The sequence below is a fragment of the Homo sapiens genome, chromosome X (genome assembly GCF_000001405.40).
Source record: "Homo sapiens chromosome X, GRCh38.p14 Primary Assembly".
In the NCBI taxonomy this organism is placed as follows: domain Eukaryota; kingdom Metazoa; phylum Chordata; class Mammalia; order Primates; family Hominidae; genus Homo; species Homo sapiens.
The window spans coordinates 140,318,836-140,463,014 of NC_000023.11; the positions used below are offsets into that span (position 1 = coordinate 140,318,836).

General features: G+C 39.5%; 1 non-coding gene and 1 pseudogene across 1 annotated transcript, besides 3 other annotated features; both read left to right on the forward strand.

The window, feature by feature from the left end:
- Positions 30,717-31,218: an enhancer, noted in NCBI's record as "NANOG hESC enhancer chrX:139431717-139432218 (GRCh37/hg19 assembly coordinates)". NCBI's record gives its function as "activates a minimal SCP1, AML or CMV promoter by ChIP-STARR-seq in primed H9 embryonic stem cells {active_cell/tissue: H9 hESC(primed)}" and the evidence as "EXISTENCE:reporter gene assay evidence [ECO:0000049][PMID:30033119]".
- Positions 35,606-36,472: an enhancer, noted in NCBI's record as "NANOG hESC enhancer chrX:139436606-139437472 (GRCh37/hg19 assembly coordinates)". NCBI's record gives its function as "activates a minimal SCP1, AML or CMV promoter by ChIP-STARR-seq in naive and primed H9 embryonic stem cells {active_cell/tissue: H9 hESC(naive and primed)}" and the evidence as "EXISTENCE:reporter gene assay evidence [ECO:0000049][PMID:30033119]".
- Positions 78,222-79,754, forward strand: EEDP1 (EED pseudogene 1; annotated as a pseudogene).
- Positions 118,673-119,247: an enhancer, noted in NCBI's record as "NANOG hESC enhancer chrX:139519673-139520247 (GRCh37/hg19 assembly coordinates)". NCBI's record gives its function as "activates a minimal SCP1, AML or CMV promoter by ChIP-STARR-seq in primed H9 embryonic stem cells {active_cell/tissue: H9 hESC(primed)}" and the evidence as "EXISTENCE:reporter gene assay evidence [ECO:0000049][PMID:30033119]".
- On the forward strand, positions 132,313-132,373 carry LOC124905265 (U7 small nuclear RNA). Its single transcript, XR_007068420.1, has one exon. It is a non-coding gene; the product is annotated as a U7 small nuclear RNA (small nuclear RNA).
- Positions 132,374-144,179: the final 11,806 nt, after the last annotated feature.

A 144,179-nucleotide genomic window follows, 5' to 3' on the forward strand; every position in this document is an offset into this window, starting at 1 on the left:
TGAGACAGATTCTCACTCTGTCGCCCAGGCTGGAGTGCAGTGGCGTGATTTCAGCTCACTGTAACCTCTGCCTCCTGGGTTCAAGCGATTCTCCTGCCTCAGCCTCCTGAGTAGCTGGGACTATAGGCACAGGCCACCACACCTGGCTAATTTTTGTATTTTTAGTAGAGATGGGGTTTCACCATGTTGGCCAGGCTGGTCTCGAACTCCTGACTTCAGGTGATTCCCCCACCTCAGCCTCCCAAACTGCTGGGATTACAGGCGTGAGCCACCACACCTGGCAATAAAAATTTTGACATTAGAAAAATTTTTATAGTCAAGGGCCCTACAGATTGAAAACAAAACAAAAGGGGTCTTGGGTGATGAAAAAGTTGGGAGCCTCAATTGTCATCCAGCCGATCCTTTCATTTATAGATGAAGGAGCAGAGGTTAGAGATGGATGGAACTTGCCTTACAGGAAGATGGAAAAATGGACTGGACAGTGCAAATGGAAGGTAGGTGAGACTAAAGACCAGCAAACCAACTCAGTAGCAAATTGAGATGCCTAGATTAGGGTGGTAGAAGTTAATTTGCAAAGAAAAAGGGCAGATGGGAGAGAGTGAAAAGGCAGTGCCAGATAGGTTCACTGGTTGGATATGAACAGAGAGGAAAAGAAAGAAGTTGAGAATGACTCCAGAATTTCCAGCGTAGTAGACTGAGCCAATGATGGCATTATTAGTGGAAATATAAAAAGCTGGAGGAATAATTGGTTTGGGGGTAGAGGGGAATCATGAATTTGGTTTCATACATATTGACCTTAAGTTGTAGTTTTGTGTATTCAAAAAGAAAATAGCAATAGAAATTAGAAATGCTTGGCTTTGTTTTTTAACCTACTTTATTGAGGTATGATTAATGTACAATAAACTGTACATATTTAATGTATACAACTCAAGGAGTTTGGAGACAGGTATACACCCATGAAAGTATCACCAAAATCTATATTGTGAACCTAGCCATTACCTTCAACTGTTTCCTTCCACCTTCCTTCTCTGTTATTATACTTAATCTATTTTTTTAGAACTGCTTGGCTTTAAATTCTGACTTACGTTGTGCAGGTTTTGGTAAAGAATTTTTCCTTTGACTTTCAGTTTCCACATCTGTAGATTTGGGATATTTGCCTTATGGAATTCATGAGAGGATTAAGTGGGAAGACTTATAAAAAGCACTTAGCACAATATCTAGCAAAGGGCAAGTACTCATTACTCTTCTCTGGAGAAAGAATGGAGATGGAAATGTTTAAGAGGCAGTTAGAAACAAGGGAAAGCTCAGGAGAGCTGTTAAATCCAAAGCTATATTTTTAGGATCTAACTGCAAAACATTGGTGGTACTTACCCAGAGTTTCAGAAAGTTTGAAGTTAGAGGTCTGATAATTTGAGAAGGAATCTAGCAAAGGAGTCTGAAGGAATGGATAGGATGAAATAGGGAGCACACTGTCCAAGAAGCCAAGGGAGGCAGGATAATTTGAAAGTGGAAGAGTATTTCGTGGGGTCAAATGAAATGAAGATATCTAGAAAACAAAGAGGGATATGAGGCCATTGGGAGTTTACTTTAAGAGACAGCAGAGAACTAGGAATGAGTTAGACAAGAGGCTAAGTAGTGAGGGTGGTGCAGCAAAGACAGTAAAGGAAAAGCAACTCTTTCAACATGAATGATGGAATAAGAGGGATACAGGTGACAGTAATTCAAAAAAAGTAGCAGCCATAAGGGAAGGTTATTTTCGGATACTCAAAATCAGAGCATGTTGTATGCTAGGGGAATAATACCAGTGGAGAAGAAGACACTGATAAGGCAGAATAAAGAGGATATATTTGTAAAGCAGGCTCTCTCTCTTTTATTTTATTTTATTATTATTATACTTTAAGTTTTAGGGTACATGTGCACAATGTGCAGGTTAGTTACGTATGTATACATGTGCCATGCTGGTGTGCTGCACCCACTAACTCATCATTTAGCATTAGGTATATCTCCTAAATCTATCCCTCCCCCCTCCCCCCACCCCACAACAGTCCCCAGAGTGTGACGTTCCCCTTCCTGTGTCCATGTGTTCTCATTATTCAATTCCCACCTATGAGTGAGAATATGCGGTGCTTGGTTTTTTGTTCTTGCGATAGTTTACTGAGAATGATGATTTCCAATTTCATCTATGTCCCTACAAAGGACATGAACTCATCATTTTTTATGGCTGCATAGTATTCCATGGTGTATATATGCCACATTTTCTTAATCCAGTCTATCATTATTGGACATTTCGGTTGGTTCCAAGTCTTTGCTATTGTGAATAGTGCCGCAATAAACATACGTGTGCATGTGTCTTTATAGCAGCATGATTTGTAGTCCTTTGGGTATATACCTATAAGCAGGCTCTCTTAAACTATGCAGAGGTAGTCCTAGGTTGTAGCCACATTAAAGGTGTCCCTAGTGGAGGATCTGACATCTAATCCAGGAGAAGTGATGTGAGGTCAAATCAGAAGCAAGCAATCCCACTGAAGCTGTTCTATGACAAAGTGGAATTTATACAAGGGAGGCAAGATTAATTCAATATTCAAAAATCAATCTATGTTATCCACCATATCAAGTTAAGAAAAAAAATCACATGATAATATAAATCAATGATTGTTCTCATTTTTTAAAACATCATATTAGAAGATTTAGCCAGCAGAATAAAGCAAGAAAATAAAATAAAAGGCATACAGACTGGAAAAAAGAAAATTAAACTTCTACTTTCAAATGATGTGGTTGTATGTATAGAAAATCTCAAGAAATCTAGAAAAGAATTCCCAGAACTAATAAATAACTTCAACAAGGTAACAGTATACGAGTGTACGAGATCAACATGCAAAAATCAATTACATTTCTAAATGCTAACAACTAACATGTGGAAATCAAAATCTAAAAACATAATTTACAATCATGCCAAAGAAAATCTGTATAAATGCTTAAGAAAACACATGCAGGATCTATATACTGAACATTACAAAGTGCTGATAAGAGATATCAAAAAAATCTAAAAATGTAAGAACATACTATATTTATGGATTGAAAGTGTCAGCATTATAAAGATGTTAATTTCCCCCAGATTCATCTAAAGGTTTAGTGAAATTTCTATCAAAATTCCAGCATAATTTCATTTTAGACATAGACCTACTTATTCTAAAATGTAAATGGAAAGTCACAGTCCATATAACAGCTATAACAATCTTGTGAAAAAAGATTAAAGTAAAAGAAACCATTCTATCTGATATTAAGGCTCACTATATAGATAGAGGAATCATGACAGTGTCATGATTGGCAGAACGGCAGGCATATGAATTAATGGAAGGAAATAGATAACCCAGAAATGGACCCACACAAATATATCCAGTTCAATAGAGGAAAGATAGCCTTTTCAATAAATGGTCCTGAAACAATGTGATATCCACAGACAAAAAGAAAAAAGAAACTTTGACTTGAACCTCACACATTGCACAAACATTAATTCAAAATGGATCATAGATTTACTTTTCATTTTTTCTTAGAGACAGGGTCTTGCAGCCTCAAACTTCTGGGCTCAAGAAATCCTCCTGCCTTAGCCTCCTTAATAGTTGGGACTACAGGCATGTGCCACCATGCCTGGCTACTTTTTTTTCTTTTTAACTTTTTGTGTAAATAGAGTCTCATTGTGTTGACCAGGCTGGTCTTAAACTTCTGGCCTCAAGCGATCCTCCCATCTTGGCCTCCCAAGATGTTGGTATTACAGACATGAGCCACCATGTCTAGCTTTAAGTACCTATTTTTATTTAATGTTTATAACAATGCTGGATCATAGATTTAAATGTAGAAGGTAAAACAAAGACAATTTTAGAAGAAAACATGGGAGAAAAATCTTTGGGAACAAGACTTAGTGAGGAATTTTTAGTTTTGAAACTAAAAGCACAATCTGTAAGAGGAAAAAGTGATAAATTGGTCTTCATCAAAATGTAAAGATTTTTGCTGTATGAAATATCCTGTTACGAAAATTAAAAAGACAAACTACGATCTTGGAGAAAATATCTGCAATCCGCATACTTGACAAAGGACTAGTATCTAGAATATATGAAGAACTCTCAATTCGGCTGGGTGTGGTGGCTCACAAGGTCAGACATTCAAGACCAGCCTGGCCAAGATGGTGAAATCCCGTCTCTACTAAAAATACAAAAATTAGCCGGGCGTGGTAGCAGGCACCTGTAATCCCAGCTACTTGGGAGTCTGAGGCAGATAATTGCTTGAACCCAGGAGGCAGAGGTTGCAGTGAGCAGAAATCATGCCACTGTACTCCAGCCTGGGTGACAGAGTGAGACTCTGTCTCAAAACCACCACCACTACCACCACCACCACAACAACTCTCAAATCTCAATCCTAAAAATACAAACAATTCAATCACATGATGACCAAGGACATTTCACCAAGAAGGATATGCAGATGGTGGTAAAATAGCAATGAAAACATCTCTAGCCATTAGGGAAATGCAAATTAAAACCACATGTAATGCAGTATTACTGCACATCTGTCAGAATTAGAAAAACAAAAAGTAGTGACACCACTAAACACTGAGGAGGATATGGAGAACCTAGCTCCCTTATTTATTGCTGGTGGGAATATTAAATGGTACAACATCTCTTTGAAACAGTTTGGCAGTTTCTTAGAGAAGAAACACCATGTGATCCACAGTCACACTCTTGAGGATTTATTCTAAAGAAATGAAAAATGTATGTCCACACAAAAACCTGTACACCAAAGTTTATAGAAGCTTTATTCATTATAGCCCTAAATTGGAAAAATAAAAACACAAATGTCCTTCACTGGGTAAATGCTTAAACAAACTGTGGTACATCCATACCATGGAATACTACTCAGCAATAAGAAGAAATGCACTATTGATGCATACCACATCTTGGACGAATCTCCAGAGACTTACACTAAGTGAATAAGGCCAATCCCAAGAGGAAAAGTGCATTTGTATGATGTTCTTGGAATGGCAAAATTTTAGAAATGAACAGATTAGTCATTCCAGTGCCTAGGAATGGGGAGATGGGCAGAGAAGGAGACAGATGTAGTTGTAAAAGGGTAACACAAGGGATATTTTTGGTAATAGAACTGTCCGTTATTTTGATCACGGTGGTGGATACATCAACCTGTACATGTGATAAAATTGTATACAACTAAATACCCTCATACCCACACAAATGAATACAAGTCAAACTGGAGAAATCTAAATAAAATCGGTAGATTGTATCAATGTCAATATCATAGTTGGGGCATCATACTACAGTTTTATAAGATGCTATCATTGGAAAAAACTGGGCAATAGATAAACTAGATGTTACTGTAACAAATGCATATTAATCTATAATTATTTTAAGAAAATTTTCAGTTTAGAAACAAGTGATTAACTGCCATAAGTGGTAGAAATAAAAATGGCATGAGTGAAAATAGGGATACTAGGCAAAAGTCTATCACAGTCCTCCAGATGATAGATGATGGCGGCCTTAATTAAGGTGCTGGCAGTAGACATGGAGAAAAGCAGATGAATTCAAGTTATTTAGAAACCAGTATGTATAGCACTTGTCAGCGAATGAGGTAAGGACTGGGTGACAAGCACTGAAGTCATCTCTAAGGCTTTGATGCTGGATACCTTAGAGAATAGCAATACAACTGGGATTAAAATTCATTTTATACAAGATCTACATGAGGAAAGCTATAAAACTTTGATGAAATAAAAAGATTCTAAATGAATGGAGAAATAGTCCATGTACATGGATAGAAAGATTCAATATTGTCAAGATGTCAGTCTTTTCCATCTTAATCTGTAAATTAAATGCAATCTCAATCAAGATTTCATCAAGTTATTTTATGGACATTTTGTTGGAGGACTAAAACTTCCTGATGTCAAGACTTACCATAAAGCTATAGTAATCAATACAACGAGTTATTGGTCAAAGAATAGACAAATAGATCAGTGGAACAGAATAGAGAGCCCAGAAATAGACCCACATGAATATAGTCAACTGATTTTTGATCAGGGAGCAAAAGCAATTCAATGGAGAAAAGATAGTCCTTTCAACAAGTGGCGCTAGAACAACTGGACACCCTCATGCAAAAGGGTGGGCCTGGTGGCTCACGCCTGTAATCCTAGCATTATGGGAGGCCGAGGCGAGTGGATTACTTGCGGCCAGGAGTTCGAGACAAGCCGGGTCAACATGACGAAACCCTACGTCTACTAAAAATACAAAAATTAGCTGGACGTGGTGGCATAAGCCTGTAATCCCAGCTACTCGGGAGGCTGAAGCATGAGAATGGCTTGAACCCAGGAGGCAGAGTTACAGTGAGCCAAGATTGTGCCACTGCACTCCAGCCTGGGTGCCTGGGTGACAGAGTGAGACTCTGTCTCAAAAACAAAAATCAAAAAAAATTATAATCTAGACATAGACATTACACATTACATTCTTCATAAAAATTAACTCAAAGTGCATCATAGACCTAAAGGTAAAATGTAAAACTATTAAGCTCCTAGAAGATAATATAGGATAAAGTATAGGTGACCTTGGGTTTGGTGATGACTTTTTAGATACAACGCCATAAGCATGATACATGAAAGAAAAAATTGGTAAGTTGGACACTGCTAAGACAACTTCTACTTTGTGAAAAATATTGTTAAGAAAATAAAAAAGCCACAGACTGGCAGAAAATATTTTTAAAACATATCTGATAAAGAACTGGTATCCAAAATACACAAAGAACCCTTAAATCTCAACAATTAGATGACTCAATTTAAAAATTATAAAGCAAGTGAAAAGATGATGAACATCATTTGTCATTAGGGAATTGCAAATTAGAACAATGGGATACCACTATACACATACTAGAATGGCTAAACTCCAAAACACTGACAACACCTACTACTGACAAGGATGTGTTACAACAACAACTCCCATTCAATGCTAGTAGAAATGCAAAAACTCATTTAAACTTTTATGGACACTTAAAAGTTTCCCTCCAATAAGGTGGTACCAATTTATAGTTTCTGAAAATACTTGTGCATACTTGTTGAGAGTTATACATAGTACTTAAATACCTGGAATCTACAGCTAGGTTGCCTACTTTCAAATCGTTGCTCTGCAACTTAGTAGCTGTGTAGTTTTATGCAAGTTATCTAACTTCTCTGTGCCTCAGTTGAATCATCTGTAAAACAGAGATCATAACATTTAGTGTACCTCATGGGATCATTGTGAGGATTAAATGAGTTAATATTTGTAATGTTTTAAGAATTATACCTGGAACAGTGTAAGTGCTATGTATTAGATGTTATTACTGTTCCTCATATGCTGCCTAAGAGTCTTTAATTTATATTATGTATTATATATATATATATTATATATGTATAAATATATATACTTTTTGTATATGTATAAATATAAATTTTAATCTGAGGGTTAAAAATATTGTCTCTTAGAAGTGTCCATTTGCATTTCCCTTTTATGTATTAAGGTTTAGATATATAGGGTTTCATATATTTGAAAGCTATTTATAATTTCTGTTCTGTCTTTTGTGATTTTTCTATTGAGTTGTTGGTATTTTATTGATTTGTAGGAGTTGTTTATATATTAAGAAAATCTCCCTGTATCTGTGGGGTTTATTATTTCATTAGATATTTATTCAGTGCTTATTAAGTATCAAGTACTATACTTGGTTCTAGAGAGCAGCACTGAACAAAACAAAGCCCCGGCTCTCATGAATCTTACATGTAATGGAGAGAGACAGACAATAAGAAAAGAACTAATACGCTGGGTGATGATAAGTGGGATAAAATAATAAAGCATATACAAGGAATAGGGAGTGCTTGGTATGAAGGAGTTGCTATTTTATATATAGTGGTCAGGAAAGGCCTTCCTAATAAGGTGACATTCGAATAGATACCTGAAGGCAATGAAGTAAGCCATGTGGACACTTATTCATTTCAAAAGTATTTATTAAGCCTGTGCCAGGCACAATTCTAGACTCTTGTGTTGCAGTAGTAAATAAGACAAACCACAAAAAGTTTTACCCCGTGGATCACACACTCTGGGGTGGGGGGAAACAGAAATAAATAATAAATGTAATGAATTAATTATATACTATTTTAGTAGTTGATCAATGCTATGGGTAAAAGAAACAGTAAAGTAAGTTCAGGCGGATCAAGAGTGCCAGATCCAGAGTTTGTTACATTAAATAGATGACACCAAGGTGGTAATGGGGTGCCAGATCATGAAGGGCCTCGTGGGCCATTGTACGGATTTGGGCTTTGACTCTGAATTAGATAGGAGTCACTGGAGGATTTTAAACAGAAGAGTGATGTGACATAACCTTCATTTTTAGAGGATCAGTCAGACTGCTATATTGATAACAAACTTGAAGGAGGAAGGACAGAAGCTGGAAGAGCCATAAAAAGCTCTTGCATTCATCCAGGCAAGAGATATGATGGTGGCTTGCACCAGGGTGTTAGCAATGGTGGGGGTGAAAGTGATTGAACTCTGGAGATATTTTGGAGGTAGATGTATAAAGGTTTCCTGAAATATTAAATGTAGGGTGTGAGAAGGGAGGAGATAAGAATGACTCCAAGATTTTTGTACCTAACATTGGAACGATGGAGTTGTCATCAACTGAGATGGGAAAGTTTGTGATTAGAACAGTTTGGGGACTGACCACAGATAGATGCAACTTGAAGCCATGAGACTAGACAAAATCACCAAGAAAGTAGTGAATGTAGATACTGGATTGGGAGATGAGGAAGAGGAAGCAAGGGAGATGAAGAAGGAGCACTCAATGAGATAAAGATAGAACTTGCCTATATACATCTGCGAAAAGAGTATTCCAGTGAAAGGAAACAGAAAGTGTGAAGACCCGGAGGCAGGTCTCTGCTTGGTATTAGTATTTGTCTTGTACTGTTTTATTTCTATGTAGGAAATTTTATTTTTATGTAGCCATATTTATATTTTTTCTTTTAATGGCTTTTGGGTTTATGTCAGGCCTTAAAAAGGCTTTGTAAAGTTATCTCACTACCATTTAAAATACAGTGTATAATCCCAGCACTTTGGGAGCCCAACACGAGCAGATTGCTTCAGCTCACGAGTCTGAGACCAGCCTGGGCAACATGGTGAAACCCTGTCTCTACAGAAAATACAAAAATTAGCCAGGTGTGGTGGTAGGCACCTGTGGTCCCAGCTACTTGAGAGGCTGAGGAGGGAAGGATCACTACTTGAGCCAGGGAAGTGGAAGTCGAAGTGAGCTGAGATCCTGCCACTGCACTCCAGCCTGGGTGACAGAGCAAGACCCTGTCTCAAAAAAATAAATAAATACATACATAAAAATAAATAAATGAAATAAAGTGTTTTCCTTACTAACTTAATACCAAATTTATTTTATGCTAAATTCTCATATATATTTGGATTGTTTGTTCTTCATTGATTTGTCTATCTAATCACGTGCCTATTCCAAACTGCTCTAGTTACTGAAGCTTTGTTCCTGAAGCTTTATAATATGCTTTAATATAAGGTAAATCTATCTCCTCTCTTTACTTTTTTTTTTTTTTTTTTTTTTGTAGAGATGGGGTTTTGCTGTGTTGTCCAGGCTGGTCTTGAACTGGCCTGAAGCAATCTGCCCGCCTCAGCCTCCCAAAGTGTTGGGATTACAGGTGTGACACATGGTGCCCGGCCGCCCTCTCATTACTCTTGTCCTTCAGAATTCGTCTATTACTGCATGTGTATTTTTTCATGAGAACCTTAGAATCACTTGTCCCTGCCTCCAAATCCTGTTTGTGTTTTTATTGGGGCCATATTAAATATAGTGATTAATTTAGGGACAGTTGATATCTTTATAATATTGAGTTTTCTGAGCCAGGAATAAAGTACAACTATCCATTTTAAGAATTCCTTTATGTACTTTAGTAGCATTTATAATTTTTTTATTTACATATTGTATTTTGCTGGATAGTATTATTCATAGGTCATATAGCATTTTTTCTTTTATAAATGAGGTCTATCTTCCCTTTATCCTTTCTAAGTGGTTGTTAACATATAGAAATGTTCTTTATATTTTATTTTGGTATCCATTTACTCTACTGTATCATCTTATTGTTTATAATTTTTTCCATTAATATTCTTGAACTTTCTAGGTGTACAACAAAAGTTTCTGAAAGTAATAATTTTGCATCTTCTTTTTCAGTTTTTTAGACAGTTTTATTCACATATGTTTTATATACCATAAAGTTCAACTGTTTAAAGTAGACAATGTTTTTTGGCATATTTACCCAGTTGTACAAGGATCAACATAATCTGATTATAAAATATTATCATGATGCCCCCAAAGAAACCTTGTACTCATTAGCAGTAAATCCTCATCCTCTCACTCTCTCCCAGCTTTGGGAAACCACTAACCTGCTTTCTGTCTCTATAGATGTGCTTATTCTGGATATAGCATATAAATGAGATGATATAATATGTAGTTTTGTGACTGACATCTTTCACTTAGCATGTTTTCAAGGCTAATTCATGCTATAGTATCTATCAATACTTTATTCTTTTTTACTGTGGTAAAATATGCATAATATAAAATATACCATTTTCACCATTTTTGAGTGTACAGTTCAGTGGCATGAAACACATTACACTGTTGTGCAAACATCACCACCATCTAGTTCCAGAATTTTTACATCTAAATGAAAGCTCTGTACCCATTAAACAATAACTCCCCATTCCCTTCTCCCGGAGTCCCTGGTAAAAACTATTCTACTGTCTGTCTCTATGAATTTGACTAGTCTAATTACCTCATGTAAGTGAAATCATACATTGTTTATCTTTTTGTGTTTGGCTTATTTGGCTGAATAATATTCTAGCGTATGGATATATCACATTTTGTTCATCCATTTATCATCTGCCTATTCATTCATCAGTTTATCCATTCATCACTTTCCACCTTTTGACTGTTATAAACAATGTTGCTGTGAACATTAGTATACACGTTTTTGCAGGGACATATGCTTTTATTTCTCTTGGGCATATACCTAGGAGTAGAATTGCTGAGTTACATATTAACTACATGTTTAAATATTTGAGGAGATGCGAAACTCTTTCCAAAGAAGCTGTAACATTTTTCATTCCCACCTGCAATAAAGGAGAGTTCCAATTTCTCTCATCCATGCCTATTAACTGTTTTACTTTCTTTTTTTTTTAACAGTCACTCTATTGGATGTGAAGTAGTATTCTCCTTGTGGTTTTTATTTGCATTTCCCTATTACTAATGATGTTTAGCACCTTTTCGTGTGTTTATTGCCATTTGCATATCTCTGGATAAATGTACATTCAAATGATTTTCCCTTAAAAATAATTGGGTTGTCTTTTCATTATTGGGTTGTAAGAGTTCTTTATAGATTCTGGATACAGGTCCCTTGTTAGATACACGATTTGCAAATGCTTTCCCTAATATTGTGGGTTGACTTTTCACTTTCTTGATGGTGTCATTTGAATCACAATAGTTTTAATTTTGATGACATCTAATTTACCTATTTTTTTCCTATGGTTGTTTGAACATTTGGTGACATGTCTAAAGAAACCATTACATAACTTAAGATCATAGAGATTTATGCCTCTGTTTTTTTCTAAACGTTTTATAGTTTTAGCATTACATTTAAAAAGTATTTTTTGAGACAGGGCCTTACTCTCTTGCCCAGGCTGGGATGCAGTGGCACAATCATAGCTCACTGTACCCTCAAACTCCTGGGTTCAAGCAAGTCACCCACCTCACCCTTTTGAGCAGTTAGGACTACAGATGCATGCCACCATGCCCAGCTTGCACTTACCTTTAATTCTATGATCCATTTTGAGTTAATTGTTATATATGGTATAAGGAAGGGGTCCAATTTCATTACTTTGACTGTGGATATCTAGTTGTCTAGGCATCATTTGTTGAAAACATTTTTCCCATTGAATTACCTTGATACCCTTGTTGAAAATCAATTGAGCATAAATGTGAGGGTTTATTTCTGGACTCACAATTCTATTGTATTGATCTACATGTCTATCCTTATGCCAGTACCATGCTTTCTTGATTAATATAGCTTTGTAGCAAGTTTTGAAATCTGGAAGTGTGAGTCTACCAACTTTGTTATTTTTCAATATTATTTTGGCTCTTCTGGGTCCCTTATTCTGCCAAATGAGTTTTAGGATTAGCTTTTTCTATTTCTGCAAAAAATCCACCTGATTTTTAAGGGGATTATGTTTGATTTGTAGATCAATTTCAGCAGTTTTGTCATATTAGCAATATTTGTTTTCCCAATCCATGAAAATGAGATGTCTTTCCATTTACTTAAGTCTTCTTCAATTTATCTTAACAGCGTTTTGTAGATTTTAGTGTACAAATTATACACCTCCTTGGTTAAATGTATTCATAAGTAGTTTATTTTTGATGCTATTATAAATTGAATGGGGTTTTTAATTATTTTTAAGAAAAATTATAGTTCGCTGGGTGTGGTGGCTCATGCCTGTAATCCCAGCACTTTGGGAGGCCAAGGCACGTGGATCACTTGAGGTCAGGGGTTTGAAACCAGCCAGGCCAACATGGTGAAACCCCACCTCTACTAAGAATACAAAAATTAGCCAGGCATGGTGGTAGATGCCTGTAATCCCAGCCACTCAGGAGGCTGAGGCAGGGGAATTGCTTGAATCCAGGAGGCGGAGGTTGCAGTGAGCTGAGATCGCACCACTGCACTCCAGCCTGGGCAACAGAGCAAGACACCGTCTCAAAAAAAAAAAAATATATAGTTGCCAAATAAAACTTTTATATATTTACAGTGTAAAAACATGATGTTTTGGTATATGAATGCATGGTGAAATGGTTATATCAAGCTAATTGACATATCTCTCACCTCACATGCTTATTTTTTGTTGTGAGAACATTTAAGATCACTTTTTTGTAATTTTCAAATATACAATACATTATTATTAACTATAGTCACTATGCTGTACAGTAGATCTCCAGAACTTATTTATCCTGTTTAACTGAAATTTTGTACTCTTTGACCAACATCTTCCCATTCCCAAGCCCCGAACTGCAGTCCTTGGAAACCACCATTCTACTCTCTGCTTCTATGAGTTCAACTTATTTAGACTCCATGTATAAGTGAAATCATGGAGTATTTGTCTTTCTGTGCCTGGCTTACTTCATTTAGCATAATTTTCTCCAGGTTCATCCATGCTGTCACAAATAACAGGATTTCCTTGTTCTTAACACTGAATAGTATTCCATTGTGTGTGTGTGTGTGTGTGTGTGTGTGTGTGTGTGTGTGTGTGTGTGTATAAAACATTTTCCTTCTCCGTTTATCTATTAATGATTTAGGTTGATTTTATATCTTGGCTATTGTGAATAATGTCACAATAAACACAGTAGCACAGACATTTCTTTGACATACTGATTTTAATGCCTTTGGATATATACCCAGAAGTGGAATTCCTGGATCATAGGGTAATTCTATTTTTTACTTTTTGAGGGACTTCCATACTGTTTTCCATAAGGGCTGTACTAATTTACATTCCTTTCCACAGAGTGCAAGCATTCCCTTTTTTCTACATCCCCAACAGCACTTGTTATTTTTGCCTTTTTGATAATAGCCACTGTGATGTTGTGATTTTACCAGTTGAATTTTTTTAAAATTTCCTTTTTGGGTTACTCATTATAGCGTATAGAAGTAGTTTTTTGTGTGTTGATCTTGTATCCTGAAACTTTGCTGAATTTTCTTATTAACCCTAATAGGGATTTTTTTTCTGGTAGATTCTTTAGGATGTTCTATATATAACATCATGTCATTGGGAAAAGAGAGTTTTACTTTTTCTTTTCCTATTTGGATGCCTTTAATTTATTCATCAGTTTTTTGTTTTGTTTTGTTTTGTTTGGCTAGAGCTTCTAGAAAAATGTTGAATAAAAGTGGTGAGAGTGAAATAAAGGGATGGAGGAAATTTTACCAAGCAAATGGGAAGAAAAAAAAAAAAAGCAGGGATTGCAATCGTAGTCTCTGACAAAACAGACTTTAAACCAACAAAGATCAAAAAAGACAAAGAAGGGCATTACATAATGGTAAAGGGAACAATTCAACAAGAAGAGCTAACTATTCTAAATATATATTCACCCAATACACGAGCACCCAGATTCGTAAAACAAGTTCTTAGAGACCTACAAACAGACTTAGACTCCCATACAATAATAGTGAGAGACTTTCACACCCCACTGTCAGTATTAGACAGATCAATGAGACAGAAAATTAACAAGGATATTCAGGACTTGAACTCAGCTCTGGATCAAGTGGACCTAGTAGACATCTACAGAACTCTCTACTCCAAATCAACAGAATCTACATTCTTCTCAGTGCCGCATGGCACTTATTCTAAAATTGACCACATAATTGGAAGTAAAACACTCCTCAGCAAATGCAAAAGAACGGAAATCATAACAGTCTCTCAGACCACAGTGGAATCAAATTAGAACTCAGGATTAAGAAACTCACTCAAAACCACACAATTCCATGGAAATTGAACAACCTCCTCCTGCATGACTCCTAGGTAAATAATGAAATTTAGGCAGAAATCTAGAAGTTCTTTGAAACCAACGAGAACAAAGAGACAATGTACCATAATCTCTGGGACATAGCTAAAGCAGTGTTAAGAGGGAAATTTATGACACTAAATGCCCACATCAGAGGCTTGAAAGATCTCAAATTGACACCCTAAGATCACAATTAAAAGAGCTAGAGAGGCAAGAACAAACTAATCCAAAAACTAGCAGAAGACAAGAAATAACGAAGATCAGAGAAGAACTGAAGGAGATAGAGACATGAAAAACCCTCCAAAAAAAATCAGTGAATTCAGGAGCTGATTTTTTGAAAAAATTAACAAAATAGATAGGCCACTAGCTAGACAAATAAAGAAGAAAAGATAGAAGAATCAAATAGACACAATAAAAAATGATAAAAGGGATATCACCACTGACGCCACAGAAATACAAATTTCCATCAGAGAATACTATAAACACCTCTATGCAAATAAACTAGAAAATCTAGAAGAAATGGATAAACTGCTGGACACATACACCCTCCCAAGACTAAATGAGGAAGAAATTGCATTCCTGAATAGACCAATATCAAATTTTGAAACTGAGGCAGTAATTAGTAGCCTATCAAGCAAAAAAAGCCCAGGATCAGATGGACTCACCGCTGAATTCTACCAGAAATACAAAGAGGAGCTGGTACCATTCCTTTTGAAACAATTCCAAATAATTGAAACGCAAGGATTCCTCCCTAACTCATTTTATGAAGCCAGCATCATCCTGATACTAAAACTGAGAAGAGGCACAACAAAAAAAGAAAAGTTCAGGCTAATATCCCTGATGAACATGGATGTGAAAATCCTCAATAAAATACTGGCAAACTGAATCAATCAGCACATCAAAAACTTATCCACCATGATCAAGTCAGCTTCATCCCTAGGATGCAAGGCTGGTTCAACATATGCAAATCAGTAAATGGAATCAGAACCAAAGACAAAACATAAACAGAACCAAAGACAAAAACCACATGATTATCTCAATAGGTGCAGAAAAGACAAGACCTTTGATAAAATTAAACATCCCTTCATGTTAAAAATTCTCAATAAACTAGATATTGATGGAACATATCTCAAAATCATAAGGGCTATTTATGACAAACCCACAGTCGATATCATATCGAATGGGCAAAAGCTGGAAGCATTCCCTTTGAAATCCGGTACAAGAAAAGGATGTCCTCTCTCACCACTCCTATTCAACATAGTATTGGAAGTTCTAGCCAGGGCAATCAGGTAAGAGAAAGAAATAAAGGGTATTCAAATAGGAAGAGAGGAAGTCAAATTGTCTCTGTTAGGGATGACATGATTGTATATTTAGAAAACCCCATCATCTCTGCCCCAAAACTCCTTAAACTGATAAGCAACTTCAGCAAAGTCTCAGGATACAAAATCAATGTGCAAAAATCACAAGCATTCCTTTACACCAACAATAGACAAGCAGAGAGCCAAATCATGAATGAACTCCCATTCACAATTGTTACAAAGAGAATAAAGTACCTAGGAATACAGCTAACAAGGGATGTGAAGGACTTCTTCAAGGACAGCTACAAACCACTGCTAAAGGAAATAAAAGAAGACACAAACAAATGGAAGAATATTCCCTGCTCATGGATAAGAAGAATCAATATCATGAAAATGGCCATACTGCCCAAAGTAATTTATGGATTCAGTGCTACTCCCATCAAACTACCATTGACATTCTTCACAGAATTAGAAAAAAACTATTTTAAATTTTATATAGAATCAAAGAAGATTCCATATAGCCAAGACAATACTAAGCAAACAGAACAACCCTGGAGGCATCATGCTACCTGACTTCAAACTATACTACAATGCTACAGTAACCAAAACAGCATAGTACTGGTACCAAAACAGAGATATAGATCAATGGAACAGAACAGAGCCCTCAGAAATAATGCCACATATCTACAACTATCTGATCTTTGACAAACCTGAGAAAAACAAGCAGTGGGGAAAGGATCTCCTATTCAGTAAATGGTGCTGAGAAAACTGGCTAGCCATATGCAGAAAACTGAAACTGGACCCCTTCCTTACACCTTATACAAAAATTAACTCAAGATAGATGAAAGACTTAAGTGTAAAACCCAAAACCATAAAAACTCTAGAAGAAAACCTAGGCAATACCATTCAGGACATAGGCAAGGACAAAGACTTCATGACAAAAACCCCAAAAGCAATTGCAAAAAAAGCCAAAATTGACAAATGGGATCCAATTAAACTAAAAAGCTTCTGCACAGCAAAAGAAACTATTCATCAGAGTGAACAGGCAACCTACAGAATGGGAGAAAATTTTTGCAATCTACCCATCTGACAAAGGGCTAATATCCAGAATCTATAAAAAACTCAAACAAATTTACAAGAAAAAAAAACCCATCAAAAAATGGGCAAAGGATATGAACAGACACTTCTCAAAAGAAGACATCTCTGCAGCCAACAGACACATGAAAAAATGCTCATCATCTCTGGTCATGGGAGAAATGCAAATCAAAACCACAGTGAGTTACCATCACACAAAGTTAGAATGGCAATCATTAAAAAGTCAGGAAACAATAGATGCTGGAGAGGATGTGGACAAATAGGAACACTTTTACACTGTTGGTGGGAGTGTAAGTTGGTTCAACCATTGCAGAAGTGTGGCAATTCCTCAAGTTTCTAGAACTAGAATTACCATTTGACCCAGCAATCCCATTACTGGGTATATACCCAAAGGATTATAAATCATGCTACTATAAAGACACATGCACACGTATGTTTATTGTGGCACTATTCACAATACCAAAGATTTGGAACCAACCCAAATGTCCATCAATGATAGACTGCATTAAGAAAATGTGGCATATATACACCATGGAATACTATGCAGCCATAAAAAAGGATGAGTTCATGTCCTTTGCAGGGACATGGATGAAGCTGGAAACCATCATTCTGAGCAAACTATCACAAGGACAGAAAACCAAACACCACATGTTCTCACTTATAGGCGGGAATTCAACCATGAGATCACTTGGACACAGGGCAGGGAACATCACACACCGGGGTCTGTCATGGGGTGGGGGGCTGGGGGAGGGATAGCATTAGGAGAAATATCTAATGTAAATGATGAGTTGATCGATCGGTGCAGCAAACCAGCATGGCACATGTATACCTAAACCTGCATGTTGTGCACATGTACCCTAGAACTTAAAGTATATATATATACACATATATGTGTGTGTGTATATATATATGTGTATATATATACATACATATATGTGTATATATATACATGTATATATGTATGTATATATACATATATATGTATGTATATATATACATGTATACATGTATGTGTGTATATATACATGTATATATGTACTATTAAACCTACTGAAATTGTATGTGAAATTTGGTGCATTGTTTTCTAACCGGGATTCAAATATTAGCTGTATGTTTTGCTGGCTATGTAACCTGAGGCAAGTCATTTAACCTCTCTGAACTTCCATTTCCCTAACTCTAAATCAAAGATCAAAATATCTGTCTTATCAGGGGCTTATTGTGGGAATTAGGGTGAGATATGTCCAGAACCTGGCAAAGTGCTTTGCACAGTAGTTGCCCATTAGATGGGAGCAGTTAGAACCCAAGCCTCTTTCCTCCTGGACTGTATGGTTCCCCTTGACCACGCTGCCTTCCTGAAGATCAGAACTTCTGTGCTAGGTAGAATTCTAAGACAACCTTCAATGAGTCACACTTTTGTATAATTCCCTCCCTTTGATTGTAGGTAGGAACTGTTACTTACTTTTAGCCAATAGACTATGACAAAGATTATGAAATATCACTCCCATAATTAGGTTACCTTATTTGCTGAAGGTGAAGGGATTTTGCCGATGTAATTAAGGCCTTTATCAGTTGACTTTAAATTAATCAAAAAGGAGACTGCATTGGGTGGGACTGACCTAATCAGGTGAACCCTTTATAAAAGGATGTACAGGACAGAGACAAAATAACTCTCTTAAAGAAGCAAGCTGCTGGGAAATAGACTCTGCCAACAACCATATGTGCTTGAAAGAGGTCTCCAAGCCTCAGATTAGATCATAGCCCTGACCAGCACCTTGATCTCAGCCTGTGAGGCCATGGCCAGGTGACTCAACTAAACTGGAGACTGTGAGCCCCACAGAAACTGTGAGATAATTAATATGTGTTGTTTTACACCACTAAGTTTGTGGTAATTTCTTATGCAGCACGAGAAAGTTAATAGAGCTTCTTGGCCTGTTTGTATGCGGGAGACCCTTTTGGCAGTCTGATAAAGACTATGGAGCCCTTTTCAAAATAAATAAATGCCTGAAATAAATACATAAGATTCCCAAGAAGATTACCATGGAAAAAGTTATCCAACTATTTGAAAATATGTGATATATAATATCATATTCTGAACATATTAAACAAAATCTAGTAGTGAGTTTAATAACTTTTGTAATTTTGAAATAGTGGTGAGCATGATCTTTGGAGATATACCTACAGCAACTGTAATGTTATATAAAAATATCTGTGATTTCTGTTGGTGACCATGTCATAGGTACTGCTGATGTCACTTTGTTCTACTGCTTACACCATAAGGAAAGGAACTGTGACGTTTCAGTTACAGGTTAGTAGAAATAGAGATGTCATTTTTTTCTACCTAAATTAATAGACCTCTGAATTCTACCTGTGGATTCTAGGTTACAAACCCTTACTGTAGATAAAGTTAATGATCCAAATAAATAAGAATACTGTAAAATTTGTATCTGCATTATTTAAAAACCGATTCATTCATGAAATTCAAATGTTACTGAGTAATCAACAAAAAGATACTTAATGTCAAAAGAATGAGAGATGACTTAGACTGAACTATTATCTATCTTGTTATGGGAAGATTAATTCAGTCTAGAAAACTATTTTGGTAGTCCCTTCCTATTCAAGTGTGATAAACATATAATATTACTATCCTTTTAATAAGGGACTAATGGGATTCAAATTTTATCTAAATATTCTAATCACTCTAATTCCAACTGAAGGTTGTAAACATACATAATTTACTTTCTGGTTAGATTTATTCAAACAGTTCTCAGAAGAGACAAGCTTGTTGAGGCCACCATCTGCTCTGGGTATTCTCAGGCAGATAGTCGTGTTCAGTTGTAAAGGAAAAAAAACCCAAATGCTAGAAATAGATTACAGAAGAGAAAGTCTAAGGGCAAAGTGCAAGGAGAGGGTTATATTTTCTAGCTTATTGGAAACAAAACCTTCCTCCTAATAATCTGTAGATATTTGATATTATTATAGCTTTGAATAGATACCATGTTTACATGGTTCAAAAGTCAAAGCAGTATAATGAGGAACCCACATAAAAGTCTTATTCTAACCCATAGTACGATTCACCCCACCTCTATCCCCTATAGACTGTGATTCTTTATGTAAACGCAATAAAATATGTATGTGTATATACAGTGTATCACACTCACACACTGTGTGATACATACATCACGCAAACAATGACATACTGTGTATACTGATTTGCACCATGTGCTTTTCACTTAGTGGTAATATTGGATATCTTTCTATATCAATGTAGTGGGAGTGTCCACATGCTCTTTTACACCTGATGAGCATCCTCCAGTGGGAATGTACATGCCATAATGTATTTCACACCTTCTTTTTTTTTTTTTTTTTTTTGCCCAGGCTGGAGTACAATGGCGCGATCTTGACTCAGCGCAGGCTCCGCCTCCAGGGTTCAAGCGATTCTCCTGCCTCAGCCTCCTGAGTAGCTGGGATTTCAGGCATGTGCCACCAAGCCTGGCTAATTTTATATTTTTTAGTAGAGACAGAGTTTCTCCATGTTGGTCAGGCTGGTCCCGAACTCTCCACCTCAGGTGATCCGCCCACCTCGGCCTCCCAAATTGCTAGGATTACAGGCGTGAGCCACTGTGCCTGGCCGATAGGCTATTTTTAAACTTTTACTTATTTTATTTAGAAGTAGTATTGGTTCAGACTTCTTTGGTTTTAAATGACAGAACTCAGCTTAAACTAGATTAAATTAAAAAATGGGATTTGTTAGAAAAAGACTTGAATAATTTGCATCATCAGGAAGAAATGCAGGAGCTAGGGAAGTTCTGTGGGCCTCAGGGCCTGGAACTGGGGTCTAGACATGCTAGAATACTCTCTTTCACTCTCTCTGTCTCTCACACTTTTCCCCGTCAGGGTGTTTGGAGACTATGGAGCCACATCCTTACAGAGGCAAGCCCGAGAGGAAAACAGATCTTCCCCTACTGCTCTACCAGAAAAAAACCTCAGGGAAGATCTTGGGTTGACTTGCATCATGTAGACATCTGATGTGGTTTGGATATTTGTGCCCTCCACAGCTCATGATGAAATTTGGTCTCCAGTGTTGGAGGTGGGGCCTCGTGGGGAGTGTTTGGGTCATGGAGGTGGATCCCTCATGAGTGGCTTGGTGCCCTCTCATAGTAATGAGTGACTTCTCACTCTATTGTATGTTCACCTGAGAGTTGGTTGTTTAAAAGAGTGGTTGTTTAAAAAAGCTGGTTGCATAAAAGAGAGCTGGTTGTTTAAAAAAGCACTCCTCCCCCTTGCTCTCTTTCCTTCTCTCTTGCCATGTGGCTGGCTCCCCTTTCCCTTATGCCATGAGTGGAAGCTCCTTAAAGCCCTCACCAGAAGCAGATGCCGGCACCATGCTTCTTGTGCAGCCTGCAGAACTGTGAACCAAACAAACCTTTTTTCTTTATAAATTACCCAGCCTCAGGTATTCCTTTATAGCCACACAAAACAGACTAGGACAACATCTCTTGATCAATCACCATGGCCAGGGGGATAGATTACTTAATATAATTCAGTATGTGTCACATGTAGCACCCTTGGAATCAGGGGTAGGATGTATTACCTAGAGGAAAAAGAGAAGCGTAAGACAAATAAGACTACAGCCACCACAGCCATGATTGTCAAGCTTGAGTAACCCTTGGTCCTATTTAAAGGGCAAAACATCTCAGGGACTGCCATCCCTCTGATTTAAATTAGGTTTATTATAACATTACTTAAATATGGAAAAATCTAACACGTTGTAAGAGCTCCTAGCTCTTAATACAACAATAAAATGAAAGTCAATTCACAAATTAAATAGAAATAAATCCATAAAACCAATAACATTGAAATAATCACCATTGATATGATATGATGATTGATGTTATTTTGCAGAAATTAATATAGGGCTTGCAACTGAATATGACACAGATTTCTTTTTAATTATTTGGTATGCTTATACTACTAAGCGGTAACTCAGTCTCTTTATTTTTTTCCCATTCCAACTACTATGAAATCTTTGCTGTTACAACAAACATCTGGCCTTTACTTCTTTTCTTTACCCATTAGCTCAGTACAATTCAAGTATCACTGCTTGGAACCTACTTGATCTTAAATAAATAGGAGACTCAAGCCCAGGAATCCTATGTCAATTCTCTTATAAGGTGGCCATCTGGATGATTTATAACATGCCTACCTAAAGGTCTTTTTAGATAAACATCAAAATGAGAACACAAAATTTAAATATTCACATAGAGAATTCATATCCTCCTAGGATTATTTCTGGAAGTCCCAGTGGGGCAAACAGTGGACTTTAGTATAATGTTTCCAGGACTATTTTAGGTGCAAAACTAAAAGTCTGATTACACAGAGAAAGAGAGCTTGATCTAAGACAAAAATAGGCATTCCTGTAAAATTAGAAGACTTGCCCAGCAAGTGGGAAAAATCTGTACTTCAGGTACTTTAGGGAGCTGGGAAGTTCTGCCACCCTCAGCAATCAGCTTAGTGGGTGGAACAGTTGAGCGGGCCTGCATCAAAAAGGTCATCTTACTCAGAGTGTGGAGAACTTTAAAAACAAACAAAAGAAGACATTTGAAAAGACTGGAAAATAGGCGTATATTTTAAAAAAAGTGAAATGAATTGGTGTTAATCAGTTTGAGGATGAAAAGAAAGAAGTAGAGTCAAATATATGAATCAGGATAATCAGTTCATCTCCGTAGGAGGAAGAGAAAATAAGCAACCTTCACTTGCAGGTAAATTACGAATGAGGAAATAATGCATGACAATTAGAACATGTGTCAATGGAAGAAAATTGAATCCCTTTGCGTACAGGTAAAAAGCAGTCATCTGTTTATATGTGGAAGCAAGGCAATAAATCAAAGAATCTTGAAGCACCACTTCTAAGCATAATGGTAGTGTCTATGGCGCTCACTAAGGGTTGAGGTAAACTGGAAATGAACTATGGGTACTTTTGGGGAATTGAATCAGTAGACAGAACTTAAGAAAAGATGAACATCTTTTCCCCAAATCTATTTTAACTGGTGGAAGATTTATATTACAGATGTGTTCATTGAAGAAATGGTTGGACCTCTTAGAAGAAAGAGAATGATGAATTCTGCTATTTTGTCTACTCTTAGAGGAAACTGACAAGTTTCGTGTGTTCACTTAGTTAAATGAATTGTCTGGGATTAATCTTATTGCATTGTAGCTGCAAGACGCACAATCTGACATTTTATCTGTTTGGAGATTTTTCTCCAAAATCAACCCCTGTGCATATACCTAGGATGACCTTGTTTTCTGAACCAGAAATGTAACACGTGGTTTGAGAAGAACACAGTTGGGGATAGTGGTGTGGATATTTATATTTATTCATTCAACAAATATTCACTCATTGTGCACCTACTATGTGCCAGGAACATTTTAGCTACTTGGAAAATGGGATTGAATCAAACCTGCGAAGATCCCTTCCTTCATGGAACTTACATTTATTGTGAGAGGATGGAGAGATAATGGATATTTTTAAAGTAAGTAAATTGTATAATATGTTAGAAGGCAATGAATGCTACAGAAAAAAGAAAAAGAAAGCCAGACAAGGTGGATGAGGCATGCTGTGGTGGGGGAAGAAAGCAGGTTGCAAGATTAAGCAGAGTGGTTAGCATAGGCCTCTCTCAGAGAGTGAGTTTTGAATAAAGACTTAAAAGAAATGAGGAAAGCAGCCAGGTGCCTATGGGTGGGGGAGGGGGGGTGAGTGTCACAAGCAGTGGGGACAGCCAATGGAAAGACTGTGAGAAAGAACAGCAAGAGGACAGTGTGATCAGAGGGGAAGGAGTGAGATGCAGAGTAGAAGAAGGGGAGAGGCAGATCATGACGGCCTTGTAGATCACAGGAAGGCTTTGGCTGTTACTCTGAGGAAAATTGGAGTCACTGTTGTTTTGAGCAGAGGAGTGTCAGCTGATTTCTGTTTAAGAAAGATTACTGTGGGCCTGGGCATGGTGGTTCATGACTGTAATCCCACTGTTTCAGGAGGCCAAGACAGGAGGATTGCTTGAAGCCAGGAGTTTGAGACCAGCCTGGGCAAATAGCAAGACCTTGTCTCTACAAAAAAATAAAAATAAAAATAAAATAGGCAGATGCAGCAACATGTGCCTGTAGTCCCAGCTACTCAGAAGGCTGAGGTGGGAGGGTCTCTTGAGCCCAGGAGTTCGGGGGTACAATAACCTATGGTCATGCCCCTGCACTCCAGCCTGGGTGACAGAGTTAGATTCTGTCTCTAAAAAACAAACAAAAAATGATTACTGTGGCTGCTGTATTCAGAATCACCTGAAAGCAAGTGGCATACATGGTTCCCATATCCATTAATTCAATTACCAGAGCTTAAATAACACTAGTCTCCCAAGAACACTTCAAATCTTAGTTACCATCAAATAGTAACTAATCGCATAAAGTACAGATTGGGTTGATTACTCTTTTCAGTCCACAAATCACTGCATAAATAACAGATGCACATCATGATCAGTGACTAATCATTTCTTTCAAAGTTTTTTCACGTCCGTTGGTGACTGTTTATTATTCACATTACTCAGTTCATGCACAGACAGCAAAGTGTGTACTTGTGTCATCTTGTCTCACAGTGATAAACCCACATGACATTTTATAAAAATGAATAATCAAAAAAGGGGGAATTGGCCAACAAAGATGCAAATACAGCAAAGAAATGAAAAATTATGATGCTGAAAATGACATTCAATCAAAAGTATAGGGAGTTATAAAAGAAATAGCTGACCGTGGGACCATAGGAATGTTGACATTGGCACCATTCCAGAAACCCTGGAAATGCAGCCAGAGGAACTCAGTGAAGGTGAACAAAATTGACATAAATGAGAAAGTTGTAGCAAAAAGGATAAAGATGTCCCAGAGGAAGTAACATCAGCAAACAACTTCACATTGAAGGAACTCTTGGAGATATTTCACACTATTGAAAGTACGAAACATAAAATGTTGGAAGCTGATCCAAACTTCAAAAGGAATATGTCAGTTCACAGGCATAAAAATGATGCTCGCTGAGTATTGTAAGTTATAAAATGAGAAGAAGAAGGCAAGTACTGTTTAAACTACCACTGATGAGTTTTTTATAAAGGAATAAAACATTTTAATGCTCAATGTTTCCAATGCTTTAAATTATACTGTACGAAAAAAAGTTAGTTGTTAGTTTTACTAATTTATTTTGATTCCCCATAATTGATCCAGTTTTCCTAAGTTATTTGATCCCCCATTTAGTACAGTGTAACATATATATTACATAAATATATAAATTACATAATATATATTATATAAATTATGGATCAAAATAAATTAGTAAAATATATAATACATAAAACTCATAAATTTGTAAATTTGATAAATTAATAAATTATATATATATATATATATATTTGTGTTTTTTGAGACAGCCTTTTCCTCTGTCACCTAGGCTGGAGTACAGTGGTGCTATTATAGCTCACTGCAACCTCCACCTCCCCGGCTCAAGGGATCCTCCCACCTCAGCCTCCTGAGTAGCTGGGACTGCAGGCTCATGCCACCACACTCCGCTAATTTTTGCATTGTTTTAGTAGAGACAAGGTCTCACTATGTTGCCCAGCCTGGTCTCGAGCTCCTGGGCTGAAGCGATCTTCCTGCCTTGGCCTCCCAATGTGCTGGGATTACAAGCATGAGCTACTGCGCTTGGTCGTTCCCCTATATATTAATAATGGAATGAACAGTAAAGGAGTTTTTTAATGTTTTGGCAAAAATTTTTAAAGGTCACCGAACAATGGCAATTTTTCTCACTGATTAAGATTGCTTTGCACTGTTTCAGTTTTCATTTTCAGCATCCACACTATCATGCAGTAAGAACTGCCTGTATTTGGTGATAATGACTAGATCTGGGTTTTGACCGTGGAAGTTAGTGGCTGTGGTGAAGTGGAGGTAGTCTTGTAGTTGAAGACTTTTTGGCCCTCCTTTTAGGTAGAAAAATCTTGAATCCATAACAACTGTTGGCAAAAAGAAAAAGACTGGAAGAAAAGGTGGCAAAATGTCATCATGATTACTTCTGGGGGCAGGAAGTGCAGGAGATTGAAATGAAAAGAAGTTCATGTGAATCGTTAAAACAAAACAAAACAATAATCCACAGGCTCTGGGGCCAGATTGATGACTAACTGCATTAACTTTGAGTAAGTTCCCCAGCTTCTCTGTGCCCTAAGACCTCATCTATAAAATATAGATAATAGTATTATCTATATGACCTCATAGGTTTATCAAGATAAAATAAATTAATACTTATAAAACATTTATAAGTTTGATATGTAGTAAGGGCTCAATAAATGTTAACTATTATAATTATTGACATGTATACAGTTAAAAATAGAAGGTGTATTTTTTATTCATTCTCTACATTTCCACTCTTCAGGAATAATCACTGTTAACAATTTAATGGGTATCCATCCAGTTCTTTATTATGCAAACACACACATATATACATATATGTGTGCATAAATATATACACATATATATATGGGTATATGCTTATATATGTGTATATACACACACATACGTATTTGAAATAGAAATGGGATCATACAATGAATACTGTTTAACAGCCTGCTCTGTATACTTAGCAATATGTAAATATATCATTGACATCCTTGTAAGTCATAATGCAGATCTGCATTTTTTTTTTTTTTTTTTTTTTGAGACGGAGTTTCGCTCTTGTCACCCAGGCTCGAGTGCAATGGCGCAATCTCGGCTCACTGCAACCTCCGCCTCCCGGGTTAAAGTGATTCTCCTGCCTCAGCCTCCCGAGTAGCTGGGATTACAGACATGCGCCACCATGCCTGGCTAATTTTGTATTTTTAGTAGAGATGGGGTTTCTCCGTGTTGGTCAGGCTGATCTCAAACGCCTGCCTCGGCCTCCCAAAGTGCTGGCATTACAGGCGTGAGCCACCGTGCCCGGCCCAGATCTGCTTTTTTTTTAATGGTGGCATTTGTGTTCCAGAGTATGTACTATATTTTATTTAACCATTTCCTTACTGATGAATACTTAGCTTATTCTCAAATTTTTCACCTTTACAAATAATGCTACAATGATTTTGACGTTCTGCATATTTTTACACATTTATATGATTGCTTTTGTAGGACAGATTTCTACAAGTGAAATTGTTGAGTCAAAAGGTGTATGCATTTATAATATCTGCATATACTTCCAATTTCTCCTCCAAAGAAGTTGTACCAGTTTATCAATATATAAGCATGCCGTTTTCCCTAGGGCTTCATGCACTCTGGATATTATCAATCTTTAAATATTTTCCTACCTATTAGGCAATGTGGTATCTATCTCCTTAGGTTATAATTTGCATTTCTCTGATCACTATTGAGGTTGAGCATCTTTTCATATGTATATCGGTCATTTGCATTTCCTCTTCTGTGAATTGCTTGCTCAAGTCCTTTTCTGTGAGTCATTTTCTTTTTTATTTATACTTTTCTGTTTTTAAAAAGAAAGAGAAATATTTTGTATTTTTTAAGTAAACTTGTGATCTATTGTTGATCAACCATATTAGCAGTGGAAAGCATTTACTCAGTTCAAAAGAAAGGAAAAATTAAATATATATTTCTTGCTATGAGTTTCTTTTTGGGGGAAGGGGAACAGGAAACAATTTTAATTGCTTAATTCTGCTTTTCTCAATATAAAAATGACACTCCTCTCATTCCCTGGGCCTTCATACTGGAAGACACTATTTGGTCATTTCAAATTCATCGTGGACTTCTGACATATTCTTCTAAGTTGCTCAAGTTTAAACTTTTAAAATTTAATTCAATAGTTAATAGTTTAAGAGTTTTTTTTAAAAGCCATTTTTGAGGTTGATACAGAAGGAAGTACAGGGCTGCACAGTTATTTGATATATTCAGGCCCACTCTAACAACCCATTCTAACTGTTCAGACAGAGGCAGATGTATTTTTTTCTCTCAGAATTCTTTCAGAATGACCTCATAATTGGGCTGCCCCTGTAGGCTCAGCATTGAAGAATAATGAGTTTTTGAACCGTGAGGAGGACATGTTTTGAAACAGAAGCAAATAGTGCAGATTATTTACAATGCTGTCATCAAGGGAATCTGTGCTAGAATGGCTTGAAATGCTCCTGGGACTGAAGCTGGGTATGGCCATTGCAAAGAGTCCAGAGTGGCAATGGCTGGCTTTTCCTAACTCTTCCTGATTCCATTTTTCCTTCACATCAGTAACACGCTAATTGTTGAACAGCAGAGAGGCCAGCCCAAGCTGATTAACAGTCTGGCTTAGTGACAATTTAGTTGAGTTCCATTTCTTCTAAATGATCCTTCAGTTGTTCAGGGAAAAAACAAAGACACAGGGTAAGGTATGTTTGTGTTACCTTATTGTAACGTACACATAGGGGCATTTCTGTAGCCAAACACAGGAAGTATTAAAACTTTAGTAACCTGGTACCTCCTAGACTCTTTTCACTCATATATTCCATGAAAAGACATGCAGATGCTTTCTGACATTTTTACTCAGTGTCTTGACTATTAAATTCACCTTGAGCATTGTGTGTAATCTTGGATCCACCAGAAAGCAAGTATTTACCTTGACCATAATTAGTATCAAAGAAGTGTTATTAATATTTCAGGACACAAATTTAGATTACCAGAATCTGAAGAATTAGAATCTGAAGGTTTAAAGGTCATCTGATCTAATCTCCCTCCCAGCCTTGAGTGTGCCTTCCAGGTCTTCCCTCCCACCAAGCTCCCACCAAGTGGGGAGATATATCCTCAGTTCAGCTAGAATCTCTCCGGTGATATGGAGATACGGAGATCACTGTTACATGAGACAGCCCATCCATCTTAAAATAGCTCAGAGAGGTAGAAAGCTTTTTTTTATTGAACTGAATTTTTTCTTTCTTTAGATTCAACCCACTGAGCCAATGGGAGTCTAGTGGTGTCTCCCAGAACATGTCTAATCTCTGTTACACATCATAGACCTATAAATATTTGAAGATGGTTTCCTTCCCCCTCTTTCCTTAGCTCTACTTTACTACTGTTTCCACTCCAACAGTCAGATTAACTATTCCAAGCTTTTGTGACTTTTGTCATATCAAGCCCCTGGCTACTTCTGTAACCTAATCTTCTACCTGCCTGTGCTTCAGCCACATGACCTCCTTCTGTTCCTCAAATATGAAGTGCATATTCTCTTATATTTTCTTTTTCCACTGATGGAAATATTCTTCCTTCACCTAGCAGCAAGGTTTATTTCCTTACTTCATTTTTCTCAAATATCAGCTCCTCAGAGAAACCTCTCTTGACCATTGTATCTAAATGACCTCCCCCATCTCCATCACTATCCCTTTATCCTGATATATTTTCTTCATAGTATACATCACTCCCTGAAAGATGATTATGTATCCATTTTTGAGTTTGTATATCTCTCCAGCTAAATATAAGTATCATGAGGACAGGGACATCTGTCTTGTTTAGCATATACTAGGTGCTCAGTAAACATTTGTTGAACAAATCATTAGGGTATGATTTTTAATTCCTTTACCATTCTGATGACTCTCTTGACTTTGTCCATATCTCTGTCAAAGTGCAGTGGCCAGAACTGAGAACAGAAACCTAGCTATGATCTAACCAAAGCAGAATAAACCAGCATAACCACATTATTTAATCAATGAGTATATCCCATGTAGCAGGCACCATGCTATGTCATGGATATATGACAGTGAAGAAACTCAACATGGTCCCTGCCTCCAGAGAACTCGTCTAATATCTTATAGAAATTACTCCAGTATGATGAAATCTTAAGATCACATTTGCTCTTTTGGAGGCTATATCATACATCACACTGGAGAATTTACAGTCAATTAAGACTTTAAGCTTCTTATGAGAATTTGGGGGCTCGATTCAAAATCATGTATTTATTCTAACTATTAAACTTCATTGAGTTAAATTTCATCCATCATTCTATTCAAATTATTTGGGGATCTCAGTTCAATCAGTCTTAACCCTAGTCTCCCCAGCTTGTGTCATATCTAAATTTAATAGGTGGACCGTCTACATATGCAAGTCATCTATAAAAGCATTCACTAGGACAAAGATAAAGACAGACCTCTGAGGCACACCACCAGAATATTTCTTTCACCTTAACACCCAAGTCACAATACTTACAAATGCCTTAATGCTGTTCAGATTTTCTGCCTACCATGTTTTCATATGTGCCAATCTGAAAACCCTGTTAAAGAAGGAGCTGAGGTTAGTCAGACATACCTTGTTCCTAGTGAACCCATGTTGGGTACCAAAGACTGTTTCTGGACCTGAGAAACCACTATAAATTCTGTTAGGTAAACAGAACTTTAGTTCTGTTTTAGTACTTTAGTACAAAATTTTAGTTCTGTTTTAGTACTTTAGTATTTCATTTGATATATTTATTTGATCTTAACATCAAGATGTTTGATTTGTTGTGTCCAGAATCTAACTTCTTGCCATTTTTGAAAATCAAAGTAAATATCCATTTCCTTGATTCTAGATCTTCTCCTATTTGCTCTGATTCCTCAAATTGTGCCATAATAGCATTCTTTCTCTCTCTTTTTTTTTTTTTTTATCTCTCCTTGTGTTCTTTTTTCTAAGGTTTCTTAGATGGGGACACAGTCACCTGGGTAATGAGCTTAAAACACATTTAGATAGCACCTATGTGTTCTCTTACACTCTCATCTCAATTTGAGGCTTCTGCTGCTTCTCACTAAGGTTTTCTCTAAACTTTTCCGTCTTAAGCTCATTGTCTTTTACAGAGAATACAACTAATTTGGAGTTCTAGGGTTCTGCTTTTCCTGTCTTTCATCAGCAATACCCCTCCAGCCCGAAGCAGCACATCTCTCCCCTGACTTCTTTGTTCTTGCTCAGAACAAAGCTAACAAAGCCTAATGCTTTTATCCGAGACATTGTCTCCTAATCTCAGCTCACTGGAGACTTTCACCTTTCTGAAATTATTTACATCAGCTGGTGATCCTCTTTGGGTTTGTCCTTAGTGTCATTTCCTACCACTCTCCTCACACTCTGGTTCAGCCACAAGCACCTCCTTGCTGTTCCTTAAAGATGCTAAGCCTATCCCCAAATCAGGGCATTTGCATTTGCTGAAATTTCGCCGTGTAATACTCTTTACCCAGATATTTGCAAGGTTTGCCCCTCACCTCATTCAGATCTCTGCCCATCATTGGAGAGGCTATCCTTGACACTGCAGCTGAAATGGCAAAAACATATACCCACCTCTGCTGGTCACTCTCTGCCCCTTACCCTGCTTCATTTTTCTTCTCTACTATTATCACTATCTGATATATTTATTTGGCTACTGTTTGTCCCCTCTCACAAGTTGCACAAAAACAAGGATCTTCATCTATTTTGTTTATTGCTACAACATATTAGTTGCTCAATAAATATACGTTAAAAATTAGTGATGCCTAGGTATTTCTCTTAGAATACTGTTCCATGAGACCTCCATATCATTTTTTCACCTTCAAGCTGACTTTGAAGACCCTAACAACAAATAATACTGCTGTGAGAATATTGATTGAAAAGTGGCTGTAAATACCACTTACCACCTAGAATTTCTATGAGCTAATCCAAGTGATGTGCAAAGCCAACTTGAAGGTCTAGTACAGAGTGGTACAAGTGGGATTGCAGTATTCACTGGAATTTAGTGAGACAAATCTAAAGACTGGAGGCAGAAGAGGCTGTCTTATCTAAAAGGAGCATATCTGCTAGGTGAAGTCATATGCCATATTAAATTGACATTCACTTAGATCTATAGGTGTTGACATAGAAAGAAGTCCATGATACTGTTACATTTAAAGGGCTGAAAATGGAACATGTGCAGTGTGTTTCCATTTATATGCAATTGAGTATATACACACAGGTATCTATAGGGATATATTAAAACATTAATATGGTTATCTCTAGATAGTGCATTTTATTTTAGATTTTAAAAAATTATTTTTGTTTCTGAGTTGTTTGATTTTCTATTAAAACAATGGTGTGGATTATTTACTCCCCTCTCCAAAAAATATGGAGTTTTTTTTAAAGGGTTCACAGGAACTGGAAAAAGTGGTTGCCTCTGGAGAGTAACTGGAGAACTAATAAAGAAGAAGGGGCACTCACTTTTCACATAACTTGCCATTACACTGGTTGATTTTATACCATGTGCTTGTATTTTTTTAAATATACATGTGATTAGAAAGCTTTGAATTTGAGAATGCATGTTATGTATATTATACGTGGGATGTTAAAGGTCACCTGACTGGAAAGCAGCTGAAAAGGTATTAAAATTGTGATGACAATTTCTGGAACCTAGAGAAAACAACTAGAGAGACTGTGAGTCTAGAATTAATTCTGACTAACTGGGGGAGTGGTTCAGAAAGTGGAAGTGATGAAAATGTAACAAGAGAATGAATGAAGAACCACAAAGTCTTTGACCACCAGAAAGGGTGATATGGTTTGGCTGTGTCCCCACCCAGATCTCATCTTGAATTGTAGTTCCCATAATCACCATGTGTTGTGGGAGGGACCGGGTAATTGAATCATGGAGGCAGTTACCCCCATGCTGCTGTTCTCATGATAGTGAGTGAGTTCTCATGAGATATGATGGTTTTATAAGGGGCTTTTCCCCCTTTTGCTCGGCACTTCTCCTTCCTGCTGCCACTTGAAGAAGGACCTGTTTGATTCCCCTTCCATCATGATTGTAAGTTTCCTGAGACCTCCCCAGCCATGTGGAACTGTGAGTCAATGAAACCTCTATCCTTTATAAATTACTCAGTCTCAGATAGTGCTTATAGCAGCCTGAGAACAGACTAAGACAAGGGGTATTTGTGAGGTCCAATGTCCAAGTTCATAGCATGACTCTACAAGAAAAGATAATTCAAGAGGGTTGGGAAGCTCTCTAAAATGCCACTCTGGCTACAACTACAAATTATCTAATAGAAGAAAATGTAGAGAGGCTCTTAAGGAAGCCAGATAATTTGTATAGGGAAGTCTCAGAAAACTCAGATTTTTAAACATTACTTTTTTAAATAAAAAGGGGCTTATTTTTTACTGGGCAGGAAAGACAGTAACCAAAGAATATGTTGTAGTATTATAATTGATAAAGAAGAAAACCAAGGCAGAGTAAGGGGGCAGAGACTGACCAACAGGAGTGCATGTTAGTGTGTGCTCTTTCTGCTATAGTGGTGAGCATGGCCTTTCTGATGAGGAGAAATTGGGAGGAGATCTGAATTAAATGAGAGAGCAAGGCCTGCACATATCTGGTAAAGAGCATTTCAGGTGAAGAGTTCAGAAAATTTAAAGGCACTGATGTGGGAATATGCTTGGTGTGTTTAAGGAACCACAAGGAAGTGAATGGAGCTAGATCAAAGTGCTGGGACAGTAGTAGGGATGATCTCAGAGGAGTAGAAGGGAGCCAGATCACACAGGGCCTTGTAGGCCATGACAAGAACTTTTAATTACATTCTGAGATGGGTTAGCATTGAAAGGTTCTGAGCAGAGGAGTGGTATGATCCGACAAGAATGGAAGGAAGGGGGAGCATTTTAGAGGCTACTCTATTAATATAGGCAAGAGATGTTAGTGGCTTGGACCGAAGTCCCAATGATAGGGCTGGGGGGACAGAGTTACTTTTCAGATATAAGTTGAAGACAGAGTCAATGTGATTTTTAATGGGGGTAGATATAAGATGCTAAAAAAAAAAAAAAAAGATAAAAGTCCAGGATAAGTCCAAGATATTTGGTCTGAGCAACTAGATAAACAGTGATTGTATTTATTGAGATCAGAACATTTGAAGGATGATCAAGTTTTGGGAGATGGGGATCTAGAATGGGTTTTAGACATACTTAAAGATATCTATTCAAGTGGAGATGTTGAGTTGAAGATACATTCATGAGTGTGAAATGTAGGGAGTGGTCTTTGCTAGAGATGTAAATTTAGGAGTTCTCAGCATATACATTTTTGTGTGTGTGTTTTTGAGACAGAGTCTTGCCCAGGTTGGAGCACAATGGCACGATCTCAGTTCACTGCAACCTCCACCTCCCAGTTTCAAGTGATTCTCCTGCCTCAGCCTTCTGAGTAGCTGGGATTATAGGCACCCACCACCAGGCCAGGCTAATTTTTGATCATGCACGTAATATTTAAAGCCAAGGGACTGGAGAAGCAAATGGACAGGGCTGCTAATTAGGCTTTTCTTAACATCGCCATCCCCCTTCCTTTTCCCTACTTGTACTATACCTGGCCACAGGGATAACTTATCGCTTGGACATATTTCATGTACCTTTTCAATGTGTTCTGCTCTACTCTTTTGACCTTCATATGACAAAAAACAAAGGGAATGTGGTCAGCATAGAGAGTAGGAATTGAACACAGGAAAAACAAGCAGCCACTTTCATGAGACGAATTCTGGGGTCCTGAGAAAAATCTATTACTCCCAATATGTGGTAGCTTCCTTAGCTGCTGGCAGAATCCTCTGATCATTCCTGCCCCACCCCGCTTTTTTTTTGAGATGGAGTTTTGCTCTTGTAGCCCAGGCTGAAGTGCAATGGCGTAGTCTTGGCTCACTGTAACCTCTGCCTCCTGGGTTCAAGTGATTCTCCTGCTTCAGCCTCCCGAGTAGCTAGGATTACAGGCATGCACTACCACACCTGGCTAATTTTGTGTTTTTAGTAGAGACGGGGTTTCACCATGTTGGTCAGCCTGGTCTTGAACTCTTGACCTCAGGTGATCCACCTGCCTTGGCCTCCCGAAGTGCTGGGATTAGAGGTATGAGTCCCTGCGCCTGGCTTTTTTTTTTTTTTTTTTTTTTTGAGACTGAGTCTCACTCTGCTGCACAGGCTGGAGTGCAGTGGTGTGATCTCTGCTCACTGCAACCTCTGCCTCCCGGATTCAAGCAATTCTCCTGCCTCAGCCTCCCGAGTAGCTGGAATTACAGGCACATGCCACCACTCCTGGCTAATTTGAGTAATTTTTTTTTTTTTGGTAGAGATGCGTTTTCACCATGTTGGCCAGGCTGATCTCAAACTCCTGACCTCAGGTGATCCGCTCGCCTCGGCCTCTCAAAGTGCTGGGCTTACAGGTGTGAGCCACCGCACTCGGCCTTCTGATCATTTCTTTATTAAGCTGGAAGTGGAGAACTTTTGTTGTTGTTGAACATTCATAACCTCTAGAGGGGAGATTTTGCAGGCCACTACACACACACACACACACACACACACACACACACACACACAAACACACACATACACACAACACTTTAAAGAAAATAAACTATTCAACTAATCTACTTTTAAATTGAGGAAACATTGACGGTTAACCACAGAAAGTATTAAAATTATGCTTCACTCCCATATAATGGCTGGTTTTAGAGGGGAGAGAGGGGAAAGAAGGAACAGGGACATCCCTGTTCCCCCGCCCCCGCCCCACCCCCCACTCCCCACAGACACAGCAGAAGAAAAGGTGAGGAAGTCATATTGTATTCCTATTTTATACAGTGTAGTGTGCTAGGCCTTGTACATTAATTAGGTCAATAATCCTCACAACAATTCTATCATTGGACCCAGTTTACAGATGAGGAAGTTAAGGCTCAAAGAGTTTAAGTTACTTGCCCAAATTATCATGCAAGTCGCAGAGCCAGTAATCCAGCCCGGGGTTCCTCTAGGCTTTAAAGCCCATATGCTGCCAAACAAGGTAGAGAGGTACAGGAGGTGAGAGTGTTCATCAGAGGCCACATCCTGGGGCTCTGGGATTCACAGTATTTATTACTTGTTACCCCCCTCTTTGAAATGCTAATTAGCTGTTGTTCCCTGCTTGTTAAGTGCTTTCATCCTTAAAGCTTGACAGGTTTTTTCCTTTTTTCTTTTTTTACTAAATGAGGCAACCATCATTTCCCACAAAGCTGCAAACTATTTTCTACCCTTAGGCCAAATAAGCAGAGTCATCCCAGGTTTAGGTAAAGCCCAGCCCAAGGACCTTATCTGACCCCCCATTCTCCCAATGGTAAAGGTTTGAATTCCCATTAAAATGCAGATGCCTCTAAAAGGAGTTAACACTAGCACTGTCAGGTCTCTGCAGTCCGAGGGTATATGAGTATATGACCTTTTCCAAGGGCAGGTTTGAATGGGGATGAAGTCATATTTGCAAAAGAACCCTGGACAGTGAGCTGGCCCCAGCCAGGAGAGCATATGTACACACCTCCCCCGTCTCCCCACACACCAGGTGGATTTAAGGCCGTTTAAGAGGAGGTGGCTTCAATTTAGCAATAAAAAGCCAGTATCATCGCTTACAAACTGTGTGACTATTTGGCTAGTGGTTAGGAATCAGGGAGTCAGGACAGGATCTGTGTCCTGAAGGGTAAAGCAGAACTGTTCATTCTAGGATTTGTTGGGCCTGAAGGAGCTTCTTTCTACCAATTAACCGCATTAAAGTGGAACTTGGGCTTCCAAGACAATGCAGGGGCCCCATCTATGTACAGCCAGAATAGTCTAAAGTCTTAATGGCATTTATTTTCCTCTCAAGTTGTTAGAATAAAACAGTGTGCCATATTTATCCCTTCTTCTGCCAAGAAAGCTCTCCTGATGTTCTCGGTTGAAATTAATTTTCCCCTCCCCATATTCCCATAGCCTTTTGCTTGCACTTCTATTCCAGCGTTTCCCAGTGTCATCCTTATTAGTGTTATTTATGTGCGCATCTGTCTCCTCTTCCAGATTATGAGCTCCTGGAGGGCAGAAACTGCAGTTTATTCATCTCTATCCCCCATGGGCTGCACACAGGGCCCCGCACATCGTAAGCACTCAATAACTGCTTGTTGAATTGAATTATTACTCTCTACCGCTGTTGTTGTGATTGGCATTCATTCATTTAGTCCATTTGCCCCTTAAAAATCTCCTGCCAAGACTCAAAAGTAAAGATGCACAAGTACAAAGAGACATGTTTTTAACAGTTGATGTTTTTTACTTGTTTCATTTAAAATGGACCCAAATGAAAAGAAATGTTTTCTTAGGTCTTGCCGGCTAGACAGAAAAGGTTATCAGCAGATTAAGAGGAGTGTTCTCAAACAGCATCAAGTGTCTTTCAGTGTGACCAATGGGTGAAGACCTTTGTGTGGCCGTAAAAGCTGGCTTAAAGGCTACTTGGATTCATTCTGACATATGTCATATTTTCAAGAGAGGTGTTGAAAGCAGAGTCAAACAAACAGCCAGTCAAAGTGCCGCTCAGCGCACTGGAATTGGCATTACATGAAAGCGTTAGTGAGCACCTCGGTGAACAAGGTTGCCCCCAGGTCTTCCCCGGGAGCTACTTGAAAAGTTGAGAAGTGTACTGGGGGTTCTCATCACATAGTCACATTCCCTCCATTCCACGCCATGTAGCTGGCCTCACGGACACTTTGTAGTGACTACATTCTAGCTGTCAGGTTGTGTTTGTCTTCAGTGCATTGATGCTATCAGTTGAAAACAGCACATCTTTATAGACGGACACATTTTAGGAAACTCCATGGCATATAAAGTACAGATTCCCCTTGCTGTTGCTGACATAATTGAACATGGAAAGAGAAGACCTACCATCTGCAGCACCAAAGGCAAGGAAGGGTTCAGGCAGGCAGGCAAGGTGTGAATGTTTACTGTGCACCTACTATGTTCCTGGTCCTGGGCTGGTGGTAACCACAACAGAGAGTATTAGTCCTTGTGGAACTTAGAGCTCTTGGGCTGGGGCAGGGAATTGGGGGGAGGTGGAGGTAGAGAAGGGACAGGGCAGAGACAGGCATTTAAAAAATAATTCTATAAATCATGAGCTACTTCCACATACAACAAGAACTCTTGACAGAGATACTAAGAGAGCAAGCAAAAGAAAAGTCAGACCTAATTTACAGGGTCAGGGAAGCTTCCTCTGAGGGAATGTGCTTTCAATAGAGACCTGAAGCATGAGTAGGAATTAACCAGGTGAAATACATACATGCATGTTGGAGGGGGTAGTGTTTAGGGAAATGGAACAGCATTTTCAACAGCACTGCAGTAGACAAGATCATTGCACACTGGAGGATTCGGAAGAAGGCCATATGCTTGCAGCATGGGAGGTGAAGTGAAGTGCTACAGGTGTAAGAGGTGAATTTGGAGAAGTCAGCTGGATTGTGTAGGGCTTCACATCTGGGTTTTTTTTTTTTAATCTTGAGGAGTTAGGGAGGAACAAAGAAATAGCTTTCAAATGCTATTCAGCAGGAATGGAAAAGGAAAAGGAATGGACTGCTGATACATGCTACAGCATGGATGAACCTCAAAAACATTATACAAAGTGAAGGAAACCAGTCACAAAATACCCAATATTGTTTGATTCCACTGATATGAAATGTCCAGAAATGGTAATGCACATTAGTGGTTGCCCGGGAGTGGGAATCAGGAATGGAAGAAAATGGGCATAAGATACATTTTGGGAGTGATTAATTCAATTATAAAATTGAATTATGGCAATGATTGTACAACTCTGTAAACTTATTTAAAAATCATTGAGGTATATACTTAAAAATAAATTAATTGAAAGTTAAGAAATCGGCTGGGTGCGGTGGCTCAAGCCTGTAATTCCAGAACTTTGGGAGGCCGAGGCGGGCGGATCATGAAGTCAGGAGATTGAGACCATCCTGGCTAACACGGTGAAACCCCGTCTCTACTAAAAATACAAAAAATTAGCCAGGCGTGGCGGTGGGTGCCTGTAGTCCCAGCTACTCGGGAGGCTGAGGCAGGAGAAAGGCGTGAACCCGGGAGGCGGAGCTTGCAGTGAGCCGAGATCATGCCACTGCACTCCAGCCTGGGTGACAGAGCGAGACTCCATCTCAAAAAAAAAAAAAAGTTAAAAAATAAGAAATGAGCTTTCTGCTCTCCCGTGGAAGGAATGTGAGACGTGTCAGATAAGGAGAAGAACCTTCTTCCCATGCAGCCTAAACCACCCCAAGGGCTGTGAAGGTCTCAGACCCTACTCTTAGTCTCTATGGGCAAAGAAGGCTAGGAGGAAATCTGTTGATTTCCTTGGCGCCTTTAGCTCCATGTGGAGAGTGGGCACAAGCAGACCATATCTTCAGAACTATGAATTGGGCACAAAATAGGAGTGGTTAGTTACCCAAAAGATAGCTGTCATTTTTGTAGATAGGAAAACAGAAGTGTCCATGATCAGCCATTAGAAGAGAGTAATTAGAGCTCAGTGAACACCTCTGCTTTCCAGAAGGTACACTCTCACATTGGTTCCTGGCCAGAGAGCCAAAGGAAGCTGGGCCATGATAAGAATTACAAGCTAACTGCCCATCCAGGTGTTAGGGGGACAATGCCATCACTTATGAGCCTCTATGGTCCCTTGGCCTCTTCTGAGGGCAGCCTCCATCTATTAAATTTCAACAGTTTTCATAATAGTCACCTAATTAGGGGATTGAGAGTGAAATCAGGGGGAAATCTATGCCTCATTCACTGGAAAGCAGTGACTTTCCTGTACTGTGGATGAGAGACAAAAGATCATAACTGATTTTCTGCCCTTCCCAAGGGAACAGTTTGTAATAGTCTAAAGCAATCAAGCAGAAAAATGAATTGGCTTTCCCACTCTGCAGTCCTAGGGGAAAGTATTATAAAAGGTCACCAAATTGCTATATTTGTGTAATTAAATCCAACACTTTGATCAATTTGATGAGGACAGCATTCTCTGTTGCCTTTGAGATCTGTAAACCAACTCTCTCTTCTCTGGCTTTGCTGACTTTCTAGCTGATGTTCATAAGTAACATCAAAGGCTTGCTTTTGATGAGAGCCCATATCTTGCTTTCATACCAACAGAATTGTCCATGGAAATAATAAAATGACAAGACTAAAATTGAAGGAAGTGATAGGAATACAGAGGGAATGGCTTCAAATGAATGAGTTTCTGAATTATAGGCACTCTAAAACAAGTCTGCTACTTGGGGAATATTTCCCATGTGCCGTTTGATGAAATCAATGTTCATTTGAAGAAATAGACCTTCTGCTCCTCTAAGTTCTCTTTGCTGTTAAGTTAGCAATGAATGCAACCAAAAAGGGTATGACTGGACAAGACCAGACAAGACCACCATCTGTTCCCAATGGAAGGTTGCACAAACAGTCTCTGTTCTGCCACTGAGATGCTCTCTGTGTAACTTTGACTTAACTGACTTAACTTCTAGGAGCTGTGCTCCCTCTTCCCCCAGCCCACATTCTGTTTAGAACATAACTAACTGCACCTTTTGTATTTCTTGGTCTCTCCTTCTGGTCTTCCTTCTGACCATCAGGAGGATGCCAAAGAAAGAGCGCTCATCACACTTGCAGTGAATACCAAAAGTTAAGAGTCAGAACTTGGCAGAAGATGAACCACTTACTGGTATGATGACCTTGGGCAAGTTACTAAAACCGTACACCTTCGTTTCTTCATTTCCAAAATTAGGATAATAGAAACAACCTCACAGGATTGTTGTGAGATTAAAAGTAGTTTGAAACCTGTAAAGTACTGAAAACATTGCCTATATCACAGTAATTGTACATTCTTCATTAAAGCAACCACTGGATTGAATACCTAGTATGTGTAGAAAGTGCTGTGGGGCATATGGTACATTACGTGAAGATTATACGAGTGTGTGAAAGGCAACATAGTATAGTGGAAAGAACATGAACTTGGACTCAGAAATCTGGTTTAAATCACCACTCTGACTCTTGCTCTGTGACCTCAAGCAGATAACCCAAACTCTCTGATTCTGTCTCCCCATCTGTAGCATGGGGTCGATGACAACTTACATGGTTCTGCTGATAATTAAATAACATAATGCACATGAGAGGTTCACAAATCTACAGGGGGAGCACCTACAGCCTAGTACATGAGGGATGAATAAATATAAGACTGATTTTTCTTAGGCATGAACTATGAACCTCTCACCAAATGCACCTTCATAGCCAGGAAAAAGACAATTTCAAAGCTGTCTGTGTTTGCAACCATTATGTTACTCTGTTTTACTTTTAAATTTTCCTGCTCCCTTATTTATAGATGGAGACACTGAGGCATAGGAATACTGTTGAAAAGAAATGGCAGGCAAGGATTTGAAACTATCAATTCCCATCCTCTCTAATCTTGCCTCTTTGTTCCAAATAAACTGAAATTAAAAGTGAATTATTATCACTTAATTCACAAAAATGCCATAGTATGTATTTTCTCTCCCTACAGTGTATCTGAAATAGTAGACTTTATTCAATTATTTTTTTATTTTTATGTTTATCTTCTGTCTACTTGTAGTTTATTGGAAGCTTTTGGGAGTGCCCCAGTTTCTCCCTTTCATGAAGGGCTTGGATAATGAGACTTGGATAATGAAGGTGCCTGCCAGCTCTGATATTATGCATTTATAGGAATGTCTCGAAATTTCAAGAATGCATGCAATGGTGTTTCCTTAGTAAATGTCCTTGTAAAAGAAGGTTATGTCCACCTTTCTTTGTATAATCCCATCGGATACTTTGGGAGATCACTAGGAATAATTAACGTGTTCTGGATGACGCGTGCTTAGCTAATTGGGCTGAAAGCCAGGGTTGGTTAGCAAGTTGGCTGAGTGCCAAGTAGCAGGTGTCTGCATAGAGTCAGCACTGATTCTTTATTCAAAGAAGGGAGGAAGACCTATGCATGTTTTGTTTTTGAGAAAGTTTGTCTAGATTTTGCCTCACTCCCACACTCATTTAAAAATGGTGAGATGAAAAAAGTTTATTAGCACTAAAACAAAGATTTCTTTTACTATAGTTTTGTTTCTTTTCACCATTTTCAGTCTGGATTTTAAGAGGTCACTACATGTTCCTACCGGTCTTTAATTACCTTGTATTTTGATTGGAGGCACACAACCAAGATTATTTTATGAAGTTTTGCTTCGAGGCAAGTTGGATTGGGGCTCTTTGCACAGAGATGACTTTTCCTAATCTACTCCCAATTGTTTAATGTTTTGCATTTCCAAGTTAGTCTATCATTTTTACCTTTGGGTTAATTTGTAGTATAGTTCTTCAAGCAACACATTTAAATTATTCACTTCCCTCCTTCCAAGTATAAAATTTCTATTCATCAGAAACCTTCCAAGGAAAAGTTAAGAACATTCAGTGATGGGCACATGGGTATTTAAGCAGGATTTCTGGATCTTGTAAGTGGGGAACAACATTCCCTACATACCACTGATAAATAAGCATCTCGGAATATGCATTCGAATCACTGCCCTCAGGGGTCATTTGGATAAACACATGCTTGAGTTTATAGAGGTAGGGTTTCCCTTGGCCTGAAAAAAAACTGGGCTAGAGAAACTTTTCCATGAATTTTAGGAATTTTGCTGCAAATAATAGAATCCCACTTGAGCTAGCATTATAAAGATTCTAGAAGTCTCGCAGAACTCTAGGGTAGGAAGTGAAAACCCACCAGGAAGCAAGGCAGCCATTGTCTCTCTTTTTCTCTCTGGTCTCTCACCTCTGTATCTTCCAGCAGCATGTCTTCTTCAATCTCTACTTGCAGAAGGGTTTTCTCAACATTCTCTCTTCGTCTATTGAAAATGTCCCCCAGTGTTTAGAAGTCCCTGGGCTATTTTGTGAAAAGAAATGTTGTAATTTTAGAAAGGCTATTGGTGGCATTGATTGCTTTCCTAGCAAGAAAACAAAGGGAGAGTAGTGGATGATCTCTTCCCGCTCTTCTAACTCTGACTTCTTATGATCCTGTAGGGATCTGAATGTATCTTAGAAAATAGTCTAGCTATTAAGTACCATTTTTCTTCAAGTATACAATTGTATCAATTTGTTAGACATCTCAGATCACATTGGGCAGTAGTTGTGAATGAAACCACTCCTCTGTCAGCAGGATAGAAAATTTGTGGTACATGGGAAGCACCACAGCTCTCTCTCCCCCAGCACCTGACAGACACCCATGGCCATGGCTTTCTTCCCTGATGCTCCCAGAGCTGGCCTCAAAATCCTTCTCAGAACCAACTGGATAAACAAAATGTGGTCCATCCATACAACAAAATATTATTCAGAAATAATAAGGAATGAAGTATTGTTACATGATACAACATGGATGAAATTTGCAAACATGATGCTAAGTAAAAGAAACAGGCAGAAAAGACCACATATTATATGATTCCATCTATGTAAAATGTCCAAAATGGGAAAATCCGTAGAGGCAGAAAGGGCTCTGGTGGTTGCCAGGAGCTAGGGGGAGGGGATAATTGGGGAGGGACTGCTTAATGCATATGAGATTTCTTTTTGGGGGTGATGAAAATGTCTTGGAATTACATTGCAGTGATAGGTTGCATAATCCTGTGAATATATGAAAGCCATTCAAGTGTATACTTTAAAAGGGTGAATTTTATGGTATGTGAATTTTACCTCAATTAAAAAAGAATCCTTCTTAGCACAGCACTCCAGGGAACCACCACTAGTGGAATTAGCATGTGTCATAAAATCTCAAGTTTTGCTATTTAGGTTTTTGAGTCCACCTGTGCATGAGCTGAGATCCCTTCCAGCTATGCACTACACAATTACAGACCTTTGGGTTTTTTCTTCTACTGGCATGTTATACCATTTCCCCTCTCTATTTATTCTCTATGCCTCCAGCACCAGTGGAACATTCTCTGTGAAGCCTTTTTTCCTTACTCTCTCCACCTCTACCTTCACCCCAGAACAACTAAATTCCCTATTCTCTGCACACCAACAGCACTTTGTGTATCACTCTAGCCCAGTCCATATCACACTGTATTGTAATTGTGTACTTATTGCTCAGAATTTCCTTCTCGATGGCCTTCCTCATCTTTGTACCTGCAACCCCTCCACAGAGCCTGGTCCAGAGCAGTCTCCCTCAGAAAATAAATAAATAAATAAAATATGGTCTCAGACCTCAGGATAACTACAGATTATTAGGAGACAGATATTCAATTAAAAAGCATGTGCCCAAAATTAGACACTTGGATATGTGGGCCCTGGAGAAGAAAATGATTGAAGAGGCATCCCGGAGAAAGTGACATTTGAGCCTAGCTTTCACATAAGTGAATAAGATTTCTCCAGATGGAAAGACTATGTGTGGTGCTGGAGTATGAGGAGGTGACTTCTAACATTCTAGGTAGAGGAAATAACAGCTGCTGGGACAAGCATGCCAAAGTGCATGGCACATCCTACGGCTCTAAAAATAGGCTGCTTATGACTGGCAGCCGAAGAGAGAGGTTGGGGTCAGGGCATGAAAAGCTTTCGTTACCATATGCAAAGGTTTAGACCTCTTTCTCTGGGCAGTCAGGAGTCATCAGAGTTTTTTTGTTTGTTTTTTTCTTTTTTTTTTTTTTAAGAGGTGACATAATCAGATGTAAATTTTAACATGAGTAAGAGAGGACCTAAGGGACCTAAGAGGAGGCCAAGTTGGTCACTATTTCAGTAGTCCAAGCAAAAAATAATGAAAATTAAAAGTAGGGCAAGCTGCTATGATGTAAACTGCCTATTGCAGGTGGCCTCCAGGAGTTGAGGGCCTTAGCCTTGTAGTCACAAGGAACTAAATTCTGCCAACATCCCCAAAGCTGCGAAGAGAACCCCAAGCTCCAGATGAGAATGCAGTTGCCAACACTTAGATTGCAACCTTGTGAGATTCTAAAAAGAGAACCCAGGAATTCCATGTTAGACTTTTAACCTACAGCACTGTAAGCTAATAAATGTCTTTTCTAAACCAGTAAGTCATGGCAATTTGTTACACATTATAGAAAAACTAATACAGGACCATTCACCATTCATGATTAAATTTACCATTTGCCATTCATCGTAAAGTATTTCAGCAAATTAGGAATAGAAGGAAACTTTCTAAAGTTGATAAAGCCTTCTACGTAAAAACTTACAGTGAATATACTTTTTACTGGTGAAATATTTAATGTTACCTCCTTAACAATGGGGAAAAAGCAAGAATATCAGTTATCATCACTTCCAATTCATATTGCACCTGCAGTTCTAACCAGTACAATAAGGCAAATAAATAAATAAATAAATAAAAGACACACAAATTGGAAATGAAGAAATAAAATGGTCTTTATTTGCAAATGGCATGGGTGTGAGTAGAGGAAATCATAAGAAGTGCACAAAATAGCCATGGGAACAAATAAGTAAATTCAATTAGGTTGTAGACTGCATGATCAATATGCAAAAATCTCTTGTTTTTGTATACGCTAGCAACAATTTGCAACTTTTCTAAAGTGATGCCACTCACTATAGCACGAAAATCATAAAATTGTCCCAAAAATTTTACCAAAGAATAACTGAATACAAACTACATAATATTACAGGGAGAAAAATTTTAAAACCTGAATAAGTGGAAGCCCTTATAAAAGAGGCCTGAGAGAGACTCCTCACCCTTCTGCCATGGGAGGACACAGCAAGAAGGCACTGTCTATGAACCAGAAAGTGGGCCTTCACTAGACACCAAATCTGCTGATGCCTTGATCTTGGACATCCCAAGTTTCAGAATTAACCACATCAGAAACCTATGTCCTGAGACAGTGACATCAGCAAGATGGCAGAGTAGGAGATACTAGACTTTGTTCCCCAACAAAAAAAACAATTATACAGATATCCATAAACATAGATAGATCAGAGAGGGCTCAATAGTTCAACCAAGAACCTGAAGAAACACAGTGGAGTAAAATATGGAGAAAAACCACACGAAAATAATAACTGAAATGGCATACTTGAGACATCTGGAGACAAAGAAAGGTTGAGCCATCAGTATCAGTCATGCAGAAGGTGCCAACATGATCCTCCGTGGCCTGTCCTGCAGAGAACCCCGGCAGCCTTTGCTGATGAGGAACTTAGCAGCCCTTGTGGTAGTCATGGACTCCCTGCAGCTTTCACAGTGGAGGTCCCCTTAGTGGTGGTTAGCATGGATCCCATCGGCTGCCCCACAGAGGATACTGGCAGCTTTTACCACTGAGCTATCCAACAATCATGGTCACTGCGGACTCCCCAGAGACAGAGACGCTACTGCACCCTGCCTGAAGAAGGAGCTGCTGTTGTGCCACCCAGGACCAGGGTGACCCCTTGCCCACAACAACCCCAGCTCCTCACCCAAGGCATATTCCAGGACCCAGGAACCACAGATGTCCTGGGTATATATCCAAAAGAAATAAAATGACGGCCGGGCGCGGTGGCTCACGCCTGTAATCCCAGCACTTTGGGAGGCTGAGGCAGGCGGATCACGAGGTCAGGAGTTCGAGACCAGTCTGGCCAACATAGTGAAACCCCGTCTCTACTAAAAATACAAATACTGCGTGGTGGCGCATGCCTGTAATTCCAGCTACTAGGGAGGCTGAGGCAAGGAGAATTGCTTGAACCTGGGAGGTGGAGGTTGCAGTGAGCCGAGATCGCGCCACTGCATTCCAGCCAAGGCGACAGTGTGAGACTCCATTTCAAAATAAATAAATAAATAAATAAACAAAAAATAAAATCATTATCTCAAAGAGATATTTGCACTGCCGTGTTCATTAGAGTATTATTCTACTATGAATAATATACCTTGGTTACTATACCAAGATATTGAAACAACCTAAGTGTCTGTTGACAGATGAATAAAGAAAATGTTTTTATACATATATATATAATACACACACACATATATGTATATGAATATTATTCAGCCTTAAAGGAAATCCTGCCATTTGCAACAACATGAATGAGCCTGGAGGACATTAGGCTAAGTGAAATAGCCTGATGCAGAAGGACAGACAGCATGATCTCACTTATATGTGAAATCTGAAAAAAAAAAAAAAAAAGTCAAACTCAGAGAGACACAAAATAGAATGGTGTTTACCAGGGTCTGTGAGGTGGGAAAAAGGGGGAAATGTTGGTCAAAGATTACAAACTTTCAATTATAAAATGAAGAATTTCTGGAGACATAATGTACAGCAAGGTGACTATAGTTAATAGTAATGTAGCCTGAGCAACATGGTGAGACCACACCTCTACAAAAAAAATTAAAAATAGCCAGGCATTGTGGCACATGCCTGTAGTCCCAGATACTTGAGAGGTTAGGCAGCAGGATGGCTTGAGCGGAGGAGTTCAAGATTACAGTGGGCCATGATCACACCACTACCGTCCAACCTATTTTAGAGACCCTGTCTCTAATAATAATAATGCGTAATCATTAATAATAATACTTGAAATTTGCTAGGAGAATAGATTTCAAATGTTCTCACTATACAAAATAAAAAGCTAACTAGATTAAGTGATATATATGTTAATGAGCTTGATTGTGGTCATCATTTCACAGTGAATACATATATCAAAGCATCACATTGTAAATCTTCAATACATACAATTTACATTTGTCAATCATACCTCAATAAAGTTCAAAAAATCTAAATAAATGAAAAGATATACCATATTTATGAATCGGAATACTATACTGTTAAGGTATTATTTATTTACAAATTGATTGACAGACTCAATGCAATTCCATTTAAAAACACTACAGTTATTTCTTTGTGGAAGTTGACAAGATGATTCTAAAATTTATTATAAATGCAAAAGAATCTAGACAAGAACAACCTTTTATGAAAGAAGAACAATTTTGGGAGACTTACACTACCCAATTTTAAGACCTATTACCCCTCACTAAGAATGATTGACCCCTCACTAAGGATAGACTAACAACTAATGGGAGAAAACAGTACAGAAACAGATCCATACACATATGGTCAATTGAGGACTCCATTGCAATTCAGTGAGGACAGAAAAAACTTTTATGCAAATGGTGCTGGAATGGCTGGATAAATGTATGGAAGGAAATGTACACTGACTCCTACCTTACAGCATACACAAATATTAATGAGATTAATCATAGACTGAAAAGTATAAACTAAAACTATAAAGATTTTGGAAGAAAACATGGTATGGTATCTTTAGGACTTTGGGGTAGACAAGGATTTTTAGGAGATGGCAGAAAAATAACCATAAAAGAAAATTTGATAAATTGGACTTCATCAAAAAATGCTGTTCTTTTAAATATATGGTTAAGAAGATGAAAAAGCAAACCATACACCGGGAAAAATATTCACAATACATATATCTGAAAAGGGACTCTTATCAAGAATATGTAAAGATTTCCCACAAATTGATCATAAAGATTTAAAAAACCAATAAAAAATAAGCAGTCTTGAACAGTGACTTCACAAAAAAAGATAAAGGGAACAATAAGCACATACAAAATACCGTGTTCAACATTGTTAGTCAGGCCAGGCCCAGTGGCTCACGCCTGTAATCTCAGCACTTTGGGAGGCCGAGGTGGGTGGATCATGAGGTCAGGAGTTCAAGACCAGCCTGGCCAACATGGTGATACCCTGTCTCTACTAAAAATACAAAAATTAGCCGAGTGTGGTGGCATGCACCTGTAGTCCCAGCTACTCAGGAAGTTGATGCAGAAGAATCGCTTTAACCCGGGAGGCAGAGTTAGCTGAGATCGTACCATCGCACTTCAGCCTGGGTGACAGAGCAAGACTCCATCTCAAAAAAAAAAAAAAAGCACTCCAGCCTGAGTGACAGAGTGAGACTCCATCTCAACAAACAAAAAAAATGAACAAAACAAAACAAAACAAAAACATTATTAGTCATCTGGCAACTTGATTATTCTGAATGTTTGTACAGCTATTTGTTCCCGATGATGGCAGTATTCTTGGTGTCCCATAGAGAGAATATGGTAGGCAGCCAGTGTGGGTCTTGTAGCCAGCCTCGGGTTACACAGCACTGACTGGCCCCTTACAGCATAAGGCAGGCTAGACTTTTGCCAGTCTGTCATGAGGTTGCATTTGGAACATTATAGACAGGTTCCAACCTCCATCATCTCTTAACTCGATTACTACAATATCACTGGTCTCTTGCTTCTCTATATAATATATTTTCAATACTGTTGCCAAAAGGATCTTCCTAAAATCTGTCAGATCATGCCATCTCTCTGCTCCAAGCCCCTAATCATGCCTATCCTATTAAAGCACAGAGCCTATATGTAAGTGGCCTATGAAGTCCCACATGGTCTGTACCATTCCACCTCTCTGACTTCATATCCTATTTCTCTTCTTCGTGATTACTTAAATCCAGCCACCCTGGCCTTCATATTGTGTCTCAAATATGTCAGTTACACTCATGTCTCTGGGCCTTTGAATCTTCTCTCCCTTCTGTCTGAAATTTTCTTTCATCAAATAACCCTATGACTTAATCCTTCTCTTCCTTCAGGCCTTTCTGCTCAAATGTTACCTTCTCAGTGAGGTCTTACCTAACCACAGAAATGAAAATTACAACTCCTTTTCCTTTGTTAGAATGCCTTAGCACTCCCTCTCATTTTATATTTTCTCTGTAGCACTTATCACCTTATCATCAATGTACTTATTGCTTTGCCCTCTCCCCCACAACTAAAACAGGAGATCTGAGAGGAAAGCAGAGACTCTCTGGATCAGTGCTTACTGTATCCCAGTACTAATACGATGCTGGTACATAATGAACATTCAACAGATATATATTTAGTGAATGAATGGATAAATATATAAATAAATTAATTGAACAAACATTTTCAGGGTGCCTATTACTCATCTGGTGCTGAGCTAGGCACTAATTACAAGAGGTGTAGGGTAGGTAGATTTCTCCCCAGCAAACAAGGGATGGTGAAGTGATAGGGATGTTGAAGAAACCTAGGGTAAGAAGCAACCTTAGATGTTCTTATCTCTGGGCTAGGCTGGGCTAGTCAAGAAGACCCACTATCTGCAGCCTTTAATTGTACGTGCTCTCTTCTGATGATCCTCTCTGGACAGATACTCCTCATGTGTTTTCTTGTAAAAAGGGTCGGAGAACTTCAATCCACTGGCATTTCTCCAGGAGTTCTGCCTTTCAACATCCTGCATCAAGAGCATAAAAATGAGAAATAAGTTCAATATTAAATAAGGGGTAATGTTTTTAAACAGAAATAAAGCATTATAGGTTTTTTTTAAACTAAATTTGCATGGAAATGACTAAAAACCATTGCTACAAAATTGAGGCTACTACTGATGCCATGTAGTCCACAAAGCAGTAGTGACTCCCTGCAATGGCAAGTCACTACGGACTCAATGCCTGAGGCCACAGGTTGGCACAAATTACGTATTAAGTTCAATAATAAAATTATAAACTGCATTAATAACAATAAGATACGAACACCAGCCTTCCTTCAGTATGTGCAAAATCGAAATGGGCTATTTACTGGCGTATGCATTGAAATGTGTAGCCAGAAGAAGATACCGTTATCAAGAAGTTCTGTGAGAGCTCAGAAGTATGACTTGATGAATTGCAAATGTCACAGCTGAATATTAAGACTGGAGCTTTTTAGGGCATCACACTGTGCCTGGAACCTTGTAGATGTTCTAGCAATTGACTAGGATTTAACAGGGACAGGTTTGCAAATGGCCCCATGATGCCAAGTCTCAATGCCAGAGGTGTTATTCAATGAGAGATTGCAAAGGACTCCAGGACTTATTTATTCTCTCTACATTTATTCAATCTAAAATTAGTTATTGAAGGTCTCTATATGTTAGGCAGTGTTTCAGGCATTGGTGAATACAGTAACAAACAAGACATAAATATCTCTTTCCTCAGGGAGCTTGCATTCCGGTGGTGGGAGACAAACAATAAACATATAAGTCAAATATATAGTACAGTAGATGGTGATGCATGCTATGGAAAAAAATAAAACAGGGAAGGGAGACAGTTAGGATGATAATAGGAAACCTTATAGACCAAATGACATTTAAGCAGAGATCTGTAAAGGGGTTATAGAATAAGTTACATTGTATTTGGGAGGAAAGTATTCCAGGTAAGAGAAACAAATGCAAAGGTCCTGAGCAGGAATTTGTCTAGTGTTTTTGAGAACCAACAACAAGCCAATGTGGCTGAAGCACAGTGAGTTCAGTGGAGAATTTTCTGAAAGAAAGTCAAGATGCCAAATCTGTGGGGCCATGTAGGATTTTAGTTTTTGCTCTGGATGAGAGTAGAAGCCATTGAAGGGGTTTGAACAGTACAGTAACATAATTTGTCTTATATTTTCATAGGACCACTCTGGCTATTGAAAAGAGAATAGTTTGGGATGGTGGCAAGATGAGAAGTTGGGAGAGCATTTGAGAAGCTATCATGACAATCCAGATGAAAGATAATGGGCAACATACACCAAAAAGTTGGTAGCAAGTGGAGGTTGAATAGGTTCATGGCAGTGAAGGTGATGAAAAGTAGGCATATTCTGGGTATGCTTTGAAGAGAGAAACCAAGAGAATTTACTGATGGAATGAATGTGGAATGTGTTGGAAAGAAAGGAGTCAAAGAGGACTCCAAGGATTTGTTGGACAAGATAACTGGAAGGATGGAGTTGTCATTACGAAAAATGGAGAAAACAATAGAAAATTAGGTTGGGGGTGGTGGTAATAAGAGGTGAGGCTTGGGACTAGTAAAGTCAGTCAGGTAGTCAGATATGGGAGTCTGGAGGTCGCACGGAGATCATGGCCTAAACTATAAAGGTGATAGCTATCTGATTAAATTTTTATAGCCATGGGACTGGAGGAGTTTACCTGAGGAGTAAGTGGAGGTGGAGAAGTAAAGTACATGGCTAGAGATTTAGATTGCTCAAATGTTAAATGAATTGAAGAACACATTGAAGTGGGGTTTGTGAATTTCTTTTACTAAAAGGAACACAAAATACTTGCTATGGTCTGAATGTTAATAACCCTCCAAAATTCATAAATTGAAACTTAACCCCCAATGTGATGGTATGAGGAAGTGGGGCTTTTGGGGGTGATTAGGTCATGAGAAATCTGATTTCCAACTTTTTACTAATTATTCATAGAACAACCAGGCCATCTCTAATTTTCTATCGAACAGATTGTTCAGCCTGGACCAGTATCTGAACCTAATCTAATCCCTCTGTACCCTAATAGCTCTCAATCTTGGTATCTAAAGAGTATCAAAGCAGTGGTCTTTTGAGCCACACATTCTAACCTCTTACCTAAGTTTAAGTGCACAATTGATGAACCATGTACTCGATATCATCCTGAAATGGAAATAAATCAAGTTTTGACAAGTTGTTAAAAGCAAAATCGCATATTTATGTTGTGCCCCTTGGTTATGAGACTGCAATAATCAACAGTCAGATGTCTTTTCAGGATTTGGTAATATAAGTTGGGTTACTTCACTCTCCTCTGTTTAGTATCCCAGGCCTCTTAAGGCATTCATTCTGTGAGCCTACTGAACACCCATAGTGAATGCTAAACTAGGCTCTGAAGGACCATAAGACCTGTGATATGGTTTGGCTCTGTGTCCCCATCGAAATCTCATCTTGTAGCTCCCATAATTCCCGCGTGTTGTGGGAGGGACCTGTTGGGAGATGACTGAATTATGGGGGTGGGTCTTTCTTGTGCTGTTCTTGTGATAGTGAATGGGTCTCAGGAGATCTGCTGGTTTGAAAAACAGGTGTTTCGCTGCACAAGCTCTTCTCTCTCATTGCCTGCTGCCATCCATGTAAGACGTGACTTGCTCTTCCTTGCCTCCCACCGTGATAGTGAGGCCTCCCCAGCCACATGGAGCTGTAAGTCTATTAAAAAGGGTCCATTAAAACCCGCTTTTTCTTCCCAGATTCGGGTATATCTTTATCAGCACATGAAGATGGACTAATGCAACCTGCCCTGTGGAAAAATACAATAAAGTTGAGGAGATGAAACATGAAGTGCTGTGAGAGAAGAAGCAACATAGCATATATAAAGACCTAATGTGACTAGGGAGCACTAGAGGAACAGAAGTAAGAATGGCTTCTCAGAGAAGCAAGTGAGGCTTAAGGGAACATGGAGGAATATTAGGATTTAAATAGGAGGAATAATGAAGGGAACAAATTTTTGGCAGAGTGAACAGCAAAATCAAGGGCTTGAATATGGAAGTTAGAAGAATTGCATGAGATATTATTGCATGTAAAGCTACTAGTTGAGTATTTGACACAGTGCAGATGCAAAGTAAGAGCAAAATACATTTTATCAATCATGCTAAGTGACAGCAGGGCTCCAAAGGGAAGTGGAAGGCAGCATCAATTCATAAATGTAAGCTTAAGGAGAGAAAGAAGCCATACCTTTACAGGGAGGCAATATGGTGTGATGGTTAAGGGTACAAGCTTTAGAGTCAGACAGAGCTGAGTTTCAAGGCTTGCTCCTAGGATTTACTAGATCTGTGGACTTGGTTGAGTTAGTTAGGGTCTCAATTTTCTCATATAAAATGGGGAAAATAACTGAACCCCTCTCAGAGTGGTTGTATGAATTAAATGAACTCATCCATGTGAAGAGCTTCATATGGTACCTCGCAAATAATAAACACACAAAGATTGCGATTCTAGATCAGGGGTATGCAAACTTTACCTTGGAAAGGTCCAGATAGTAAATAATTCGACATATGATCTGTCACAACTGCTTAACTTTACCATTGCAGCATGAAAACAACCATGAAAAATATGTAAATGAATGGGCATGGCTGTTTTCCAATAAAACTTTATTCACAGAAACAAGTGACAGATGCCACTATTTAATCAAAATATATAATGCAAACTACATATAAAATTGTAGATTTTCTGGTAGATAATTTAAAAATAAGTAAAAAGAAACAGATGAAATTAATTTTAATGGTGTATTTAACCCAATGTACCCCAATTACTATCATCTAATATGTAATCAATAGAAAAAATTATTAGTGATAGTTTTCCTTCTTTATATAGAGTATTTAAATCCAATATTATTTTATACTTAAAGCACATCTCAATTTAGACTAGCCCCATTTCAAGAGCTCAAGAGTGACATATGGCCGGTGGCCACCATATTGGGCAGCATAGTTCTCAATATTGAACTAGGTTATCTAAGGAATTCTTTTCACTTCTAGTACTCTATTAATTTAAGCCTCAAAGAAAATAAATTATAGTTTGGGGTGTCATAAGTTCAAAATATTTAAAAGTGCTTGACACAATATCAATAAGACAAGAAGTAAGGTTTTGCATACCTCAGGGACCACAAATATAGCCCAATTTCCCATGCCCCTCTGACTTCTACTCCAAACTACATTCAGGATTGATTGATCACAATACTTTTTTTTTTAAGCTGATTCTAGTCCCAACCTCTGAATCCTTGATACAGAATTTCACACATCCACTACCAACGAATCCATGCAAGTAAGCAAAATGCTTTCTATGGGCACTTTCTCAAAGGCAAAAATATGAGCTTGGGAGTGAAAAGATTTGGGGTCAAGTTCTAGCTCTGGTATTCACTGACTCTATAATCTGTGAAAAATCACTAGCCCATTTTGGGCATCAGTTTCCTTACCTGTCAAACATACATTAATAAAAATCCTTCCCCAAACTGACAGCATATTATGAGACACTACATTGAAAAGTGATATGTAGTTATAGAAGATTGTACATACGTGACATTCCCCACTCTGGAATTTCAACCTACACCTGTAACTAGTAGACATGGTGGTGCTTTTAAGAGATCAGCTAGATAAAACATTAAAGCCACTTATGCAGGGGAAATTGACATTGTATGGGGTTGAGGGATCTATGGAAACCACAGAAATAGTGGAGAGTGAGTGAGAAAACCCCCAGTAATTTAAAGGAGGTCACAGCAAAAGCGCAGTTTACCAGGAGGAAGTACCTCAGCCATCTTCAATACCTAGTAAAGTGGGAGCCTGAGACCCTTCTTAAAGGCCCAAGAAAGTGAGTGCAGCATCTTGACATGTGGAAACCAGCACACATGTAAATACAGGCATAGTTCTCACAGTGGTGAAGTGCTCATGCCTTCAGGAGGTTTTGCCTAACTACCAAACACTAAAAGAACCCTGAACTGAGGCTGCAGGATTGCTTGAGGTCAGGAGTTTGAGACCATTCTGGGAAATGTAGCAAGACTCCATCTTAAAAAATTGTTTAAATTAGCTGGGTGTGGTAATGCTGCACACCTGTAGTCCTAGCTACTCAGGAGGCTGATGTGGGAGGATCGCTTGAGCCCAGGAGTTCAAGGCTGTAGTGAGCTATGATCATACCACTGCACTCCAGCTTGGGTGATTGAGCAAGACCCTGTCTCGAAAATAAGAAGATCAAAAATAACCTGGATTGGTGGTATGAGCTTCTGCTTTCCCTAAATCACAGGCATTACACAATCCCTGTGATGTCAGTTGCAATTCTTGAGAGCCACATCCCAGACTCAGTGCATTTCAAGTTGGAAGAGCCCTTGTAGATCATCCTGGGATGTTTGCTGCCTTTGGAATACTGGTCTATGAGGTATTAGTAGCATTAAGATGTATATCATGGTCATATACTTTAGTTAAAAAACACTAAAGGGTTGTGCTACTGCAGGATTTCTCAGAGCCTTTATAATGTGCTGCCATGGTTTGAATGTGCCCCCACAAAGTTCATGTGTAGAGAAATTGGTCGTTAGCGCAGCACTGTTGGGAGGTGGGGCACTGCCCTCATGAATGGATTAATGCTGTTATCCTGGGAGTGGGTTTGTTATCACGTGAGTGTGTTCATTATAAAAGGACAATTTTGGTCTTTATTTTGTCCCTTTATCTCACCCTCTTTTGCCTCTCTGCCTTCTAGCATAGAATGAGGAAGCAAGAAGGCTTTTGCTAGATGCCAGCCCCACAGGTTCTCAGGCCCTTGGCCTCATACTAAGAGTTACACCATCAGCTTTCCTAGTTCTGAGGCTTTTGGGCTTGGACTGAGCCATGTTAGCAGTAACCCCTGGCCTCCAATTTGCAAATGACCTGTTGTGGGACTTCCCAGCCTCCAGAACCATGAGCCAATTAAATTCCTGTTCATTATAAATTACCCAGCCTGTAGTATTTTGTTACAGCAACATAAAATGGACTAAGAGATATGTCAGGGAATAGTGTGACATTCTAAGAAGGGCATATAGAATGGAGTGATTCCAGAACATATTTTACTATTGAACTGTTTGGTTGGGTTTTTTCCTCCCAAACTGGCTTTACGTCTTAAAATCTGCATGAAATATATATTTCCAGTAAGTTCATTTTACATCTGTAAGTCTAGAGAGGGAAAGAAGCTGGTCATTCAACTAGTCAATGGCAGAGCCAGGACTAAACCTTGTTTTCCTTGATTCCCAAATTAATGTTTTTCCACACACACCAGGTCAACCCTCTGTCAGTTTCCTCTGGATGCAAACTATAAACCAAACAAGAAGTATTCTTGATCAGAGAGTAGAAAAATGTCACAGGAAGCTTTCCTAGTTGTCATTACTCATAAATAAGGCTGTGATTATTCATGCCATCATTGGCTTATTATTGAACCTTCAGTTTACTCACAAGCTTTGGAATTAGTAATAAGCCATGAAAAATGACACTTGTCAATCAGCACAATCAAAGCAAATTACTTTTGGATGAGGTTTACCCCAAACAAACAGCATTTTTTGTTTGTGTTTCTGATTTAAACAAAAGGTCTCTTTAGAGCAAGGGCTATTCATGGCTAACTTTCCATTGGCACTAAATTGTGCTTGTAGGAAAATGAAGATAGCAGGTTTAAACTCTCATTAAAGCAGTAGTTCCAGGACCAGCAGTATCAACACCAGTTAGGAGCTTACGAAAAATTCAAAATCTTCAGCTTCACTCCAGACCTACTGAATCAGAAACTCTGGGGTGAGGTCTGGCAATCTTTTTCTCTCTCTCTTTTTTTTTTTAACCAAAGCTTCTAGGTGATTCTGAATGTACAGTCAAGTTTCAGAACCAATACATTAGAGAAAATGAGTCTCTCAAAGGAAGAGAAAGAAAGGCGGTCCAATTTCAGTTGGAAAACTGTATTAGTTCATTTTTGCACTGCTATAAAGAAATAACTGAGACTGAGTAATTTATAAAGAAAAGAAGTTTAATGGACTCACATTTCTGCAGGCTGTACAAGAAGCATAGATGCTTCTGCTTCTGGGGAGGCCTCAGGAAACTTACAATCATGGTGAAAGGTGAAAGAGAAGCAGGCACGTCTTATGTGACCAGAGCAGGAGCAAGTTGGGGGAGGTGCTACACACTTTTAAACAATGAGATCTCACAAGAACTCACTATCATGAGAATAACACCTGAGGGATGGTGTTAAACCATTCATGGGGGTGGTTGCTCCCATGATTCAATCTCCTCCCACCAGGCCCACCTCCAACAGTTGGGGTTACAATTTGACATGAGATTTGGGCAGGGACACAGATTCAAACCATATCAAAAACTCAGGCAAAAGACTCACCTTGTAACAGCATGAAGGTTTTTTTGTTGTTTGTTTGTTTGTTTTTCCCCCAATTTGGAGCTTAGGAAATAAGTGAAGATTAGGTAACACGCAAGAAAAGCATATAGAGCCGTTCAAGAAAAAGATAGGGAGCCTGAATAGGCCAAGGCAATCCTAAGCAAGAAGCACAAAGATACAGGTGTCATGTTGCCTGACTTCAAACTATACTACAGGGCTACGGTAGTCAAACTGCATGGTACTGGTACAAAAACAGGCACATAGACCAATAGAACAAAACAGAGAGCCCAGAAACAAGGCTGCTCACATACGGCCATCTGATCTTTGATGAAGCAGACAAAAACAAGCAATGGGGAAAACACTCCCTATTCAATAAATGGTGCTCGGATAACTGGCTAGTCAGATGCAGAAGATGAAGTTGGACACCTTCCTTACACCATATACAAAAATCAACTCAAGATGGATTAAAGACTTAATGTAAAACCCCACACCCTGGAAAACAACCTAAGCAATACCATTCTGGACATATGAACGAGCAAAGATTTCATAATGAAGATTCCAAAAGCAATTGAAACAAAAATCAAAAATTGACAAATGAGATTTAATTAAAGTTAAGAGCTTTTGCACAGCAAAAGAAACTATCAACAGAGTAAATAGACAACCTACAGAATGGGAGAAAATATTTGCAAACTATGCATCTGACGAAGGTCTAGTATCCAACATCTACAAGGAATTGGAACAAATTTACAAGAGAAAAACAAACAACCCCATTAAAAAGTGGACAAAGTACATGAACAGACACTTTTTAAAAGAAGACATACATGTGGACAACAAGCATATGAAGAAAAGCTCAATATCACTGATCATTAGAGTAATGCAAATCAAAACCGCAATGAGATACCATCTCACACCAGTCGGAATGTCCATTACTATAAAATTAAAAAATAAGAAGGCTGGGTGTGGTGACTCATGCCTGTAATCCCAGAACTTTGGGAGGCAGAGGCGGGTGGATCACCTGAGGTCAGGAGTTCGAGACAAGCCTGGCCAACATGGCGAAACCCTGTCTCTACTAAAAATACAAAAATTAGCCGGGCATGGTGGTGCATGTAATCCCAGCTACTTGGGAGGCTGAGGCAGGAGAATCATTTGAACCCAGGAGGCAGAGGTTGCAGTGGGCCGAGATCATGCCATTGTACTCCAGCCTGGGTGACAAGAGCAAAAACTCCATCAAAAAAAAAAAAAAAAGATACTGGCGATGTTGCAGAGAAAGGGGAACATATACATTGTTTGTGGGAGTGTAAAGTGTAAATTAATTCCACCATTGTGGAAAGCAATATGGCGATTCCACAAAAAGCTAAAAGCAGAAATACCATTAGACCCAGCAATCCCATTACTGGATATATACCCAGAAGAATATGAATCATTCTACCATAAAGACACATGCCTGCAAATGTTTATTGCAGCACTATCCACAATACCAAAGTCATGGAATCAACCTGAATACCCACATATGACAGACTGGATGAAGTGTGGTACGTATACACCATAGCATACTATGCAGCCTTAATAAAGAATGAGATCATGTCTTTTGTGGGAACGTGTATGGAACTGGAGGCTATTATCCTTAGCAAATTAATGCAGGAAAAGAAAACCAAATACCCACATGTTCTCACTTACAACTGGGAGCTAAATGATGAGAACTCATGAACACAAAGAAGGGAAAAATAAACACTGGGGTCTACTTGTGGGTGGAGGGTAGGAGGAGGGAGAGGAGTAGAAAGAAAAAATAACTGTTGGGTACTAGGTTTAATACCTGGGTCACAAAATAATCTGCACAACAAACCCCCATTACATGAGTTTACCTATATTACAAACTTTCACATGCACCTCCCAAACCTAAAATAAATGTTATAAATAATATGTGCTCAGTAAACGGGAAAATGAATGATTATGATGAAAAAAAAATTTGAACACAAATAAAAGGGAAAGATGCCTTACAATAGATTACCTTTCAAATCCTTTAAAAAAAAAACAGAAAAGAAAAAGGAAGGAATGAGAAAGGACTAAACATAGAAAAGATGAACAACCATGAGATGTCCCCCCACCCAAAAAAAAAAAAAAGTCCATTGGGCCATTTAGAAGATCCCTTAAGAATGGCAGAGTGTATGTTCTAATTTTTTCTTGCTCGTTTTGGTTTTGTTTTCTAATTACCTGTTTCCACACTTTGTGTCTGTGGTTCTTAGAACACAGGGGGATCTAGGGAGATCATGGCAGCTCTGTGGTGGGAAGGCAGGGGGTCGAGACCTGTTCCAGTTCAGATCTACCATTTACCATTGGTATAATCCTGGGAAAGTCACTTAATCACTCTGTACCTGTTTCCTATTCTAAAAAATGGACATGATCATCTCTGTTCACTTTGAATGTTAATGCTAGGGCTAGAAAGAAGTTTTGAAATAATCCAGTTCAGTCTCTCAATTTATTAAGTCTGAAGTGTGAGCCCAGAGAGGTGGTCTCCATTGGAGTTTTCTCTAAGGTTGTGGGGCTTATTAGTGGCCATGCCAGAGTAAAAGCCAGATCTCCTGACTCCCAGGCCAGTGTTTTTTCTCTATGTAGGCACCCTCTTCCTATATTCACTACCTTTCCTGCTGGGGTGAGGATGTGAGGCTACTGTGCAATGTGTATGTATGGGTGTAGTGGGGTGGTGCGAAGGAAAGAATGTGCTTAAGCACTGAAGTGGGAATTGGAGGAGGGTGCACTGCTACCCTTTCTGTCTTTTCTCTTGACTTTGGATGCAAATTGTTGGTGCTACGAAGCCTGAGTAATAGACAGTCAAGGAGCAAAGCATACGCTTCCAAGGCCTTTGCTTTATATCTGACTTCTGTAGTTGTCCACTATGCATTAATTGCAGTATATACAAGGATAATCAGTTGAGACAGCCCCATCTACTCTCTGCTGTGAAGCCTGGGGTTCCCTGCCTACTAGAGAAAACCGAAGCCAAGAAAATCAAAGGCCCAGTGGCTGGGCATGGTGGCTCACACCTGTAATCCCAGCACTCTGGGAGGCCAAGGCAAGCAGATCACCTGAGGTCAGGAGTTCAAGGCCAACCTGGTTAACATGGTGAAACCCTGTCTCTACTAAAAAATACAAAAATTGGCTGGGTGTTGTTGTGCACGCCTATAGTCCCAGGTACTCAAGAGGCTGAGGCAGGAGAGTCGCTTGAACCTGGGAGGCGGAGGTTGGAGTGAGCCAAGATCGTGCCACTGCACTCCAGCCTGGGCAACAGAGTGAGACTCTGTCTCAAACAAAACAAAACAAAAAAAACGGTACAAGACAAGGATGTCTTTGCTCACCACTCCTATTTAACATAGTATTGGAACTTCTGGCCAGGGAAATCAGGCAAGAGAAAGAAATAAAGGGTATTCAAATAGGAAGAGAGGAAGTCAAATTATCTCTTTTTGCAGACGACATGATTGTATATTTAGAAAGCCCCGTTGTCTCAGCCCAAAAACTCCTTAAGCTGATAAGTAACTTCAGGAAAGTCTCAGGATACAAAATCAATGTGCAAAAATCACAAGCATTCCTATACACAAATAATAGACAAACAAAGAGCCAAATCATGAGTGAACTCCCATTCACAATTGCTACAAAGAGAATAAAATACCTAGGAATCCAACTTACAAAGGATGTGAAGGACCTCTTCAAGGAGAACTACAAACCACAGCTCAAGGAAATAAGAGAGGACACAAACAAATGAAAAAACATTCCATGCTCATGGATAGGAAGAATCAATACCATGAAAATGGCCATACTGCCCAAAGTAATTTACAGATTCAATGCTGTTCCCATCAAGCTACCATTGGCTTTCTTCACAGAATTGGAAAAAACTACTTGAAATTTCATATGCAACCAAAAAAGAGCCTGCATAGCCAAGGCAACCCTAAGCAAAAAGAACAAAGCTGGAGGCATCATGCAACCTGACTTCAAACTATACTACAAGGCTACAGTAACCAAAACAACATGGTACTGGTACCAAAACAGATATATAGACCAATGGAACAGAATAGAGCCCTCAGAATTAATACCATACATCTACAGCCATCTGATCTTTGACAAACCTGACAAAAACAAGCAATGGGAAAAGGATTCCCTATTTATTAAATGCTGTTGGGAAAACTGGCTAGCCATATGCAGAAAACTGAAACTGGACCCCTTTCTTATACCTTATACAAAAATTAACTCAAGATGGATTAAAGATTTAAATGTAACACCTAAAACCATAAAGACCCTAGAAGAAAACCTAGGCTTTACCATTCAGGACATAGGCATGGGCAAGGACTTCATGACTAAAACACCAAAAGCAATGACAGCAAAAGCCAAAATTGACAAATGGGATCTAATTAAACTAAAGAGCTTCTGCACAGCAAAAGAAACTACCATCAGAGTGAACAGGCAATGTGTAGAATGGGAGAAAATTTTTGCGATCTATCCATCTGACAAAGGGCTAATATCCAGAATCTACAAGGAGCTTAAACACATTTACAAGAAAAAAAAAACCCCATCAAAAAGTGGGCAAAGGATATGAACAGGCACTTTTCAAAAAAAACACATTTATGTGGCCAAGAAACATATGAAAAAAAGCTCATCATCACTGGTCATTAGAGAAATGCAAACCAAAACCACAATGAGATACCATCTCACGCCAGTTAGAATTATGATCATTAAAAGGTCAGGAAACAACAGATGCTGGAGAGGATGTGGACAAATAGGAACACTTTTACACTGTTGGTGGGAGTGTAAATTAGTTCAACCAATGTGGAAGACAGTGTGGCGATTCCTCAAGGATCTAGAACTAGAAAAATACCATTTGACCCAGCAATCCCGTTACTGGGTATATACCCAAAGGATTATAAATCATTCTACTATAAAGACACAGGTACACGTATGTTTATTGTGGCACCATTCACAATAGCAAAGAGTTGGAACCAACCCAAATGCCCATCAATGATAGACTGGATAAAGAAAATGTGGCACATACGCACCATGGAATACTATGCAGCCATATAGAAAAGGATGAGTTCATGTCCTTTGCAGGGACATGGATAAAGCTGGAAACCATCATTCTCAGCATGCTATCATAGGAACAGGAAACCAAACTCCGCATGTTCTCACTCATAAGTGGGAGTTGAACAATGAGAACATATGGGCACAGGGAGGGGAACATCACACACCGGGGCCTGTCAGGGGGTGGGGGGCAAGGGGAGGGATAGCATTAGGAGAAATACCTAATGTAGATGACAGGTTGATGGGTACAGCAAACCACCATGGCACATGTATACCTGTGTAACACACCAGCACGTTCTGCACATGTATTCCAGAACTTAAAGTATATTAATAATAATAAATCAGTTTTCCACAAAAAAAAGTAAAAAGAAAATCAAAAACCCTGCCACCCACCTCAGTTGTGGCACCATCCTCTTAGGGAATTAATACATAATATTCAATATTGATTGCTAACACTTACTGAAACACTACATTGTGTCAAGCACTGTTCTAAGTGTCCCATGGGTACTGGTTTATCAGGTGTTAGCATATGCAGCATGAAAAGGAGGTGTAGATTCTATAATTTGGAGAAACAGGAATTATGTAACAATAATAGGGTTGCTTTACTGCAGGACTTGCCAGAGCCTTTAGTCATACGCCTAGGTGCACTGTGACTCTCTAAGAAGGATATATAGTGTGCAGTGACTCCCAAACTTATTTTCCATTGAATTGTTTCTGTCATTTTGTTTTATTTTCCCCAAATCCAGCCACACCTACAAAAATCTCATGGAATATACATTCTTATTTAATCCCCAAACAACTCATTGAGGTAGGAAAAATTGTTACTCTTACTTTACAGATGGGAAAACTGAGGCTTGGAAACGTTAAATGACTTGCCCAAATTCACAAAGTAAGAGGCAGAGCCATGATTGTAGCATAGCAGACTGGCCCCAGACTAGCTCCTGACCACTATGCCTACTGCTGCTCTGATCATAGTAATAGCTACATTTTTTATAGCATTTACTATGTGGCAGGTGCTATGTTGAGAATTATACATACATGATCTCATTCACCCTCTTAACAACCTGGGAGATGTGTGTGTGTTACTATAATCCCACTGAATATGAAGTCACTGATGCTAGAGAGGTTAAGTAGCCTGGTCACATTGCCTGACTGATAGTAGAATCAAGATTTGAACCCAGTTATGTCTATCTCCAAAGCCCATGCTCTTAACCACTATGTGCTGCTATCTAAATTCTTCATGTACTTAGATACTTTGATGACCCCTAGCAACTAGCATTTCTTGTGTTGATGGATCAAATTGTACTTTAGTTTTTGTAAGTAGTTCTGGCAGTAGAGGCAGGTAATTCCACATAGACAGCTAGAAAGTGCCCACAGGAAAGCCAAACTGGATTCTTGGCATCTGTCATGCTGTGTGAGTGCCCCACAGGAGCTACTTATCACCTCTGTCAGGGAGGAGTTCGCCACCTGTGTCTTAGCAGCTCAGGTTGCTACAGTAAAGTGCCATAGACTGCATGGCTAATAAACAACAGAAACTTATTTCTCACAGTTGCAGAGGCTGGAAGTCTGAGATCATGGTGCCAGCATGGTTGGATTTGTGTGAGGGCCCTCTTCTGGGTTACAGATTGCTAACTTCTTGCTGTGTCCTCACATGGTGAAAAAGAGGACAAGAGAGCTCTCTGGGGTTTCTCTTACAAGGGCACTCATCCCATTCACAGGGGCTCCACCCTTATTACCTAATCACCTCCTAAAGGCTCCATCTCCAAATACCTTCACATAGAGGATCAGGATTTCAACAAATGAATTTCGGGGAGACACATTCAATTTATGTATTGGAAATTTTTTAAAAACTCCATATTTTCCTGATTCCTCAACATCCCCACAAACCAACTGTGAGCACCCCACCCAGATGACCATATACGCCTGTGTGATAAGGCTGGGCCCTGCCACAAGTTCCCCTTCTTGCCCTCCCCCAACTGGGACCTAGAGACATTCAGATGCACCAGTAAAATCCCCTCATACCTTTTGCTTACTCTGACTCTCAATAAATGCACTTGACCACAGGTCCCTGCTTTCTCAGTTCCCCACCTTCTTGGTTGAGCCTATTCCCTGGGAGCTCCTCCCATATGGCCCTGTGTGGTGTACCATGCCTTCTGTCTCTAGGGCCTGTGAGTATAATAAATCCTTTCATTTCATGTCCTTTCCCAGTATAATTTCCATGGCTGTGTTTGGAGTGATCCTTAAAGACCCCACAAGGTTGACTTACTCCCCTTTACAACACAATCCATAACCAGCTGCTCTGCGCCAGAGACCCAGCTGTCAAATAGAGGCCTTGCCCTGGAATGAGGACAGTTTGTGGGCCTTCATTGGAACATCCAGCTTTGAGATAGGCCCCCAGCTCTTAGGAGCTGCTCTCATTAGCAGGGGGCAACCGTGTCCAACCTGTGGACTGCTGTGTACACATCCAAAGCAAGCTGACACTTGCTACATCTGATGGCTAGCAGATCCTGCTCCATACCAGCTGGGCTGATTTTGAAGCAGTGAAGGAGCACAAGCAACTAAGAGACACTCACCATGTTGTCGACAGCCAATGGTAGACTCTGCTCTAACACTGGCAAAGCTAGCCTCATGCCATGTGGGTATACAAGCTAAGTAAGACCCACTGGAAAACATTCAGGCTTGATGATGACAGTGCAACCCCCAGTCTCAGCTCTATAGCCTCACCTCCCTTTTGTTAAATATTGTGAGTAAAGGTGTTCTGACTGCCTACAGAGCTGCTGGGGCTGGTGCCTGCCTAGAGCCCCCAATAGTAGTAGTTTCTGGGAGTCAGGAATCTCATAGACTTGGCTTTGCTCCAGTAAGCCCATTTATCAACCCATACCAATCCCCTACTGCTGATCTGGTTTGTAAGTCTGTTAATTAGCATGAGCAGGCACTATGCTAGGCACAGGGGATAAAGTGGGAAACAAGCCAGAATACAATTCCTGCTTTCAGGGGGGCATGTTTAGGGCATGAGATGGACATTAAATGAATATTACACAATTTATCAGATTACATGATGAATTCCCCCAGGAGGTTATAGGGCAAGGCCTTATGGGTCTTTTGAATACCGATTTTCTGTGCTACCTGTAGGTGCTTGGTCTTGCCTGGCTCTAAGTCCCAAGGCTGTAGCTTTGACTACACCCATCAGTGTTGCTGTGGGCACTCCAGGAAGCTTCCTGGGCTGGTTTACTAATGCCCAGGGTACCAAGAAAGTGTACTACCAGCAGGTTATTTGACACAGGAGCTGACCCCAAAGACCAGCAACCTGAGGCCAGGAACCAGTACTAATTATCAAGCACGAAACTAGACACCATGACTTTACAAGAACCATCTAAGTCCTACTGCAGTAATGGTGGATGATAGTACCAAGTTCCCCTTATCCTAGAGCCCTCAGATTCATGAACTTTAGGAGGTCAAAAATCAGCACTCTCTCCTTTTCCTTCTACATGATATCCTTCTCAGTGTCCTTTGCTGACTCCTCCTCTGCTTAGCCTCTTAATGTTGGGGAGCCCCACAGTTCAATCTGTTTCCATCTTCTTTTTACTATATACACATTCTCCCTGGGTGATCTTATGAAGTCCATGACTATAGATAACAACATATGCTGATGACCTCCAAATGTATGTTTTTAGCCCAGATTCACATCTCCAACTGCCTAACTGGCATCTCCATGTAGATATTTCTAAAGGCTTTTCAAACTTAGCAAGTCCAAAATTGAACGTTGATTTTTGCCCCCAAACACTGTTCCTTTTCCAGCCTTCCTTGGCTCAGTGATTGGCACCACCATTCACCAAGTCATTCAAGCCCCAAATGTATGATTCATCCTAGGCTTCTTCTTTTCCTCAGTCCCCACATCCATTTTATTAGAAGTCCCTTGAATCCTAAGTCCAGCCTCCTTTCTCCATCTCTACCGTTATCACCCTAGTCCCAGTCACTATCATCGCTTTCCTTTACACTTACAGTGGAGGCCCTCCCTCTTCTGCTTTTGCTTTCTTCCAATCCAGTCTCCACAACGGCAGCCAGTGATCTACCTTCAGTGACTATCCATCATGTCATTGCTCTTCCTAGACTCATCCAGTTTTATCTAAAATGGGATTCAAAGTCTTTACCACAGTTTGGGAAACTCTTTACGATCTGCTTTTAACCCTCCCTTCCACCTCATCCGGTGCTACTACTTCTCTTTATTCACCATAATCTTGGCCTTTTTCTGTTCCTTGAACATACCAAGCTCTTTTCGGCTTCGAGGCCTTTGCACACACTGTTTCCTCTGTCTGGAATGCTCTTGGCCCCACACTTCATGTGCCATCCTGTCCTGCCTTAGAGAGGCCTGAAGTAGGTATGCCCCTATTATTCTCTATTTCAGCCTCTTACTTGTTTTCTTCATAGACCTCATTAGAACTTGCAAGTATCTGTTGCTTCCTTTTTCATCTGTTTACTTGATTTTGAGGTAGGGGGATTCTGTCCACCCCACTAGAATGTAAACTCCCTGGGGGCCACCACCACTGCCAGTTGTACTTGGAAGTTAAAATATAGGTTAACTAGGAAAAATAAGTCATTTCCATCAGAATTATTACATTTATCAAATAATTACCAGGGTTTCTTTAAACAAAAAGCTCTTCTTCAGCATCTAAAGTTATCTGATTTACAAATGCCTGATTCATTCCTAACTTTCCTGGCATTCTCCTATCTCAAAACAAATAACTTATATGTATTTCTACTTTATTTTATTTGGTGTGAAAATGAGAAAGAAATTTTGTGAGTGTATCAAGATGGGAAGGATCACCCTTTTTTTATCCTTTTAATGACCTTCAAAGAAGGCAGTGTGGTATAACAGAAAGAACACTCTCTGGCTTGCAGACGAATGGAAGAAATGGCCATCAATCTCAGCTCTGCACCAATGATCTGTGTGACCTTGCTGAAGGTACTTGACTTCTCTGAGCCCCATTTTATACATGAGAGTATTAATACCTTAAGACAGTTATTTTAAAGATGAAGTAAGATTTAGGTCTTATAAAGGTAACTGGCATGTGGTAGGTGCTCAGTGAAAGTTCATTCTTTTCCCTTTAGGGTTAGTCACTGAGAAAAGCATTGCTTCTTCATTTCTCTATTTTTATTATGTTTTTAGTTTTGTTTTTGTTTGTTTGTTTTATTTTAATAGTTTTTGGGGAACAGGTGGTTTTTGGTTACATGGATTAGTTCTTTGGTGGTGATTGCTGAGATTTTGGTGCACCCATCACCCAAGCAGTGTACACTGCACCAAATGTGTAGCCTTTTATTTCTCACCTTCTTCCCCCCTTCTCCTTGAGTCCCCAAAGTCCATTATATCATTCTTATGCCTTTTCGTCCTCATAGCTTGGCTCCTACTTATAAGTGAGAACATACGATATATGGTTTTCCATTCTTGAGTTACTTCACTTAGCATAATGGTCTCCAACTCCATCCAGGCTGCTGCAAATGCCATTATTTCTTTCATTTTTATGGTTGCATTACTCTATGTTTAAATGGTATGTCCTAGGCTACCTACTTGATTTTTGCTTTGGGGTAATTTATGGCTCTTTCCAAAAATCAAATTCACCCCACAAAGATATAGGTTTGTCACCATTGAAGAGATTCTTAACAATATAGTGCACACTCTGAAGGTAGTCCCCAAAAAGGGGTCTCAAAAATACTTTCAACAGTGTCAGTATCACTGTGATAACTGGCCAGACCCCCTGTGAGCTGTATAGGTTCACATACATTTATTGAAATTAAAACAGCAGCATCCATGCTTGTTACTTTCCAGGCATATCTTTTGATATGAGACCATCATTTCAAAGTGAATCGAACCCATCTCATGTACTTAAAGATCCTGTTTCGATATGACTGCCTTTGTGGGAAGTATTTCAGGAGCAAAGACCCTGCACTGGCTAGCTCTTGGCAGACCCGATGGCCTGTTAATAGGACTAGTTCCTACACTGAGACCATCTTGAACTCAGGAGTGGCCTTGAGGCTAAAAGACAAAAGCAGAGTTTAGAGAAGTTAATGAATGAATTCATGCTGGCAAATGTTTCTCTTGGGCCAGAACTCCCATTGATTCCTTTCACATTCCCTGTCGCTGTTTCTCAGAGGCCTCCAGTTACATATGACAAATGGCTGATCATCCAAGCGAAGTGACCTGCCATTCAATAAACTATATCTCAACCAGTGTAGAAGGCAGCTCATTTTTCTCCTTAGGGATCTATTCTCCCTTCATCTGTATGAATATCCTAAATGGGGTTCATTGAGGCCATTACCTGTGCTGAGGGAAGAAAAGCTCCTCTAATCTGCCTGCAGAATCTTTCTTTCCTGTAGAAAGATTTTGGAAAGGCTCTAAAAGTTTTATTACTTCAAGTTAGGCTTGGCCAAATTACTCACAAGTGCTGAATCCTCCTAGGGGTGTCAGCTTGACGGAAGGAGACCTATTCAGATTGGGGACTGCATTGAGGCTGCCAACAAAGACCAATTAGTCTTGATTGGGCTGGTTGCCTTTGGAGGGTGAATGCCCTCAGACCACCAACTCATGCCACCAAAGTGCTCATCCCACCCAGGAGTCAGCTACTTTCTCTCAGTTCCCACTTGGGCTTCACATGACCTCTGGGTCAAACACCTCTCTCTTGCCCTTGCTTTGGTTCCTGCTAGGTTGTGGATAGTGTGCTTGCCCCCAAATGCATTCTTTTCCCAGTCTGTCTGAAAGCTGGTCAGGTTTGCATGATTGTTGTGAGAGACTAAGCAATGTAACTCTCCTTGTGAAAATCCATGTGACTTTATTTTGACATATTTTACTTCTTGGTGGCCCAGACTGTAAGCTTATTTGGAGGAATTCAGATCTAATCTTTAGATTATAGCCATTTACAAGGCTCTACATTTCTGTAACTGGAAATGTATTTAAGCAATGTGATGATGACTTTCTCCCAAAGACCATTTATTGAGCACCTACAAAGTACAATTCAATGCATGGTGTTGGCCGTTTAAGACAAAACCTCTTCCTCTCCAAGAGCTCGCTGACAATAAGGGGTTAAAGCCAAGTACACAAATGATTATGTAACAACAGCTTAATTTCATTAAGCATTTATTATGTGCCAGCACTATGTTAAGTGTTACACATATTTTATTTTACCCTCACAAGTCCACAGTCTTTTATCTACAATTCTAAAGTACAAAGTTTTTAAAAACTCAGAGTTGATTCATATGATTTTTTCCAGAACCAATTTGGCAGTAAAAGCTGACCTGAACTGACATGAGGTTCTTTTTCATTTTAACCTACTTTGTGTAATTATTCAGTTGTTTCACTGTAGAAGTACTAAGGTGTTTGCTTTCAAGGCAGTATCCCTTCTGAGGGGTGTTTTGTAGCATACAAAATGTGCACTATACCGTTTAAAATCCCCAAATCTTTGAATTCTAAAACTCTCATGTCCTCATGATTTGAGAATGAGGAAATAAAACTATTATTGTGTTCATTTTATAAATAATGAGACTGAGGCTCAGAGAAGTGATGCAACTTTGTCATAATCACACCACGAGAGATTAGAAGCACCAAGATTGAAACCCAATTTTGTCTGACTCCAGAGCCCATACTATAAACCACTGTGCAATACCAACCTCTCATCAGAAAACAGTGTAGCAACTATCATAGAAGAGGGTCAGGCTGAGGCTCCAGGGGATCTGATGAAGAAAGGGGACCTCTCATTGGGGGGTTAGTTAAAGCTCCAAGAAGGAAATGTGCATGTGGAACTGTAGCTTGAAGGAAAGAGAGGACTATGAAAAGGGGAAAGTAATCTACCCAAGGCACATTTGGGTAAATAGCAGGTAGCCTTGGCTAGAGAGGGGAGAAGCTGGAAATCAGACTGAGAAGGTACGTAGGGGCAGAGTAGGAAAAGCCAGGGTGACTAGAGTAAGGAGTTTGCAATAAGAACCAGTTATGTTCCCATGGGATCCCAAAGCATATATTGGACATCATGTCATCTTGCCTCCATCCTGCCTTGGAGGAGGAAAGTGCATAATGAATATCCCCATACTTTTTGGCTGGCATTATTTTATTTATTTTTATTAAGCAAATTAACAGGGTACATTGAAAAGGCAGCCAAGAAATTGAGGAGTCAAGAAAAGCAACAGTCGTAAACATCTAGAATAGAAGTATCTGAGCTGGGCTTTGTTGCTCCTTTGCAAGCAGAGAGTTAAAATTTAACCAAGGCACTCATGCCTCACTGCAGCTGGCAGGGATTCAGTGGGAACCTGCCGGCACCCACATGATAACTCACAATCCCCCTCCTGCGCTTAAACAACTCTTTCCTCCTCCTCTTATTTGGAATCCCAGTAAAGGTCATAGGGGAATACATCCATTATCAGGAATTTAAACCTAAAATCTAAGTATGTTCTCTTTTGTCATGAATAATCAAAGTTCTAAACTGATATTTTAGAAATCAGGTGCAGTTCATGAGTAGTGAATTGAGTGTGTCTAATTACATTTTATAGTCATTTAACAGCTGTTAATAATGTAATTTTGTGTTATGCCCAATTTGCACTGAATTACTTTAATAGCACACATTGTATTTATTTTCCTTTTGGTGAAACAGTAATCAAACACTAGGGACTCAAGTTGGACATGGAAATAAATGATTTATTATTTTTACAGGTTTGAAGAACAGGGATTTTTAAAAAGAAAAGAGTAAATCCTATTATAAAACTAAGAGTAGTTGAACACACCCAAATGCATTTGTTTTCTCAGGCATTCCTTTTCGTAAAAATAATAATACTAATAATTTAATGAGCACAATACATTTGTTTCCTATCCAAGTCTGTATCGTTTGATGTGCACCAAGTGTTTGCAAATATACATTTGACTGACAAGCTAATGAGATTTCCCCTCCCACCCCCAAATATCCTTCTGAAATGAAAAGTCCAGATTTCTAAGTTTTTGGTGTATGAGTGAAAGAGACACAGCATTCATTTAAATAGACTCCGCAAAGGAAACTTTCCAAGGTGAGGCTAGAGCAGAAAAGCAGTGTAAAGACAGGAGGGAATACAGCTTTAATAGAAGAAAAAGGCAAACAAGGTAAGCAGGTATTTCTCCCACAAGTTAGAAGAAACTTCTACGTGAGACCTTAATTAGGGTAAAAAGAAGGGTCAATCCTGGACCCCCCTGCCCCCAAAATGGTGGGATAATTGGAATGGTACATTATGAAAGGCCTGCTGTACATTTCCCATTCACTTTAAGCACTTGAAGACCCAAGCATCTAATACTGTGCCCATATGGAAGTGTTTTCTGCAGCCCACATGGATCAATGCCCTTTGTATTTGAAGCAAGCTACAAGAGTAGAACAGAAAGGAATTCTCTCTAGCTGTGGGACACTGGCTGCCATCACTCCATCCAAGACTTGACTTAGCATTTTCTGCCTTTGCCCACTTGCTTCCTAGGGCCTATGTGGGAAGAACTACAAATGGATGGCCTTCCCTCCAGGAGAGCCAGAGTTATTTTGCAATCTGTCGATAGTAGGAGGCTAATTTCATCTCCACTATTTCTCAGGCCCTAGTGATTGGGGCAATGTTGTGTCAAGTGGGGGAGAGTGGTGGGAGAGTTCCACCCCAGGTGCAGGCAATAAGGAGGAGAGGATGGCACTGCCTGTGGTGAATTTAAAAACAATAATAAAACTGACTCAAAGTCTGTCTGCTTTTCATGCTCATCATGTGCTAGCCATCCTAAACAATGTCAGTGATAAAATCCTTCTTCCTGCGGGGTTGCCTGCTCCCACTGCTGCTGTTCTCACGTGGGTATTCCATTGGGTTGTGGGTGGGGGTGGGGCTCTGAGCCCTCACACTATGGGAGAGTTACTGGCCCCCAACCCCTCCAGGCTGTACCCCTTTCTTGTAATGGTGGGCATTATTATGTTATTCTGCAACTAGCATCAAAGTCACTCTCCTCTAGGCCTCCTGCTGGTCCTGATTAGCAGCTGCCACTTCTGTACCCATGTTCTTTAGCCTTTGCAGGGCTCTTCTCATCACTGCTGTTGCTCTTGCCAGTGTGTGGGTGGGTTCTCTTCCTGCCAATGTTTGCAGCTCTTTATTAGCTTCGTAAAGGGTGTTGTGGCTCTTTTAGTTGACAGAGCTTTCTGTTGAAAAATTTGGGACAAGTTGCCAAGGGCTGGCTTGAGGGCATTTAAGTGACACCACCCGATGTCTTACTTCTGCCAACAATCAGCCACTGTCCCCAGCCAAAGCACATGGCCTTTGGATCTTTCGTGCTTCAGGGTGAATTCTTTCCTTACCCAGAGCACTAGTCTCAGAAGTTGGTGGATAAAGGGATAGACTTGAGGCTTAATCCTGGGATCCTGGAGACTAACTCCAAAGGTACAGTTCTCTTCACCTGACCAATCTTTCAGGGCTGTTAGGACAGAGTTCAAGATTTGACCGTGTGTGTTGAGGGGTGGGGATTGGGGGGGCAGTACCTATGCTTGAGTCAAGGAGCATCTAAACCTATGCAACTGCCTCTATAGTCCATAAAAATACAGAGGTTGAGTTATCTCAAAAAGACCTGGCATGGGATTCCTTAGTACACCTTCACTACAATAGATGGTCTCCTTTTTCTTAATCTGTTTTTGGAAAATGGATCCCTTTGAGAATCTAATGTAAACTATGCATGCTTACCTCAGAAAAATGCACACCTCTACATATGTCCAGAATTTTCTATACCACTTAATTGATTTCAGAGATTCAGGTTGTCCAGAAATTTCAGGTTATGAAGTGCTCTAGCAAGTCTTCCTATTCTTACTGCCTCACTCTGTCCAGAAAAATATCCAGGGCCCTCTTCTCCATTAAAAACAGGAGGCACAAAGCCTAGTGCCCACAATAATTTTAGGAACTCATGAAAATGTCTTAATTTATTTTAAAATCAGAAGAAAAACTTTGGACTATTACATCAAAGAAAATGTTTTAGTATATAATAAAACATATTCATCTTTATAACAGTGCAGTAGTAAAACATAAGTTTTATATTTTTATATATCTGGATGCTCCAGTGGTGAGTGCACTTTATATTTTTATGGAGGAAGAGACCCATATAAAGTCATAAGCATTTAGGATCAATGAAAGTCATAATGCAGCCCAGAAAAGACCTATTACAGTATTGTGGAGACAAAGGATAGACAAAATTGTTGTGCATGCACACCTCTCCATGCAAGGAGACAAGGGACCTGTACTACCTTCTCATGAGGGTGGTAGAAGAGCACAGGATTTAAAATTGGGGGATGTGAATTCCAATCGTGGCTCAGCCACTGACTGCTGTGGGACCTTGAGAAAATTATCTCACTTCTGATTTTCTTCATCTGCTAACTGGACTTAAATCTAAAAACTCTACCTGGACCCCACTCAGGTGTCTAATACTCTGGGATATAATAAGAAAACGTATGTTGAAAAGTGCTTCATAAATCTTAAAGTACACGAGATTGTAATTATTAGCATGACAATCCCAGACTGGAAGCATTAGTGATGGAAACCACTCTGAAGTGAGTGGCATGTCTACTCTTGCTGTTGATGAAGGTCACAGATCCCCAGGATAATGAAGAAAAGGATGACTCTGGAAGGAATGGCTAGAGATACAAACCCACAATCCAATTCAGGTAACTGAGTATAAATGTGATTGTAAAGTAGCAAAGCTAACTTTCAGACAGAGGTAACACTTTTTGAATCTTATCTAAATAAATGCTGTTCTTCTAAGTATTCATCCTGAATGGTTATACACTATTCCTACCCATGCTAGCTGTCAAATAACTTTAATAACTCTTTTGGGAATTGTCTTCAGGTCTAGATTATAAACTCCATGCAAAAATTATTGTCATATATAAAACTGGATTTAAAATTGGAAGATCTAGTTTCATGCTTCAGCTCTGTTGCTAATCAGACTGGATCAAAACAAAAACAAAAACAAAAACCAGACACATGAGCTGGAAGCTGCCCACTGACAAGGCCATTTCTTTTCAGCTCGTATAGGCCCTGATCCACCTCTTTGATTTCTGTGTAGTCTTAAAGACCTATCAATTTACTTTGTGACCTAGAGAGTGAGCAGGGCTGGTAGCAGCAGCGGCGGCAGCAGCAGCAGCAACTACCGTCAAGGGCTTAAAATCATGGGAAAGAGCAGGAGTTGCTCTATTTATATCAGAAAAAAAATAGCTTTTAAGGCGAAAACTATAAGAAGGGACAAAGAAGGTCACTATGTAATGATAAAGGGGTCAATTCAGCAAGAGAATATAACAATTTTTAAATATATATGCACAAAACACTGGAGCACCCAGATATATAAAACAAATATTATTAGAGCTAAACAGAGACATGGACACCAATACAATAATAGCTGAAGATTTCAACACCCCACTTTCAGCACTGGACAGATCTTCCAGATAGAAAATCAACAAAGACACATCAGACTCAATCTGCACTACAGACCAAATGGATTTAATAGATATTTACAGGACATTTCATCCAAGGGAGGCAGAATACACATTCTTTTCCTCAGCACATGGATCATTCTCAAGGATACACCATGTTAGGTCACAAAACAAGTTATAAAATGTTGAAAAAATAGAAATAGGCCAGGTGCAGTCACACACACCTGCAATCCCAGCACTTTGGAAGGCCCAGGCACTCAGATCACTTGAGCTCAGGAGTTTGAGACAAGCCTGGACAACATAGCAAAACCTCATATCTACAAAGAAATGCAAAAAATTAGCCAGGTGTGATAGTGCACACCTGTAGTCTGCACTATCTGGGAGGCTGAGGTGGGCAGATGACCTGAGCCTGGGAAGTTGAAGCTGCAGTAAGTCATGATTGCACTGTTGCACTGCAGCCTGGGTGACATAGTGAGACCCTGTCTTAAAAGAAAAATTGAAATAATATCAAGCGTCTTCTCTGACCACAATGGAATAAAACTAGAAATTAGTAATGAGAGGAATTTTGGAAACTACACAGGCACATGGAAATTAAACAATATGCTCGTGAATGACCAGTGGGTCAATGAAGAAGTTAATAAGGAAATTGAAAAAATTTTTGAAACAAATGATAATGCAAACATGACATACCAAAACCTATGGCATAGAGCAAAAGCAGTACTAAGAGGGAAGTTCATAGCTAGAAATGCCTACATCAACAAAGAGAAAAAATTTCAAATGGGCAATCTAATAACGCAACTTAAAGAACTAGAAAAGCAAGAGCAAATCAAACCCAAAATTAGTAGAAGAAAATAAAAAATAAAGATCAGAGCAGAAATAAATAAAATTGAAATTTTTAAGAAAGTGCAAAATATCAATGAAACAAAAGTTGATTTTTTGAAACGTTAAACAAAATTGACAAACATTTAGCCAGACTAAGAAAAAAAAGAAGATCCAAGTAAATAGAATCAGAAATGAAAAAGGAGACATTACAACTGATACTGCAGAAATTCGAAGGATCATTAGTGGCTACTATGAGCTACTGTATGCCAATAAATTGGAAAATCTAGAAGAAATGGACACATTTCTAGACACATACAACCTATCAAGATTGAACTATGAAGAAATACCAAACCTGAACAGATCAATAACAAGTAATGCGATTGAAGCTATAATAAAAAGTCTCCCAGTAAAAAAAAAAAAAAAAAAAAAAAAAAAAAGCCTGGAAACTGATGGCTTCACTGCTGAATTTTACCAAACATTTAAAGAAGAATTAATACCACTCCTATTCAAACTATTCTGAAAAATAGAGGAGGAGGAGGGAATTCTTCCAAACTCATTCTACAAGGCCAGTATTACCCTCATACCAAAACCAGGCAAAGACACATCAAATAAAGAAAATTACAGCCCAATATCTCTGAAGAATATTGATGCAAAAGTCCTCAACAAAATACTAGCAAGCCGAATTCAACAATACATTAGAAATATCACATACCATGACCAAGTGGGGTTTGACCCTGGGATGCAAAGATGGTTCAACATATGCAAATCAATTAATGTGATACATCGCATCAACAAAATGATGGGTAAAAACAAAATGATCATTTCAATTGATGCTGAAAAAGCATTTAATAAAATTCAATATCCATTCATAATAAAAACCCTCAAAAAACTGAGGATAGAGAGAACTTAACATAATGAAAACCATATATGGCAAGCTCACAGATAGTACCATACTGCTTGGGGAAAAATGGGAAGCCTTTCCTCTAAGATCTGGAAAATGCCAAGGATGCCTACTGTAACCATTGTTATTCAACATAATACTGGAAGTCTTAGCTACAGCAATCAGACAAAAAAAAAGATATAAAGGGCATCCAAATTGGCAAGGAAGAAGTGAAATTATCCTTGTTTGCTGATGATATGATCATATATTTGGAAAAACCTAAAGACTCCACAAGAAGACTATTAGAACTGATAAATAAATTCACTAAAGTTGTAGGATACACAATCAACATACAAAAATCAGTAGGATTTCTATATGCCAACAGGGAACAATGTGAAAAAGAAACAAAAAAGCAATTGCATTTACAATAGCCACACATAGAATTGAAAACCTAGAAATTAATTTAACCAAAGAAGTAAAAGATGTCTATAATGAAAACTGTAAAACACTGATGAAAGACATTGAAGAAGACACCAAAAAATGGAAAAATATTCCATGTTCATGGATTGGAAGAATCAATATTGTTAAAATATTCATAGTACCCAGAGCAATCTATAGATTCAATGTAATCCCCATGACATTCTTCACAGAAATAAAAAAGAAAATCCTAAAATTTTTATGGAACCACAAAAGACTCAGAATAGTCAAAGTTATCCTAAGCAAAAAGAACAAAGCTGGAGGAATCACATTACCTTACTTCAAATTATACTACAGAGCCACATTAACTATAACAACATGGTACTGGCATAAAAACAGACACATAGACCAATGGAGCAGAATAGAGAAACTAGAAACAAATCCATACACCTACAGTGAACTCATTTTTGACAAAAGTGTCAAGAACATACACTGGGGAAAAGACAGTCTTTTCAATAAATGGTGATGGGAAAACTGGATATCCATATGCAGAAGAATGAAACTGGACCCTTTCTCTTGCCATATACAAAAATAAAATAAACATGGATTAATAAAATAAACATGGATTAAAGACTTCAGTCTGAGACCTTAAACTATGAAACTAGTACAAGAAAACATTGGGGACAATGTCCTTTTCCCAGGACATTGGTCTGGGCAAAGATTTCTTGAGCAATACCTCACAAGCATAGGCAATCAAAGCAAACATGGACAAATGGGATCACATCAAGTTAAAAAGCTTCTGCATAGCAAAGGATACAATCAGCAAAGTGAAGAGACAACCCACAAAATGGGAGAAAATATTTGCAAACTACCCATCTGACAAGGCATTAGTAACCAGAATATATAAGGAGCTCAAACAAGTCTATAGGAAAAAGTCTAATAATGTTATCAAAAAATGGGCAAAAGATTTGAATAGACATTTCTCAAAAGAAGATGTACAAATGGCAAACAGGCATACGAAAAGGTGCTCAACATCACGATTATCAGAGAAATGCAAATCAAAACTACAATGAGATATCATCTAATCCCAGTTAAAACGGATTATATCCAAAAGACAAGCAATAGCAAATGCAGGCGAGGGTGTGGAGAAAAGGGAACTCTTGTACACTGTTGGTGGCAATGTAAATTAGTGCAACCACTATGGAGAACAGTGTGGAGGTCCTTCAAACAACCAAAAAGAGAGGGAAATGTCAACTGTGCTGGTGGGATTAGACACGCCTGCAGTGAAGAAGCAGAAGCTGAGCAGTGACGAGACCAGCAACCCTCACCTCTCTGGAGAGGAGAATGATGATGCTGTCAGTAGAAAGTGGTACAATCACTGAACACCCTGATATACCTACAAACATGCCAAATGCACCTGGAAGGCAAAGTTGGGGAAAGGGAAAATGGAAGTCAAAGAAATGCAAATGTGCTTTCAAATGTGTAAATAGTCTCAAGGAACATCATAACCAACCACTGTTTGGAGTTCAATTTAATTAGCACAGTAAAGAAGAAGATCCATTACTGTTTGCAACTGTAGGAAGCAACAGAGTTACCTTGTATGAATGTCATTGACAAGGAGAAATTCGGTTGTTGCAATCTTGTGTGGACGCTGATGCTGACGAAACTTTTACACTTGTGCATGGACCTATGATAGCAATAGAAGCATAATTGGGATGATTAATCCCACAACAACGCAGTGTAAAAAGCACTATATTGGCCACGGAAATGCTATCAATGAGCTGAAATTCCACCTTAGAGATCCAAATCTACTCCTATCAGTAAGTAAAGATCATGCTTTATGATTATGGAATAATGGACACACTGGTGGCAATATTTGGAAGCATAGAAGGGCACAGAGTTGAAGTTCTAAGCGCTGGTTGTGATCTTTTGCGTGAAAAAATAATGTCCTGTGGTATGGATCACTCAAACTTTGGTGGATCAATTCAAAGAGAATGATGAATTCAATTAGGAAATCTTATGATTATAACCCAAGTAAAACTTACAGGCCATTTAATTCTCAGAAAATCCATTTTCTGATTTTTCTATCAGAGACATACACAGGAATTATGTTGATCGTCTGTGATGGTTAGGTGATTTGATACTTTCTAAGTCTTGTGAAAATGCAGTTGTGTTGGAAACCTGGCAAAACGGAAGGTGATATAGATACAATTCAACCTGGTGACTCTAATGTGACTATTCTTAGGTGATTTGATTGTAGCCAGTGTGATATTTGGTACATGAGATTTTCTATGAATTTCTGGCAAAAGATGCTTACATTGGGCAATCAAGTTGGAAAACTTTATGTTTGAAATTCAGAAGTTTAAGATCCTCATAAAGCCAAATGTACAACACTAACTCATCGTAAATGTGATGCTGCTATTCAACAAACCAGTTTTAGCAGGGATAGCAGCATTCTTATAGTTGTTTGTGATGATGCCAGTATTTGGCTCTGGGTTTGACTTTGATAAAACACTTTCACCTAATCAAAATTAGAGTGTATTGTCTGTATAAAATAGAATTCATGTAGTTTGCTAGTAAGGGCACATAGAGCATTTAGAGTTGTCTTTCGGCATTCAATCAGGTTGAGCTGAATGTAGTGATGTTTACACCGTTTACATTCTTTGTACTGTCTTCCTGCTCAGATTCTACTGCTTTCTAATAAAAATTTGTTTTTGTAAAGCTGTGTGTTGCTTTTGTTATTTTCATTGTGATGGAAAAAAGTTGAAAGTGTCACTATAAAGCAACCACACAAACAAGCCAACATCATAACCAGCTAACAACAAAATGACAAAATCAAATCCACACATATCAATACTAACCTTGAATGTAAATGAAATAAATGCCTCACTTAGAAGGAACAGACTGGCAAGCTGGATTAAAAACAAACAAACAAACACAAGACCCAATGCTATGCTATCTTCAAAAGACCTATTTCACATGTAATGACACCCAGGGGCTCAAAATGAAGGAATGGAGGAAAATCTACCTAGCAAATGGAAAACAGAAAAAGGCAGGGATAGCAATCTTAATTTCAGACAAAACAGACTTCAAACCAACAAAGATCAAAGAGGGGCATTACATAATGGTAAAGGTTTCAATTCAACACAAAGACGTAACTATCTTAAAAATATATTATATATGCACCCAACACATGAGTACCCAGATTTATAAAGCAAGTTCTTAGAGATGTACAAAGAAACATAGACTCCCACTCAATAATAATGGGAGACTTCAACACTCCAGTGACAGTATTAGATCATTCAGGCAAAAAAATTAACAAAGATATTCAGGACCTGAACTCAACCTTGGACCAAGTGAATCTGATAGACCTCTACAGAACTCTCCACCCCAAAACAACAGAATATACATTCTTCTCATCACCACATGGCACATACTCTAAAATTAACCACATAATTTGACATAAAACAATTCTCAGCAAATGCAAAAGAACTGAAATAATACCAAATACATGCTCGGACCATGGTACAATAAAAATAGAAGTCAAGACTAAGAAAATCACTCAAAACCATACAATTACATGGAAATTAAACAACATGGTTCTCAAGGACTTTTGGGTAAATAATGAAATTAAGGCAGAAATCAAGAAGTTCTTTGAAACTAATGAGAACAAAGAGACAATGTGCCAGAATCTCTGGGGTGCAGCAAAACCAGTGTTAAAAAGGAAATTTTTAGCACTAAATACCCACATCAAAAAGCCATTAGAAAAACCCCAAATTAACAACCTAACATCACAACTAAAAGAACTATAGAACCAAGAGCAAACCCCAAAGCCAGCAGAAGACAAGAAATAACCAAGATCAGAGTGGAACTGAAGGAGATAGAGACACAAAAAAACCTTCAAAAAATCACCGAATCGAGGAGTTGCTTTTTTCTGGAAAAAAAAAAAAGAATTAAAATATATAGACCACTAACTAGACTAATAAAGAAGAAAAGAGAGAAGAATCAAATAGACATAATTAGAAATGATAAGGAGGATATCATCACTGACCCCACAGAAATACAAACAACCATCAGAGAATACTATAAACAACTCTATGCACGTACACTAGAAAATCTAGAAAAAAAGGATAGATTCCTGGGCACATACATGCTCCCTAGACTGAACCAAGAAGAATTGAATGCCTGAATAGATCAATAATGAGTTCTGAAATTGAGGCAGTAATAAATAGTTTACCAACCAAAAAAAGCCCAGGACCAAATGGATTTACAGCTGAATTCTACCAGTGGTACAAAGAAGATCTGGTACAATTCCTACAGAAACTATTACAAAAAACTAAGGAGGAGTGACTCTTCCCTAACTTATTCTATGAGGCCAGCATCATCCTGATACCAAAACCTGGCGGAGACACAACGGAAAAACAAAACTCCAATATCCCTGATGAACATCAATGCAAAATGCTCAACAAAACACTTGCAAACTGCATCAAGCCACATATCAAAAAGCTAATCTACTGTGATCAAGTAGGCTTCATACCAGGGATGCAAGTTTGGTTCAATATATGCAAATCAATAAATGTGATTCATCACATAAACAGAACTAAAAGCAAAAACCACAAGACAAAGCTTTCGATAAAATTCAACATTCCTTCATGTTAAAAACTCTCAACAAACTAGGTCTTAAAGGAATATACCTCAAAATAATAAGAACCATCTGTGATAAACCCACAGTCAACAGCATATTGAATGGGCTGGAAGCATTCCCCTTGAAAATAGGCACAAGACAAGGATGCCCTCTCTCACCACTCGTACTCAACATAGTATTGGAAGTCTTAGCCAGAGCAATCAGGCAAGAGAAAGACGTAAAGTGCACCCAAATAGGAAGAGAGGAAGTAAAAGTATCTTTGTTTGCAGATGACATGATTCTACATCTAGAAAATCCCATAGTCCTAGCTCAAAGTCTCCTTCAGCTGATAAACAACTTCAGCAGTTTCAGAATACAAAACAATGTGCAAAAATCACTAGCATTTCTGTACACTAACAACAGCCAAGCTGAGAGCCAAATCAGAAAGGCAATCAATCTCATTCACAATTGCCACAAAAGAATAAAATACCTAGGAATACAGCTAACCAGGGAGGTGAAATATCTCTACAATCAGAAGTACAAGACACTGCTCAAAGAAATCAGAGAAGACACAAACAAATGGAAAAACATTCCATGCTCATGTATAGAATGAATTAATATCATTAAAATGGCCATACTGCCCAAAGCAAATTACAGATTCAATGCTATTCCTATAAAACTACCAATGACATTCTTCACAGAACTAGAAAAAAAACTATTGTAAAATTCATATGGAACCAAAAAAGAGCCCTAATAGCCAAGGCAGTCCTAAGCAAAAATAACAAAGCTGGAGGCATCAAGTTATCCAACCTCAAACTATACCGCAGAGCTACAGTAACCAAAACAGCATAGTACTGGTATAAAAACATGCACTTAGACCAAGGGAACAGAATAGAGAGCCCAGAAATAAGGTGACACATATATGACCATCTGATTTTTGACAAAGCTGACAAAAACAAGCAATGGGGAAAATACTCCCCATTCAATAAATGGTGCTGGGATAACTGGCTAACCATATGCAGAAGATTGAAACTGAGCCCTTTCCTTACACCATATACAAAAATCAACTCAAGATGGATTAAAGACTTAAACATAAAGGCCAAGTTTATAAAAACCTTGGAAGACAACCTAGGCAATACCATCCTGGACAGAGGAATGGGCAAAGATTTTTTGACAAAGATACCGAAAGCAATTATGACAAAAGCAAAAACTGACAGATGGGATCTAATTAAGCTAAAGAGCTTCTACACAGCAAGAAACTATCAACAGTGTAAACAGACAACCTACAGAATGGGAGAAAATATTGGCAAACCATGCATGTGACAAAGGTCTAATATCCAGTATCCATGAGGGGCTTAGAATAATTTACAAGAGAAAATCAAAAAAACAGCCTCATTAAAAATTGGGCAAAGGACATGAACAGACACTTTCATAAAGAAGACATACATAGGAAAAACAAGCACATGCAAAAAGCTCAATATCACTGATCATTAGAGAAATTCAAATCAAAACCAAAATGAGATAGCAACTCACACCAGTCAGAACGGCTATTATTATAAAATCAAAAAATAACAGATGCTGGCAATGTTGCAGAGAATAGGGAACACTTACACACTGTTAGTGGGAGTATAAATTAGTTTCACCATTGTGGAAAGCAGTATGGCAATGTCTCAAAGAGCTAAAAACAGGACTACCATTTGACCCAGCAGTCTCATTACTGGGTATATACCCAGAAGAATACAAATCATTCTACCATAAAGATGCATGCACACGAATGTTCATTACAGCACTATTTACAACAACAAAGACATGGAATCAACCTGAATGTCATGAATGACAGACTGGATAGAGAAACTGTGGTACATATATACCATGGAATACTATGCAGCCATGAAAAAGAATGAGATCATGTCTTTTGTGGGAATGTGGATGGATCTGGAGGCTATTATCCTTAGCAAACTAACACAGGAACAGAAAACCAAATACCCCCATGTTCTGACTTATAAGTGGGAGCTAAATGATGACAACTTATGAACACAAAGAAGAGAACAACAGACACTGGGGTCTATTTGAGGGTGGAGGGTGGAAGGGGGGACAGGTTCAGAAAAGATAACTATTGAGTACTGGGTTAATACCTGGGTGATGAAATAATCTGTACAACAAATCCCCATGACACAAGTTTACCTATGTAATAAATCTTTACATCTACCCCCACACCTAAAAGTTTTAAAAAGAAAGGAAGAAAAATAAATAAATAAAATAAAAATTGAGCTACCACATGATCCAACAATCCCACTTCTGGGTACATACCCAAAAGAAAGGAAGTCAGTATATCAAAGAGATATCTGCACTCCTATGTCTGTTGCAGCACTGTTTACAATAGCTAAGATTTGGAAGCAACCTAAATGTTTATAAACAGATGAATGGATAAATAAAACATGGTACATATACACAATGGAGTACTATTCAGCCATAAAAAAGAGTGAGATGCTGTCATTTGCAACCACATGGATGGAACTAGAGATCATTATGTTAAGTGAAATAAAGTAGGCACAGAAAGACATACATCTCATGTTCTCACTTATTTGTGGCATCCAGAAATCCAAGCAATTAAACCCATGGAGATAGAGAGAAGAACAGAGGCTGGGAAGGGCAGTGGGGGGTTGGAGAGGGAGGTGGGAATGGTTAACAGGTACAAAAAAATAGAAAGAATGAGTAAGACTTACTATTTTATAGCACAATAGAGTGACTATAGTCAATAAAAACTTAATTGTACATTTAAAAATAACTAAAAGAGTGTATTTAGATTATTTGTAACTCAAAGGATAAATGCTTGAGGGGATGGATACCCAATTCTCCATGGTGTGATTATTACACATTGTATGACCATATCAAAACATCACATATAGCCCATAAATATACACACCTACTATGTATCCACAAGAAATAAAAATAAAATAATAAAAACAATAATACATAAAATCATGAGCAGCTTTTGTTTTGGCAGAACTGGTACCCCACTTTCAGCTGTGCAAAGACAACAACCACTACTTTAATTCCAAGTAGTGGTAAAGGAGTGCTTCATTTTGGGACTGCCTGCTAACCAGTCACAAGTACATATTTTGCCAGGCTGGATACCAACAACCTTACTAATGCTGTGGTCAGCAGTGCCCTGTCAAACCAAGTGACAGCCTCTACTTTTGCTTTGGCTCTGTGACCACCTCTGCCACTCAGTCTTTGGCAAGCCCAGGGTTCTTTTTTTTTAATTGCATAAGCCCAATTTTATTTTATTCTAATTTTATTTTATTTCAATGGTTTTTGGAGAACAGATGGTGTCTGGTTACATGAGTAAGTTTTTTAGTGGTGATTTCTGAGATTGAGGGGCACCCATCACCTCAGCAGTGTACACTGTACCCAATTAGTAGTCTTTTATTCCTCACCCTCCTCCGACCCTTTCCCCCAAGTCCTCAAAGTCCATTGTATCATTCTTATGCCTTTGCATCCTCAAAGCTTAGCTCTCACTTACGGATGAGAACTTACGACGTTTGGTTTTCCATTCCTGAATTACTGCACTTAGGATAATGGTCTCTGATTCCATCCAGGGTGCTGCGAATGCCATTATTTCATTCCTTTTTATGGCTGAGTAGTATTCCATGGTGTATTTGTGTGTGTGTGTGTGTGTGTGTGTGTGTATACGCACATATATATATATACACACATACATATCACACTTTCTTTATCCACTCATTGATAGACAGTTGGGTTGGTTCCATATTTTTGCAATTGAGAATTGCACTGCTATAGACATGACTATGCAAGTATCTTTTTCATATAATGACTTCTTTTCCTCTGGGTAGATACCCAGTAGTGGGATTGCTGAATCAAATGGTAGGTCTACTTTTAGTTCTTTAAGGAATCTCCACACTGTTTTTCATAGTGGTTGTCCTAGTTTACATTCCCACCAACAGTGTAAAAGTGTTCCCTTTTCACCACATCCATGCTAATATCTATTGTATTTATTTATTTTTTTATTATGGCCATTCTTGCAGGAGTGAGGTGGTATTGCATTGTGGTTTTGATTTGCATTTCCCTGATCATTAGTGATGTTGAGCATTTTTTCATGTTTGTTGGCTATTTGTATATCTTCTTTTGAGAACTGTCTATTCATATCCTTAGTCCACTTTTTGATGGGATTATTTGTTTTGTTCTTGCTGATTTGTTTTAGTTCCTTACTTGAGTTCCTTGTAGATTCCAGATATTAGTCTTTTGCCAGATGTATAGATTGGGAAGATTTTTCTCCCACTTTGCGAGTTGTCTGTTTACTCTGCTGATTGTTTCTTTTGCTGTGCAGAAGCTTTTTACTTTATTTAAGTCCCAGCTATTTATCTCTGTTTTTGTTGCATTTGCTTTTGGGTTCTCGGTCATGAATTCTTTGCCTAAGCCAACCTCTAGAAGGATTTTTCCAATGTTATCCTCTAGAATTTTTATGGTTTCAGGGCTTAGATTTAAGTCTTAGATCCACCTTGAGTTGTTCTTTTTTTTATACGATGAGAGATGAGGATCCAGTTTCATTCTTCTATATGTGGCTTGCCAATTATCTCAGCACAATTTGTTGAATAGGTTGTCCTTTCCCCAATTTATGTTTTTGTTTGCTTTGTTGAAGAGCAGTTGACTGTAAGTATTTGGCTTTATTTCTGTATTCTCTACTCTGTTGCATTGGTCTATGTGCCTATTTTTTATACTAGCACCATGCTGTTTTGGTGACTATGTCCTTATAGCATAGTTTGAAGTGGGGTAATGTAATGCCTCCAGATTTGTTCTTTTTGCTTAGTCTTGCTTTAGCTATGCAGGCTCTTTTTTGATTCCATATGAATTTTAGGATTGTGTTTATTAGTTCTGTGAAAAATGATGGTGGTATTTTGATGGGAATTGCATTGAATTTATAGATTGCTTTAGGCAGTACGGTCATTTTCACAATATTGATTCTACCCATCCATGAGCATGGAGTGTGTTTCCATTTGTTTCTGTCATCTGTCATTTCTTTCAGCAGTGTTTCATGGTTTTCCTTGTAGAAGTCTTTTACCTCCTTGGTTAAATATATTCCTAAGTAGTTTATTTTATTTTTTGCAGCTATTGTAAAAGGGGTTGACTTCTTGATTTGATTCTTAGCTTGGTTGCTGTTGGTATCTAGCAGAGCTACTAATTTGTGTGTATTAATTTTGTATCTTGAAACTTTTCTGAATTCTTTGATCAGTCCTAGGAGTTTTTGGATGAGTCTTTAGGGTTTTCTAGGTATATGATCATATCATCAGCAAACAGCAACAGTTTGCCTTCCTCTTTATGGATTTGGATGTCCTTTATTTCTTTCTCTTGTCTAATTGCTTTGGCTAGGAATTCCAGTAAAATGCTGAGTAGAAGTGATGAAAGTGGGAATCCTTGTCTTGTTCCAATTCTCAGGGGGAATGCTTTCAACTTTTCCCCATTCAGTATAATGTTGGCTGTGGGTTTGTCATAGATGGCTTTTATTACCTTAAAGTATGTCCCTTGTAGCCAATTTTGCTGAAGGTTTTAATCATAAAAAGTTGCTGGATTTTGTCAAATGCTTTTTCTGCATCCATTAAGATGATCGTGTGATTTTTTTTTTAATTCTGTTTATATGGTGTATCACATTTATTGACTTGTGAATGTTAAACCATCCTTGCATCCCTGGTATGAAACCCACTTGATCATGGTAGATTATCTTTTTGATATGCTATTGGATTCTGTAAGCTAGTATTTTGTTGAGGATTTTTGCATCTATGTTCATCAGGAATATTGGTCTGCAGCTTTCTTTCTTTGTTATGTCCTTTCCTGATTTTGTAGTACAGTGATACTGGCTTCATAGAGTGATTTAGGGAGTATTCCCTCTTTCTCTATCCATTTGAATAGTGTCAATAGGATTGGAATCGATTCTTCTTTGAATGTCTGATGGAGTTCAGCTGTGAATCTGCCTGGTCCTGCACTTTTTTTGTTGGTAACTTTTAAATTACCATTTCAATTTCACTTTGTTATTGGTCTATTCAGAGTTTCTATATCTTCTTGGTTTAATCTAGGAGGGTTGTATATTTTCAGGAATTTATCCATCTCCTCTAGGATTTCTAGCTCATGCGTAATATGGTTTGACTGTGTCCCCATCCAAATCTCACCTTGAACTGTAATAATCCCCATGTTTGACACATGGGCAGGGCCAGGTTGAGATAATTGAATCACAGGGGCAGTTTCCCACATACTGTTCTCGTGGTAGTGAATAATTCTCATGAGATCTGATGACTTTATAAATGGGAGTTCCCCTGCACATGCCCTCTTGCCTGCCACCATGTAAGATGTGACTTTGCTCCTCCTTCACCTTTCACCATGATTGTGAGGCCTCCCCAGCCATGTGGAACGCTGAGCCCATTAAACCTCTTTTTCTTTAGAAATTATGCAGTCTCATTAAGAAAATGTGGCACATACACACCATGGAATACTATGCAGCCATAAAAAAAGGATGAGTTCATGTCCTTTGCAGGAACATGGATGAAGCTGGAAACCATCATTCTCAGCAAACTATCACAAGGACAGAAAACCAAACACATCATGTTCTCACTCATAGGTGGGAATTGAACAATGAGAACACTTGGACACAGGGCGGGGAACATCACACACCAGAGCCTGTTGGTGGGTGGGGGGCTGGGGGAGGGATAGCATTAGGAGAAATACCTAATGTAAATGACCAGTTGATAGGTGCAGCAAACCAACATGGCACATGTATACCTATGTAACAAACCTGCACATTGTGTACATGTACCCTAGAACTTAAAGTATAATTAAAAAAATAAAATTAACAAAAAAAGAAATTACCCAGTCTCAGGTATGTCTTTATTAGCAGCATGAGAACAGGCTAATACAGTGCACAGAAAGGTGTTCATAGAAGCCTTGAACAATCCTTTGTATTTCTGTGGTATCAGTTGTAATATCACCTGTTTTCATTTCAAATTGAGCTTATTTCGAGCTTCGCTCTTCTTTTCTTGGTTGATGCCACTAATGGCCTATCAACTTTATTTATCTTTTCAAAGAACCAGTTTTTTGTTTCATTTATCTTTTTATTTTTTTTGTTTCAGTTTCATTTAACTCTGCTCTGATCTTTATTATTTCTTTTCTTCTGCTGGGTTTGGGTTTGGTTTATTCTTGTTTCTCTAGTTCCTTGAGGTGTGACCTTAAATTGTCTATTGTTGCTCTTTCAGACTGTTTTTTGTTTTTGTTTTTGTTTTTTTTTTGAGATGGAGTCTCGCACTGTCACATGGGCTGGAGTGCAATGGCGTGATCTCAGCTCACTGCAACCTCCACCTCACAGGTTCAAGCAATTCCCCTGCTTCAGCCTCCGGAGTAGCTGGGATTACAGGCACTGCCACCATGCCTGGCTAATTTTTTGTATTTTTTAGTAGAGACGGGGTTTCACTATGTTGGCCAGGCTGGTCTTGAACTCCTGACCTCATGATCCACCCACCTTGGCCTCCCAAAGTGCTGAGATTACAGGCGTGAGCCACCATGCCCAGCCTCTTTCAGACTTTTTGATGTAGGTGTTTAATGCTATGAACTTTCCTCTTGCACTGCTTTTGCTGTATCCCAGGGGTTTTGATAGGTTGTGCCACTATTATTCACTTCAAAGAATTTTTAAATTCCCATCTTGATTTCATTGTTGACCCAATGATCATTCAGGAGCAGGTTGTTTAATTTCCATGTATTGGTATGGTTTTGAGGGTTCCTTTTGCAGTTGATTTCCAATTTTATTCCATTGTGGTCTGAAAGAGTACTTGCTATAATTTTTATTTTCTTAAATTTATTGAGATTTGTTTTGTGGCCTATCATATGGTCTATCTTGGAGAATATTCTATGTGCTGATGAATATAATGTATATTCTGTAGTTGTTGGGTAGAATGTTCTGTAAATATTTGTTAAGTCAATTTACTCTAGGTTATAGTTTAAGTCCATTGTTTCTATGTTGACTTTCTGTTTTGATGACCTGTCCAGTGCTGTCAATGGAGTATTGAAGTCCCCCACTATTATTGTGTTGCTGTCTATCTCATTTCTCAGGTCTAGAAGTAATTGTTTTATGAATTTGGGAGTTCCAGTGTTAGGTGTGTATATATTTAGGATTGTGATATTTTCCTGTTGGACTAGTCCTTTTATCATCATATAATGTCTCTCCCTTGTCTTTTTTAACTGCTGTTTCTTTAAAGTTTGTTTTGTCTGATATAAGAATAGCTACTCCTGCTCACTGTTGGTGTCCATTTGCAGGGGATATCTTTTTCCACCCCTTTACCTTAAGTTTATGTGAGTCCTTACGTGTCAGGTGAGTCTCTTGAAGACAGCAGATACTTGGTTGGTGAATTCTCATCCATTCTACCGTTCTGTATCTTTTAGGTGGAGCATTTAGGCCATTTACATTCAATGTTAGTAGTGAGAGGGGAGATACTATTCTATTCATCATGCTATTTGTTGCCTGAATACATTGTTTTTCTCATATTTTTTTCATTGTGTTATTGTTATATAGGTCCTTTGAGATTTATGCTTTAACATGCTATTTTGGTGTATTTCAAAGATTTGTTTCAAGATTTAGAGCTTCTTTTAACAGTTCTTGCAGTGCTGGCTTGGTAGTGGCAAATTGTCCCAGCATTTGTTTGTCTGAAAAAGACTGTATCTCTCCTTCATTTATGAAGCTTAGTCTTGCTGGCTAATTTTTTGTATTTTTAGTAGAGATGGGGGCTGATAATTGTTTTGTTTAAAGAGGCTAAAGATAGGACCCCAATCTTTTCTAGCTTGTATCATTTCTGCTGAGAAATCTGCTGTTAATCTGATAGGTTTTCCTTTATAGGTTGTCTGATGCTTTTGCCTCACTGTTCTTAAGATTCTTTTTCTGTATCTTGACTTTAGATAACCTGATGACTATGTGCCTAGGTGCTGATTTTTTTTGCGATGAATTTCTCAGGTATTCTTTGAGCTTCTTGTATTTGAATATCTAGATTTCCAGCAAGGCCAGGGATATTTTCCTCAATTATTCCCTCAAATGTTTTCCAAATGTTTAGATTTCTCTTTTTCCCTGGGAACAGCAGTTATTCTTAGGTTTGGTCATTTAACATAATCCCAAACTTTTTGGAGGCTGTGTTTATTTTATTTAAATTCTTTATTCTTTGTCTTTGTCAAATTGGGTTAATTGAAAAGCCTCGTTTTCGAGCTCAGACGTTCTTTCTTCTACGTGTTTGAGTCCATTGCTGAGACTTTCCGGTGCATTTTGCATTTCTCTAAGTGTGTTCCTGATTTCCAGAAGTTGTTATTGTTTTTTATTTATGCTATTTCACTGGATATTTTTCCATTCATATTCTGTATCATTTTTCTTATTTGTTTAAGTTGGATTTTACCTTTCTCTGGTGCCTCCTTGATTGGCTTAATAATCAACCTTCTGAATTCTTTTTGTGGCAATTCAGATATTTTTTTCTTGGTTTGGATCTATTGCTGGTGAGCTAGTGTGATCTCTTGTGGGTGTTAAGGAATGTTGTTTTGTCACCAGAATTGTTTTTCTGATTCCTTCTCATTTGGGTGGACTATGTCAGAGGGATGATCTGGGACTCAAGGGCTGCTGCTCAGATTCTTTTGTCCCACGGGGGTGCTCCCCTGATATGGTGCTCTCCCTTTTCCCCTAGGGTGGGCCTTCCTGAGAGCCAAACTTCAGTGATTGTTATTTCTCTTCTGGATCTAGCCACCCAGTGGAGGTACCAGGCTCCGGGCCAGTAGTGGGGAGTGTCTGCAAAGAGTCCTGGGATGTGATCCATCTTCAGGTCTCTCAGCCATGGGTACCAGTACCTACTCTAGTGGAGGTAGCAGGGGACTGAAGTGGACGCTGTGGGGGTCCTTGGTTGTATTTTTGTTAAATGCACTCACTTTGTGTTGGTTGGCCTCCAGCCAGGAGGTGGCAATTTCAAGAGTGCTTTAGCTGTAGTAGTATAGGGAGGATCAGGTGGTGGGCAGGGCCATAGAGCTCCCAATAGATTATGTCCTTTGTCTTCTGCTACCAGGGTGGTTAAAGAAAGGCCATCAGGCAGGGTCAGGGTTAGGTATGTCTGAGCTCAGACTCTCCTTGGGAAGGGCTTGCTGCAGCTGCTGTGGGAGATGGGGGTGTGGTTCCCAGGCCAATGGAGTTATGTTCCCAAGGGATTATGGCTGTCTCTGCTGGATCACACAGTTCATCAGGAAAGTGGGGGAAAGCCAGCAGTCATAGGCTTCACACGGTTCCCACACCACCTGCAGCCCAAAAGGCTTGTCTCACTCCCACTGTGCCCCCATAACAGCACTGAGTTTATTTCCAGGCAGCTGGTGAGCAGGGCTGAGAACTTGCCCCAGGCTACATGCCTCCCAGCTAAGAAAGCAAGCAGACTGTTCCTTGGCTGTCCCACAAAGCCTGCAGTAGCAATCCACCTCCTTCAAAGGGTCTGTGGATTATCTCAGCGTTCGTGGTATGTTCCTGCAGTAGTTTTTGGAAAAAACGTTCATAATGTGGGTCTCCACACACTGCCCTGTACTTCTGAGTGAGGGCTGCAAGTTAGTCCTGCCTCCTATCTGCCATTCCCCCCCACCCCAGGGCTCTCATTCATTTGTGGAAACATGTCTCAGACTGGGAGCACAGGTTTCAGTATTATTTCAATGAGGAAGCAGCAGAAACAACAGCATTTTCAGTATTAATACTCATTCATTCTACCCGTTCATGTTCTCTGACTGTAACAGATTTAAATTAGAAATCAATAACCAAAAGATACTCTCTCTATATACATATATATGTATATACGTATATATGTATATATACATACATGTGTATATACGTATATATGTATATATACATACATATGTATGCACGTATGTATACACACATATATACATACATATGTATGCACGTATGTATGCACACATATATACATACATATGTATGCACGTATGTATACACACATATATACATACATATGTATGCACGTATGTATACACACATATATACATACATATGTATGCACGTGCGTGTACACATATATACATATGTATGCACGTGCGTGTACACATATATACATATGTATGCACGTGCGTGTACACATATATACATATGTATGCACGTGCGTGTACACATATATACATATGTATGCACGTGCGTGTACACATATATACATATGTATGCACGTGCGTGTACACATATATACATATGTATGCACGTGCGTGTATATACATATATACATATGTATACACGTGCGTGTATATACATATATACACGCGCGTGTATATACATATATACATATGTATACACGTGCGTGTATATACATATATACACGTGTGTGTATATACATATATACATATATACACGTGCATGTATATACATATATACATATATACACGTGCATGTATATATACATATATACATATATACACGTGCATGTATATATACATATATACATATATACACGTGCATGTATATATACATATATACATATATACACGTGCATGTATATATACATATATACATATATACACGTGCATGTATATATACATATATACATATATACACGTGCATGTATATATACATATATACATATATACACGTGCATGTATATATACATATATACATATATACACGTGCATGTATATATACATATATACATATATACACGTGCATGTATATATACATATATACATATATACACGTGCATGTATATATACATATATACATATATACACGTGCATGTATATATACATATATACATATATACACGTGCATGTATATATACATATATATGCAATGCATGTATATATACGTATATGCGCATGCATGTATATATACGTATATGCGCATGCATGTATATATACGTATATGCGCATGCATGTATATATACGTATATGCGCATGCATGTATATATACACATATGCACATGTATGTATACACATATATACCTATATACACATGTACGTATATATACACATATATACCTATATACACATGTACGTATATATACACATATATACCTATATACACATGTACGTATATATACACATATATACCTATATACACATGTACGTATATATACACATATATACCTATATACACATGTACGTATATATACACATATATACCTATATACACATGTACGTATATATACACATATATACCTATATACACATGTACGTATATATACACATATATACCTATATACACATGTATGTGTATACACATATACACATGTATGTGTATACACATATATACACATGTATGTATATACCCATATATACATATAATTTCCCACTGGGGATATATATACACATTATATATATACATATGTGTGTATATATATATACACATTATATATATACATATGTGTATATATATATACACATTATATATATACATATGTGTATATATATATATACACATTATATATATACATATGTGTATATATATATACACATTATTATATACATATGTGTATATATATATATATACACATTATATATATAATAATGTGTATATATATACATATGTGTATATATATATACACATATATACACACATATACACATATGCATATGTGTACATATATACACATATATACACATATATACACATATGCATATGTGTACATATATACACATATATACACATATATACACATATGCGTATGTGTATATATATACACATATATACACATATATACACATATGCGTATGTGTATATATATACACATATATACACATATATACACATATGCATATATGTATTTCCCAAACAGTGGGAAATTATATGTGTATATACACATATGTGTATATATATCCCCAAACAGTGGGAAATTAACACAATCTAAATAAGTAGGAATTCAAAGAAAGAAACCACAAAAGAGAAATTAGAAAATATGTTGAACTGAATGGCAATTAGAGTGTTTAAAAAGTTATGGAATGCAACTAAAGAAGGGCTTAGAGGGAAATTGATAGCTTTAAAGGTCTATGTTAAAAAAGAACAAAGCTCTAAAATGAATTATTTAATTTCTATCCTTAAAAGCTCAAAAAAGAGAGAAAATTAATCCCAGAGTAAGTATAAATTAATAAAGTTAAGAGTGGAAATTAATAAAATAGAAGGCAGACAAATGAAGAACTGACAAGACCAAATATTTGGAAAGGAGGAAGTGAAATGGTCCTTGCCTCCAGAAGTATTGTGTACACAGAACATCTAAAGGAATCTGAAACAAAAACTAAAGGGATCTGATACAAAAAACTATTAGAAGTAATAAGCAAATTTACAAAGGGCACTGGATACAAGCTGCATTCATTTTCTGCTACTGCATAACAGTACCACAAACAGCAGCTAAACTATAAAGCATGTTTATTATCTCAGAATTTCAGTCAGAAGTCTGGGCACAGTGTATCTGGATCTTCCACTCAGGGTCTTACAGGGCTCCAATCAAGGAATTGAACATTGCTGGGTTTCCATGTGGAGGTCTCAACTAGGCAAGGACCCACTACCCTGAACTCATGATTATTGGTAGCAATCAGTTAATTTTGACTGAAGGATTTCAGCCAGTATTTTTGCTGGCTATTGACCAGACCACCTTCAGTTCTTAGAGGCCAACCACAGTTCCTTGCCACATGGGGTTGTCCAGCATGGCTGCTTGCTTCCTCATAGCAGTAAGGTAGAGAGACTACAGCCAGATGAGTGCTACAATCTTATGTAACGTAATCACATAGAATCACGTGCATCCTGTCACCTTTGTCATATTCTGTTGACTATATGCAAGTCACAAGTCACATCCATATTCAAGGGGAGGTCACACAAGGAAATGAAGCCACAATGAGATAATACTTTTTACCAGTGGTCCCCAACCATTTTGGCACCAGGGGCCAGTTTTGTGGAAGACAATTTTTCCACGGACCAGTGCAGGGATGGTTTTGGGATGATTCAAGAGCATTACATTTATTGTGCACTTTATTTCTATTATTATTACATTGTAATATATAATGAAATAATTATACAACTCACTGTAATGTAGAATCAGTGGGAGCCCTGAGCTTGTTTTCCCACAACTAGACAGTCCTATCAAGGGGTTATGAGAGACAGTGACAGATCATCAGGCATTAGGTTCTCATAAGGAGTGTGCAGCCTAGATCCCTCACATGTGCAGTTCACAATAGGGTTCATCCTCCTATGAGAATCTAATGCCACTGCTGATCTGACAGGAGGTGGAGCTCAGGCGGTAATGCAAGTGATGGGGAGTGGCTGTAAATTCAGATGAAGCTTCGCTCTTTTACCTGCTGCTCACCTGCTGTGAGATCTGGTTCCATGGCCCAGGGGTTGGAGACCCCTGCTTTATACCCACCAAAATGACAGTACATAATGTTGAAGAGGATGCGGAGCAACTGGGACTCTCATATATTGCTGGTGGGGAAGTAAAATGTTACAACCATTTTGGAAATCTGTTTGGTATTTTCTTATAAGGTTAAATATACACTGGCCTTATAACACAGATATCATATTCCTAGATATTTACCTAAAAGAAATGAAAACATGTGCCCACAAAAAGATTTGTGTATGAATTTCTATAGTGGGTGTATGCATTATAGTTAAAAACACACCCTAAATGCCCATCAACAGTAAAATGGATTAACAAATTGTGGTATATTTATACAATGTAATACTAGAGAACAATAAAAATAAATGAACTACTGATACATCAAATTAGGTGGAAAAATTTCAAAAATATTTTAATGAATAAAATCCGATACAAAAAAAGTACAAACAGCATGATTCCATTTATATCACCCTCAAAAAGGGTGAAATGATTCTATGGTGAGAAAAATCAGAACAATGGTTATGGTTGCCTTTGGGGAAAGACATGACATTCTTTGCTGGGAAAGGACACTGAAGGAACTTTCTGAAGTAAAAAATATTCTGGTTTCTTTTGGGGGCAGGAGTTGTTTTGTTGTTTTTTTGTTTTTTTATAAAACAGGGTCTGGCTCTGTCTCCTAGGCTGGAGTGTAGTGGCGTGATCTTGGCTCACTGCAGCTTCTGCCACCTGGACTCAAGCAATCCTCCAACCTCAGCCTCCTGAGTAGTTGGGACTACAGGCACATGCCAACACGCACTACTAATTTTTTTTTTAATTTTTTGTAGATACAGGGTTTTGTCATGTTGCCCAGGCTAGTCTCAAACTCCTGGGCTCAAGCAATTCACCAGCTACCAGTCTCGACCTCCCAAAGTGCTGGGATTACAGGCATGAACCACCTGGCAATGTTCTGTATCTTAACTGGGGTGGTGGTGACATGGATGTATACATTTGTTGAATCTCATCAAACCGCGTGCTACATATATATATATATATATATATATATATATATATATATATATATACACACACACAAATATACATATATTTACACAAATGTATATATTTACACAAATATATATATTTACACAAATTACATTTCATTAAAAATTATTTTTAATGGTATTGCCTAGCTTGATCACCCACCTTATTTGGTACATGTGGTAGCAGACAATGACTATTAGTTGCTTTAAAAAAAAATCTGTCCATTTCTAAATCAATCAATCAATCACACAGCACAGAGCTTCTTGTTCTGTGACCCTTAGAAGTTTTATCCAGAGCTCAGAGGCAGGCTAGAGACATGCCTATGGATGGGCCCCAGCTGCTGCTCCTGCAGCCATCTGCTCCTCAGCTGGCCCAGGCCTACCTTGGCCTGCCTGCCTGTCTAACTACTCAAAGCTTCTTCCCTGGTTCCTGCTGAGCTTCTTCTCCTAGAAGCAGCCCCTGCTCCTTCTCCTTGTTTCACAGAATCAGAGGGAAAATGCTGGTATGGTCGTGGTGGTGGGATGGGTTCACCTCTCTTTCACTTGGCTCAGAAAGAAAATGGAACTGGGCCTGATCTTTTTCACTAGGAGACCAGGAGGCTCACTGTTATCATTGCCATTTTCTTGGCTTTCTCTTAGATTCTGGAACATGCCAGACTTTTTATTTTTATTTTATTTTATTTTATTTTATTTTATTTTATTTTATTTTATTTTATTTTATTTTTACCTTGGAGCTTGTGTACTTGCTGTCTCCCTTGTTCAGAAAATTTCTATCCCCAGACCTCAGGTCTTCACATGGCTGGCTCCCTCTTTTCCTTCAGGTTTTCTTCAGGAAGGCTTTGTCTTTACAGCTTCCCCCATGATTCTGTTTCATGATACTACTTAATTCTTTTATGATGACCACCATTTGTAATTTTATTTTTATTTTAGTGGTTATTTGTTTAAAAATCTTTCTCTCCCACTAAACTATAAAGTTTCTTGAAGGTAGGGATTCTAATTTTTTGTTGTTTGGTTGGTTGATTGGTTGATTAGTTGGTTTTTTCTCTCCTGTGCCTCCCATGCCTAACATAGTACCTCACAAATATCTGTTGAATGAAGGAACTGCTATTCTGAAAGTAAGGTACATCTGTGTTCTGGACCACATTTTTTTCCCTCCTTTTTTGGGTCCTTATCTCTCTAATTACGTTTTTAATCCATGGTATTTTTGCTCTCTCCTCGGCCACAGTTTTCTTCCCTTTTACCCTCAAAAACAATCTTGACCATCTTATCTTAAAAAGCAGATGACCTTTTGTGTGAGTCGATTTTTTCTTTTCACCTAACTTTGCCCCTTCACTGCTAAACTCCACACATGCTGTATTTACTGGCTGCTTCCTCTTCCTATCCATCCACCTTAACCTTCAAGCCTGTCTACTACCTATTCTACTCTATGGGCCACTGTTCAGAAGCTTCAAGCCTTACCCAGTTTATGCCCTATTCTTGTTCTTACCTTCCACCACATCTCTATCATTTGAAGAGGATTATTGCCCACTCCTTGAAATTCTCTTTTTTGACTTCTGTCTCTGCTTCTAGTTTTTTTCTCCCTCTCTAGTAATTCCTTTTTGGTCTCTTACATGGATTTAAGCTTTCTCTTCCTACACATAAATGTCCCCTGGAGGACCTCTTTAGGCTTTTTTTCTCTTTTCTTTTATCCTATGCTTATTTCTTTTCTCTCTCTATTCAAATTATACTCAACCTTCAAGGTTCTGCTCAAAGTTTTCTTCCTCCATGAAGCACCCCCTAAGTAGATAGTCAGTCCTCTCTGTTATCTCTCCATTTGCTGAACACTTCTGACATTTAGCATGGTCAGTACTTCTAATCTAGCACCTGCTACAACAGACATGTTTTCTGAATTAGAAATCAAGACTCCTTATCTGACAAAGACTATTCTTTTATGTATGAATTTAATGATATAGAAAGCTTGACAATGATATAAAATTAAATTTTATTCAGTTAGAGATTTAGTAAATTGCAATTGCTCAAAATAATAAAATTACATAAAAGCAGGAAAGTTCTGGATATACAAGTTGTCACTTCAATCAGAGTTATTATCTATGAGTGTTCTTTTTATTTAACATATTATGTCTATGTCCCTGACTATAAGGTAATTTCTTGACTGTGGAACATAGAAGACTAAGAGGAAGTGTTCCATAAACTTTGATTGAATTGAGACACTTTTACTGCTTGTTTCATAAACTGGCTATACAAAATAGTGACATATAGGTTATTGAAAAGATTTCTAGACCAAAAATAGTTTCAAAGTATGAGATTCCTGTAGTCTAGAGCAACATACCATTCACAATTCTGTAAGAAGTGTAAAATGGTTAAGATCATGGGCTTGGTCTAAGACTTGGGTTTAAAGCTCAGCTGTGCCATTTATTACCTGTGTGACATTGCATTATTTAAACTCTCTGTAGGTTCATTTCCTCACCTATAAAATGGGATAATACTTTTATGTAAGCACTCAATAAATGTTACCTATTATGATTAAGCTGCATGTTGTACTTGAAAATTTGCCTTTGCAATTGTGTACTTTCTGGTTAGCATCTTCAAATCCTGGAACAAAAAGTGCATCTTTTTGAAGAGTGACAGTCATGTTACCTTATTTCATGTAATTAAAATTGTTAAATTTGTAAAGTCTTTCTAAAGCAATTCACCAAACTCTGGAAACCAACTGAGGGCAAACTTTTTTTTCACCCTATGGCTTCTAAATATTTGAGTTTTATTTTCCTTTACAAGAAACATCTCATGGCTGCTGAAGTCAAAGACTTAAAAAGTGACTTGGATATAAATGTTTGTTACAGCTGGGATACCCCTACAACTATAGTATTTCAAATCAAATGTCTGTGGGTGAAAGAGGTGACAGTGATTACCAGACTGTCTTATAATAAAGTGGTCATTGTATTTGTATTAGTGACTTGATATTCCTTGGTAATGTCACAACCTTTATTGCTGATTCAGTCAACTATAGTCAAACAGGTGAAAGTTAGAAGATTTTTCTCTCTCTCTGTCTCTTTCTCCCCCCACCCCTGCCATTGAAATCAACCACCCAGTCTTCAGATTTTCACCTATCGATGTATTATATCATCATTTTCATGTGAGAATATCTATTTTCTTTCCAAAAGCAATACATTACAGACCTTCAGTAGCAGTTAATATCAATCAAATATTGGTTTCCACTATTTCTATGGTAAGGGCTTAAACTAGAAAGGTATGTGGCATTACAAGAGTTAGCTTCTGAAGGACTATACTGGGCAACTGAAACAATGATATATCGCTTTTTTTATATACTTTAAGTTTTAGGGTACATGTGCACAATGTGCAGGTTAGTTACATATGTATACATGTGCCATGCTGGTGCACTGCACCCACTAACTCGTCATCTAGCATTAGATATATCTCCCAATGCTATCCCTCCCCCCTCCCCCCACCCCACAACAGGCCCCAGAGTGTGATGTTCCCCTTCCTGTGTCCATGTGTTCTCATTGTTCAATTCCCACCTATGAGTGAGAAGATGTGGTGTTTGGTTTTTTGTTCTTGCGATAGTTTACTGAGAATGATGATTTCCAATTTCATCCATGTCCCTACAAAGGACATGAACTCATCATTTTTTATGGCTGCATAGTATTCCATGGTGTATATGTGCCACATTTTCTTAATCCAGTCTATCATTGTTGGACATTTGGGTTGGTTCCAAGTCTTTGCTATTGTGAATAATGCCGCAATAAATATACGTGTGCATGTGTCTTTATAGCAGCATGATTTATAGTCCTTTGGGTATATACCCAGTAATGGGATGGCTGGGTCAAATGGTATTTCTAGTTCTAGATCCCTGAGGAATCGCCACACTGACTTCCACAATGGTTGAACTAGTTTACAGTCCCACCAACAGTGTAAAAGTGTTCCTATTTCTCCACATCCTCTCCAGCACCTGTTGTTTCCTGACTTTTTAATGATCACCATTCTAACTGGTGTGAGATGGTATCTCATTGTGGTTTTGATTTGCATTTCTCTGATGGCCAGTGATGGTGAGCATTTTTTCATGTGTTTTTTGGCTGCATAAATGTCTTCTTTTGAGAAGTGTCTGTTCATGTCCTTTGCCCACTTTTTGATGGGGTTGTTTGTTTTTTTCTTGTAAATTTGTTTGAGTTCATTGTAGATTCTGGATATTAGCCCTTTGTCAGATGAGTAGGTTGCGAAAATTTTCTCCCATTTTGTAGGCTGCCTGTTCACTCTGATGGTAGTTTCTTTTGCTGTGCAGAAGCTCTTTAGTTTAATTAGATCCCATTTGTCAATTTTGGCTTTTGTTGTCATTGCTTTTGGTGTTTTAGACATGAAGTCCTTGCCCATGCCTATGTCCTGAATGGTAAAGCCTGGGTTTTCTTCTAGGGTTTTTATGGTTTTAGGTCTAACGTTTAAGTCTTTAATCCATCTTGAATTGATTTTTGTATAAGGTATAAGGAAGGGATCCAGTTTCAGCTTTCTACATATGCTAGCCAGTTTTCCCAGCACCATTTATTAAATAGGGAATCCTTTCCCCATTGCTTGTTTTTCTCAGGTTTGTCAAATATCAGATAGTTGTAGATATGTGACATTATTCCTGAGGGCTCTGTCTGTTCCATTGATCTATATCTCTGTTTTGGTACCAGTACCATGCTGTTTTGGTTACTGTAGCCTTGTAGTATAGTTTGAAGTCAGGTAGTGTGATGCCTCCAGCTTTGTTCTTTGGACTTAGGATTGACTTGGCGATGCGGGCTCTTTTTTGGTTCCATATGAACTTTAAAGTAGTTTTTTCCAATTCTGTGAAGAAAGTCATTGGGGTTCAGCTTCCCTCTAAGCCCCTAACATGTTTGTTCTAGTTTATTTCTGGTGACTTCAGTGCTTTTAAAAAGCAATATATAAGCTATATCTAGCTTATATATTGCTTTTTAAAAGCACTGAAGTCACCAGAAATAAACTAGAACAAACATGTTAGGGGCTTAGAGGGAAGCTGAACCCTTTCAAAATTGATATGGTTGGAGTTGGTTGGGGAGATTGGAAATGTTGGTGAAAGTTATCCTGAGTTTCCCTATATATTCTCTGCAATGCACAGAGAACTCTGGTGGAAACAAAGCCACTACAAAGCATTGGACCCACATGCTGCCACCTTTAAAATCCACTAAATAATGAAAATAATATTCTTATGTCATAGTTCATTTTCTGTTGCTAAGACAGAATATCATGGACTTGGTAATTTATAAAAATAGAGGTTTATTAACTCATGGTTCTGGAGATGGGAAGTCCAAGAGCATGGTACCAATATCCACTGATGGCCTTCTTGCTGTGTCATAACATGGCAGAGGGGATTACATGGTAAGAATGCAAGAGCACAAGAGCCAGAGAAAACTTGCTTTTATAACAAAGCCACTCTCATAGTTAGAAACCCACTCCTGTGGGAGAACACTAATCCATTCATGAAGGCAGAGCTCTCATTAATCCATTAATCTATTCATGAGGGCAGAGGGATTGTGTTTCCAACACATACATTTTGGGGGACACATTCATACCGTAGCACCTTATTTCAAAGGAGACATCAATGTTATCAGTAAATTCATTTGTGACACAAACTAGAGGACAGTCTTTGTCATATTTTCAAACCCCAAACTACAAATGAGCAGCCTGTAGACTATCCAGAAGAAGTTCATGGGCCACATTGATGGAGACTCCTCAGTGTTATAGTGTCATTGCTCTCTGCTCTGACCCTGTACCTTTAAGCCAGTCCTCCCCATCCATGCCATGCCCAGACGACAGCAGATAAATGCAAGCACTTCAAATATATTTTATTTTCTACCATCACCTGATTCTCCTCACTTTATCCCCCACTTATATCTGTTCTGTTGACGTTTTTTGTAGCTCCTAGTTCATGATTGTCTCTCATCTTGGTTCTTCCACTGTCACATCAGACTTGATATTTTCTCTGGGTTTTCCAAGATTTAAATATCTATGCTCTCTAATGACCAAGGTCTGCAGTCATCTTCTATTCTAGGCCTTCATGACTAGATTGTTCTTTGTTTTCGAGAATTTAAAATACAGCACTAGGATTCAAACCTTGTCAGTAGTCCACCTGTTTTAGGTCCTGTGATATATCTAGGTCCTGTTAATATATCATAAATCTTCTGGTACTCCACAAAATATTTTCATTTGGTGGTGTCTGCTATAGGTAAGAATCTGAATAATTAAATCCTGATCAAGTGGATTAAAGAGGAATTGGAACAATAATAAGAAGGGATAGAAAGTACTGGAACCTGATATTCTCCTAAGAATGACAGAAAATAGAGATTTTCACCTCTCTTGCCCTTTAAGCATCAGCCTTCATAGCAACATGCACCAATAATGGGATGCTAAAGATGAAAGCCATTGTCATGAAATGCCTGTAGTTGGCTAATGGCCACTGCTTGAGAGGGTCTGAATGGCTCAAGCTTCTGATTAACATGATAGGAAAACGTATCCTACTCATTATAGATTTCATCAAATAGTTATCCAGTTAGGAAGCTCAGAATGTCAGTCACGTATCACTGTTTTTCTCTGAATAGCCTTAATTATAACATCCAGTTTCACTCCTCACAAAGCAGATCACAAGAGCAAAGGCTGTCTTACACCAGGCTCAAGCCTGTCCAAATTGTCATGTTGGAAATTCCCTCTTTGGAGACTTTGGCAAATGGAAGGTTTCCAACCAGTTAGAAAGGAAAGAAGGAACTCCTGCACCATGAGATATCACAACCTTAGACAATGATGATAACTGTAGTCTGTAAAATGTGGTCACATGTGAGTTGTCCAGACCCAGAGTCAACATTTCTGTGCTGAGTGAAACCAGACTTTCTGTTGAAGGGCAGCCCCTGAGAAGGATTCCAGCTGCAGTTTTCCTTGTAGAGGTCTCCACCCTCTAGCATGAAGGCTATCAGGTGTTGGCTCTACAGTTGGACAATCACTTGTCTCAAAATTCTTCAACTTGGCAAGAGATATTAGTGACCTTCTGCTGACCCTACGCCTACCCTTCAAACTTTAGCTTAGTGCTTCTGACTTGGCATAATGACTAGGAATGTTGAGAAAGAGACATTGAATCTACATGAAGGTAGTGTCCACAGAGAATAAACTCATTGTCACAAGGGAGCTTGGCCCAAGGAAAATCATTTGGTCTCTCAGGAGTGAGAACTAGAATATACCTGAATTTCTCCTCCTTACCAGATGTTGCAGGCGTCAGTTCATACTCACTAAGTTTATCTTCTACTTACAACTTAGGATAAATGCCAGTTTAATGCACATACATTTTCAACAGTATTATAAGTTTGTCTTGCTCTTCAATGGGACCCACAGAAACCTAAGTTCACCAAAACCATTTGAGGTGCTGAGTGGTATCCTGATAAACACTTAATTGCTCTGACTCTGAAGTGTAGAAAATAGTCACTAATTTGGAAAAAGAAGTGTGAAGAAGAAAGAAGGTTGTCCTACCCAAATGTATAAAAGGTTTGAGTTATAAAGAAATTTAATGACACTGGAGAACATGTGAGCTTGGATAAAAGGTGAGAGAAACAGTGATATTGTTTACATGGGGATATTGTTTAGGTGATTAATAGTGTGGGCTCTGGCACCTGAAATCCTGGGTTGAAATCCTGGCTCTACCACTGACTAGCTGTGTGATCTTGGACTAGTAACTTGCAGTCTAATCATAAAAATTCAGGGATATAACTCTCCATACTTTACACTCAATTTTGCTGTGAACCTATGTAGTGGTAGGGTTCTCCAGAGACTCAGAACCAGTGGGAGATAGATAGATAGATAGATAGATAGATAGATAGATAGATAGATAGATAGATAATAGATACATAGATACAAAGATAGATAGATACACAGATACATAGATAGACAGATAATAAGGAATTGGCTTATGGGATTATGGAGGTCAAGAAGTCCCAATATCTGCAGTCCAAAGCCTTGGGACTCAGAAGAGCCGATGGTGTAAATTCCTGTTCGAGTCCCAGCTTGAAGACTATCAGGCAGAGAGAGCAGATTCTCTCTTGCTCAGTCTTTTTGTTCTATTCAGGCCTTCAACAGTTTAGATGAAGCCCACCTACATGGGGGAGGGCAATCTGCTTTATTCAGTCTACCAATGTAAATGTTAATCTCTTCCAGAAACACCCTCACAGACACACCCAGAATATTGTTTAACCAAATATCAGGACAAACTTTGGCCCAGTCAAGATGACACATAAGATTAATCATCACAACGTAAAACTGCTTGAAAAAATTAAGTTTGTCTTTTTAAAAAGCAGGGATAACTGTAGTACTTGCCCCAAAGGATTGTTGTAGAGAGCACTCATGCCAGTTGTTAGGTTGCTGCCTCTCAGTCCAAAACCCATCTGTCTATACTCAGTTTTGTGATGCTGAGACAGATACTATACAAACCATATTTCTTTTCTGCCAGTCGGCTCCTTGTTAGGAAGTGCCAAAGGGTACATTAGAGGGAGACTCTTGAGGCTGGAGGAGGAAGAAGGGACTTTCTCCTTGCTATGTGCTTCCCGTTGGTTTCATTTTCCTATAAATATCTTCCTTAACAACACTTCTTCACTCCAATAGTTGCAGTTTCTTCCAAAAGCAGCACATTCTGAATTGAGATTTTCATTTTTCTAGAACTTACAAACTCACCTTATCATGCCCCTTTCATAGAAACAGCACCAGCCAACTGATATGGTTTGGCTTTGTGTCCACACCCAAATCTCATCTTGAATTGTAACCCAATAATCCCCATGTGTTGAGGGAGGAACCCAGTGAGAGGTGATTGGATCATAAGAATGGATTCCCCCATGCTGTTCTCATGATAGTGAGTTAGTTCTCATGAGATCTGATGGCTTTATTAGGGGCTCTTCCTCCTTCGTTCCTTCTCTCTCCTGCTGCCTTGTGAAGAATGTGCCTGCTTCCCCTTCCACCATGACTGTAAGTTTCCTGAGGTCTCCCCAGCCGTGTAGAACTATGAGTCAATTAAACCTCATTCCTTTATATAACACCCTGTCTTGGTTAGTATCTTTATAGCAGTGTGAAAATGGACTAATATACCAACTCTGCCCCTCCCTAAAGGTCTGAGGTTCATGGAGCCACTCCTCCAAACTTAGAGTCAGCAGTACCAGCTGAGCAGTGCCCTCTTCAGAGGTCTGAGCTTCAGCTCTGATGAAAGTCTCTTTCAAGGTTTTAAGCTTTAACACTTCTGACCTCTTCCCTTTGTTTTCCCAGGGATGGTAGCTACATCCTGCAGTTGTTAATTCTGTGATGCTTTAAAGTTCTCTTTTTACCTTTTCAGTTGTTGCTGTAACGACTTTATGCCTAGGTAACAATTCTTTGTACTAAATTTTCTGTTCAAATAACTGGTGTGGTTTATGTCTCTGACTGGACCTTGTCTGATATATTATATAGCTAATATTTATTGAGTACCTGCTATGTGCTAGACCTTATTATAAGCATTTTGTGTATTTTGCCTAACTTAATCTCAATCTTAATCACTATGCTAAGGTACATGAAGTGAATATCATGATGGCTGGCCCACAGTAAATGCACCTTTAGGGTAAGACACTATTTTAGTTTGGCTCCTCCAAAAACAGAATTGAAACAAAGATTACTAGATTGTAGGTTATTTGGGGGCTAGCCTAAGTGGTAAAGTGGGAAAAGTGAGGCAGGAAGAGATAAAAACCAATAGCATGTACATTAATGAGCAGGTTACTGCTATGGACAAATGGGGCTCAATCCTACTGAGAAACCTTCTTTGAGAAGACTGGTAGAACATACTTCAGAACTATCCCACTGGAACACAGGGAGGCTAGGTCGTTTATCTACTCTCTACCACCACTGGGAACATTAACCCTTACATTTTTAGGTTAGCCAAGTAGATATTAGGTAGGGCATTAATAGCATCTGTTAAAGGTATTATCCTTGTGGGTGTGGACTACAGACTGGCCAGATGGAAGCCATGAAAAATGTTTTCCTAATACAGGTCACAAAACTGACACCGAGGTGAGGGAGAACCTATAAATAGCGCCTGGAACATAATAGGCATTCAGTAAATATTTGTTCAAGTGAACCATAGAAGACAGGAATCATCTAGGAATACTATTGGCTAACAACAAAACACCAGATAAATATTCTCTTGAGTAAAATGTAATCTTCCTTGGGAAGAAGGACTTAATTCTAACCAAGGAAACATTAAATGGCAATTAGAATATGCAGGAACTTTGAAGGAATGCCACCATGTTACCCTGGAACTCAATATAGGAAAGAGTGAGTCATGCTGCCAGGGTTACTTGCCTGTTACTGTTACTTGCCAAGTACTGTCCCTGCTCAAGGTAATACAACTAGTAAGTGATGAGTACAGAGATTTTTAAAGCCCGAGGTTTTTGAAACTTACTAAAATCAACAACAACAACAACAAAAACATTATTTGAGAAGGTGAGAGGTTGGTTTTCTAAACAGGAATATGAGATTTTTTTAAATGGGAGAGACTTAAAATATTTATATGCTGTGCATGGAAAGGTTGAAGATACAAGAATGAAAAAATAATAATATCATGGAACAGAGAAGAGATGCTGGGTACAAGGGAAGAAATAAGCCTTCAGGAGCAATAGGATACACTTCTTTCATGAGACAAGAAGGAATGGTGTAGTTGAACAGAAATACAATGTATGGTGTATTTATTTCTCAGGAAGAAAGAGGATAGGCAGTTGAGGAAATTCTACCTGATTGCTCCAAATGTCTTTGTAAGGTAAAAAGTGAGTTAATATGAGAATGACAGTAGAGGTAATGAGGTAGTAATCTCAAAGAAAGTGATGACAGGTTGAATTATCTTTTGTGTGAACTGGGAACGATCTTAGGGATGCATAGAAGGATTGTTTGACACTATTTAGGACATGCTTGAAATTGAAGAATGTGAATTTACAGCAGTTCCAACCTGCAAGTGGTTGTATGGTTTTCTGCAGGAATATAGTTGAAGAAGGCAAAGAGTTTTGCCAAGCAGATTCAATGAATGAGAGGACATGAAAGTTGAAGTTTTCAGTAAGAGGGTGGTCAAAGGTTAAAATACTAAGGGAGAAAAGATAGGACAGACAGTAAGTAATTGGAGAAGCAAAAGGGACTGATGGTTTTAATGAAGCTAAAAACTGCTGACAATAATGGAATGAGAGAATTGGAAGGAAAATCATGTTCAGAGAATAGTTTGTGGAGTTCAGAATTCACGAGATAGAGTAATTCTCCAAGATGATAAGATTCAGGTTGTGGCCATGAGTGCATAGCTCAGGTGGAGGGGAGGAAAGGCCACTGTAGATGAAGTCAGAAGAATGAGAAGCCGAGGTACTGGGTGGATTGTCACCATGGGCATTGAAGTCCCCTATCATAAGGGCAAAGTGTGAGGTGGAGAGGAAGCCATAGAGTCAGGGATCACAGTCTCCAATGAATCTTGGGAAGTGAGCAAGAGATTGATTGATGAGAGTGGCAGGGTAGAGACATGTTTTGGAAACAGCAATTAACAGTTAAAAAAAATTTCTCCCTCTAGGCCCTCTGCTAAAAAGGCTGGGAAAGTAATCCCATTGGAGAGGCCTCAGAGGAAGCAGCATCCTCAGAGCTTTCATTGTGAGTCCCCAGGCCTATAAAGCAAAATCCCAACCACATTTAGCATGAACCAACCACATTGCCTTTTACAATCTGGTCCTAAACCCACTTTTTCAGGCCACTTCTTCCACCCACACCATGGATACCTCAGGACATGTTTTAACTGACAAAATTAGAATTTAACATTTAAGTTAGAATTTAACATTTAAATAGTATCTAATCCAACTCTTTTGAGATAGGAGGGTTTTTTGGTTTGGTTTTTTGGTTTTTAACTGCTGCATGTCTATGTGGGATGATACTTAAGTGAATTTAACAATATTCAATGGGATATTATTGTTTTTGAAAGGTGATAACAAAAGCAAATACCTCTGTATTTAAAAATATAACCCTTAAGGTAACTCAAAAGTTGGACATGCTTACAAATGAGCCCTTCTCACCGCCCCTGAATCCCTGTTGAAGCTGCAATTACTTGGCTTCAATGTATCAGTCAATCAATCATAAGCAATAACTGAGCATCTATTAAAAGCAAAGAATTGTGTTTAGGTGCTGTGGGAGTTACAGAAACATAGTAAGATACAACCCATGCTTTCATAGAGCATTCAGTGTCCTTGGAAAGAGAAGATAAACATTTGAAACAACTCATAGGACAAAATGTAATTCAGTGTCAAGGCTTGAGCTGCAGGAATTAAGAGGAAAGAAAAATCATTTGATTAGGGCATTCAAGAAAAGCTTCAAGGATAAGGCAGAACTTGACATAAGCCTATAGATTCTATACTACATATAATAATAATAATAATAATAATAATATAATAATCACCACAACAATAGTAGTAACAATAGCTATCTCTTATTGAGTGTTTTTAATATTCCAGGTACTATGCTGAGTAATCATTTAAATTCCTTTTTCTCAAGCATTTCTCACAATGCTCTAAGGTGGCTACTACTCTTATCTCCATATTAGAGCTGAGGAACCTGAAGATCAAGGAGTTTTAGTGACATGCTCAAGGTAACAAAACTAGTAAGTGGTGTACCCAGGCCTTTGTTGGGCCCTGGAACCTGTGCTTCTCACACTGCACAGTGTCCTGCTTTTCGAGAGCTTCCCAGTCATACCTGATTAAGCAACTGAGAGAAAGAACAACAATAATAGTCATCATTTATTGAATGCCTAGATTATCTCTAATCCTCCATTAAGGTAGGTATATTAGTTTGCTAGGGCTGCCACAAGAAAGTATCACAAACTAGATGACTTAAACAACATGAATGAATCGTCTCAACTCACAAAATGGGAGAAAATATTTGCAAACTATACCACTGACAAGGAATTAATAACCAGGATATATAAAGAGCTCAAACAACTCAATAGGAAAAAAATCCAATAATCTGATTTTAAAATGGGCAAAAGCTCTCAATAGACATTTTTTGAAAGAAGACATGTAAATGGTAAACAGACATATGAAAAAGTGTTCAACATCACTGATCATTAGGGAAATGCAAATCAAAACTACAATGACATATCTTCTCACCCCGGTTAAAATAGCTTACATCCAAAAGATAGGCCATAACAAATGTTGGAGAGGATGTGGAGAAATGGGAACCCTTGTACACTGTTGGTGGGAATGTAAATTAGTACAGCCACTATGGAGAACAGTATGGAGGTTCCTGAAAAAAACTAAAAATAGAGCTACCATACCATCCAGCAATCCCAGTGCTGAGTGTATACTCAAAAGGAAGGAAATCAGTATACTGAAGACGTAATTACACTCCCATGTTTATTGCAGCACTATTCACAATGGGTAAGATATGGAAGCGACCTAAGTGTCCATCAACAGATGAATGGATAAAGAAAATGTGATACATAAACACAATGGAGTACTATTCAGCTTTATGAAATCCTGTCACTTGCAACAACGTGGATGGAACAGGAGATCACTATGTTAAGTGAAATCAGCCAGACATATTAAGACAGATATCTCATGTTCTTACTTATTTGTGGGATCTAAAAATCAAAACACTTGAGCCCGTGGAGATAGACAGTAGAAGGATGTTTACCAGGGGCTGGGGAGGGTAATGGGGAGTAGAGATGAAGTGGGAATGGTTAATGGGTACCAGAATATAGTTAGGTAGAATGAATAACTAGTATTTGATAGTGTAACAGGGTGATGACAGTCAACAATGTTTTATTGTAAATTTTTAAATAACTACAAGGGTATAATTGAAATGTTTGAAACATAAAGAAATGATAAATTCTTGAGATAGGTAATGCATACCCCATTTACCCTGATACAATTATTGTACATTGCATGCTTGTATCAAAATGTCTCATGTACCCCATAAATATATACATCTACTATGTACCCATAAAATTGAAAATTAAAACATTTTTTAAAACTATAAAAGAAATTTATTATGTCACGGTTCTGGTGGCTAGAAGTGCAAGATCAAGGTGTTGGCAAGATTGATTCCTACAGAGGGCTATGAGGGAGACTCTGTTCCACTTTTCTCTTCTAGCTTCTTGTGGTTTGCTGCAATCTTTATCATTCCTGGCTTATAGATGCATCACACTCATCTCTATCTTCGTCTCCAAATGGTGTGCTCTGTGTGTGTATGTCTGTCCTTCAATTTTCCCTTTTCATAAGGACACCAGTTGTATTAATCAGAGTTCTACAGAGAAACAGAACCAATATGACATATATAGATGTGTAGATATTTGAGAGAAGATTTATTAGGGAAATTGGCTCATGTGATTATGGAGGCTGAGAAGCCCCATGATATGCCATCTGTAAGCTGAAGAACCATGAAAGCTGGTAGCTTGGCTCAGTCCAATTCTAAAGGCTGACAACCTGAGGGGTGGCTGGTGCAAGTCCTGGAGTCTGAAGCCCAGAGAACCTCGAGTTCTGATGTCCAAAGGAAGGAGAAAATGGGTGTCCCAACTCCAGAAGAAAGAGAGATCACATTTTCCTTTCTTCTACCTTTTGTTCTATCCAGACCCTTAGCTGGTTAGATGGTGCCTGCCCACATTTGGCGAGGCCAGACCTTCCTTAATCAGTCCACTGATTCAAATACTAACCTGTTTTTGAAACACTGTCACAAACATGAATGAAAAAACACATACTCAGGAATAATGCTTTACCAGCTATCTGTGTATCCTTTAATCCAATCAAGTTGACGCCCAAAACTAATCATCACACCAGTCATATTAGATGAAGGTCCACTCTAACGACTTTATTTTAACTTGATCATTTACAAAGATCCTATTTCCAAATCACATCACATTCACAGGTACTGGGGGTTAAGACCTCAACAGAAAATTTGGGGAAATAAAATTTAACCCATAATAGTAGGCATCATTATCCTCATTTTACAGATGCCAAAAAGTTAAATAACTTGTCTAAGCTCATACAGCTCCTATTGCTAGAGCTAGGGATTCAGAACTGAGTCATACTAGCTCCAAAATGTTTGTCCTCTGCCTCCCCCTGACATAAAACTGATCAGGTAGCTTTTTTGCTTAAAATCTTTCCCCTCCAATGCCAAGCCTGACTTCTAAGTAGCCCCAGGCACGGGTTCTGGGCTTGGCTTGCATGCTCTATTCTGCAAAACCCATTCCTACCCAGCTTGTGGTAATAGCTGGGCTTCTGCTCCCTTCCAAGAGCACTTCCATCTCTACATTAGACCCAAGTTTAGTAATAATGTCAGTCAGTGTACTTTCACAGACACTGCCTTATTTAATTCCTAACCTTGTGAGATGATTTTGAAGTGTCTACATTTGCCAGATTAGGAAACTGAGACTCAAAATTACTAAATAACTTGCCCAATTTTACAGAGGTCTTAAATGGCATTGCTGTGATTTGAACTCAAGCCTGTCATGCTCTAAGCAAAGTCAATGCTCCCTCTACCACACCACCCTGGACTCTGGAGTCCGCACCAAACTGGGCTAGTGCTCCTGGCATTTGAGGCCTGGGGAGAGGTTCCCTAGGACTTGACATTAAGCTCTAGCCCAGAGCCTGGGGCCCTGCTGCCTGCTGTCAGCCTACCCTGATGTCCATGCTCTGCCCATTGGAGTGCCCATCTAGAGTTGAACATGTTCCCTTTGCCCTTACTCTCCCAGAGAACAGTAGTAGTTCCATACCACAGTCCCTCCCAGGCAATTTCATTCCATTGCTATGAACTGGTTCCTGCTGGCTGTATCCCAGCATATAACACAGCTGAGCGAATGCCTAGTCTATGACCCTGTTGAGTGAATGGAGCTGTTGCTGCTACCCTCGCTGTTACCCCTGGGCACCTCTGCCCAGGCAGGAAGCACAGGAAGCTGCGGCAGTGTCAGTCTCAGCATGCTGCCTGAAAAGACGCCCTCTCTCTTGCCCTCCCCTCACCGCCCCAGAACTGAGTGCCAGATCCAAGCCAATGGGGTATTTTCTGGGATAGCATTCTAAAACAAGTACAGTATCAGCAGAGCATTCTAAAACAACTACAGTATCAGCAGGAAGGAGACAAGTTTAGGGAACTAGGGTAGGTGGAGGATGAGCCCCCAGAGTTCCTGGGCACTAGGCATCAAATAGGAGACAGGAGAAAAGAGAGATAAAGTGAGGAGAGCAACATAAAACCAGAAGAGATGAAGGAAGGTGGAGAAAGGGCTTGAAAGTTCTGCTTGAAGTCTGACTCCCAGTAACTCTGAGTTCTTTAAGGGTTTTCATGTGATCTCACTAAATGGTGTGGATCTACCAGAGCAACAGGACCACCTGGTTCCCCAGAACTTCCCAAGGCTCCAAGCATGTTCCTCACTGCCATATGGGCTGTGGCCTCCCCAAGCATGTTCTTCTCTAGGCGCCGCCTCCAGATAACAGTTTCTAACATCTGGCCTCAGTGTGAGATACCAAGGCCCTTTCACAACAGGCACATAATTTTTTCTGTAAAGACATCATGGGTCTAAAGAACTTGGGATACTTGGATCTACCACTGGACATTCCCCTGGCATGGATTCTGGCAGGAAAGACTCAGGCTGGGCGATAGTCCAGGGCAGACAGTGCTGGCTGGAGTCCCAGTTCCCTGACCTGGCCCACTGCCCTCTTTGGCTATCAGACAACGTTCACAGAGTCTGCAGACATCTGTGTGCCCATAGGAACAGCTAGGGAGCTGCAGGATCTGGAGACACAAGAGGTTCCCCTTTGTCTCCTTCTGTCCTCACTAATGGCCCTTCCCAGCACAGCAGCTGGGTGTTTGGGAAGGGAGTTGGGGGAGGGATTGGCCTCTGACCAGAGGAATACAAGGCTGCCCTTAAAGAGGTGGCCCAGCTGTTGTGAGTGAACACACAGGTGCACATTGGTGGCTTTGACCCTCACGCACACTCTGGTCCCTGGCCAAGGTAAGGGCTGTAAAATGTAGCCAGGCCAGGGTAGCCCTACCCACATTTTTGGAGGACATGCCAATTTGGCTCCCAACCCTGTGTCACTGCTAGGATGTGATCCCCAGAAGGCACAGTAATTCCCACCACATCCACTGAACTCTTGGCATTATCCAGTGAAGCTTACACATGGTATCCATCTGTCGGCATTGTCACATAACATGCCCATCCACATGGGCAGTTCTCCTTCAGTGTCTTTGGACTTCTCCATGATACTCATTTCATTTGATTACCACTTCCCTTGGGCAGCTCAGTCAGTCACACCACCCCACCCCTCATTCTCCCGACTCTTCTTTCCATTGTCTGCACCCCACTCTATCACCGTGTTTCCCAGTACACACACACAAACACACACACACACTCATAATTTGCTACAAGGCCAGTATAAGTGGATTATTTTGTGCCATACATTCTAGGGGCTATTTCTGTTTTTCAATGCCCCATGATTGAGCATGGGCATGTCCCGGTAGTTCTGTGCCTCCCCGCTCCAAGTTTTGTGGCAGATTAAGAATGAGATATCCACCCCTTTCCAACCAGTCATGGATTCAGCCCCACAGTAAAGGAAACAACCTTCAGAGGTGACCCGGTGTGGATGGCAGGGCATCTTGGTTTGGTATTGACAGAGGAGGAAACTGACCTAAGAGAGGGGTTAAGTGACTTTCTCACACAATTAGTGAAAGAAGCAGAGATTGAGCCCTGATCTGATGCTTTTTTCCCCTCTACTTTTAAACCACATTATTTCTCCAGAGACAAAGCCAACAAAAGTGTGATCCAAACACCAGTGCCAGTCTGAGAACTGTTCGTTAGTGGTCCATGACGAAATAAGGAGCTTGCGCCAGAATGTAAATCAATTCACTACTTGCTTCATCAACAATCTTGCTGTGAAAATAAAATGTCAGCTGAACTAAACAGCATGCTTAGTGATTGCTGATTTACATTGGCACAAACTCTCTAGCTCAATGCCGTCCCTGTGTCCAGCAGCCCTGGTGCTGATGACTGTCCAACATGAGGTGGGATCTACTGCAGAACTGTGCCTCACCTTTTGTGTAAGAGGAATGGGTTGTGATAGAGGCTGGAGTCACGGGTCACATGGTTATGTTTAATCACAGCCCCTCAGGACTGAAAATAGCTCTGCACAGCCAAAACTAGTTCCTGGCTGCCCGAACCCAACCCTATAGATAGGGGCTACTCAAAGACCCAGACTGCAAGCGGTTTGTTGCCTTTGTGCATGAAAGTTTCGGTGCCTATCATGTGGCTGTTCCAGTCGTGGGTCTGTTGACCCTCAAGTCCGTTTCTAGCTTTTTGCCTGCTCTGCTTTGTATGGTAGGGGGTCTAACCCCTTCAGGCTCTTTCCCAGGCTGACTTCCCGCTGGGTCTAGCCAATAGGAGGCACTCACTGGAGGAAGAAGGGGGAAAAGAAAAAAGAAGCCAGATAATTTCTTTCCCCTGCTTCTCTGTGTCCCAGAGTGACCAACTTGTCCCAGTTTGTCCAGGACTCTTCTGGTTTCAGCACTGAGAGGCCAATGTCCCAGGAAGCCGTGAAAGTATCTCTGCTTCAAGCAGTTTCTCCTTCAAGGCTGAATCTCTTCTGTGGCTCCAGCCCCTGCTGGTGGCCCCTCCTTCTCTGTCCCAGAGATTGCCACTGTGATTCTAGCTTTCACTGGGTGATCCCAGCCCCTGGCTCTGTACCACTGTCCCCTCCCTTTGTCCCTCCAGCCTATGGGTGTTAGCAGCTTCCTGCTACTACTAATGTCCAGGTTGCCTCTTCAATCCGTTTTGGTTTCTTAGGTCTTCCCTGAACTGTGTCACCAATTTCAGGCATTAAATTCTCACTGTTGTTTACACTTGAAGTGGTTTCTGTTTTACTGCTTAGATTCTGACAATAATACTTACTTTATAGTGTTATCATGAGGATTAAATTAGTTAAATAAACCACTTACAGCATTGCTTGGAACATGGTAATTGCTTGTTAAATGTGAACTGCTGTTATTATTAGTGTAGTGCGAAATAACATTTATCACACGCTTGCCACGTGCCAGGCTAATCACTTTACACCCATGATCGTATTTAAGCCTTACAACCCTTCTACCTGGATGAACGTTGTTCTTGAGCTAATTGTTTAGGCAACCTGTTTGCATTTCACACCCAGAAATTCCCAGGCTCTTCTGAACCACTCCCCTTAGTGAATTCAACCATGTTTCTTATTTACTGAGCATTCTCTCAGGCTTTCAGGACACAAATAGGAATGAAATGGTAACAGGCGATACAGTCTAGTGGGAGAGACTGGTATGTCAGCCAGTTGATTCATCCAAGCAGAGGGCAGTGAAACCCAGAGATAGCAGCAGTGTGGCAAAGTAAGGAAGAGCCTGAGCTCTGGGGTTGGGCTGCCTGGGTTTTGACCTAGGCTCTGCATCTACAAATTAATACATCTACATCCACCTATCATAAGGTAGGGAAGTCATTTTTAAACTCTATGTGCCTCAGTCTCCTCACTTGGCAAAAGTACTCTTTTTATCATACCTGTCCCAAAGGGGTTATTTTAAGGATCAATGAGTTAATATTTGTCAAGTGTTTAGAATATGCACTAAATGCAATGTCTTTCTTAAGTGAAAATAAAATTAATAAGCTGAACCAATTTTAGGGGAACCCAGAGGATGGTGTCACTTGATTCTGCCTACAAGCATTCAGGAAGGCTTCACAAAGGAGGTGACATTGGAGTGGGATCTTAAAGAAGCAGTGGAAGTTTTCCAGATAAAGAAGAAAGCATCTCAAATCATCGGAAAGGCATGTGCAAAAAAGGCACAGAGTCATGAAAAAGGCTGGTATGACTGGGGAGTAATGAGAAATGAGTAGCTGGAATTTGGTGGCAGGATATGAGGCTCAACATTTAGTTTTGGATATGTTGGACAAGATCTTGAGTGTCATGCTAAGGAATTCAGATTTAATTCAGAGGAAAGGAAGGGAGAGCCAACAAAGGACTTTAAGTTTGAGAGAGTAAAATAATCAGCTTTGTTTTGTGGGCATTTCATTCTCATGACAGTGTAAATTTAAAGCTGAAAAACCTGCTCAGGTGTAATAAAAAATATAGTAAAATCAAGTAACCCCAATTGGAACAACCTAAATGTCTATCAACAATAGGATGGATACATTGTGTGTTATATTTGCACAGTGGAACACTATGCAACAGCACTGATAATGAATTACTGCTACGTGCAAAGGACATGGATGAATCTCTCAAGCCTAGTATTGAGCAAAAAAAAAAAAAACAAAAACAAACAACCCCCCCACACACACACACAGACACACAAAAGGGTGCATCCTGTATTATTCCATTTATATAAAGTTCAAAAATAGACAACACTAATCTATGCCATTAGAAGTCAATGGTTATCTCTGAGTGAGGAATAGTGATAGAAAGGGGACCCAAGTAGGGTTTCTGGGCTGCTAGTAATGTTCTCTGTCTTGAATTTGCCCTGGGTGCTGGTTTCATAGGTGTGCTCACTTTATGATCAAATTCAAGACACAGAACACTTGCACTTTAAACCAAAAACAACATGCTTTTTAGTGACATATAGTGTACATATGCAGACAAATCACTTACTGTTTCAAAGTACAAGTGGAGAATATTCAACCCTGCAGAGATCCAACCGACCTTTGACCACAGTGGGATATGAGGATCCATGAACACAGATGTCTATTACAAAGCAGCTGCCCCAAAAGAGAGAGTTTTTCTTTTAGGTATTTCCAGGTGACCCCAATATTATGCTTCTAGATGAACTCAGCTACAATTGGTTGGTCTGCATCATCACCTGTGTTTCTGAAGTTCAAATTTCAAGGACTTTAAACATTGCCTCTAAGGAGAGACAAAGGGGACCAGGATTTGGGAAGGAAGTCAAGGGAAACTCTAGTCTTATCTATAATGGTTTAAGTCCTTACAAGGAGAAGTGTGTTTTAGTCAGGTGTTTATTGTATAGTTAACACTAAACCTGAAAAAAACCTATAGCTCTACCTAGTCATTACATGATAATGAAAAGTAGCAGATATTACTTAATCAGGATTGAAAATTACTGGACCTGGCTTATCATTATGTTAAATTAATGGCTTGCCTGTATATGTTCTTTTTTGATTGACCTTCATGTGAGAAAGGTTGATGGTGTTGGGGACAATTTGCAGATGAGAAAACTGAAGATCTGAGACATTATGTGCGTGGCTCCTGGGCAACCATTTATTAATAGTAGAAAACCACTATCATCACCCTAGTCCAAGCCACCATTATCTCATGCTTGGACAACTACATAGTTTACTAGTTGTTTCCCTAGATTTACTATGTTTCCTAATATGTTTTCTACACTGAAGCTAGAGTGATGTTTTAAGAATGCCATGTTACCCTTTGACTTTTTAATTTTTTATTCTTTTGTAGAGACAGAGTCTTGCTATCTTGTCCAGGCTGCTCTTAAACTCCTGGCCTCAAATGATCCTCCCACCTTGGCCTGCCAAAGCACTGGGATTACAGGCACCTTTTATTTACTAAACTCTTCAATGGCTTCCTAGTGATCTTAGGGTAAGGACTCAAAACATCAGCAGGACTTTGTAGGCCCATGATGGGTAGGCCCCACATGTGTATCTCTCCAGCCCCATCTCATACCATGTTCCTCCTTGTTCTTTATGCTCCAGCCACATTGAATTTTCAGTCCCAGAAACTTGCTATACCCCTTCCAACCACAGGGTCTTGGCATGTGCTGCTCCCTTTGATGTGGATGTTCTAAAATTTATTAGTTTGGCATCAGTCATTTTCCGTTCCTCCAACAAACACCTGTTAACAGGTGGACCTACCTAAGTTAGGAGCCCAATTCTCCTTGTTTCCCTTTGTGTTACTGCAGTTTGAAGCTATTTTAGTCTTTTCAAGGAAAAAATGATCCCAAAGGGACTTAAAATAACAAAGCAAGTGATTGTCAATTATGTTACTTTGAAAGGCAAATTTTGGAAAACAAAAAGCCACCCTTTGAAGAACTGTAAACATTAAAACACAATTAATAACAATAGAAGGCAATATCATCTAATGGTTTAGAAAACAGGCACTGGGGCCAGTGCAGTGGCTCACGCCTGTAATCCCAGCACTCTGGGAGGCCGAGGCAGGCAGATCACGGGGTCAAGAGATCGAGACCATCCTGGCCAACATGGTGAAACCCCGTCTCTACTAAAAATATAAAAATTAGCTGGGTGTGGTGACGCGCGCCTGTAGTCCCAGCTACTCGGGAGGCTGAGGCAGGAGAATCGCTTGAATTCGGGAGGCGGAGGTTGCAGTGAGCAGAGATCGTGCAATTGCACTCCAGCCTGGGTGACAGGGTGAGACTCCGTCAAAAAAAAAAAAGAACACACATTGGCTTCAGACAAGCCTTGGCTCTGTGAAATCCTCTCTGACTGTGTGACCTTGGGCAAGTTACTTCAGCTTGCTGAGTTTCCACCACTGTAAAATGGAGACAATACCAGAACTCACCCAAGAGGATGGTTTTGAGGATCCAATGACAGGATATATTTGATCACTTAGCTAAGTGCCTGGCACACTATAAATCTTCAACAAAGTGAGGCTACTCTAATAATTATTATATGAGAACACCTAAAAGTTTCTTCCACTCAGGCTATGAAGGCAACTGATAAAAGCAGGACAGAAAATGACATGTTCAGGAATAGCAAAAAATAAAAACAAAAACAAAAAAACTTCTTATAAAGGGCCAAAAGATGTCAGTTAACGAGCCAGGCACTGTGGCTCACACCTGTAAATACCAACATTTTGCGATGCTGAGGTGAGATCACTTGAGCCCAGGAGTTCAAAACCAAACTGGGCAACATAGTGAGACGTCGTCTCTACAAAAATTTAAAAATTAGCTGGATGTAGTGGTGCACCCCTGATCCCAGCTACTCGGAAGGCTGGGGTGGGAGGATTGCTTGGGCCCAGGAGGTCGAGGCTGCAGTGAGCCGTGATCGCCCCACTGCACTCCAGCCTGGGTGACAGAGAAAGACCCGTTCTATTTATATAAAAGAAAAAAAGAAAGGACGTCAACGGATTTCACTATTTAAATAAAGAGGACATTCATTCGACTGAGGAGTGGTTAGGAGCAAGCTTTCTTAGCCTCTCAGATCCTTAGCTTCCTTTTCAATACAAGAGGCTCTAATCCCAACATCACAGGTTGTTGTAAATTAAGTTTGCACCTCGTCATGCTTGTAAAGCACTTAGCATGACACCTGGCACATAGTAAGCGCTCAATAAACAGTAGCTGCTGTTCCCACCGATGTTGCTGCTTTTATTCTTCTTGAGCCAGAGCCTTTGCAGCCCTTAGTGTCCAGTAAAGGCTGCTGTGGTTAAAGCTCCGGGTGCATCATCGAAACCGGTTCTCAGGCTTCTAAATTCTGTGTCAAGTGAACTTCTAGGCCATTTAAAACACAAAGGCAAGGCGAGGGGGCCCCAAAAGTGCCCCAGATTTTCAAAGGGAACGCCGGCGCCTAGAAAGTTGTGATGCCCCGGGCATTCAGGGTAGCGCGGTGGGGAAGCCCGCGCCTCTCGGCTCAGACTCAGGCCGGCCGTCTCGGGGGGCGCGGCCCAGACCACCGACGCGCCTGGCGGGGGCACGAGCCGCTGGGCGTCCACTCTGCCTGGCCCCGGAGGTGTTCCCAGGTACCCGAGCCTCGCGGCGTTTTCAAGTGCTGGCTGCGAAGCTTGAAAAGGACCCGCCGCTGGGCCGGGCGTTTTGTGTTTGCCAAACAAAGCATGAAGGCAGAGTGAGTAAAGGGGGCGGACCCGGCGCGGCACAAAGGCCGGGGGCGGGCCCGGGCTGGGGAAATACAGTTCAGTGGGCCTGAATTGATACGCTCAGCCCCTAAAGCCCCGGGCTGGGCGATCACAGGGCATGAAGGCCCAGCAAAGAGCACTCTGCTGCATTGATCCAATCCCGAGCGAGCAAGCGAGAGGCTTCGAAAGGGGAGGCGGGCAAGGACCGGAGGGGGGCATACAGGGGTCTGTAGGAGCCACTGGCCGCAGTTAGGCACTTTTCTTAGAAATGAAGGAATCTCCTGGACTGGGCGAGGGCCCTCCAGATGGAGCCTGTCCTCGAACCCAAGGGGCCAGGGTAGGAATGTCTCCTCCATTTCTATGGGAAGCAAGCACGCTGCGGGGTCACCCACGACAAAGATGTTCTCTCTTCCTGTTCTGGAAAAAAATGCAGGGCGGGGGGTGGGGGGGGTGGCTGAACGTTCTCTAGGGCCCTCCACCCCACCCCCCGTATTCTGTGAGTCTGGAGATGCACAGATGACTCTGGTCCTGCACCAGGCACACACCCGGCACCTACACAGTGTCTGCCATTGTTTATTATTGGAGGGAGGGACAAATTGGATAGATGGTGGGATGGACACATGCATAGATGTGTGGTTCAACCAGATGGGTTCTGATCCCTTAGTTATTTTCTAATTCACATTTTTGACTGGGTGGTTTTGTCTCATATGAACATGGTTATGGAAGTTTTGTTTTTTCTTTGTACCTTCCTGTGTTTTCCAGATCAATGAACATGTTCACAAATTTTATAATCAGAAAAAAATCGATAAGCATTGTTTAAAATAGAAATAAAACAGACAAAAGGAAGAAGTGTCAGAGATCATGACCATGTAATAATAATGATGATACCGTACACATTACCCGTAACCAACTATTCTTAAATGCTTATATCGCACACATTGCTTTTCGCAATCACCCCATACTTAATACAGGACCCAGCACACGATACTTAATAAATGGCTGGATTTGCTCCTGCGTAGTGGCAGGCTGGTGGAATCCAATGCCTTTGAACAAATGAAGTAGCTGAGGTTCTAAGAAGCTAAGTGTTGCAGCCAGGAATGAATCTGCCAAATGCAAATCCAGGCCTCCTTCCCCAATGCCCCATAGAATCCTGAAGGGCTTCTCCAAATACAGGCTATTTTATTTCACTCTTCTGTGTTCATTTCTGGACTATGAGGCCCCAGATTTCCTTTCTGAAGACAAGGTTTGTTTGTTTTTGTCGTAATGACACACTCGGCATCATTAAGTGTCCGTGAAGAGGAATCTTTTAGTTGCATTAGAAACGTGGTTTGTGACCACTGAGAGCCTTGGGAAACGAAGCTCTCCTAGCAGGAAGAGGCAGGCTGCTAATGAAACGGCTTTCTGGGGGCGGAGTTTCTGCATTCTCTTAGGGCAGACTTGAGCATTATTGCCAAGGAAAAGCTTAGGCCATGTCTGAACTACACACACTGTGATTTGTGAGTATAAACAGTTCGGATCTGAGCAAAGCAGTTCCTACCCAGAAAGACTTTCTCATTCCTAGCTTCTTTCCTTGGTTTGTAAATTGTAACTGATACAAAATACTTTAAACTCGGCCTTGATTTGAAGTTTACTGAGGGAATCAGGCCAACTAATTGAACAAGAATATACTTTTTGAAGTTAAGTCAGCATTGTTTAAGCAGTTTTATTTGAGATCCTTCAAACAGGTTTGCACCATAATTTATTGCAATTCCTTTTTTAAAAATTTATATTGATATCAATTTTCTTGCTTGAAAGTATTATTTTCCTGTATTATATTGTCAGTCAGAACATTCATCATAGAAATAGATATCAATCTACTACTTTATTTTTAAATTTGACTCTTACACGTGGTTTTGTGAAATTCTTAAACCTCACATGAAATATTTGGCTTAAAATTGCATCATGCAGATCCATACTGATTTAGCCCATCTGTTTTGATGAAAAATTTCTTGGCTCTAGTAGGAAAGAGGGCATGGATATTTCCTTGCAATATCTTCCCCTCACTTAAAACCCTACGAATGAAATAAGATCTCAGGATTGCATGAGATAATTTACATACTAATTAGGTTGCATGGTGTAGTTAGAGAGAGAGAGAGAGAGAGAGAGAGGCTCTGGATGCTAACATGGCTTCAAACTAGTGTGATTGTAAGTTGCTTATCCTCCCTATGTCTCAGTTCACTCATCAGTCAATCACTGAGGGCCATTAAGAGGATAAAATGAGATATGATTGAAAAGAGCCTGGCATAGTAAGTGCTCAAGAATTTGTTTTCATGTTTTTCCCTATTCACAACAGCCTTTAACATCCTCCTTTGTAAAAAAGAATTGATTTCCTCACCTGTAAAATTGGGATAGTGACGCAATAAGAGTAACATAGTGCAGGATATTGAGGAAGAGCATAGATTCTGAACTCAGACTGGGTTCACATCTCAGCCACATTACTAGTTCTGTGACTTTGGGCAATTAAATCAATCTTCTTGCTCCTCATTGTCCTCCTGTGTAAAAAGGGAGTGGTCAGGGGCTCGTTGTAGTACCCATGACCCAGGGTAGTTGCCAGTATTCAGTGAATTAATGCACTCAGTATAGATCTACCTAAACTTCTTCTGCATGGCTTACTTTTGCAGCCTGTGAAAACCTGCAGATCCCTTTTCAGAATAATATTTTTAAATACATAAATGCAATACTTTGGATTACAAAGGGAAAACTAGTTATAATGAAATCAAGTTATTGACATATTTTTAAAACAAATTTGTGATATACATGCTTCCTCAGTAGCATATTGAATAAATAACAAGATTTAGCACTCTGTCTAATATCTACCAATATTTCAAAGCAATAAGGAAAGTAAGTGGTATTGTGAGATAACTACAACAACTGTAATGTACTGGAAAAGTAGCTGTGATATTTCTACTGGTAATAAAGTCACAGGTATTGCAAATATGACTTTGGTTTGTTGCCTACATTCATAATGGAAGGAAAGGCTTGCTTTCATTTAGAGGTTAGTGGAAGTTAATTTTCTAATTTTGTTGTAATTTTTCCCATCTAAGTTTATGGACACCAGATTAAGAACAAAACTCTGATTAGTACAATGCATGCTAGCTATTATTACATCAGAGACGTCATGTGGATTGGGTAAAATAATGAATGTGATGGCCATTGCAAACATCAGGCATTTAATACATGGAAGACATTTCAGTTGTTTGCAACTGTTATATTTCATGAAAGCAGTGATAGACAATATATTTTTAAAATAGGCATAGCTGTATTTTAATAAAATTTTATTTACAAAAATAAGCAGCTGGCAGGCTTGTTTGGCCCATGGACCATAGTTTGCTGGACCTTGTATTAAAACATTCTTTCTTTTTTTTTTGTTATACTTTAAGTTCTGGGATACATGTGCAGAACATGCAGGTTTGTTGCATAGGTATATATGTGCTGTGGTGGTTTGCTGCACCTATCAACCCGTCATCTAGGTTTTAAGCCCCACATGCATTAGGTATTTGTCCTAATGCTCTCCCTCCCCTTTCCCCACACCACCACAGGCCCCGGTGTATGATGTTCCCCTCCCTGTGTCCATGTGTTCTCATTGTTCATCTCCCACTTATGAGTGAGAACATGCGGTGTAAAACATTGTTTCTTGAGGAATATTGTATGCAACTTGAAACATTTCAACTTATCATACCTTGTCAAATACTTGACACAGGACTCAACTGGGAAATGCTGTGAACATCCTTTATAAAAACCAGAAAAATTGGTTTTTCTAATGATAAATGATAGGCAAATGATAGCTAATCAAATTGAATTTACTTGGTCTGTTACCTACTATAATGTCTAGAACTGCCTTGTCTATGAAAACACAGAGAAACGTAAAGCCAGTAACAATGATAATATTCTGAGTAATTAGAACCAGCAGCACGTTAATATGTGGGAAAAGTAAATGACATGGAAACCATTCATGACAATATTACCTTGTACCTGGAGCTTTCTCCAAAGGGTTGTAACTACCCTGCAGCTGTTGCTTGCTTGCTACACTGTAGGTTTTCAGTATATACTTGTCAGTTGATTGACTCTCCTGATGAGTCTCCAAGGAAGAAGAGAAGCAGACATGTATTCATTTGGAAATCTTAGTATTTCTACTGTGTAGACAGCGTTCTAGTATTTCTAGGACTGGAGGAAGGAAGGCAAAACAAGGTGAGATAGTTTAGGGTTCAACAGAATGGAAAAGGTAAGGTACTGGGATGGCTGCTGTTCAGATAGAAACATTTCATGGCGGCCGGGGGCGGTGGCTTATGCCTGTAATCCCAGCACTTTGGGAGGCCGAGGGAGGCAGATCACCAGAGGTTGGGAGTTCAAGCCCAGCCTGGCCAACATGGAGAAACCCCGTCTCTGCTAAAAATACAAAATTAGCTAGACATGGTAGTGAATGCCTGTAATCCCAGCTACTCAGGAGGCTGAGGCAGGAGAATCGCTTGAACCCAGGAGGCAGAGGTTGCCGTGAGCCAATATCACACCATTGCACTGCAGCCTGGGCAACAAGAGCAAAACTCCATCTCAAAAAAAAAAAAGAAAAAGAAACATTTCATGGCAACAAACATTATTGAGCAACTACTGAGTGCTGGGTGCTAGGATGAGATCGAAGGGGGAAAAATTACCAGTGGATTTTGCTTCTCCTACAAAAAGTTAAGTCATGTATCTATAACAGAGAAAGTGGCTGTGTTAAGGAAAGTGAGAGAACAGCTCAGGACTAGAGATGTTAAACATTCCAGCCAGCTGTGGAAGTCAAGTATCTGGAACTAATATCTTTCGGTGTCTTTGTTTCTGGCCCCAATGCCATCCATTTCCTTTTTTCCTGTTTTATTTAGCACTTGCCTTCAACTGGCAGAAAAAAAAAAAAAAGCTTCTTGTGCAAAAGTCACTGAGACATTGTAAACGAAAGGGCCCACATCATTTGTGTGCATGGTTGGACCCAAAACTGGCTTAGACACAAACACAGCAGATTATAGGCAGCCCCCACTGTATAACTTTTGGAAGATCCCATTCATGGGGTAAAAAGAACATTCCAAGGCTTCAGTCCAGGTCCCAACACTAGAAGCTGCCTTTAGCCATAGAAGTCATCACCAATGCTTTCTGCTTTCTCTACTTGTTGGGGTGGGAATACTCCTACTGCACCTGCCAGGGTAGCATGGCAGAGCTAAGCTACAACCCTGGAAGAATGTTTTTGTAGGTATCATGTTATCTGGAGTCTTGAGTTTTATAGATGCCAAGTCCTACCTGTTCTATTTTCTTAAGCTGTTGGGCCTGCCCCTATACCACACAGCTGGCACCCCTAAGGAAGTACGTGAGGGAGTTCATCTCAGTCAACCAGGCACCATTCAGATCTTTGGTCCTGAGCCATTTTTTGCTCTGCACTAATTTCCAGTATTTCTGACTTCTACCCTCATTTTTCATTGGCAGTCTCACCTTTATCCTACATTCCTCATGTTCAGTATTGCTTCCCCAGAAAACATCATTGGCTCCCTTTTTTTTACTAGTATCTAAACTCCCTTATCCTGTGGAGATGGGGCTTGATGAGGCTCTCATAGTGCCAAGAGTTGTTTGTGAGAGTATCCTGTGTATAGCTACAAAGGATGCTCAAATTGAGATGGTGTGCAGAGAGGAGAGGCAAGTGGGAACTCAAGGTCAATAAAGCAGAGAAAGGCATGAAAATGTGTCAGGAAGCTGGGTAGGCCATGAGGGGCAGTTATTGAAAGTCAAGCTATGCAGTTAGGGAATAGAGGCACAGTGAAATGAGAGTAAACATTAGCATATTGAAAGGTCAAGCGAGCAAGAGGACAAGTCTAGCTGGATATCTGAAATGAGCATTATGATTATTATTATTATTGAGACAGGGTCTCACTCTGTCACCAAGGCTGGAATACAGTGGTGCCATCACAGCTCACTGCAGCCTCTATTTCCTGGGCTCAAGTGATCCTCCCATCTCAGTCCCTCGAGTAGCTAGGACCACAAGCAGGCACCACCATGCCAGGCTAATTTTTTTATTATTATTATTTTTGTAGTGATGGGGTCTTGCCATGTTGCCCAGGTTAGTCTTGAATTCCTGGGCTCAAGTGACCCTCTTATCTTGGCCTCCCAAAGTGCTGGATTTATAGGTATGAGCACCACACCAAGCCTACCCAGGCATATTATTCATGGCCAATCTAATACCTCCTCCATCTATGGCATGGTACACAGGAGGACCTGATGGATTTAGACTGCCAAATGGCAAACACCACTGTATAAGGTAGGCTAGCCTACATTGTGCTAACTACCCACAATTTTAGTAATACACATTTCTATTTCATTCTTGCTACATGTCTTACATGGGTTGCCATCTAGAAAGAGGTTGCTTACATTAATGGCTTACCAGTCATTAAATGCTCTGGCCTAGGAGTAACTCACATCACTTCTGCTCATGGTCCATTGGCCTGAGCTAATCCTATGGTCCTGCCCATCAATACTCCATGAGCGCTAATTTAGCCACAGGCAGCACTCAGATGATATCCATGGCTACACCAGGGCCTTGACATTGACATAGCCCCTCCATGAATGGCACTTTGTCCAGGTTCACTCCAGCTCCACACTTGGGTCTTGGACAGTAAAATTTCCAATACAACAGCCCATCTGCTGGCCACATATAACATTACTCTATGGGAAAACAAACTCTGGATTTTAACAAGCCATCTCACAAATAGACCTTGAAAGCTTGCCTATTAGTAAGTTGGAAATGGCCTTAGTGATCCTAAGCCTAGGATGATCATGTGGCAAAATTGTGCCACATGCGAGCAATGACAATTTATAATAACCTCTTTCTCCCATGGTCCCTCTCCCAGTGAATGGCACCACCATGTACCCAGTTGTATAAGCCAGAACTCTCTCCTGCCTTCTTTGCCACCAATCTCTCCCTCATCCACTATGCTGCAATCCCAATGGACTTTCTTTTTTTTTTTTTTTTTTTTTTTGAGACAGAGTCTCACTCTGTCACCCAGGCTGGAGTGCAGTGGCGCGATCTCGGCTCACTGCAACCTCTGCCTCCTGGATTTAAGCGATTCTTCAGCCTCAGCCTCCTGAGTAGCTGGAATTACAGCTGCGTGCCACCATGCCCAGTTAATTTTTGTATTTGTTAGTAGAGATGGGGTTTTGCCATGTTGGCCAGGCTGGTCTCGAACTCCTGACCTCAGCCGATCCACCCGCCTTGGCCTCCCAGAGTGCTGGGATTACAGGCGTAAGCCACCGCGCCCAGCCCCAGTGGACTTTCTTCTGTTGCTTATATACTCCAAGCTTGTTCTTGTTTCCAGTCTTTGTATTTGCTGTTCTTTCTGCCTGGCATACATTTCCAAACTGCCTTTAATATTAATTTAGCTATCCCTTACCTTTAGGAATGTAGATGAACTCACCATCATTGGTTAGTGACTCAGGGCCAATCACTAGAATGGAAGCTCTCTGAAAGCAGGGACTACTGTGTACCCTTTGGAATTTAGTAAGGGCTCAATAAATGCATGCTGACTGGATGAATGCCATAGTGAGTCACCAGTGAAGGCAGTACGGAGTGCCTCTTTTCACTCTCATACTCTTGGGTGTCATGTATGACCTGTTTCACTTTACTGCCAGTTGGGGCAGTGCAAGGGTACAAGTGACTTCACAGAGTTTCCTTCCATGCTTCTGCCCCACTCCTTTGGGTGGAGATTTCAGACTCAGGAGCAGCTTCAGTGTTTTGTTTGTTTGTTTTGATTTGTTGTTGTTGTTGTTGTTTGTTTGTTTTTTTGGTGTGTTTTTGTTTTGCTTCGTTTTGTTTGTTTGTTTGTTTGTTTGTTTGTTTGTTTTGCCTATGTCTGGTTGGCTAGTAAGGTACCAGTGCTCTGGAAATGACAGACTGAAAACCTGTTCTATTATTTCTTCTGTGAAATTTTCTTTTGATATAATCATTTTGGGATCATGCATATTGTTTCAAGTACACATCTTCTAGTAGGTTGAGTTCAATGTCTGTCTCTTCCCCTTCCCTCATCCCCCACCTCACACCCACCAGACTGTAAACTACATAAAGGCAGGAATTGTGTCTATTTTTGTTTATCACTCTATTCCCAGCATCCAAAAGTAAGGCTGGCACAGAACTATTAAGCATTCAACCAATATTTGTTGAATTGATTAATGAGTCCAGAGGTGGGTTACCCCTCACTCCTAGTTTATAAACCATGTTATACACAGAAGAGAAATCCTCTTTATTTGAGCTATGATCACTGGACACCAGACTTATTTAGTTAAGGTTGATCAAGCTGTACTGAAAGGACTTCACCTGGCAAGACAGGCTGAGCTCACTTTGGTTATCCCATATGGGCCACTGGGAAGTGTCACTGGGATCTTAGAGAACAAGAATCCCAAATAACTTTCAACACATTAAGATTTATATATGGCCGAGGTGGTGGCTCATGTCTGTAATCCCAGCACTTTGGGAGGCCAAGGTGAGCAGATTGCCTGAGCTCAGGAGTTCGAGACCAGCCCGGGCAACATGGTGAAACCCTGTATTTACTAAAAATACAAAAAATTAGGTAGGTGTGGTAGTGCAGGCCTATAGACCCAGCTACTCAGGAACCTAAGAGGCTGAGGTGGGAGGATTGCTTGAGCCTGTGAGGCAGAGGTTGCAGTGAGCCAAGATTTTGCCACTGCACTCCAACAGGAGTGAGACCCTGTCTCAAAAAAAAAAAAAAAAAAAAAGTTAGATACCTCCTCCTATGATAATGATAGTGATTGCAAAAGTAATAATAACAATAACATTAAGTATCATTTATTGAGTGCTTATCATTTAAGGTGCCAAACTCCTTGCTAAGAGCTTTGCATGCATTGCCTCATTTAATCTTAACAACAGTATGAGTTCCTTCCTCTCCATGGCCTCAGTTTCTCCTGCAAGTAAGCAAGACACAACCCAATGGCAGAGAGCAGAGAGCTGAGAAGGCAATAGCCAAGAGCTGCAGCAGAAAGATTCTCTGCTCCCCAGGAGCTGGTGACCGATTCCTTTGTCTGGCTTTGTTAATGAATTCCTTAATGCTGAAAGTATTAAAAATACATTGTCAATCTATTCAGTGCTGCCAAAAGGAAATACGTCCATTTCCCACTTACCATATTGGAGTTACTTCAAACATAATTCCTATATATTCCACTGGGAAACTATTTATTGAATAAATTCAGAAATTAACAGTTGGGCTATTTATGCCTCCCTGGCAGGAGATAATTGTACATTGACAGGTAGATGATTTCTAGAGGCCTATGGACCTAGTGGGCAGATTTTAAGTAAATGGCCAACCTTCCCTTCCCTCCCCCCTCAGGCTCTTTCTGGAGAGAAAGGTGTGCTAGATGTGTCATGGAAACTTCCCGCTTGAACCTGCCTGTGTTTGCCCACCTGAGCCTCAGAGGTGTTTACCATATTGTGAGAGCTGTTATTGTGCTGTACACAAATGGAGCCCTCTTGTCTTCCACTTTCAGCATTTGATGAATTTGTTTTTGAGGCACCATCCTTCAGTACATTTCATTTGATTACTTTTCCCTTTGACTTACCTTTTTTCCAAAGCTTTCTCATTAGTCCTCATAGGAACCAAGACAAGGTGTACAATTTGGCAGCGAGGAAATTGGGATTTAATAAGTCCCCTGCACAATCCAGCATGTCTACAAATAATTTGTAGGATTAGGCTCCCCAGCCTCATTTGGAACTGGATGCAGCTGACCTGAATAATGAAAGTTATGAATCCCCTCCCAGCATTGCTTCATTAGAATCCCCTTACAAAATAAGAAATAAGACTCATCTCATCAGCTCGATTTTATGGCATCTGATTAGACCACTATTTTCTCAGCAGGTCCCTTTTCTTTAAACTGTTGACTATGGATGGCCTGCTGAATAGAATGAACTTTGGACCACTAAATTGCAGCATTATGGTTATTTTGTGTAATTTATGAAAAGCGGGAGAAGCCATGATCACTTACTTCTTGTTGCTAATGATATCACCATTTATCTGAACAGGTGTGGGTTTGGAATATTCCTCCCACTCCCGATACTCAACCTGGAACACTGCCCAAGTAGAGACCCCAAAAATGATATTTGGAGGTACTGACTCTACAGATGGCAAATTAAAAATTAATGGCACCTGCACAAGTCTTCATGAATGTCTACTATCAGCAGCCTTTCAGGAAGCTATGCATTTTAACTGTGTTTACCTAATAAGTCCCTCTATTTGTTGTTTGACTTACAATTCAACAAATTTGGTGAAAGCCTAAGTGGGCTGTCAGTGTAACAACCTCTGTTAGTACATCATCATCTCCCTATTTTGAGATATAAGGCAAGGTGTTGAAATTATGTAGTAATTATTTCAAGCATTATGATTAAAGTGGTACAACATGCCAATCTTTTCTGGTTAGTGGGAAATCCACAGTCACAACCACATTGCAAATGTAAAAGCTATCCTAAAACAAAGGCTACCTGAATCAGTGATCTTCCAAAATAGTGACTTATAAAGGCTGCAGATTATCTCTAGATGATGGCTAGATGTGGTTTTCTCAAGCATCCAGGAGCCAAGAGACCAGTGCAGTGAAGTGGTGAGCAAAGACATGCACTTCAGAGTAAGCCAGAGCTGGCATTGCATACTAGTTCTATCAGTTGATGGCTTTGCAACCTTGGGTAAGTTTTTACTCTTCTTGAGTCTTGGTCACCAATTTGGAAAAGAGGGATGCAAATGCCTCCCTCATTGGGCCATTTTAAGGGTTAAAGAAGAGAGCACATGTGAAGTGCCCTAGCACAGTGCCTGATTCACAGTAGACACTCAACAAATGTTAATGAATGTTTCCTCTAGGGGAGCAAAGCCAAGCTTTAGGGGTCAAACTTACCTGACAGACTTTCTGGTCATCACAGGACATCTCAGGACATTTCCCAAACAAAAATAGTTTTATTCAATCCTCATTTTAGAAATTAGTATTAGAATGCCTAGGGAATGGATGATAGGGCAGGTGCATGACAAACTCAGCCTGAAGTCCAAACTACAAAGGGGTTTCTTTTCTGGATGAGGCTAGGCTCAAAGCTTTTTTTGTTTATGATCTACACTGAGACATTGGACCAGCACCTTTTGTTCAAGGTGACAGTAACATAAGCCTGCTCAAATAAGTAACATTTCCCTTTGCCACTGGCTCATTTGAGTGGAATGACAAAGTTTGCTTGCGTTTGTGTGGACAGACCCACACAACCCTGGCACTGATAAATATTCAGTATGTCTTTATGTTTTCACACTAAGCAGCACTGAAAAGTGGTCAACTTTTTGTTTGTTTTTTGTTTTAGAGAGACATCTGTAATCCTGCTGATGCTCATGTGCTGAAAACTATGACCGTACTCAATAAAGAAGGAGACACAGTGTTACAGCTCTTTTGGAATTAGTCTAGCAGATTTCTCAGTTTTCACTGGAAACCCTTAAAAAGGTAGAGGAGAGAGAGGTGCGTGGAAGAGTGAGCACAAGAAAGGAGGCATCTTACAGTTTATAAACATCTGAACACTGGAGCTCTATCAAGATTCTGTTTCAATCTCTATTTGACCACATACGTGCTCTTTCAAAGTTCTGTGTTTGAAGTTATGTTAGTAACAACTGATGCCCATCCTGCAATGACAAATCCAATTCTCAGTGCAGCTCTCTGAAATAGTTTTGCTTTCTCTCTCTAGGTCTGTTCTATACTCCTAACTCTCCAGGAGTTTACAAGGAATAAAATCTCTTCCAAAAGCTTTCTGTTGCAACAACTGGACCATACTGAAAGCTGAGGCCCACAATTGCAATCTAGGTTAGCAGGTAATCATTGTTGGTGAGGTCCTCCCTTTCCCCAGGCTCGTGTTTGTATTGGGGAGCAGGAAATTTTTGCTAGAGCAGCACTGCCATCTCTCTACACTCCACCTGATTGGTGGGATGGACCAGAGAAATGGACATTCCCAACACAGTCCCTCCTTTCACATCTGCTCACCTGCCCACAGGATACTTTCCACCATGCATACTGGGCTCTGCACCAACGATTCAGCAGTGATGAAGAGGAAACTTGAACCCTTCTCTCCAGGAGCTGACACCATTTAGTGAGGAGCCAGACAAATAAATAAAGAAGGAAATGCCATTAAACGTACAGGATGACTATCACAGTGGTAAGAGGAATGAGGGAACACTCTGGGAGCATAAAGGAGGTGCATCTAACCAATTATCAACTGCATCATCAAGTATCAAGTCAGAAAGATTAGATTTCATAAACCTTGCCTCTAAGCACCAACCTGATGGTCACTCTGACAACACATATATTGAGCATCCTCTCTAGGTCAGACCTGGGCTAGGAGCTGGGGGGATATAAGGAAGACTAAGACATAGCCCATGCTCTTAAGGAGCTCACAGTCTAATGGAGAAAACCTCCAAATAAACTAACACTTTCAGCGTAGTGCAGAGATGGGGTCATGCAAAAAGAACTATAGAAAAACAGAGGTGGGGCCCCTAACACAGTGTGCAGGTCAGAGAAGGCTACTCCGAGGAGATTAGTCCTGAGCTGGTTCTGAAGGGATGAATAGAGCTTAGCTGCTTGAAAAATATGGACAAGGTCAGTCCAGACAGAGGGAACTTCATGGTCAAGAGTATGGAGATGAGCCTGAGCATGGAGGTTGGGGAATGAGGCTTGAGCAATAAGCAGGGGTCAGAGAATGAAGGACCTTATATGCCATTCTGGGTATAACTGGAAAACTTGGACTTGATCCTGTGTAAAATCAAATCAGATGTTGTGAGCCAGTGGGGGGCAATTCCAAAGACAGAGGTATAAGCCAGAGGGTGCCGGGCTATTACAGTCTAAGGGAGAAATGATGATGGCCTGAGCTAGGCCAGTAAGAGCAGCGAAAGAGAGCAGAGAGACACAGAGCTGTTTGGGAGGTAGATGGATGAGTGATTGATCGGCTGTGTGGCTAAGGCAGAGGAAGGAGTTTATGATGACTTCCAGTTTTCCAGTTTGTGTCCTGCCAGAATTGGAGATACAGAAGGAGCAGGGGTAGCAGAGGCAGGAAGGGAAGAATGAGCTCGATTTTGGACATGTCAAATTTGGGGTCCTTCTGGGTCATCCTGGTATGAGTGGCTCCCAAAGAAAGTGATTTTGCAGAAGAAGTGATGCTTGCTACTTGCTCTCCTTTACTGATATAAATTTGAAGAGGGGACATATAATCTGGCAATTTCAAATAGACATAGAAAAGACATCAAAGCAGCCAGGAACCAAGCATTAAGAACTCTCTCATATAGAGAGTGAGCAAATAAACCTCATCAGACCAGCAGACTCTGCCAACATACCCTGCATTTCCCTGTTTGATGTTCCTGCTATTCCAGTGCTGATGTCTAAGTAACTGTACCACAAAGTACACTGGGAAGGAGAACAAATGGCCAAAATTGTCTCAAGATCCCCTTTTCTTTTGACATGCACTATGACTTGTGGCAAATGGAAAATAAATAAACCCAAACATAAAAAAAGAATTGCAGGCCCATGTTCTTCTCAAGTGACTTTTAAGGGGAAACAAATGGAAATGTTCACTTTGCTCTTATTTGTATCACTTTTTAAAATAACTTTATTGATGTAGAATTCACATACTATACAATAAAATCCTCTGATGTCACTCCTAAGATGGTATGGCTGTGAGCATGAGCACAGTCACCCTGAGATGATAGTGGTTTCAGCATGGCTCTGTTTGTCTTTTTCCTTGATACCTCTGTTAAGTTGTCTGCCTCCTTCTATTAAACTACACGAATTTCTGGCCGATTGCTCAATAATTTTTCAATAATTTTGGGGGTATACATTGCTTCACAGTTTGATCCAATTACATTTAAGCAGGGGTAGCTTTATGTCGTGATTCTTTGAGGTTTGCTCTAACCCCAAGAAAACTCCTCTTAGCTGGGCCTTTCCCTGGTTCTCTCTGATAAACAAGATTGTCTGTGGTTAGGCTTTTTGCTCTGATAGATCTATCAGCCTCCCTTAATTGCTCACCATTAAAGTCTCCATCATTTTCTAGAGTATCCTTAGGCTTGAACTGCCACATACTCCTTCAAAGTCAGTTCCTTTGAGGAGAACTTCAGCTACATCTGTTCTTATGGACTGACTCTCCCCCTGGGCAAAATCTCTGAGCCACTGCTTTGAGCATTGGGAATCTCTTGCCTTGCTGGGTTGCTTCTCCCAGTATGAAACCTCTGCTCTGCAAACTAGCTGGAGTGAGAGTCATCAAGGCCCTAGTATTCTTGGCCTGTTGCACCTGGCCTATAGAGACAAGCCTAGTATATACACAAGGTCTGGGTGGAGGTAGGGAACACCCTACCTCTCAGCTGCACTCATCAGGAATTCAGCCTCTATCATTTGGAGTTGGAGAGAATGAGAAATGCTGGCAGCCAGATCCTCCTCCTGGGATGCCATATTTCTTGACTGGGATATGAGGGGAGAAAAAGCCCCATCTTCTTGACCACACCCACCCAGAGTGGAACTTCCACTAAGTTGAGCTTAGTGAGGGGCAGGTAAAAGGGAGCCACTCATGACTGAAATACCACAGACTCTTGCTGCTCTTGCTGAGATTTAGTAGATTTTCTTGAATAAATGTTTTACTTAATGGATGTCCCTAAGGTAATTTTTAGAGACTTTGAATGACTGATTTTTTAAGAACAATTTTCACCAATTATGATGGTTTCATTGAGAAGTATGTCCACAGTGCTATTCACACTGCCATTCTAGAAGTGAAACTCTTTATTACTTTTTAATCCATTATTTGTTTGTGTTTATGTAAACAAACTATTGACTTCTGAAATATATATGGAGTATGGTTTGGGAAATAAGACCAAAAGGATATCTTGCTCTTCAGCTGGAAAAGTTCAAAAAAAGTGATGAAGAAAATAATGGAGAAAGCACACGAGCTACATGGCTTTTTCATGGTAAATGGAAAATACAAAGTGTGATCTCATAGATGACCGGGTTCCAAGCTGCATAATCCCCTTTATGCACAGAAGCATAAGGAATAAATGGATTCTAAAGTAATTTGGAATAATTTTGCACATTTAAAACTATAACCTTACCTAATGCTAGATGACGAGTTAGTGGGTGCAGCGCACCAGCATGGCACATGTATACATATGTAACTAACCTGCACATTGTGCACATGTACCCTAAAACTTAAAGTATAATAATAATAAAAAAAAGAACAATGACAACAACAATAAAAAAAAAACTATAACCTTGCCAGAGATACTAGCGATGTAATTTTCACAAATGTAGTAAAAATCAATCAAGTCCAATCACTTGAACAGGATACTTGTAGTCCATTCTAACTCAACTTGTGCCCAAAGAGGAAAACAAGTAGAAGGAAAAGTATGGCCTTGTTACTTATTGATTTATGATTATTGTCAAATTATTCAATTACTTTGTACCTCAGTTACCTCATTTATTTGTTGTCTGCATCAATTGAGAGAAATTACATGAAAATGCTGAGGAGTATTATATGAGAAATAAGGCCTTTAAAGCTAGGACAAGTTTCACATATCTTGAAATGACCTTATTTTATGAAGATGGAATACTTCTTCCTAAGAGGGGAAAATAAAGGAAAGCTGCTTTTTGCCTGTGAACTGAGTTTAACTCTATGAAAAAACTTCAAGAAATAACAAGGAGTGTAATAATAGTACTTTCAATCGAAGCTTGGTTAATGTCAAAACTAAGATGTATTTCTTCTAAAACTCAACCAAAAGTCAATGCTGCATGGTTTAGCAATGAAGTACATGGGCTTGAGCCTGACTGCTTGGGCTTGGCTACTGGTTCAGCCACTTTCTAGCCAAGAGACCTTGGGCAAATTACATAACCTCTACACACCCCAGTACAATGAGTTTAATACCTTATGGGTTGTTGTGAGGCTTTAATGAATTAAAAGATGTAAAGATGCATGAGCAATGCCTGGCACAGAGTAAGGAAGTGTGAGTGATGATGATGACGGTAGTTGGGAGATTTGTCCTTGTTGAAAGCTGTTATCCTGCCCCAAATGAATCCTGTCAGATTTCCTAAAAATCTGCTGTCTTTCCTCCGAGAAGCATTATAGAAAGACAGTGGAGGAGGTGTCTCCAATGCAAAGTCATGGATCATCAAGATGGCCAATGTGAGAAAAGTCAAATCCGTTGTTCTGGGCATCAAGTTCCTAGAAATGTTGGAACTGACAGCATGTCTGATTCAGTGATGCCATTCAAGACATTTAGCCAAGGGTGATGCTCTAGGATGAAATTAAGAGGAAAATGACAAATAAACTATGGCAACTAATCAATACATAGCCCAGTATGAAGCTAATGGTCCATTTCAAGAGCAGGAGCTGGCCTTTGCAGAGCCCGCCTTTTTTTGTGGTCAGAATTGAGTCTTGTTATAATCATGTTGAGAATTGCAGAGATTAGTACCCTGAAATCATTGACATTGCACTGTGAATATTTCTTTTCCCTTGTGTCCCTTAATAGTTAGAAAATCATATATATATAACTGTATACAGTTATTGCAGTGATACTATTTTAATAATGTAGTATAATGAGATTCATTTGAAATTATACTGAAACTTTAAAATTGGGGAAGAGAGATAGACGACATTATCAGAGCTATATATGGATTCCAGATTAAATAAAAGCAGAAATATATATCTTTTATCTTCAGATTCATCTGTCTTATAATAATTGTTACTTTAGTTCCAATGTGCTTGTTAAGTCCAGCACCTCAGCCTAGTCTCCTTTTACAACCATTAACATCCTCTTGGCATGAAGTCCTGACATTTCCATCTTTTACTTTAAAACTGATTTAGTGCTGTCAGTAATCTCCCGAAAGGATTGAGATCTGTGAGCTACCCAGAATGAGTGACTGTAGGTCAGGCCACTGATCCCATCAAGAGGCATCTGTGAGCTAAACATTAGGGGGTTTTGAGCACAGAACTAGGGGATCGAGGCGGTAGTTCAGGGTCTGCCAAACCACGGGCCAAATCTAGGCCATTGCCTGGTTTTATAAATAAAGTTTTATTGAAACACAGCTATGCCCATTTATTACCTATTTCCCATGATTGCTTTCACACTGCAATGGCAGTGTTGAGTAGTTGCAAAAGAGACCATGTGGCCTACAAAGCCTAAAATATTTGTTTTCTACTCCCCTAATAGGAAAATTTGGCCAACCCATGCACTAGATGGTTGTCTGTAATTTAAAATGTTCTAGCACATTTAAAGTTGCTGAACAGGAATCTAAAATAAGCTTAGCTATATTTGTTGCCTTGATTTGTTTGCTTATAGTCAACTGTAAGCAGATGTGGCATAAACTAATAATTGGGCATTTCTTGAAAGCAGCCGAAAGTGCTTGCTTCCCTGTGAGCCTTTACTAATGCAGTCCCCTCTGCCTGGAATGTCCAACCCCACCCCACCCTCTCTCTTTTTTTCCTGTCTATTTCCTGTCAGTTTTCAGAATTCTACCTAATTCAAGCCCTGTTTGTTAAGCCTTCCCTCACCCCAGACCCCAGGCAAAAGGAACATTTCTCTCCTCTAGTTTCCAGAGCTCATGTTAAAGTCCTCTACCATGGCAGGCTCACATGAATTGTTGGTCCATCTACTCCACTATGAACTCTGCAGGGGCAGTAGCAATGTTGCATTTATTTCCATAACCTAGCCTTATAAGACTCAGTCATTTGTTAAATCTAGGCTCGTCTTTTCCCTAAGTGATTTCCCTAAGCTTGTCCCCACATTGCACACCTCATTACTTGCCTCTTGGCTTCTACTCTTACCCTCTCTAGTCTGCAGTGAGAGTGAACTTCCCTCAGGATAAATCAGGTCATTTCACTCCTCTGTTCAAAACCCTACTCTAGCTTATACTTGGAATAAAATCAAAAGGTCTACTATAGCCTGCAGGGCCCTGCATGACCTGATTCCTTGCCTGTCTCTCCACCATCATATACCTCTTACTGCTCTTTCCCATGCAAGCTGGATTCCAGGGACACTGACTTCTTTGCAGTTCCTCAAACACTCCAAGCATGCTTCTGCCTCAGGATCTTTGCATTTACTATTCCATCTTCTTGGAATACTCTTCCCCAGGTAGTTACATAGCTTGCCCCCTTACTTCATTCAACTTACCGCTCTGATATCACCTCCTCAAAGAGGCCTTCATTCTTGGAAGAAACAAAATAGCCCTTTTTGTCACTGTCTGTTCTCTTAAATTTATATTGCTTCATAGCCCTTATTACTTCCCATTAAATTTATTTGTTTACCTGCCTTCCTCAGCAGAATACAAACTCTATGAGGTTAAGAACACTGTCTTGTTTGCTGTTCTCTCTCTCTCTCTAGCGTTTGAAACAGGGCCTGGCGTCTAGTAGAGGCCCAATTACCATCTGTTGAATACAAATGAATGGAAGTCTGTTGATTCTGGCATAAGCACCGCACTGTTTTCATCATTTAAGTGTTATAATGTGTACTAATATTACTTTGTAATGAATATGAAAGTCTGTTTAGAAAGGCATGGGTTTTAAGAGGAGACAGATATTGGTTCAAATTCTGGCTCTATCAGGTGGTAGTTGCATGGCCTCGGTCAAGTGGTTTGACCTCTCTGGGCCTTAATTTCCTTGGAGTTAATCAGGGGATAATCATCCCCTCCACACAGGGTTATTATAAGGAATAAATGAGATAATACACGTATTGTGAAATTGTTTTTAGAGACAGGGTCTCGCTCTGTTGCCCAGGCTGGAGCACAGTGATGGCTCACTGCAGCCTCAAACTCCTGGGCTCAAGCATTCCTCCTTCCTCAGCCTCCTGAGTAGCTGAGACTGCAGGTACCTTCCACCATGCCCAGCTAATTTATTTTACTTTATTTTTTTTGTAGAGATGGGGTCTCGCTTTCTGGTTCAGGCTGTTCACAAACTCCTGACTTCCAAAACTCCTCCTGCCTCAACCTCCCAAAGTGCTGGGATTACAGTGATAAGCCACCATGCCCAACCATATTTTGAAATGTTTTTTAGGCAAATTATAACATATTATAAATAGTATAACCTCATTTGTTAAATTATGTGTTTCTGTTTTTAAAAATGTCTGCAAGGGTATAGCCCAAAATGTTGACAATGGTCATCAGTGGTAAGCTTGGGAGTGATTTTTATTATCTTCTTTACACTTCTGTAATTTTGTATTTGTTTTTCTTTTCACAACAAAGTACATGCTTCAATTGGCAGTGGCAAGAAGCCACTTTTATTTTGAGAAAATAAAATGCAAATAAGAGTGTACCCTTTCCACCACACTGTGTTACCCATCTACTATGGCACTCAGGCACTGATAAAATCTTGATGAGTAGGTTGGCAGGGGAGGGTGGCCAGGAAAGAGGGCCAGCAATAACTAGGAATAGAATTGGGGAATAACTCAGTTCGTTATCTTTTCTACACCATTCTCCTTGCTTAGTCAGGTTGGTAAGAGGGACACTGAGCCTCAGTTTCCTTGTCAATATCCATACTTCTGAATAGTGTGGAGATGAAATGAGGTAATTTTCCCATAGCCAAGAGAGTGTATAGGGGTTAAGAGCACAGCTCTGGAGTAGTTAGCATGAGTTTGGATCCTAAATTCCTCATTACTAACTGATGACCTTATACTTTTTGAACCTGTTTCCTCACTCCAAAATAGGGGGAATAATTTGGACCTGGAAAATTTCCTGTGAGGACTCAAGGAGCACATGGCCTGCTGAAATCCATGAACTACTAGACTGCCTCTATTCACCTGATGTCCTGCTTTTCACCCAGCCTCTTCACCGCAGCCTTTATGATGGAGAATAGAGGAGGAGGAGGGACACAGAGCCTCTTCTAACTCCAGCCACATTTACCTGGGCCTTGTTTCTAGGCAGTGGAAAGCCAGGAAGGAGAGTCAAGAAAGGTACAGATGAGTCATCAATTCCCTTTGTGCTGCTAGAACAAGTGTCAGAGGGAAGCCATGTACCTGTCTGCCCATTGACACTCAGACAACCATTGTACTATAAGAAGCACTTGGCTGCCTGACAAAGAATGGAAAATAAACATGGCAAGGCCAAGATGTCCAAGATGAGTCAACTGGGCAGTGGTGGCAGGAGAGCAACAATGAAGAGTCCTAGCGTTTTGCACAGCTTGGTAAGCATCTGGCCCCAGAGCTTATTAGGATGAGTACTGTGTCCCCGCAAACACCAGCACTCCAGCCCAGTGGATGCCTAGAACTATTCATCAAGATGAAGTGGGTTTTATTATTATGGATATTGTTAGCCACAAAACACAAAAGATGCAGAGGAGGAATGATTACTATGTTCCTCTTTTATGATATTCAATGGTTTGAGTCATGATAAGGAGGTCATCAGGATGAGAGTGGGTATCTCCCACCCCTTTCCTTTCTTTTGTAACAGAATATTGAATTGAACCCTGCAGTATGCTGGGCCCCAGGGATGCAGAGATGACGCACTGCATGCCCTGCCTTGGAGAAGAAGTCAAGTGGTGAAACCAGGCAAGTGCCATGCCATTAGAGTGCCCTGTGGTCAAGATGTACTCCAAAAGGATCTGAGACTAAATATCAGTGTGTGAGCAGCTCTACTTCCTACTGGAGGCACAAGCTGGTTCCTAAAGGATGACAAGGCACTTGCCCAGGGCAAAGGCCTTGAAATAGGTGGCCAGCAAGTGACAACTGGGTCATGGCAACCCAAATGTGTCCAGATGCCAGGAGAGGCTTAGTCAAATACAAGTCGGCATACAAATTGAGTGTCCTCTTTGAAGCTTAGAGCAGTTGAGCAGTTAGGGTAAATCTTCTTAACTTGAGGCATGCAAGGCCCTACAGATCCCCTCTCCTCGCATCTGGCTCCAGTCACCCTTTCCAACCTCATTGCCATTACTGGCTCCTATCCTACCCTCTACCCACTTCACTAAACACACCCTGTATTTTCCTGCCTTTGTGCCTTTCCAGGTACAGTCTGATCACCCAGAGTCCTCTTCTCCATCTCTGCCTCTGGTAGAGTCCAGTCAATCAATTAAGGTCAAATTCCTCCTCCAATAGACCCGACCCTTGGGGCATATCCACCATCTCTACCCACATGCCACCAGAAAGAATCAATCTCTCCTTCCCTTTTGTGCCCAGAACACTTAGTACCTCTGTTAAGAACTTGACACAACCTGCCTTGTGTAGCCAAATGGTTAAGAACACAAGCTGTGGTTTCAAGAGAGCAGACTTAGAAACACCACCTGTGTGACCTCGGGTAAATTTACTAACCATTCGAGCCCTCAGTGTCATGATCTGTATAATGAGAATGATAATAGTGTCTACTTACTGGAGTTATTTTTAGGATTATATGAGATAATGCATCTAAAGCATAGTGCCTGACACATAATAAGCATTCAATAAATTGTAGCTCATTTTGTTATATGGCCATGTTGTCCCCAACTTAAATTGTGAGCCACTAGAGATCAGGGACTATTGTTAATAGTATTATATTGTTACTGACTCTTTTTTCAGTTTGGTGACCAGTATATAGTAGGTGCTTGATAAAGATTGATAAGATCCTCTTGAATCATTGCCTTGAAGATACTGGGGTATTTCTGGAGTACTTCAAAGTTTGGGTTTATGATCTAGGATGTACCATAACCCTAAAAGCATAAGACCCATATAGCCTTCTGAATAGCCTTCTGAATTGGGGGAAACCCTTGAGAGTTGAGCTGGTATGGGCATATATTTGATAGGGCTTTTTTTCTCAGGCCATGTCAGACCAGTGAAATACTTGGGGCATGCTATAGTCTGAATATTTGTGTCTCCCCAAATTCATAGGTTGATATCCTAACCCCCAAGATGATGGTATTAGGAAGTGGAGCCTTTGGGAGATGATTGGGTTATAAGGGTAGAACCCTCATGAATGAGATTAGTGCCTTTATAAAGGAGGACCAAGATAGATTCCTTGCTCCTATTGCCATGTGAGGTTAGTGTGAAAAGACAGCTATCTATGAGTTAGAAAATGGACCCTCACCAGACACTAAATCTGCTGGCTTCTTGATCTTCAACTTGCCAGCCTCCAGAACTGTAAGCAATAAATTTCTGTTGTTTATAAGCTACCCAGTCTATGGTATTTTATCAGCCTGAAGGGACTAAGACAGGGTATGCAAGTCTATGATTCTCTAGAGCAGTCATGTGAAGTGCCTATGAGAAGGTTTTAAAGGAACACTCTAGACACCTAGAGAAAGAAAAGAGCCACTGAGATCTGCTGGGAGCAGCTGAAGGAACCACTGGGGAGAGAGCAGCAAAGGAAGAGCAGCCCCATCCTTCTGCCAAGAAGGTGATCTTGTTGAGGAGTTGGGTCGGGGCTGGTGCTGGTGTTATTTTAAATACGAGCTGAGTTTCTCAATGGGTCTGTACTGGGAGAAGCAGAGACAAACAGGGGAGGGAACAGCCACTGCCATGTGTTGTGGCTAGTCACATTATTATTATGACTATTATTATTAATTATTATTATTATTATTATTATTATTATTATTTGAGACAGAGTTTCTCTCTTTTTGCCCCAGGTGGAGTGCAATGGTGCGATCTTGGCTCACTGCAACCTCCACCTCCTGGGTTCAAGTGATTCTCCTGCCTCAGCCTCCCAAGTAGCTGGGATTACAGGTACATGCCATTACGCCCGTCTAATTTTGTATTTTTAGTAAAGACAGAGTTTCACCATATTGGCCAGGATGGTCTCAAACTCCTGACCTCAGGCGATCCACCCACCTCAGCCTTCCAAAGTGCTGGGATTCCAGGCATGAGCCCTGGCCCCAGCTCATGATGATGATGATGATGATGATGATGATTATTATTATTATTATTATTATTATTATTATTACATATTTTTTGAGACAGAGTCTCGCTCTGTCACCAGGCTGGAGTGCAGTGGTGCGATCTCGGCCCACTGCAGCCTCTGCCTCCCCAGTTCAAGCAATACTCCTGCCTCAGCCTCCTGAGTAGCTGGGACTACAGGCATGCACCACCACGCCCAGCTACTTTTTGTATTCTTAGTTGAGACAGGGTTTCACCATGTTGGCCAGGCTGGTCTCAATCTCTTGACCTCGTGATCCACACACCTCAGCCTCCCAAAGTGCTGGGATTACAAGTGTGAGCCACTGCGCCCAGCCTCATTTTTTTATTAGATTTGAACTACCCTGGCATAGACTTTATGTACTGTTCTTAGCTCTGATGCCATCTTACTTCCCCATCCTGGTTTTATCTCTGCCTCTGCT